Source organism: Anolis carolinensis, chromosome 4 (assembly GCF_035594765.1).
Source record: "Anolis carolinensis isolate JA03-04 chromosome 4, rAnoCar3.1.pri, whole genome shotgun sequence".
NCBI classification, from domain to species: domain Eukaryota; kingdom Metazoa; phylum Chordata; class Lepidosauria; order Squamata; family Dactyloidae; genus Anolis; species Anolis carolinensis.
In genome coordinates, this window is record NC_085844.1 from 173,830,718 (window position 1) to 173,953,662 (window position 122,945).

General features: G+C 38.3%; 3 protein-coding genes across 21 annotated transcripts in view; 2 read left to right on the plus strand and 1 right to left on the minus strand.

Moving 5' to 3' along the window:
- The window catches only part of dab1 (DAB adaptor protein 1), an 861,244-nt gene extending 842,780 nt beyond the window's left edge, over nt 1–18,464 (plus strand). For 16 of the 17 annotated variants that reach the window (XM_062979600.1, XM_062979599.1, XM_062979591.1 and 13 more), the window contains 3 exons: nt 403–530; nt 2,153–2,251; nt 15,337–18,464. In XM_062979600.1, coding sequence (XP_062835670.1) covers nt 403–530; nt 2,153–2,236 — 212 coding nt within the window. In that variant the 3' untranslated portion in view covers nt 2,237–2,251; nt 15,337–18,464. The remainder of the gene's footprint in view (nt 1–402; nt 531–2,152; nt 2,252–15,336) is intronic. The other variant, XM_062979592.1, reaches the window with a different exon arrangement.
- Nucleotides 18,465–19,924: 1,460 nt separating this feature from the next.
- c8b (complement C8 beta chain) lies at nt 19,925–57,055 on the plus strand. 3 transcript variants are annotated; one of them, XM_008109382.3, is made up of 12 exons: nt 19,925–19,983; nt 29,896–30,052; nt 35,263–35,401; nt 38,114–38,255; nt 39,418–39,550; nt 42,716–42,913; nt 44,677–44,917; nt 48,677–48,805; nt 49,505–49,668; nt 50,932–51,085; nt 54,189–54,257; nt 55,074–57,055. In XM_008109382.3, exons 1-12 carry the CDS (start codon nt 19,934–19,936, stop codon nt 55,217–55,219), a joined length of 1,722 nt encoding a protein of 573 aa, XP_008107589.2. In that variant the 5' UTR covers nt 19,925–19,933; the 3' UTR covers nt 55,220–57,055. The 3 variants fall into 3 exon arrangements, with proteins under 3 accessions (XP_008107589.2, XP_062835653.1, XP_003220222.2); XM_003220174.4 differs by lacking the exon at nt 19,925–19,983 and adding an exon at nt 23,861–24,041; XM_062979583.1 differs by lacking the exons at nt 19,925–19,983; nt 54,189–54,257; nt 55,074–57,055 and adding exons at nt 23,855–24,041; nt 51,725–54,177.
- A 10,475-nt stretch (nt 57,056–67,530) lies between these two features.
- On the minus strand, nt 67,531–112,849 carry c8a (complement C8 alpha chain). Its single transcript, XM_008109383.3, has 11 exons — nt 112,656–112,849; nt 104,760–104,853; nt 103,480–103,624; nt 100,108–100,246; nt 97,243–97,432; nt 95,624–95,824; nt 94,351–94,591; nt 82,548–82,679; nt 76,722–76,879; nt 70,968–71,190; nt 67,531–68,235 (listed from the first exon to the last, which is right to left on the minus strand). The coding sequence occupies exons 1-11, from the start codon at nt 112,769–112,771 to the stop codon at nt 68,084–68,086; spliced, it is 1,791 nt and encodes a 596-aa protein (XP_008107590.2). The 5' UTR covers nt 112,772–112,849; the 3' UTR covers nt 67,531–68,083.
- Between the last annotated feature and the right edge of the window lie 10,096 nt (nt 112,850–122,945).

The window sequence follows — 122,945 nt, forward strand, 5'->3', positions numbered from 1 at the left end:
GGCTTTCTCTAGAGACCAGCTTGTCGGATCCACATGGCATTAAATCTCTTTTTTATTCTTCACACACTTATACTGCACACTAGACAGATTGCTCCCACAACATTTCATCAAGTACTCATATGATATTTAGGATTCGGTAATTTACCCAAGAGCCCACATGGTGTAGAATTCGAAGTTTGGCCTAGGATTCTAGAAGACCATGCTTCATGTTCCCATTCAGCCATGGAAGCTCAATGGATGGCCTTTGGCAAGTTACATTCTCTTTCCCTCAGAAGAAAGGGTGGCCAACCTCCACTCAATAAATCTTGACATGAAAACCCATATATTGGAGCCAACTGGAAGGCTTCTAAGAATAACAACAATGTCTACTAAATCTAACTTCTTAATGTTGTTTTTCTTTAGCTCCAACTCCTGCTCCTAGACAAAGTTCTCCGTCCAAATCCTCAGCATCTCATACCAGTGATCCTGCTGCAGATGACATCTTTGAAGAGGGCTTTGAAAGTCCAAGCAAAAGTGAAGGACAGGAAGCGGTAAGGGGCGCAATTTTAAATCATCCACAAATAGCTACCTGGCTAATTGCGGCAATACACTTCACAGAAGCAAGTTATGAAATGCATGCACAGCTACTAAAGCTTTTTCTGTAGAAGGGTCCTTAAGTTGAATAGGCACAGTCAAAACAAGTGGACAGAGCCAGAGTTTTATTCAGGGAAATTGTTTAAATTATGCAACAGCTCTCTGTCTTGCAAAGCACAGTTCTGAAAAGTGTCTATACATTAGAGAAAACCATCTCCAGAAAATGACTTAAGAGATAAAATTATATGTCCTCTCATTTTCTCCTTCAGTGCCATTTTTTCTGGACTTGGCAACATTTCACCAAATGGAAGGTAGCATAATCCTCCCCAGGCTGAAATTATTCTCCTTTTTTCCTGACTGCATAATTAATATCAATGCTAGAGGACACAGTGTTTATTTCTCCTTAACCTCAGTCCTACAGTTTTCCTGTGTGTGTCAATATGCTGGAATCATTTGTAGATACAGAAGCAAAGGTATGCAAGTTAAAATGGAAGGCAGCCCACACCAATGAAATATTTTTGTTTACATATAAGCTTATAAAAATTTTCTGAATGTTTCACTTCCTCTTGGTCCATCTATGAACACAACTTCCTACTACAACTATGTTTCTCTAAAACAGGATTTGGGAACATCTCCTATAAAATACTGTAGATTTCAAAGAACAGGAAAATGCTGACACCTGAAAATAAAACTAAGTGGAAGGCAGTGTCAAAAGCAACAACACAGTGTCGTAGTAGACGATTTTCAGTTTGGGTAACAATATGAAGAAATTTAGCTGTGTAGGTCACTGATATGTTTAAAAGCAGAAGTCATGAACACTGTAACTGTAGCATGGTTCTGGGCCTATCCCACATGCAAAGAAGCAACAAAAGCATGACTTCACTCATGATTATGCAACTGGTCAGTTCCAAGTTTGTCACTACAATATGTGCTTGCTGTTGTAAGAAGTAATTAATGGGTGTCATTCACATTGCTACAACCTCACACACCATCACAGCCAGTTGTGAAGCTATAGCTGTCTGTGACAATGCATCACAAACTTCAGTGATTGCTTCTGTGATCACATGCCAGTTTCCTACCCTATGCAAGTTAGCCATTGCTCTGCTCCATTTATGGCTTTGTAATTATTTTCAGATTGCTAAACAAGCACTTTTGCATTTCATAAGACAACACCAATCCAAGTATTGGATGAATCTTGGGGGAGTGAATTCTAATGATTGGATGAGCAGCTTTACACTTTAATAGGAAGAAGGTCAAGTGTTTTATTTTCTTTTATCCAATCCAACAAACATTGAAACCACTTCCTTGCTTCATTCTTGGACTCTAATTTACCATGATGTCATATCCAGTGGAAAACAGTGGCTGTTCCAAGTTAGTACAAACACACTCCACACAGACATGCACACACACATTGATGGAGTAGAAATGGCACCACAAAACTCCAAGGGAAATATTTAATCCAGCTTTAAATTTTTATTGTACACATTCATGATGAAATGCAGCCATCGTTTGAAAATAACATCAGATTTTGTTTTCCTTGTTGTTGAGAAAAAAAAGGTGTTATGTTCTTGTATTCTAGCCTGATGGATCTCAGGCCTCATCCAACAGTGATCCATTTGGTGAGCCCATTGGTGATACTGTAAGTCCACAGGGCGATAGCTAGATAGCGCAGGTTGGGGTAGGTATCTGTCCTTTTCTCTGTCTCAATTTTGAGCTGTTCACTTTCACCATTGCCTGCCTTCATTTACATGGATGCTCTATATATGTAATACTTCATGTTCTCACTTCACTATTTCACATTGTTTGTGTTGTCAAAATAGAGGCCTGTTTTGAAATAACAATGCAATACTAAAGACTGTGAATATACCGTGCAATTGGAGATCATCATATTCATCAGAAAAACTGAAAATATGTTACTGCCATTCCACAACTTCTGATATTCCTAAGTAGTATTTTAGTTTCAAGCATTCCGTGTATTTATGATATGATTTATGATGTGGCAGGCAATTCTGGGCTGAAATGAAATTGATATTTTCTAAAATAATTAAGTATCATCCTCCAATTAAGATGTACCTTCCCACTCTGTACCTACATCAGTGGTCAATTGAAAAACCTATTACCTGAAGGTCAAAATAAAAAGTATTGAATGACAGTATTCACATGTGGATTGTTACTTCAGACACCACATTCCTCTTTCTCATTATATATGTTTGCATATATATCATGACAAAATATAAAATGACACAATTGCTTTAATCATTAACTGTGCACGCTGCATGTTGTGGGTGTTGATGGTTTTTTCCTGAAGGTTTCTGGCTATTTTTATTCTGGCATATGTGTCTTGTTGGAACGACAGTGGTGTTACAGTGCTTGTGACTGTTGCGTATTCTCATCTCATCTCAATGTGTTCCAGTGCCATCCCTATATGAAAAATGTTTCCTTTGTTACCGTATGCTGTTATTTAAAATAGCTTGAGCACTAAGTGATTTATTGCTCTTCTTTCTGTGTATGGAACATTTAAAGCAAATGTATATAAGTTGTGAATTTATTTTTTGTGCATAATGCACACTGGCTTCTAAACATTAAAGAATGTACACTCTTTGGTAATGTGTTCCACCAACACTGAATATCTGAATGCACTAGCTGTCCCTTCCCATTAAACCTTTCACATGGGCTTCCAAACCCCTTCTTTCCCCACTTGAAAGTACTGCCAGCACTCAATTTCATGCAGCCCCACTTGGTTTGCTTATCCAATACCAACACCATCAGCCAATCACCTTTCCCCTATCTTTAGGTAGACATGAAGGTTGAAAAGCCTACAAGCTTCTACTTCTCCTTCCTGATCCCAATGTCAGTAACATGTGGTTTGCTAGTACTCTACCGACATATTGCAATTAACGCTAATCCAGATATCTTATTTTCCTGGTCAGACATCATGACATAGTAATCCTAGTAAAAGAATGTCACGAGGAAAGCATATTTTGTTTTGATTTCTCACTCGATTCTGAAACTTGCATAGAATTATTAGTTTTTCTCATTTGAACTTTGTTAATGGTAGCAATTCTGAATATTCTACTTTAATTAGCCAAGATGAATTTCTGGAACAAGCATGCCCACTAGGGCCCCAAATAACCAACTTCTTTTTAACCTGCCCTGTATTTCCCTTTGTTTGGAGATAAAGTAATAATCTTTATTATTATTGTTTTATATTTTTGTTTCATATAAGCGTCTTCACTTTTGCTATTGACTCTGTTCACATCCAGTGTTCTCATGAATGGAGCAGCTCTCAGGGAATGCATCCAGTGAGGAGAGTGGGGAAAGTGGTTTTACTTCCTTCTGGCCTCCCTCCCTCCCTCCTGTGCCACCTGAAAAAGCTAATCTGGAAAGTTGGGAGCATTCAGTACCAAAATGTCATGGAAAGAGCAGGCTGAATTTAATCAGCTTTTACCCGCATCATGAAATCATTTAAAAAGGGTGACCATTTATCCTCTTTTCCAGATTATTTTATGTTTTGGCACAACCTAAAACATTATAGTTAAAGAACAATATGTTTGAAGGAAGCATCATTGGATATATGTGTTCTTATTATTTGATACTACAATATCACTTCTAGGGGAAATGCTTCATGTTCATCCTCCCCAAAGAATTCTCTAAGCAGTGGTTCACATTTTGACTTGATGTCTCAGTATCTTTAGTCTCGCTTTACTGATAAGCATGTTCTTTCAATTGAATGGTTTTTTTTATTTTAGAATTGCAAAGGGAATGAGCTAGGTATAAACACAGTATTCTCTGATACAAAATGAAGGATTTAGAAGTTATCTATTCCTTTCATTATCTTTGATGTACATGTGCTTACAATGATCTTGTTTATTCCATCACTATTCAAGTAGACATTCCCACATGATATTCTTTAATGTCATTTTACATTCTTTGTTAGTACCTCTTTTCTGTAGTATCTTCAAGTCTTTGTATTTGAAAATCGGGGGTTCATATTAGATTCCATATCCCAGGCTGTGTTCCTCTTCTGATCTACTTGCAATCTTAAATTTAAGCTTTCAGACTTGGATTTCTCAACTAACCTTTAAGAAAATGACAGCTACTCTCTTAGTAGTCAAATCTGCAATCTACTGATAAGTGAAATTGTTGCCTTGCTTTGGTTTATAAACCAGAAGTTGGAAGAACTGTCTTAAAACGTACAAAAATGCTAGCCATTAAAACAAATCTGTGTAGATATTTCTAGGCAGCATTCTGTTCAGAATGTAGAACTGCAAAACCCAAAGAAATAAAAGCTGCAAAAAAATAATAACAGTTGCATCATCTTGCTATGGTGGTATTAGTACAAGTGCTGAAAAAAGCAACTTTTCCTCAAAAGGATACTGTGTTTTATTTCCTTATCCATTAAGTGATAGAAATATTTTGCCAGTAAGAGAGATGCTTCAGTAGTGTTTCTTCAAGCTGATCAAGATGACCAACAGGCTGATTTCCAATAGTACAAAATTTTGGGCTTTAATGGTATCACATTTTGACTGCCTAAAGGCTGCCTCCTGTAGGATTAAACTTTCTTTCTGAGAAGAACTGACAGACAAAAGAGTCTACCCAACATACACTGCAAATACAAACAACTCCACCAAGTGTCAGTCCTGTTACCAATTTGTCAAGTGCTTCTAAAAATAGTGATATGCAGATCCAAAAGTTCAACAACTCACTGTAAGGATTTGTTTATAAAGTGTTGCCTGATGCATCATGAAGGGAATAAGAATGAACCAGTTATGTCAAAGGACTACTCAAAGAAAGTAGTTAGGAGTTTGTCTCTCGGTAGGGAAGGACAACTATGGCGAGTCTAAACTCTTCTGCCTCCAGAGACTTTCCAGAAAGCAAACATAACAAAACAAAGAACTAAACAGATCAGAACCAAACCAAAAGAATTGGAAGTTGCCAGAAATCCACTTCTGATTTTGAAAGCTGGATTTTAAAAAGCAATCCAGAAAAAGGAATGCAACTTATTTGAAATTTTAATTCCTGAAAGTTCCTGAAGAGACATTTCAATCCACCAACACCACCCTCTCTCTCTCCCCCAGCCCCATTTTTTGTCAGAAAAGGGATGGTCTGGAGAGTCCGAAGGAGTCAAGGACCACAAAAGCAACCTTGATGGGCTACAAGTGATGCCAGGCCTACACTTTTTTGATCCTGTCGTAAAAGCAATTATCTATTTAAAAAATCAAATGAATGCATGAGGCAAGTTAATTAACCAGTAAATAATAAGATGGCTCTTTCACTACCTCCCCAGCTGAATCTGGTCTACATAGAAACATGCAATATAAAAGATACATTACAGTCTATACTGAGGTGCAGTTCCCTTGGGATTTCTTGACCTTCTTTTTCAGTAGCAGTCTCAGTGCCAGGTTTTCCTTCTGGTTGGATGAGCAAGGAGCAGAAGACTTATTTTCTGAAATGCATCAACTGAGATTCTAGTTTCTGTTCAGCCACCCAGAAGGAAAACACTCTGCTAAAAAAATCTGCATAAGAGTAGAGAGGTCAAAGAAACCTTGGGAGAATTGCAACTTTAAGTTCATAATACATCTTTTATGGCCTACTCCCATACATCAGCAAGAAAAATTCTGGCCATAACACTGTCTTTGTGTTTCTGCTGCCCAAAAGATAGATATATGTTCAGGTTAACAGATGATGGATGCATTCGGGGGGGGGGGGGGGGGCGATACCTAAGGTGTCTGGTAATACATATATTTTGGAAAGTAAGTACAAAATGGTAGCATTTACTAGGGGAAGGAGGAAGAGTAAAGTAGATACGCTATTTAATTTGAAAGTCAAGCTGAATAAGAGGTATTTGTAATATTTTTCAGGCTGATGCTTTTCTAAAAGCTTTAGGGTGGAGGAACATTTTGAGAAATTCCTTAGTCATAGTAGATCCTAGCCATACTTCGAAATGAGCTTTGAGGAGGAAAGAAAGGTATTGCTTCTGAATGACAAAATAATCATTTATTTCTGCACATACAATTCAATTAACCCATGAATTTTCTAAACATATCTTTTAAAAGAATGTCCAGTATGTTGTTTATATCAGCCCCTTCACAAAACTGCAAACAAGCTGGTCCAAATGGTTTTCCTCTCCTACAATTTTACAATAAATAGACACCTCTAGAAAAGATTAAAATCATTCATTCATCACATAAGCACTGAAATGTTAGGCCAAAGACATGTGTTGAGGTGCAATTTCCTGTATCTCTTAATGCTGATTTTCTAAATTAATCTGAAAATCTTTATTTTTGCAGTTCTTAATTATTAACTTATAAAGGGTCTTTTCTGACCATAATACTAGTGTTTTTTCTTCTTAGCATCCTTTACTCACCTTGAGATGGTATAAAGCCTTTATTATATTTTTGGATTTTAAACAGATTTGTGCATTTCTTGCTGCTGCTCAGTCGTTTAGTCGTCTCCGACTATTCGTGACCTCATGGACCAGTCCACGCCAGAGCTCCCTGTCGGCTGTCACTGCCCCCAGTTCCTTCAAGGTCAAGCTAGTCACTTCAAGGATACCGTCCATCCATCTTGCCCTTGGTTGGCCTCTCTTCCTTTTTCCTTCCATTTTCCCCAGCATCACAATCTTTTCCAAGCTTTCCTGTCTCCTCATGATGTGGCCAAAATACTTCAGCTTTGCCTCTAATATCGTTCCCTCCAGTGAGCATCCGGGCGTTATTTCCTGGACGATGGACTGGTTGGATCTTCTTGTAGTCCAAGGCACTCTCAGGATTTTCCTCCAGCACCAGAGTTCAAAAGCGTCTATCTTCCTTCGCTCAGCATTCCTTATGGCCCAGCTCTCGCATCCATAGGTTACTATGGGGAATACCATTGCTTTCACTATGCGGACCTTCGTTGCCAGTGTGATGTCTCTGCTCTTCACTATTTTGTCAAGGTTGGCCATTGCTCTCATCCCAAGAAGTAAACGTCTTCTGATTTCCTGGCTACAGTCTGCATCTGCAGTGATCTTCGCGCCTAGAAATGTAAAGTCTGTCACTGCCTCCATGTTTTCTCCCTCTATTTGCCAGTTATCAATAGGTGTAGTTGCCATGATCTTGGTTTTCTTGATGTTTAACTGCAACCCAGCTTTTGCACTTTCTTCTTTCACTTTGGTGATAAGGCTCCTCAGCTCTTCCTCACTTTCGGCCATCAGAGTGGTATCATCTGCATACCTAAGGTTGTTAATGTTTCTTCCAGCAATTTTAACTCTGGCCTTGGATTCCTCAAGCCCCGCATGTCGCATGATGTGTTCTGCGTACAAGTTGAATAGGCAGGGTGAAAGTATGCAGTCCTGCCGTACTCCTTTCCCAATCTTGAACCAGTCTGTTGTTCTGTGATCTGTTCTTACTGTGGCTACTTGGTCTTTATACAGATTTCTCAGGAGACAGACAAGGTGACTTGGTATCCCCATACCACCAAGAACATGCCATAGTTTATTATGATCTATGAAGGCTATCCATTTCTTCAGTGTTCCTCTTGTCCGCAGTAGTAGATCTGGTGGTCATCTTTTGTGAAGTGACCAATTCCAGTCCATTTCAGTTCACTGACTCCCAGTATGTCTATCTTTAATCTTGACATCTCACCAATAACCACATCCAGTTTGCCCTGGCTCATAGATCTTACATTCCAGGTTCCTATAGTGTGTTGATCTCTAGAACATCGTATTCGTCCTTCACCTCCAGCACCGTCGGCCGTTAGCCTTCCTTTCGGCATTGAGCTAATTGCGTCATCACATCTGGGGCTACTTGGACTAGTCCTCTGCTCCTCCCCAGTAGCATTTTGACCATCTTCCGACCTGGGAGTCCTATCTTCCGATGATATACCGACATTTCTCTGGTTGTACTGATCCATGTAGTTTTCATGGCAAGAATATTGGGGTGGGTTGCCATTACCTTCCCCAGGGATCGTGCTTGGTCTGACCGCTCTGCCATGACCTTCCCGTCTTGGGTGGCCCTGCACAGTATAGCTCATGGCTTCATCAAGGCACTCAAGCCCCTGCACCACGTAAGACATTCACTAGCCCCTTTTGGAATGTTAAGTACCTTGTCAGATGCAGTCTTCTCTTCATCTCTCTGCTGAAACAGAGTCCTATAGATGCCAGCACATGACACAAGGCAACTTCCAGTGGTTGCCTGCGGGATTCCGTTGCAGCAATGCAGAGAAATGGAATGAAGACTGTGCTGTTAAGAGTCAGGTGCTACTCAGCTCCCAGTGGGAGATGACAGAGAGAAGCCAGGAAAGGCAGAGGACCTGACAGTAGGGAACAAAAGAAGATGGATCCCTCTGCTTTTCCCCGTTTTCATGTGATGAGATCCTAAGCTATTAAAGATCAGAGCTTGAAATATCAGAAGCCATTCTAGAAGAGTTTATTTTGATCCAGAACAGGTCACTACTGGTAGCAGAAGGAGTATGGACCTGAACTTCAAGTTTAGACAGTGAGTCTTTATAGCAGAGCTATAAGCAGTTCTAAATTGGTGCCCATAAGGCCAGCCAAATCTCATGAGTTCAGAGGCAGGTCCACCCCGCCCCCCCAAAAAAAGATTAAAACAAATACGTGTCCTACTAGAGAATCTGATAAGCCAATTGAGGGAGATTATTCAGAGCCAGCATCAATTATCTAGGATCTGATCAGTTCACACATAATAATAACAATAACTTTATTTTTATACCCCGCCCCATCTCCCCAAAGGGACTCGGGCGGCTTACATGGGGCCTAACCTGATAAAACAATCAATATCAGTAACACGACTATAAAACAATTATACCAGTAAAACATCAATAGCAATAAAACAATCATTAAAATCAGCAAGAAGCATACGAAAATCATACAGTATTAAAACAGGAGACTAATTCATAAAATCCAGAACAGAATGTGCCAGTAGAAATGGACAATAAAGTGCAAAATAGCATTGGCAACACAGCAAGCAAGCAGATATATGCCAAGAAAAAAAATTGCAATGCACTCCACATAAACCCAAGGAAAAATTAAATTAAAGCTTGACTTTGATTTTGATTTTGAATGTTATGTTTTAAATGTTTAATATGTATTAATTTTAAATTTTAATTGATTTTTTAGTCTCTGCTGTATATATTTTTAAGTAAATGGGTTCCTGGTTACACACCAAACTAATATATACCCACAAGTACAATGATATGCACTTGCAAATGGTCAATAAACATATATAAAGTATAAACTTATATTGAATGAAGTACAATCAGTAGAGAATTTACAATGTGATGTTAATGTTCCATACATCAAAATGAATATATGACTGAACAGTGTTTGCTCTATACATAAGTTTTCACTCATTCAATCAATCAGTTGAAACTTATTTAAACATCCACTTTGCTACTTGTAGTGTTCAGTTTGTAATTTGAACATCCAGTATGATTCTCTTTGTAAGAGTTTAATATTGTAGTCCATATGTTTAGATTGTGTCACCACTTCTAATATGTGAAATTTAAATGATTCCGGGCTGTGTTGTTGATCATGAAAGTGTTTGTAGAGTATTGATTCTCTAGACTGATTCCTGATTCTGCTTTTGTGTTCAATAATTCTGGATTTTACTGCCCGTTGAGTCTGACCAATGTATGCTAGATTACATTCACAGACAATCATATATATAACTCCCTTTGTACTACAAGTAGCAAAGTGGATGTTTAAATAACACCCCCGTGGTCTAAATGAACATAACTCATATAGTTGTTTCATGTGAGCCTGTACTTTGTTAACCTTAAAGGTAAAGGTTTTCCCCTGACATTAAGTCCAGTTGTGACCGACTCTGAGGGTTGGTGCTCATCTCCATTTCTAAGCTGAAGAGCCGGCGTTGTCCATAGACACCTCCAAGGTCATGTGGCCATCATGACTGCATGGAGTGCCATTACCTTCCCGCCGGAGCGGTACCTATTGATCTACTCACATTGGCATGTTTTCGAACTGCTAGGTTGGCAGAAGCTGGAGCTAATAGCAGGCGCTCACTCCACTGCCAGGATTTGAACCTGTGACCTTTCGGTCTGCAAGTTCAGCAGCTCAGTGTTTTAATACACTTCACCACCGGGGCTCCTTGTTAACCTTAAAAGGTAAAAAGGTAAAGGTTTCCCCTGACGTTGAATCCAGTCATGTCTGACTCTTGATCTACTCACATTTGCATGTTTTCGAACTGCTAGGTTGGCAGAAGCTGAAGCTAAGAACGGCCGCTCACTCCTCTCCCGGGGTTTGAACCTGGGACCTTTCCGTCTGTTAACCTTACCATACTACAAATTCCAATTATACTGTGAGCACCATCAGCGCCATCTGGTGTTTGTAAGCATATAATCAGTAACTCCCTATTGCTTTAAATGGATACATACAGTTCTACGGCTACTTGAAATCATCACCCCACCTGATGATGAAACTTTCCTTTATATTGTGGGGGATCCCATAGAATCTCGCTATAAGAATTAACAAAGAGTATTACATAAATTCACATACACTGTGAGTATACGGATATGTATATAAACTTTTTAAATTGAAATCTAAAAACTTCTTATTGCGTTATAGCCACTGTTTGTTCCTTTTGTTTAGAACCCACCTTGAAAAAAGATAAATGTAAAGTGTTTTTCATGTGAATGTACAATTGTAAGTACTTATAACAGATTTATAATTATATTTATGTGGATATGTTATACGCTCCTATTAATTCATTATAATTTTCTCAGATAAACACACCTGAAGAAGACTAAGTCGAAACCGGTCATGTGTGTGTGTTCTACATGCTCTTCAGTTTCAACTGATTGATTGAACGAGTGAAAACTTACGTATAGAGAAAACATTGTTCAGTCATATATTCATTTTGATGTATGGAACATTAACATCACATTGTAAATTCTCTACTAATTGTACTTGATTCAATATAAGTTTATACTTTATATCTGTTTATTGACCATTTACTAGTGCATATCATTGTACTTGTGGGTATATATTAGTTTGGTGTATATATTTTTAAAGCATCGAATGGTTGCCATATGTAAGCTGCCTTGAGTCCACTTCAGGGTAAAGAAAGGCAGGGTAGAAATAAGGTAAATAATAAGTAAATAAATAAATAAACAAACCCAAAAGGACCAGACATCATATAATATTAAATTCTACAAGCCACTGTCTCAAATAATTTCCACTAGTAGGAATTCCTCTGTTAGTCTGTAAGCAGGCAAAAGACATTTATTTCCATATTTTAGGCACTCCCACATGTTTTAGTTTACAGTTGGGGTAGTGGAATTTCTTATTAGAGGACTGCATGCAATCTTCACAGCCATTTATGTGGCCCCAAATCCCCCAAATAAACCCACATGCAGTTTAAAGAGGAATGTGTTTTATGTTTCCCTGAACATTTTAGGCACATTAAAATATTCAGAATTCTCATCCAGAGAACTCCAGTACAGAACTTCTTAAACTATGGGTTGGGACTCCAAATGGGGTCACCATAACTGTATGTCGAGGTCATCTTTCCTTACGTCTTTCCTCTTTAACCTGTGCACACATGTATACCTCTATGCCTTTCCTTCCCTACCACATATGCCTCTTTGCTTTTTCTTCTCTTCTGCATGTGTGTGCCCTCCTCTTTGCCTTTCCTTCTCTCCTGCTCATGTGCACAAGGGTAAAAGCGGAAGGCAGGAGAAGGAAAGGCAAAGATGTATGTGCACACATACAGAAAATAAGGAAAGGCAAAGCGATTCACGTGCAGGAGAGAAGCAAAGGTAGAAAAACGCATGTGCACATCCTGCCTGTCTGTGCGTGTTTCTTTGCCTTTCACTCTCTTTCATGTGCACACACACATCTCTCCCTGTCTTCCCTTTTCTCCCCCACACATGTGTGTGTCTCTCTCCTTTCCTCCCTCCTTTATATATTTGGGATCACATAAAAGGGGTCACAAGTTGTAAAAGGTCAAAAGCCCTGCTCTAATACACCACTAATCTACGAATCTCAGGATTCCATGGGATTTACCATGGAAGCTGTTGTGAAATCACAGTGGTTTTACAGTGCTACAAATAATCTGTATCTTTTCCCAGCTATTCTGTTATGCTGCGACAAGCACTGAATTCTGATTAAACCAAATCTTATATGCTTCTTCTTATATGCAACCCAAACTCAAGTGCAGCCTAGTTCCATAATAATAATAATAATAATAATAATAATAATAATAATAATAATAATAATAATAATATAAAAACCTCCCTTAGTCCTTAAAGCATGGAGATCACTGGATCCCAAGGAAGCCATTCCTCATATAGAGACCTACAAGATACCAGTTTGTTTCTGAGCACAAGCCAACATGCCGGTTTTGACCTATAAAGCCCTGTATGGCATAGGTCCAGTTATCAGACAGATGATACCTTCCTGTAGGAGTCTGCTTTAGGCCTTGACGTCTTCAGGCGATGTCCTTGTCACAACACACATTCCCCAACTATTATAAACACATCTGAAGGGATGTTTTCAGTAGCTGCTTGTTGGCTTTGGAATTTAATTTCTTTGGAAGTTAGAATGGCTCCTTCCTTGCTGTTACATCTCTTCTAAAAGTAATACTGAATACATGTTTTAAATTGTTTTTAACACAATTTCATCATACTTTATTGATAAACCTCTTTGCTTTTCTCTATTGTTTTGGTTTTAAAATGTAAACTTCATTGCATCTAGGTTGGGGAGGGGGGGGGGGAATGAATGAATGAAATGAACAAGTAAAGTAAATAAATGACATTTGAATAAATGCCAGTCTTCCTTAGAACAGAGCACTCTTGATAGTCCTGAGCCAAAGTCATGCCCTCATGCAACATCTTTTCCATAGAGAGAGTTTGGTCTCCTCAGCTAGTTCTGCAGCTACTCTATCTTTGTCCAGGGTTGTAGCTTTCTATGACTCTGTTGTCCAAAATGAAGGGGGAGCCTGTTTTTCCTCTTCCTTCAACTCAGGGAGTTTAAATTCCTCCTCATTGGGGGATTCCACTGGTGAGGGCGTGACACCAAGAAGCTTTGATGGATATAAAATCATACTGTACAGTTAGGCCTGGGATGCTGCAATTCCATGCTTCCTTGTATTCTGGATTTCTTAGATAGGATGTAAAATCTTTGTCTTGTTCCTTGTTAAAAGATATGTACATTTCAAATGTAAAGCATAGTACCCCTGTATTCACTAGAGGATTACTGCTCAGGAAGCAAACTTTCACCACACAATTCCATGAGTCTATATTGTTCTTCACATTTTGCAAAGCCAATTTCTTGCTGGATCTGGGGTACACTTTTTCACTGAACTTGGACTTCCTTGGGGTTTTTTATTCCATTGTAAACCCTCAGATACATACTGGAGGACACTATGGTGGCAGGCTTTTTGTGGCCACTATGGGCTCGGGTTAGCTTCAGTTTGCATTATATGGTCAGTGTAGAAGGATGCCTAGTAGGGCCTAGCAATTGGAAACCTCATCATAGCAGCTTGCTTCACACAGCTTGATATTTGCAATCAAAGATGTCAACATTTTTATGGCATAGTAGGTTTGAAGGTAAGTGGCATAAGTGAGTTAAAATTTACATTACACCATGAAATGCTAAAGTGGTACATGGTGTATTAGTGTTATTAATGGCTCTACACCATCCTAGCAAACAGCTGTACAGTGTTCCCTCACTTATCGCGGGGATTACTGTGTATACTCGAGTATAAGCCTAGTTTTTCAGCCCTTTTTAGGACTGAAAAAGCCCCTCTCGGCTTATACTCGAGTGAGGGTTCTGGCTGGCTTATACTCGAGTATATATAGTACATTTATTATTTTACTCTATTATTATTGTTAGTATTACATTTATTTTACTCTATTTTTATTATTAATAATACATTTATTATTTCACTCTGATAATATTGTTAGTATTACATTTATTATTTTACTCTTTTATTATTAAAAGGATACATAAGGGCATTTACATTGAAAAAGATGAGAATAATAATTTAATCAGAGTTGGAAGTCTTATCTTAAATTACAGTTTTATGTAAATACTCAAAAAAAATTAACCTACTGATGCCTCGATTAATGTAATTTTATTGGTTTCTATTTTTATTTCTGAAATTTACCCCTCAGCTTATACTTGAGTCAATATTTTCCCAGTTTTCTTGTGATAAAATTAGGTGCCTCGGCTTATATTCGGGTCAGCTTATACTCGAGTATATAAGGTATGTTCCAGGACCACCCGCAATAAGTGAAAATCCGCAAAGTAGGGACACTATATTTATTTTAATATTTATACATTATTTTAATATTTGTACTTTATTTTAGCAGTTACAATATACAGTACACCGGCAGAGAAGAAGAATGGAAGCTAAATAATGCTTTTTTATTTCCAACCCTTCCCTACCCTCCCCCCTCCCTTTATTTCTCCCTTTCCCCCCTTCCAAAACCCTTTGCACACCGCAAAAACCTACAAAACAGCTAAAATACCACAATAAATGATGTACATTAATATTTATTGAAACCCGCAAAACAGCGAGGGCGCAAAAAGCAAACCGCGAAGTACTGAGGGAACACTGTACTGCAAAATAGCCAAACTGTGTTTTTTCATTCCATCATTCTCTGGGATGCCATCATAATTCAAACCAATAGAATAAAAATGCTAGTTCCTCAGCACTTTTTCCTCCTCTAGCTGTTTTTGCAATGTTTGCTTTTCATATCCAAATGACTTGGAATATGTCTGTTCAATTTTATTTCCACTGTACCTAGGAGAGAGAACCACTCTATGCCCAGATCAGCAGACCTAAGAAATAGTTTGTGGTGCTTCAAGACTCAAAAGGAAAACTACAGCCTTGACAGGCCTTTGGCTCCCATATTTCCTGTGTTGATCCCATCTAATCAAGGAGAATTAACTTCACTGGATTAGTTCAGCAAGCAAGATGTTTTGGCAACCAGTGGCAACTCGATATGGAAAAAACGCTGCTTTACAAAAATAAATCCTCTTTTCCAAGCCAAACCGTTTACCCCTTCTTTAACATTTCAGTCCTCCAGACATCTTTTTTTACTCCTTGTCAACTTTTGCCATTACTACAGCACCACATAATGAAGAGTAGGTAATTCAAATTACTAAACAACTACTTGTTTAATAACAGAGAACAACACTCAGACAGCAAACATCATAATGTCAACAGCTATCGAGCTGTCTGGATGCACATTTGGATTATATGGTGTCTTTTTTTATCACCGTGACAGACTAATCTTGCTGTATCCCCCTCCCTTTAAGTCCCTCCATAATGGCATATTTGAAAGGGGGAAGTATTTGAGTGTTTCTTCCTTCTCCTTCCTTAAAAATTGGTGAACACATTCTGCAGCAATATGCCTCCTGTGAAACTAATACTTAGCTTGGAACCATGGAATATGCCATTCTGCTGATTATCCATCTTGGTTGGAAAATGTTGCCAAATGGACCTTTTAATTTCCACTACATCAAAGAGATTAAATGCTGCTTTTCTGTTTTGAATACCCCTGCTGTGGATAGACAAGGACATCAAATGTTTTGATGGGGAGGAAAAAAAGACTAGCAATGTGTTATTTCCTAGGGACCTCTTGAAACAAAGACCAGTAAAGGAATATTTTTTATTTCTTTGATATCTTGCTGCTGTAATGCTATGCAGACAAGTGTTTTTTCCTTCTCCGTGTGCCATTTTTTGAAGAGAAAAAAATTGTTTGCCAAATACTTCCAGTGTGCTTCTGGATTCAATTGGGGTGGACTTTATAAACAGGCTGGAGATGACATGAATTTTGAAATAATGAACAGATTCCGTGCTCAAATTGTTCATCTTTACCACTTTTTGTACATCAGAAAATAAACTCAAATGGGATTTTTATTTTATAACTTGAAATTAAAACTGTTAAACTCTTTTAATTGTTTAAGGGGAAATGGCTTTAAGGAGTTTGAATGAAATTTGTCAGGTTTTTTGTTTTGTTTTGTTTTTTTGTAAATATAAATGTTAGGATAATTCTTTTCATAATGCCATGACACTGTAGAGAAGGTAGCAAAAGTACTCTGGAAGCGTGGAAACCCCCCGTTTGTGGTTCTTGCATCACGTGGGTTTTTTTTTCTTCTTCTTCTTCACATGCTTATGATGTGGGCTGAAGCTTAAATGCTTATGCCAGTGCTGATGGGGGGATGGGTCACATGATTATCTTGCTTTTATCACACAAAAAATATGACTACTACATGCTCAACATTAAGGGGGGAGAGTCACATTTCATGACCATTTCATAATACTACACAAGAAGAACAACAAAAACTGTTTACATACAAACCAGAAACAACTTTTTAAAAACTCAGTTTTTTTAACATTTATGTAAGAGAAAAATGCAGTGTTTGGTTCCTATGCTTAGCACATGATTTGCATAAAGAATCTATATATTTTTGCCCTACAAAGAATTGTTATACAGGTCAAATGTGTTTTCCTGATGTTCCTATGCAGATATATTGAATTTTAATGGTTTAGCACTAAGAAAAAACATTAATGATCTCAACAAATTGTTTTAAGCATTATGTAGTTTTACTTTTACAATTAAAATGCCAAGATTCCTGTGTATTTTCCATTGATTTATGTAGGCCTGAAGTTATATATTTCCATATGTTTGAATGGTTTACTTGAAAGCATTTTTAAAAGTAGCTAAAGCTGAAATGAGGTGCTGATTTGGTAGTATTAACAACCAGGCTTTACTGAAGTAGATATGACAAAGAAATGTGTTTTTACATTGAGAGGGCTTTACTAGATGTGGATCTATTCTCATATCAACAGAAAAGAGAGGTGCACTCTCTGTTCTAATTTAACCCCCAACTTGTCATGGCTAGGATATCTGTGGTGAGATCCAAAATGTATTTTTTCTGTAAAATTTCAAATGTGTGGGACTTTCTGTTTTTGGCCTAATCCAGAACATTTCACAGGGCATTTATTTTTAAATCATTGGTTATTACTCTTCCTTTACAAAACTCAGTAGTATTTTTGGTCTTGGAATATTGGGCCATATAAAGATGGAATTCCAATTCTGAATTAATAAAATGTTATCATACAGTGTGGCCACTAGATTTTCAGTTACCAAGTAAAGCATTTAATCCACAGTTTCATCAGTTCACTGAAGACATTTACAATTATAGGGTTTTGCTGGACTTTCCAAGAATATGGGGCAAGGGACACATTGTACCAATCACTACAAAAGGAATAAAGTTTGGATTTCAAGAACAGAATTCACCAGGAATTTGGCTTAATATTCTTGAAACAAGAAGATCTGCCTCATCATTAGATAATTTTTTTGCTATGGCAAAGAAGCAACAGATTTTGGAAACCTATACCGTGTCAGTCTTGTTGATAAGTAATAGGTCCATGGAAGCCAACAAGCTTTTCCTTTCTCATTCTACACTATCACTAAATTTGTCACTTTAAATTTTAAACCAGGGAACCCCACCCACCATTCTGTATTGTCTGCAGTAATTTCTTGATTCCTACTACTGGTATGTCATTCAAATATTTTGACAGCCATTCAGTTGTCTGAGAATAATCAAATAATGATCAAATAATGTACTGGGCACCTTCTTTGCAAAGATGTTTACTCTCTATTTTGATTCGTTTTGATTTCCGCATTCAAACATGTATTTTTTTAATAAATGAAAAGATAAAATTGACTGTTTTGCAGTACATTTCTAGTTCTACTTTAACTTTACCTCAGAGGAAAACCATTTGTTAACATTTGTTGAGCATCTTTTTTTCTTAACTTTATGTATAATGCATTCAGCAGAAAAACAATACATTTTTAGAAATTTTCCATTAATTTCTGTAACACACCATGTAATACTGTTACAAATAAAACATTTAAAATCATCAGAATTTTTTCTTCTCTTTCTTTTGCAGAATGAATATGACAGAACACAAAGTTGCTTAAGTACCATAACATACTGCATTTTTCAAATGCCACAGTTTTAAACTTCCATCCATCAAACTTGCATATACTATATTTACTATTTCTATCATGCTATTTTTCTTTACAGTTTATTTCCTTTTTAGTACACCTATTTTTATCAAAAGCCATAAACAATTAAACATTCTGAATAGAATTGGTAATAAAGTATGACCCCCTACAACTATAAGCCCAGTATCCACTTAGGGATTGTCTATGTCCTTCAGGCAATTCTGTAGTAGCCTTCTGCTGGAAGTTACTATAGACTCACCCTAGAGACCCCACTTTGATGGAGAAATGTTTGTACGACCCTGGTTATATTGCTATATAGAATAGGTATATAAAGCAAGCATTTATTTATAATAAAGAATTTTAAACCAGTTCTTTGGTAGGCATATAATTTCACAGTTCATTTAAAATGAAAACCAGGTTGCATGCTAATGAAATGGATGTACATGTTTATATTTACATAAAGAATTTAATCTTGGCTGAATAGTCCTTGAAGTAGAGCAACATTTTTCAAGCCATGATGCAATGTTTTGCTTGCAACCTGAGTGGCAGAAAACAGTTTGTTGGTTCTTCTTTTTTTCTTCCTGAATTAAGAGATCACAACTAGTTGCTTTGGGAGTCCATGCCTCCAATTTAAAAGGTTCCAGGTTGCAGAGTGGCCCATGTGCCTGAAATGCACCCATAGCCACTCCCTCTTGGAAGAGACCCACAAAGACAATCTTATCCAGCCCCATTTTTGCCATGCAGGAGCCCCTCCCCCCCCCCAAAAAAAAGAAATCTGTAGAAAAGGAAGGTACTTTTTTCATGGAGGTGGGAAGGGTGGAGGCTGGCTGAAATTTTGCCTGCTCATGGAGCTCTTGAGTCTTTGCTGCCAGACATACTTGGTCCCTTCCTGGCTCCCTTTCCTCCCCCATCCCAGATATCCATCCTCTCCTCCAACAGACTACTTGTCCTCACCCCTCCCTTGCCCCATTTATCATTTAGTTAGAGAGAGTCAAGGGAACCTCCATTGCTTGGCTGCTGGGTTCCCCACTGCTTTACTCATTTGCCTCATGTTTGCATCCCACTTTAAATCCTGTGGCTACCCCCAGTAGAATTCTGGTGTTTGTGGTTTAGTGAATGTCTTTAACATTCTCAGCCAGAGAGGTCCTGGGCTTCACTAAATTACAGCAGGAGGCAGCCGCAGGATTTAAAGTGATATGCACACTCCATACCTACGGATGAGATCCTTAGTCTTCTTTATAGAAGAAAAAGTGGTGGTGGTGGGAGCAGGGGGGAGTGCCCATTGCGACCCCCAGATTTGGTTAACAGGACCCCAGGTTTAAGATACCTTTCTAGGAATTGTCTAAATCCTCTAGAGCAATTCTACGATAATTTCCAGCAGATGTTAATGTCAGCAAAGTCTGCTATTATCTGTAGTTTCCTGTTCCAGTGGTAAGTTTTGAAACATATCCTCTATGAATATAGGGTTATACTGTATAACAACCAACTATATGAAAATCCTGCTTTCATAACTTGTTCCCTGAGGAGTTAAAGATTATTTTGTGTGTGTGTGTGTGTGTGTGTGTATTTGTATATATAATGCTGATAGCTCTTAAGACTGTTTTTAGATGTCTGCATAAGCCATAGATTGAAACTCAAGCATATGTGTTTGTAATACTCTGAAAAGGAACAAGGATTTGTGGTTTGGGCATAGTTGACAAATATTGTTGTCTTTTCCTCCAATCAATGATCCTCCATGCTCAGACCAGTAACTAGGCAATTTGAAACTTTTATTTCAGTAGACACTGAGCTTAAAATGAAAGTGCTCATGAAGGTACAATTTTCTCCTCAAAACAAAATTGTGTGGAAACAGAATTTTATGCATACATTTGACTTCTGTTATCTTATCCATGAGACAGTGAGAAATAAGGCAAGATGGCCTGGTGTGATACACTGATTAGGACAAACATTACCTATTGCATTCTGAAATTATTCTGCTCAAGGAAAAGGATAAAAGCCATCAATGGAACAAATGTCCAGCAATTAAAGTTCCTCATCCCATTTCCAGATAGTCTTTATCTCAATGAAAATGCTGCCTTACAGCCCATCTATTGGGTTCAAAAAAATTATCAAGAAACTCCCAAAACAAATGATATGTTAAAAAGCTATGAGGCATTAGCATAGGAAGCTTTTTTAAATGTCCATTACTTGCTATCTTTATAATCCTATTTCATAGCAATCTTCGACCCAACAGCATGTCCCTGTGTTTATGTTACTAAAAGTGGGTGTAAATTGCACATTTAAATTGGCAGAGAGATCTCATAGCGGATGAAATCAGTTCTTATACTTGTTTCATTAAATCCATCATAATTAAGCCACTGTTGCACAGGGTTATGAACTTAGATAATATGAACTTACATAATGCAAGCCCTATTTTAAGTTTGGTTTTACTGGATGGCTTAAAACAAGTCCTTCGTTGCTCCAAAATAATTTTGTCAAATAGGGATAAAGCATACTTTGCATGGTTCAGATAAATGGAAACAAAGCTATTTTACCCGTGTTTAAGTCCAACGTCGAATTACATTTCAGTGGGCTTTTGTGGGTAGTGGTCAGTTTCTTTTTCTGTTGTTTTCTTATGATACAACAAGTCTCAGTTTAGTCATCTTGGCATCTAGGAAGAATTTGGCTTCTTCTAGGATGATTTTGTCTTTTTAGCTTTCACATATAAGCAAATCCATGCTCAACATTCTACAACAAAGACTTTTACAATATAATAATAATAAATAATAAAATAAAACTTCATTTATACCTCACCACCATCTCCCCGTGGGGACTCAGGGCGGCTTACATGGGGCAGAGGCCCAAACAACATAAGGACAAGATAAATGACAACATAATACAAATCATAATATAAAAAGATAAAACAGTAATACAATATGAAACAAGAGTATTATAACAGTTAAAACCAGTCAATTAAAACACATAAATGGTAAGGACATAATAAATACAGGCTAGATTATTAAAAACTATCTGGGGCTGATTAGTTAATGACTGTTTCACCGAAGGCCTACCGAAACATCCAAGTCTTCAGTTGCTTCCTGAAGGAGGGTAGCGAGAGAGCTAACCTAATCTCCCTGGGGAGGGAGTTCCAGAGCCGGGGGGCCACGGCCGAGAAGGCCCTTTCTCTTGTCCCCACCAAACGCAGTTGTGCGGAATGAGAAATGCCAGATGTCAATACTAGGTTCAAGAACGGGAGAGGAATTAGGGATCCTATTGCAAACATATATTTCAAAATGGCACACACCAAAGAATTTCAAAAGAAAATAGTCTGTATTTTATAGATTATAGCAAAGCCTTTGTGTATGTAATAAAAATTATGAATTGCTCTTAAAGAAATGAATGTGCCACAATACTTCATGGCCCTTAGGCTTTGCTAAATCAGTAGGACATTGTAGAAAACTTGGAATGCTTACGTTCATTATGTTCAAATGAGTATTAACACTGCTTTCTTCAGTCATCTGGTGTGAAGGCTAGTTGCCATTATACTATGTACAGATATGAACCTAGTTATGTCAGTTGTTTGTAATATCTTCACACTGGAATGTATAACGCTTTTCCAGTCATTCACATTCTAGGTTAGTTTTCATGGCAATATAAACCTGAAAATGACTTTGTGGAACAATAAAGTAAAATATTTTTTATTTGCAACAGATTTTGAATTGTAGTACAGTTTAGCATCAGGAATACACTGGGGCTCACATTTTCATGTGGGCCTGAAAGGCAGAGGAACCCTTTTTCCTCATAGTGAAGCCAAAATGTTGTGTAGCCATCTCTAGAGCAGTAGTTCTCAACCTGTGGGTCACCAGATATTTTGGCCTTCAACTCCCAGAAAAACCTAACAGCTGGTAAACTGGCTAGGATTTCTAGGAGTTGTAGACCAAAACACCTGGGGACTCACAGGTTGAGAACCACTGCTCTAGAGGTCATCAAACCTTTTTGAGGAATATCCATTTTCTGTCATTACAACCTTGGCTGCCATTGCTTACCTTCTGTGTAAACAATGATCCACACATTTGTCAGTAAATGACGCTTAGGAAGTTAGTAATGATTAACAGTGAAATTGATAATTGCAAAGTTCAAGATACAGAGAAAACCATCTTTGCTAGTCAAAGGACCAACGGAACCAGAAACAGAAAAAAAACTTTTGGACAGTCTAAAACATCTTGTGTTAAGTTTAGTGTTGCTGAGAGGTTTTTTTTATTCGTGAAGCCATCTGCTGAGAGACAAGTTGGCAGAATTCTGATTTTCCTGAGCACTTTCTATAATAAGCTGCTTGTCATGGTAAATGCTGACTCTTAAATTATTGTTCCTCCATCACTTGTTTCAAAGAGCAATAATAAGTAGTCAAGCTTTCATCTTCATGTCTGAGCACGGCCATGTAGTCTGAATTGCACATAATGAGTACATACATGTGAGGAAGTGCCTGAGTTACAAACATCTGACATACAAATGACTCATATTTAAGAACAGGGGCAAGGCAACAGGGTGTGAAAGAAATCTATGCCTAGGAAGGGAAATTCACTCCTGGAAGAGTTATCATGGGGAAAATTGTTCTCCCCTGGAACTTTTATCACCAATTCTTGTTTCCACACCAAGCCAGATTTTTCAAAATCCAATCATCAGAGGGATAGAAAGTGAGATGAAATGTGAACAGTCTGCAAAATAAACACTGAATGTTCACCCTTCCCTCCCTCCCCCCTTTATATATATTTGTCTGAAGTTGCACGTAAAAACAAACCTATCTTTTCTTAACTTGGGAACTGCCTGTATAAGGATCTTATAAACCTAATATTTAAACACATGCCATGTAGATGTCAACTTTGTCTGAACACACATTTGAGGCCAACCTTTTTACACAAAGTATGCAATACTCATTATATGTTTTCTGGTACTCATTGTTAGCAATGCAGGTAAAATCTTAATATTATTTGGAATCCAGTTAGATGTACATGCAGACTTTAATGAGACTCTCATGTAACATGCATGCTTCACTTACAATAGGTTCCATTTTGTTAAATTGCCTTCACACTTGGGTAATTGTGTGTCTATCTCCTGCTTTAAGTGCTCAGGGCCAGCATAAATTACTTTAAGGGACATTTTAAAGAACAAGTCTGTAAATAGTTCCCGTGCTCTCTATTTCTCAAACTTCCCCTCAACAATTTTCCAGTAGCCCAGCAGAAGGCTCTGTGATACCAGTAAAATCTGATTTAAGTTTGTCAGAGGCAGGTTTATCTTCTGTTTGCCTGGTGGAAACACTAGCTATTAATTTACCTTGCTTCCCTAGCAGCTTTCAAATGCTGTAGCAAACAACATTAGAAAAGGATGTTTGCTATAGATTATCCACATTGCTTTAAAACCATGAGTGAAACATCTCTGCTGTCTCTTTTGTGCCCAGCAAGATTATTTCTGATCTATGGAATTATAAGCTCCCTAAATTTGCATTGCTCCAGGTAAGAGAATGTTGTTTTCAAAACAAAAAACCTGTACAATGACATGATAGATAATGACATTCAGTGGTAACCTTCTGTTTTTGTTTTCATGCAGTTCTTCTCTCTTTTTTGAGCTATTTCTATAATAACAGCAAAAAGAAAGAAAATTGAAATATCTGTATTCCAAAGTGATGTGCATTTCAATAAGCCTAATGGCTTGGGAATAGAAAAATATGTGACGCCCTAGTATTCAGTATTTTCCCCTTTGTGCCTACTTAAAGAAGGTTACTCTAAAATGTAAGCTATAAAGGGGGATGATATCATCAGAATAAATTGGGAGTGTAGATCACTTAAAGAAGTGAGGAAGGAGCATCAATACGTACTATTCTTTCTGACGTCTATTTAAGGTTCATTGCATGGGCTCGATTAAGACTATATTAATTGCATGTGTAGCCTCAGATGCAAGTTGGGGAAATGAACTATGGGACGGTGACTATATGTGTACATTTCTTTCATTATCATAGGTCACCTATATGTAATTACAAACAAGCATAAGTTCCTATTAGTATGTAACCCACTTGTCTTTAGAGTCCTTACTTGATGGAAACGACCATGTATCTAGTACTGGAGACTCACAGTATGATTGTTTTGGATTATCTCAACTTGCAGGTATACATTACATATGATGAAGTCCAAGATTTTACGGCCTCCATGATAAATGTGGAGGCATCTCAATATGCCGTAAGCTCAACACAAGCAGCAAGATTCATTCTGTATGTGCTTTTCTCAGTAGAAGAGGAAATGAAGGTGTTGGGTTGGCATCTATTGTCTTCTCATAGTGAAATAATTTCTTGCATTTTAAACTTTCAATAGCTTTATCATTCTGTGAGTGGATAAATCAGTTAAAATGGTCCTTTACTGGAGATGAGTAGATTCTAATGAATTTTAGAAGGTCCTAATGAATTTTTTTTTTCCAAGTATCGTTGATTCAATGTCCTGATCAGTCTTGGAAGCTGTTATTACAGTTTCCCCAAAATGTTCCTTATGTTGCAGAAACTGGATAGTACATTCAAGCTGAGGGCATGTAGCAGAACTATGTATGCATCAAGCACATCTTTATACCTATTAAATTGGGGTGATAGTAAAGAAGCATTTTCCTCATAATGCCACTTCATTCCACAGTGTCATTCAGTGAAGCCTTTCCATGTGTTCAGGAATCCATTGCAATTGATTCAGAGAAAGGGTTAATTGTACTGCTGATGACATGCTGTTTACAAGACACTTGGAAGATTTTATTCAAAAATACCTGACCTAAAAGATTAATGTGCTCATACCTGACATTACTTAGTATAATTCTAGTAATGAAGGTATCCAGAATGTCATCTAGTCCAGATAATAATAATAATAATAATAATAATAATAATAATAATAATAATAAACAACAACAACAACAACAACAACTTTATTTTTATACCCCGCTTCCATCTCCCCGAAGGGACTCGGGGCAGCTTACATGGGGCCAAGCCCAAGTGTTTACAGACATAGTAATAAAACACATCAATATAAAAACAGATTAATAAACATAATAAAATCACACTGAAATAAAACCTGGTGTGATAAAAAAAAACCTGAGGAAGTTCATAAACAATGAACTGGGCTGGAGAAAGTGCATATAGTGAGGAATGTAAACTAGAGAAAGAAGTAAGTAACCCGGGACTATTATTATTGGTAAGGGGCTTGAGATGAGATAAACATAGGAACTATTTCCAACTGAAGGAGTAGAATAAAGTGCAACAGATATATTATTGATCACCAGGACGAACCCTACCATGAGGGTGAGAATCATTCACCAAAGGCCTGTTGGAAGAGCCAGATATATTCAACTGATTTTTTTATATCTAAGGCATGTGGATGTAATCATGGAACTTGATCTTTTTTGGATAATCATATGCATGCTTGATTCTTGGCTTGCTTTGCTTATTACATCCAATGGGGGAGGGTGCCTGACTTGATCAAGGAGACTGCAAAGACTTATTTGAGAAAGGAAATTGTGACACCCTCTTTAAAAGAGGAAGCCAGCTTCTTGGGAGACCTAACCTAGCTCCAAGAGGATGAAAAGATCTATGGGCAAATTACACTTTCTCACACACCTCTATGGAAGGCAAAGTCAAATCCACTCTGAAGAAATCTTGCCAAGAAAGGAATGACTTGATTATTTCCTCTCTACATTCCTGAGTCTATAGATAAGTGGTTCTCGACCTGTGGTTCCCCAGATGCTTTGGCATTTAACTTCCAGTAAACTGGCTAGGATTACTGGGAGTTGTAGGCCAAAATACCTGGGCACCCACAGGTTGAGAACCACTTATCTATAGATGCAGCTGCCTGGGACAAAAGGGTTATGTATCCTAGTGTAGATAAAACTTTCATTTCCTTGAAAAAACTCAGAACCATTCTATTTCACTTGTTCAGACAACTGCATTTGTGACATCTGATGCTTTGTGGTCACTTAGGTTTCCCTTTTTCTTTTGTCTCATCAACTAGTGTCACCCTTTTACTAGTGGAACTTGTGATAGAAAGAGAGTTGAAAAGAGTATGGTTCTAGCCCTGATTATTTGGAAACAAATATTTTACTTAGAATTCTTCCTATGTTTTCTTGGTCCTGGTTATGTAGAATCTGTTCTGAACTCATCATAAGCAAAGTGATTGGAAACTTTCATTAGCTTCCAGTAGGGAAAAATCAATTCATTGTTTAGTAATTAAAAATCATTTTATACCCTTAGGACTGCTGGAAAATAGATTGTACATAGTAAACGAGATATAGTACTACAACAGTCACTTGATAGTATATTACATTCAAGCAAATAGGAATTGTGGGTCATATGACTGAGGATGATTTAAAAGCCCTGAGTTCATAGATCTAATTCAAGATATAAACAATAATAAACTGTAAAATAAAATTATATGTTTTCAAAATGAAATAAAACTTACAGTAAGATGGGAAATAATGCTTATTTCTGTATATTTCCACTTTATAGTTGAAAAGTTATCTCCTACCTCTCTAATTTCAAAATCCCTTTATGAAATGTGGTTCAGTGGTGCTATTTGCAGTTTTGCATCATGGTAAATCTGAGAATGGAAGATTTCTGTGGTGTCTCCATTCCCTTTATGCCCTGAGCCTGTGCTCAATTTGCTTAATGCTTAATCCAGCCCTGCTGATTGTTTAGTAGTCCATACATGGTTATGTGGATATTGGCTACCTGTGTCATTTGCACATGACTAGAATCCTTCAAAGTGTGTAATTAGGTGCTTGGTTTGGGTCCAGGTTACCTACAGGATCATCTTTTCCTGTGCAATCCACCCTGAACTTAGTTCCTCTGGGGGCATCTATTCCAGACACCTTCAGCTCAAGGACCTTTTCATCAGCTTCCCCAAGACTGTGGAATGACCTGCCAAAAGAGCTCTGACAGCTAGATCAGCTCTCAGAATTTAAGATGCAATCGAGCACCCATCTGGTCAATGTCAAGTTGTGAATTTTAATCTGCATTTTATCAGTGGATTTTAACTTGTATTTTAACTCTGTGTATCTTGTTGCATGTCTTTTAATAGTGTTTATACCTTGAATAATAATAATAATAATAATAATAATAATAATAATAATAATAATAATAATACTTTATTTATACCCCGCCACCATCTCCCCAACGGGGACTCGGGGCGGCTTACATGGGGCCATGCCCAAAACAATACAAAATAAATAGCATATAAAAACAACACTTCAGAACACAATGAACAGTACAATAAATAAAAATAAATAGTGTTTATATCTTGTTTTAATGATATATCCAACCTCGAGCTGCAGGGAGAGGCTGGTAATAATTTTGTATCATCATCATCATCATCATCATCATCATCTCTTAAATGAATGAATGAATTTTAAATGAATTAAAAGACTTATGAGGACTCTACTGTAATATTTCATTAGAAAATATGCCCCAGAATGGCCAGTACCCCAACATGTTTCCTTCCTTTCCCTCTTTACTAGAATAAGCATGACTCAATTGTACAAACAACAGTACATTCATGAGCAACAATATATATGTAATCTTATCTGACATCTAGTTTTTTACATGAATTACTAGAGAATTGAGTGACAATGAGGAAGGAGGAAATGTCTGTTATATAAAATATATATTCATGGATGTATTTGGAGGCTGTCTCAAGAACAGTGGTTGCCTATTCTAACAACAAATTATATTATTATTATTATTATTATTATTATTATTATTATTATTTATACCCTGCTTTCTCTCTCTACAAAAGATACTCAAAGCGGCTTACAGCACAACCAATGCAATACAATTTAAAAACTAAAAATATACAAACATTAAATTAGAATCCAATATTAATGTATTTAAAATAAACAGAATCCTTAAAAAGTGATTAAAATGTATTCATATTACTTTATTTTAAGTTGTTCTCAACTACATCATTTGACTAATTCCTAAAAGGTTGACCAACAGCTGTTGGCTTCCATATTGGAAAATAAAGTCAGAAACATTATTTGAGGAGATGGGTAAACGTTATCTGCATTGCCTGTTCCTGCTTCCAATTCCTTATTAGCAGTCAGGCTTACTATTCTTTTGAACAACTTACATAACAACGATTCATGTACAGTAATGGGTTATCCATAATGCTATCGCCTGGGAAGACTGTTCCTTCACATCGATCTACCTCCCAGATATTCTTCAGGCTTTCTCTTTTACTATTCTATAACACTCTTGATGTGTTCTATCTCTTCATGCTTACACTCTACAGCTAGTCTTAAACTAATCATACTTATATTTCACATACAATTATAATTCATTGATATTTTCCCATATTTTTATTTTCTTATGCAAACAACAGGAAAAGCTCATCAGACTCAGAATATGAGTTAACAGAGAAGTGTGCATGATGGGACATTTGACAAGTTATTCTAGTGAAATAGTTGGCAGGGTGTTCTTGGCTTTTTCCATTTTGAATGAGCACAAAGTTCTCTTGGGAAGCCTTTTATGATGTGGTTGGGGCCAAAGAGAAAACATTACTCCATTTGGCAGAATATTCTAATAGTAGTCGGTGCAAATGTAAATTTGGTAGTAGTATATCAATAAAAAGTGACTAGGCCTCATAAAAAGTGTAGTTTCTTGTATCCATTACTCTTATTGGTATTGTACGAAGATTTTTCAAACAACGATATATTCCAAACATACTTTTTTCAGCAGGCAGTTATTTCAGTTTGTGCTCAGAAGAAAGGCAGTGAGGTTTCTATGTTTTAGATTACTATTTTCTTTGATAACAACTGAAATTCATTTTAGAATCATTTCTGGTGGAGGGTTTCCTCCACCACATATGGGTTTCCACTGAGTGATTTTTTGTGTCTATGTTGCATCATTTCAGGAAGTACATACTTATCATCATAAGCTGTACCCTGCTTTTCTCCCTGAACCTGAACCCAAAGTGGCTTTCAATAATAAAAATATACAATTTAAAAGCTAACAAAACATAAATATTAAAATAAAATAAAATATTACAATTATTAAAAGATGAAAATATGGGGAGAAAGGTTTTAAAAATTCCTAGTACTATACAGAACTCCTGGCCCACTCTTTAAAATTTTCTGTCTTGAAACTAATGTATTCTTATAGTAGGAGGAAAGGAAAGGAAATCTCTGTTTAATAGCATTTTCCATGCATATTTCATAATCGTACAATTATTTCAGTATGTACTAGTAATTACAGCAGTTATTATCTTTGAGGTGGATGACCTTAGTAGCAAATAAAATGCCAAAACTTCTGAACTTTGGTTTGACAACTCAATTTTCCTCATTAAAATATAGTGGAGAAGTAGAGCTTTCCTTTCAACTAAATGGAGCTGATGTCAATGTGGCCAAAGAGAGATGGCGCCGATCTCCAAACAATCCACCAGAGCAAATTGATTGTACCCTTTCCAGTTGGTCCTCATGGAGTATGTGTGATCCTTGCCAGAAAAAAAGGGTAAGTTTATATGTGATTTGTGTTTGTTAGGAATTAGAATCCTGCTTACAAAGAACAAGTTAACTAGTTCAAATCAATCGTGCCATCTCCGCCAAGCAGGGAGCTTTGAAATGGTTGAACAGAAGCTCTCCAAAGCTTTAGGTGCTTTTACTGCCTATTACAACTGATTCCTAATCTATCTAAAATGCAAATGTGTGCTTTTCATCTTAAGAACAGACAGGCATCTTGAGCTCTGAGGATTACCTGGGAAGGAATCCCACTGGAGCATTGCAGCACACAAAAATACCTGGTAATTACCCTGGACTGTACTTACAAGAAACACTGCTTAACTATCAAGCAAAAAGTGGGTGCTAGAAATAACATTGTACAAAAGCTGACAAGCACAACCTGGGGATCACAACCAAACACAATGAAGACATCTACCCTTGGCGCTTTGCTTCTCTGCTGCTGAATACGCATGCCCAGTGTGGAATACATCTCACCACATTAAAACAGTGGATGTGGCTCTTAATGACACATGCCGTATTATCACAGGAAGTCTACGCCCCACACCACTGGAGAAATTATACTGTTTAGCCAGCATTGCACCACCTGACATCTGCTGGGAAATAGCAGCCAGCAACGAAAGGATCAAGGCAGTGACATCCCTGGCCCATACCCTGTTCAGCTATCAGCCAGCACACCAATGCTTTAAATCAAGAAATAGTTTTCTGAGTTCTACAGAGATACTCACAAGAACATCTCTGCAAGCACGAGTCCAAAAGTGGCAAGCTAAAACCCAGAACCTCAGTCAGTGGCTGATGCTGGATGAGAGACTCCTTTCTGGTCATATAGAAGACTGGGCAACTTGGAAGGTGCTGAACAGGCTGCGCTCCGGCACCACAAGATGCAGAGCCAACCTTAAGAAATGGGGCTACAAAGTGGAGTTCACAACATGCGAGTGTAGAGAAGAGCAAACCACAGACCACCTACTACCATGCAGTCTGATCCCTGCCACATGCACTATGGAGGACCTTCTCATAGCAACACCAGAGGCACTCCAAGTGGCCAGCTACTGGTCAAAAAATGTTTAGTATAATGCCAAGTTTTTTTAACTTTGTGTTTTCAAATACATTACAACTTGTACCTTTGGCTCGCTTCTGACATGATAAATAAATAAATGGAGTTCAAGAGTGATGAAAAGTGGTCCTCTCACTGTTAGTGACAAGAAACTCTAACCACCCAGGCCACTAGGCAGGCTGACTGGAATAAATGTGAACAGGGTGAACAGGCTGACTGGAATAAATGTGAACAGAAATATCTGGAGGACCACAGGTTCTCCTGCCCATGTTTTATTTTAACCTTTTTTCTTTATATTGTCCAGTTGCTTGGCTATTCTCTCTTGCACCGATATCTGTCTTGTTTTTATTTGTTTTCTGTCTAACTGGAGGATGGAGACAATCTAATGTACAGTATTGGGCATCCAAGAAGGGATATAGAGCTTCAGAACCAGGAACAGCTTTTGTTGGATAAGCATAATAAAATTGAGTAGCAGTGAGCAGGCAAATGTAAGATCACTGGGAGTCCGGAGTTCTACAAGCTGATTTTACTTGGCATCAGTTGGCATCATAAATTACTTACTCAGTCTATAAATCTAAATTATCTTTGCAAGGCACTTTAAAGAGTGTTTGTGCAGAAATGTGCAACAAAAGTACTGTTTTTAATCTTTATCTGACTTTTCTTTTTTACCCTCAGTTCTTTTTTTAAAGGAGAATTTCATCAAATCAATAATACGAGCAACAAATAGAAACCTTCATGACTCCTCTCATGTTTTCTTCAAGCCATCATATATTTTATGCCAAGTATATTTAGTCCACTTAGTCTACTGCTTTAATTCTATGTATGTGCCTTCCAATTTATGGTGGTCCCCTGAATTCCAGAGGAATGTCTTAGTAAGGAATACTCAGAGGTGGTTTCCCACTTTCTTCCTCTGACATATAACCTACAGAACCTGACATTTGTTGACAGTATCCCATCCAAATAGCACCTAAAAACATCTTCATTGCCTTTGGAACCTTTAGCCCCTTTAGTTTCCACACCTTCTGACACCTTTTTTCTAATCTTCAGCCTGCCTCACAAAGAAAATGTCTGATGTTCTAATCCCTGTCAAAATAACAACATTCCCTTCCCTTAGAAGTTGAATTACAAGCATTTTGACAGCCTTATCCTGTGAACAGCCACATTCCATGTCAACATACTAGCTCAGCCAACTGGTGTCAGAGGTTTCACTACTAGATATACAATACAATATAGATATACCTCACAGAATTGGCTCATATTCCATAGCAATGTTATGATCCCATTTTTTTCAGTCATACAATTCAATCTTGTGAGATTTCATTAAAGTTCAAATAAAGATCCTATATATATATATATATATATATATATATATATATATATATATATATATAAAAATGTTATGCCTGTTTGTTTATCCTGATTCTATGGAACTCAATTTGGGTTCAGCATTATATAATGTCTCAGGAAACACAAGACAACACAATGATCCAAAGTTTTTTCCCCTGTTTTCCACTTACTCTCATTTATGGTACATTGGGAATATAGGAGCGGAACCCTAATTCATGCGAACATAAGCTGATATCGTAGATATATTAGTTATGTAACTACCTTTGTTTCAGAGTTAAGAAGCACCTCCTAGTCCAACCACCATATTCTTGACTTACAGCATTGATACTGAGAGAATGATGCAGGAGAGTGGAGGAAACACAGATGATCAATGTCTATTTACATCCCTTTATCAGCAATAAACAATAAAATAAAGCTTCAGCTGAGAAAGAGTGGGACTCTACCTTAGATGATTCTACTGGAGTCATGTGAGGAGGCCTGTAGTCAGGGAGGTTAAGGGTCCAACCCCCTCCCAAAATGTTTCAGGTTAAAAAACTGGTTTACTCATGAAGGTATCTGGTTAACCAATTCATGAGACAAGCAGATAAATATGTCCCAGTTAACTCTCAACATGTTACAAAAGCATAAATTTTATAATATTGACCACCAAAAAGAAAATGTAAGAAACATGGACTGATGAAAGCTTACTTATGCAAAGCTTACTTGACCCAGTTCTTTTCATATATGCATATTGCTTGTTTTGAACAAAATGTCTGCATATAAAAATGCTCTTTGTGTGCAGAAACCCATCCCTTTCTATCCATGGTTTTTCTGATGCTGGTACCAGATTTTCTGTTAAAGAAGTGATGCCAACAAGCACATTTACTTTATTTACCAAGGTATAAATGTGCCTATGGTACATTGTGTTTAGAGATCCCATATCTCACCTGTTAGAAGTGGGGGATCAGTATAGCCAGTATGGATGATATCACAGGAAAAAGTTACGTGGTCCATTTGCTGATCCCTAATACCATAATAAGGCAATGATAAGTGGTACACATGATTTAGGATCGAAAACAGCTTTCCTATATTGAATATACCTGCTGTAACTCAAGGTGGAAGATTTTGGAAGGCATTGGTTTAGTATATCTGACATTTTGTTGAGTACTCAGTAGGGTTGTGCACAGATTTGTTTTTCAATACAGCTCTTTCGGTACCACTACCATTTTTTCCGGCCACAACATACCATGTAGTTTCCGACTACAGCTACTTTTGGCTTCATTTGGCTACACGTGGATCACGGAGAACCAGCCGTGTGCCCACACGGTGTTTCCCTGTGAGCCCTACCTGTTGAGCCAATCAGAACAGAAGGTATTTTAGCCAAGCTGGCCCTCTAGGTTTCTGTTGTGAGCTGGCTTCTGAAAAAGACAGAATGTGCTCCAGTTCACTGGTGATCTAATGCCACTCATAGCTCTGTATCGCTTGCCTTGATTTTGACTCAAATAGCAATAAGTAAGAGTTTACTTTCTACACACTTAAGAAACTGCTAACAATGGTGCCCTTCACACAACACAAGCTTCAAATGTGGGGTAAAGGTATCTTCTTGCCATTTCTCAAGCCGCCATAAAATGAGGAGGTAAGTCTTTTTTTAAGAATGGCTAATGCTCCTTCAGGTGGTGTGGTTCCCATTGAAATAAGTGTTTTAAAAGGGTGCCTTAACACAGATTCATTGAAAGGGTGTTGAGAAGAAATGATACCCGATGCCAGAAATTGTGGTTCCTTAAGTCTGATGCCTTAACCCAGGTGTATTGAAAGATCTGACGAGAAACGGTGCCAGAAAAGGTGGTTACTTAAGTCTGGTGCCTTAAACCCAGATGTTACTGAAGGATATTAGGAGAAAGGATCCCAGAAAGAATGGTTTCTTAAATCTGATGCCTTAAACCCAGGTGTGATTGAAGGATATTAGGAGAAAGGATCCCGGAAACTGTGGTTTCTTAAGTTTGATACCTTAAACCTAGGTGTTATTGAAAGATATCAGGAGAAAGGATCCCAGAAAGAGTGGTTTCTTAAATTTGATGCCTTAACCCAGGAGAGAAATGGGGCCCAGAGGAATAAAGTGTTTGCCTAACTCCTTATTGAAGAGTGCAGAGGAGACAAAAAGGAAGCAGGGAAAGATGGGAAAACAATGTGGGAAGAAAGAAGGTGGACCCCGATGCGACAGAACAGAACCTGACGATTCCCTCCACTGTCCCACACTTTCTAACACTGTTCTTCACTTTATCCCTTCCCTTGGTGTTTTAGACGTGATGTTATTACTTTATTCCCTGGACTCAGAAGGCCTAAAATACCACATCCTTCCATCCACATGGACCAGATGGTTCTGCTGGTCTAGCCAAATTTGGAAGCTTATGGTTTCTCTGGATTACAGGCTGGCCAATTTTAAACCAATGCAAAAATTCAGGCAGAACACTGCTTAGAGCTGGAATGGAACAAATGGTTGTGTATGGGATTTCCTTAAAATTTGATGAGACCTTTTCAGATTTGGCAAACATATACTTTCTTAGAATCTGCTTATCCCATCCCACTGCCACAAGAAAATATTATGAACTCACATTTCTATCTTAAATGTGATGTGATGAATGCTACCTTCACGTTACATTTTAAAATTATGGATGGAATAGAGGTAACCTGACATTTCTCATAGATGTTAAGTACTTTCAATAGAAGAGATCTGTACCAACTCAGGATACATGCATTTTTAAAAAATAATTTGCATGCATTTTAATTTAGGAGATCAGGAATTAATAATAACTTTTCTGTTACAGTACAGATTTTCCCGTGTAGAACAACCTTCTCAGTTTGGCGGTGACAGATGTGATTATGCTGACAAAGAAACTGAAGACTGTGTTGCAAGTAGACCTTGCAGAAACACTGTTAGATGTGAAGGCTTTGTGTGTGAAACAGGTTAGTAAATAAAGTGAATAGCTTCATTTTATTTGAAACCAACACTGAAATGCTCAGATACAGGATGGGTGATGTCTGGATCGACACCTGTCCATGTGGAGTCTTAGTACACAACCAGTTGAACATGAGCCAACAATGTGATGCAGCAGCTAAAAAAGCCAATGGGATTTTGGGCTGCATCAAAAGGAGTATAGTATCTAGAACAAGGGAAGTAGTGGAAGTATTCTGCTTTGGTCAGATCTCACCTGGAATACTGTGTCCAATTCTGGGCACCACAATTTAAGAGGAATATTGACAAGCTGGAACATGTCCAGAGAAGGGTGACTAAAATGATCGAAGGTCTGGAAACGGTGCCCTGTGAGGAACAGCTTAAAGAGCTGAGTATGTTTAGAATACAGAAGGGAAGGTTGAGAGGAGACATGATAGTCATGTTAAAATATTTGAAAGGATGTCATAAGGAAGAGGGAGCAGATTTGTTTTCTCAGAGCAATGAGTTCAAATTACTGAAAAGGACATTAGGAAGAACTTCCTGATCATGAGAGCTGTTTAACAGTGGAACTCACTGCCTCGGAGTGTGGTGAAAGCTGCTTCTTTGAAGGCTTTTAAACAGAGGCTGGATGGACGTTGTTCAGGGGTACTTTAATTGTGTTTTTCCTGTATGGCAGGGGGTTGGACTGAATGTCCCTTGTGATCCCTTCCAACTCTATGATACTATGATTCTATTTCTTTCTATCAAATTGAATTTGGCCTTAAATAAATGCAGGAACATCGTGATTCTGGCCTGCTTAAGCTATGGTAGATTGGACTGTATGGTGTCTCAATTGAAAACTAATGATGGCCAGATTATATTGGTTAATTACCCATCTAGAGCTAAATCCATTAAATCTATTGTTGAATGGTGAATCAGCATATTAGTAAATCCCATTGATCTTCTCTAGCTGGCACAAACAATAGATTCAAACCATGTTTCGCATGGTGGGGATCAACAAAAAGATCTTAAAATAAATCTTGTCATGAACTTAAATTGGAGAGACAAGCAACAGCATGCACCCACAATGATTGATATTTCTGAAACCATGAATCATCTGTTTGGAAGAAGCACATGTGTGTCTGCGTGCACACAGAGAGCCATTTATTTGTTCTTATCTTTCCTTATGGAATCATTGTACAAGACCAACACAGAACAAAATATTGATTGATTACAATTGTGTGTGCTCCAGAGTAGGTTAGCGGTTCCATATGCAGAATTGGGCTACAGATAGATTTACTAGGGAATTGATGCAGCCCCTCCTTCATAACCATTTCATGCCTGGTGAAAGCAGTGTGGAATTAAGAAGAATCTAAATATGCCCCTGTAGCCAGATATGAAATTATTACAACACTTGTTGAAACCTCTGAAAGTAGACCTCAGCAGAGAGGGATACAGCCAGATACTTCCCCAGTCCATCCCTGCTGAAGCAGCATGGAGGGGAGAAGCAAATACTAACATCCATATTGATCAGAAAGTTAATTTATGCAGACATACATTTAATTTATTCATTGGTATGTAATTAACAGGATGGCAACCATTGTCTCACACATTGGGTATGGCTATTAATGGGATTAAATTAGACCCAGTCTGTTTCTGCATTCCATTTTGCAGTCGCTCATTTAGTTAAAAGTATAATAGGGAGATATTTTTCTTTTTGGCTTTTTGGTATTTGTTATTTTTACAAATACAGTTTATCTAGGGTTTAGTTTAAAAATGTAATCCATTAAATTGCTGAATAAATGTTTTTAATGCAAACTACCGATAATTTCTATCTGACCAGGGATATCAACTGCAGCAAGGAGATCTAGCTTCTCAAGTTATTGTTGATCATTATAGTAGTAACACATTTAGCCATACATCTCAAAAGAGTATTTAAAAATACATAGCTGCAGCAATCAAAATTCATAAAAAAAATCAGTTTTTGCAACTAGAAAACTTTTTTTCAATTTTTGTGCCATGGCAATATTTTGCAGACTAGTTCTTTAGTTATTGCTTTGGTGATGCGTAGAACAGATAAGCTTACACAGACTATAAGATTGTGAATGCTAACAGTAACTAGAGCAGAACCATTATAGAGCCAATGTAGAATAGATCTAATGAGGATTTGATAAATCTGTAGTCTTGTAAATTCTATTGATTCAATGCTTGCATTTTAGTGGGATTAACAATTAAATGTAAATTAATGTTGATTAATGCATATGGAATGTCAAAAGGAAAAAAAGACCTGGTATTTGAAACATGAGTGAGTAGCAAAGAAGTACTGAAACATTGTACTTTCAAAACAAAGATAAAATCTATAAGTAGTGAGAATTCTAGAATGCATCAACAATGGTAGATTGCATATTTGTTGCATTTCATTTTCATCTTTTCAGTTTTCTCAGTTCCTTTTGTTTTATGACTTGTCTCTCCTGTGAAATGCAATCCAGTTCATAAATGATCAAATTATAAATGGTGACAGTCTTAAAGGGATATTACCAAAATGCAACATGCTGTAGATTTCTCCTAATCAATCAAGTATGGTAAGTTATATAACGCAGAGATACGAAAACTTTTGAATAACAGGCTGATATAAATTGTGTCGGTATGTTTTATGGGGGGCAGAGGCATAAAATTGCACTTATTAACCTAAACGGTAATATCAGATTAACAATTAATCAGTGCATTTCCATTCTGCGTTGTAGGAAGATGTATTCATCGGAGGCTACTTTGCAATGGAGATAATGACTGTGGGGATCAGTCAGATGAAAAAAATTGCAAGAAAGTGTTTAAGAGATGCAGCCAGCCCATAGAACAATACTGGGGAATACAGATGCTAGCAAGCGGGTAAATTATTCTGCAGAATACAAATAAGATTCACCTAGCTTTAGTAATTGGAACTCTTCATACATATTAAGAAATGTTTGTGCAAATGTGAAGCTATTTGAAGAAAGGCTAATCTTCACATTTTTCTGAAGAATAGCTCTAGAATAATTTTGGGGTGACGTGGAGGGAACAAATGAGAACATCCTGAGAAGTCATCAACTAGCATGAGTCTGAATTTGGTGCCATTTTGTACTCCGTTGACATCTAACTCTGAAGATGTTATTGCTTTTTATGTTACAAGGGTGATGATTGTAAGAAATAACATTAAACAATCATAGAACTATCTTTCCTATGTCTTTGAAAAAGAAATTGCTCCATAATATCAGTTTAATGGGTCTCCTTAGTGATTTTCATTGTGTTCTTAAATGGAAGCTTATTTATTTCTTAATAAATCATTTTATGGAGGAATTTTAATCTAATGTGTTGTGAGAGACTTGTTAACCCAGTTATATAAAAACCAACAGGAGGGGGGGGAAGCGATGAAGATAATTTCATAAATATAAAAGTACAGGCAACAAGATAAGTCCTGTATGTTTGTTCCAAAGTTGAAATTCTTTGTAAGTTCAAAGAGGTACATTTTTAAAGTGTAGCTCCAGCCATAGATATATAGGTATAGGTATAGATATAGATATAGAGAGGAAGAGGGAGAGAGAGAGAAAGAGAGAGAGAAAAAGAGAAAGAGAAAGAGAAAGATAGAGTGTTTTGGATAGCATAAGGAAGGGTTAACACCCGCATTATGTTTGTCTTGCTGTGTGTCCCTATTTCAGAAAATTTCATCTCACTTTCTGTCCCTGTGACAATTGGATTTTGAATATTTTTTTGCTTGTCATAGGAACAAGGATTGGTGATGAAGCTTCAGTGGAGACACCTTTTTCCCATAATAACTTTTCCAGTAGTGAATTTTCCTTCTGAGGCATAGATTTCTCTCACTTTCTGTTGTCTCACCCCCATTCTTAATTATGAGTTGTTTGTAAATGGGACATTTGTAATTCAGGGACTACCTGTATAAGATTTTCTCCAATTGTATTACCAATGAAAGCAAAACAAAGAAAATCTAATGTTGAATAGAATTTACTAATGAATATGTAAATGTCATGGCTTTAACCATCTCTCTTCTTTCCAGATTAAATATTTTCACAAATCATCTGGAAGGCTTAGTTCTTGACCACAAATACTATGCTGGTGCCTGTTCACCACAGAACATTGCAGGCACCAATTTCAGGAAACCATTCAATGTAGAAAGCTATCTGGCTGAGGTATTTATCAAATATCTGTTTTTTTTTTCATTCAGATTTGTGACATTACTGACATGTTACATCATTTATTATGTGCTGGGCTGTAGCGCAGGCTGGTTAGCAGCCAGCTGCAACAAATCATTCTGACCAAGAGGTCATGAGTTCGAGGCCCGCCTGTGCCTGCATCTGTCTCTGTTCTATGTTATGGCATTGAATGTTTGCCTTATATGTGCAATGTGATCCACCCTGAGTCCCCTTCGGGGTGAGAAGGGTGAAATATAAATACTGTAAATAAATAAATAAATAAATTACAGTGACATTTTTATCTTACCCTTATGTATTTTATATCTATATGTTTCATACTTTGTTTGTGCCCTGCTTTGCCTCTTCACAAGTAATTTTTTTCAACATAGATACCAAGAATGCTATTTTATATGAGCAAGCTTTTAATTGTTTCATGTTTTAATTGAGTGGTTGGTTTAATTCCATTTTAATATTTGTATGTTGTGGATTTTAAGTTGAAATTTTTATATGTTGTGAGCTGCTTTGTTTCTCAATCAAGATAAATGTGGGTTGAAATAATAATAATAATAATAATAATAATAATAATAATAATAATAATAATCAAAAATCAGAAACTCCTCAAAGCACAGCAGACAAAAAACAAGTACAAGAAAACCGCACTACAAACTAGAGCTGACAGCTGGCACAACAAAACATTGCATGGAAAGTTCCTTGACAAAATTGAAGGAAAAGCTGATAAGGAGAAGACCTGGCTATGGCTCACGAATGGGACACTGAAAAAGGAGACAGAAGGCCTGATCCTTGCAGCCCAGGAGCAAGCCATCAGAACAAATGCAATTAAGGCCAAGATCGAAAAATCAGCTGATGACCCAAAATGCAGACTGTGCAAAGAAGCCGACAAAACCATGGATCATATCCTCAGCTGCTGTAAGAAAATTGCACAGACTACAAACAGAGGCACTATTATGTGGCCCAAATGATTTATTGGAACTTATGCCTCAAGTACCACCTCCCAGCAGTAAAGAACTGGTGGGATCACAAACCTGCAAAGGTCGTGGAAAATGAACACACAAAGATACTATGGGACTTCCTAATCCAGACAGACAAAGTTCTGGAACACAACACACCAGACCTCACGGTTGTAAAGGTTTGGATTATTGTTGTCACCATATCAGGTGACAATCGCATTGACAAAAAACAACAGGAAAAACTCAGCCGCTATCAGGACCTCAAGATTGAACTTCAAAGACTCTGGCAGAAAGCAGTATAGGTGGTCCTGGTGGTGATCGGCACATTGGGTGCCTGGCTTAAAGATCTCAGCCAGCATTTGGAAACAATAGACATTGACAAAATTACGATATGCCAACTGCAAAAAGCCACCCTAGTGGGATGTGTTCGCATCATCCAAAAATACATCACACAGTCCTAAACACTTGGGAAGTGTTCAACTTGTGATTTTGTGATGCGAAATCCAGCATATCTATCTTGTTTGCTGTGTCATACAATGTCTTTGTGTCAATAATAATAATAATAATTCCACATGCACAAATGTATCTGAAATCTTTAACAGTTCCCAAAGTAATGTAACAGACATCCTGCAAATTTCAACCAGATTAGAGTTAACTTGCCATATATATTCATGTTTAAATTGACCTCATGTGTAAGTTGAGGGCAGGTTTTGGAGCCAACCTCATGAATTGTAGGTTTTGATGTGATTATGCAGAGGGGAAAGCAGCAATGCTGCATCAGGGAATCAGGTACACCTAGCAAGCAGCACTACTATTCTCCTGTCCAGTCTGTATAAAAGGCATTAGTGCTTATTTAAGTTCTCTTAGGACCAATTACCCTCTTGCCTTTCACCACACTGTTCAGAGAAGGGGTTCCTTTTTTGATAAGAGTATGTTTTTTTTATAAGAGTATGGTTCCTTTTTTGATAAGAATATGCTACTCACATTCATCCATGATTAAGCTGACCCAAATGATTATCTGACTAAAATTTAAGCCTAATACATGAATATATAGTATAGTTTTCTTTTATCATTTAAAATATATTGTCAAAAGATGCACTTAATTCTTTAGTTTACCTATATTTCATAGATAGCATGGTGACACGAATGAAAATGTTAACAGCATTTACGACCTCATCACATGGAAGTTGAGAAGCATCTTCTCTGACCTACTGGCACGCTGCTAGCACGGAGAACTCGGGAGCCCATCAGATAACACAAGGACACTTCCAGCGGGGCTCTGTTGGGCTCCATGCTGGCAGCATGTCAGTAGCACAGAGAAGTGGATCCCAGAGGAGTCAGGTACATCGACTTACTGGGATCTCCTTCTCTGCATTATTTATAGAAAAAGCTGGGGAGGAAGCAGAAAGAAGTCAAAGACAAGGGGAAACATTATGGGAAGGGATCCTGTGACAGTAAAGGAACACAGTGTTATGCTGTTCCACGGTTTTCCCCGCTGTCCCCCAGCTTCTTGACCTCCATGTGATGAGGTCCTGAGTCACTATTTTTGCTTTTACTATCATTCTCATCCTCAAAGTTATAACATATTTCTCTAGCATCCTGTTAGGCAGTTAGAATGTTGCAAGCTAGACTTTGAATGCCATGTCATCCAATTTTCAACGATGCCACAACTACAAATGCCTCTGAAAACCACCTTAATAGCCAACCCTCCTGAATGATGGAGATCAATGGTGCTTGCAATTGGGGCACTGTAGGTTTATGTGCCCAGTCTTCTCCTGCTAGTAAGAAATGGTGTGAGGCACAGAAAAAATGGGTCCCATTGCAATTCTTTGTTACAACTTCTCTCACTGTCCATATCATCATGCAGAGATCTACTTAGCAACACTACAGACTCCATCACTTGGGACTTCTGAATGGTCTTTAAGACAGGTTTGAGAGGCTGGACCAGAAGATAAGAGCTTTGCTTTAATATCATGGCTATCCCTTCAGTACAGGCTCTCAGCTGTTACTGAGATTCTCTTTTCCAAGTCAACATGGCTTGCAACAGGGAAAAAAAACTGTGTGGATAATAATATACAAAAAATATTGTCATTCAAATGTTATTTTGTTTTTCAATATTTTCATCCTCGTATTACCATACCCTGTTCCTTCTTATTTTATGTGAACAAAGCTTTTTTATTGCCTTTTTATCTAGACCAAAGGCACATATGAATTTACTTCAACTGAATATGAATCTTACTCAAGTTTTGAACATAGTGTCGACAGCGCCAAGTCGAAACAAGAAAGCTTCAGTGTTGGATTAAAAATACCAGGTGTATTTCACTTTGGTTATAGCCAGGATGATACAAGATACAAAAGATTTGTTCAGAGAACAAAACGGTTTTCTTCAACGGTAAATATACTTTTGCTTAATTCTAGATATATTTTAAGTAGAACATGTGCACATTTGAATTAAAATTTCACAATCACCATATTCAGAAGTTACACTGGTAGGGATGAAGGGGAAAAAACATCAGAATTCAAATTAAATCAAAATCAACAATTAAAAAGAAATGTACAAAAGTTTAAATACACAATTTTGTTCCTAAATCCTTCTAGGAAGCACTGGAGATAATAAGGTATACATTTGTTTGTTTTTAATAATCTTCAGAGACCTCAGTGGGGGGCTAACCTCCAAAAGGTGCCCACCTTCACTTTAAAAGAAGAGGCCTTACTTCCATGACTTCTTAAGTATCCGTTTTTCCAAGAGTTGTCTTTGATATAACTGCCTTCCTGTCCTTGGGATTTTCAGAAGGATTTCACTATGAACTTAAAAGGCCACGCTAATGTTTGACTGGTGAAACAATAAGACAGGTGGTGTCAGTTCAGAATATGGCAAAAGTAGCACAGAAACCAAACTATTCAACTGCAGGGCAGACATGACAATAATACAGAATGAAAACTGCTTGCAGGCCTTCCATGGTTTAATTATACAAAGAACTATTTTGCTTTAAGAATGCTGAAAAATCCATTCAGTGATTTATTCAGGAGAACAATATATATTTCAGGAGATGGTTGCAACAATATTATACTTATGTCAAAATCAAGTGTAAGAAATGAATGAATATACTGATGATGAGGATGACGATGACAGTGATGTTAATCTTCCAAAAGACCGGATTTCCTTTGATACCTAGTATAGAACAACTAACAATTGGGACTAAATTTCGGTTTTTATAATCTTCAAATTTTCAGCTCCCAAATTATACAATCTGAAAAAATGTTGACTTCTTGGGCCCTACTGAAATAAAGAACAGACATTTTAAGGAAGCCATCATAATGTTTTGAACAGATGGATAACACAACAAATTAGTCAGGGAGTTAATTTTTCAAAATCATTAGTAACCTTGAATTTTGAGCCAAAGCTAGAATGAAGGTGCTTGTCAAGTTTCCACACCAAACATGAGGATTAATTTCCTTGTGAATCCATGTAATAGGCCATTTCTATGCTTTACCTATTTAAATAAGCATGGGATTTGGAAGGTTAATTCACTGTTAAACTTTCCTTGCACAGTTCAATCAAACTCTATGCAAAAAAGGTGATTTTATAAAGATGGTGGTCTTCTATATTCATGGAGGCTTTCAGTTTGATTTTAAATCCTGGGAAATGAGTTTAAAATAGCACAAGAGAACTTCACAAAGTTACTCTTCACCTATAGATGGAGGCAAAAATGTCTATGGATGAAATGAGGTTAACACAAACTGTTTGGTGACTTCTGTTGTCAGGGAGGCAGTGAATCTGTTCAGATTTTTTATCTGAGTCTTAAAATATCTATCGAGGTTTCTGACCCATATCCTCAAACTTGAGTATAGCAGTCTGTGCATCACCTTAAAAGTTCAGACTAAATCCTGGAGTGCAAGTTCCAGAATCAACCTGAGGCTGGTGGCTGGAGGATCATAGGAGCTTTAATCTAAAAGCAGAACTTTTGAAAGTTCTGCTTACATGCATTAAAAATGTGTTTTCAATATAACTGAAATGCCACAAAAATACAGTGGGTCCAGAAAGACTGCACCAGACCCTGTAATACTGATATATACACAGAGAACTGTAAGGCTGTGTTGAAGCAATTTGAAAAGACTTGCGTTCTCTTATTTGCTATATTTCCTTTAACCCAGTCTAGCAAATTTATACATGCACGTTCAGACCTGGAAATTGCCCAGTATAAACTGAAAAAACAGAATCCGATGCTTCACTATGAGTTCTTCCAGCGAGTTCTTCAATTGCCTTTAGAGTACAGTTATGGCGAATATCGAGAACTCTTTAGAGACTATGGAACACATTACATCACTGAGGCTACCCTTGGGGGCATTTATGAATTCACTTTGATCATGAACTCTGATGCGCTTCAGAAAGCAGGTATGTGGGCTAAAAAGGCTACAATGGGAGCTAAGTGAAATTATGTTCTCTTGTAAGTACATGAACATTGTACTGTGTGCCCTTGGTATCTTCTGGGGTTTGGTTCCAGGTCCCCTGTTGTTGTCCTCCTGCACCCCAAAATCCACTGATGCTAAGTCCCATTATATACATAATAATGTATATGTTGTATAAAGTCATATTTTATGAATTCTAATTACAGCTATGTGATTAATAAAGCAGATTCCTTAAAACCAATACAGTATGGGTCATTTTTCAAATCAATAAGGCAGGTTCAAAAGAAAATGGTTACATTGTATTCCTGAGTTGTTTAGAAGCCTTGAGTTGTCTAGATGACTTGGGGCTTGTCCTACTGTGTTTTCTGTTCCACATTTCAAGAAGAAAGAGTAGGAAAAACAAATATACCAGAGCCCATTAAACACCTCCTATCGTGTCAGTACCATCTTGCCTCCCCCTACTCCAATTGTGTTCCTTAAATAAACTGATAAATAAATTGGGTGGGGTGGTGCTGGAATATATGGATGATGAAATCTATGGATACAGAATCCACATATACAGATGGCTGACTGTAAAAGTACTGTACATCACACATTATGCTATATTTTAAGGAAATAACAAGCTTGCTCATTTGATTTGTTTTATAAGAATTTTGGCTATTTCATTATTCTAACGATAATAATAATAAAATAATAATAATAAAACTTTATTTATACCCCGCCACCATCTCCCCGTGGGGACTCGGGGTGGCTTACATGGGGCAGAGGCCCAAACAACATAAGGACAAAATATAAGCAACATAATACAATCACAATATAAAACAGATAAAACAGTAATGCAATATATCAATTAAAACAACAATACAGGATAAAAAATTACATTAAAAACACATAAAAGGTAAGACCGTACAGGATAGATTATTAAAAACCCTCTGGGGCTGATCGTATTTATGTAGGGATGGAAAGAGTATTAAAATATTTGGAAAATGGTTTAAAAGTTTTGTGGAAATTGTTAATGTTGAGAATCTTTGCTAAGGAGGAATTTGAATGGATAAATCTTCAGAATTTGGGACTTATTTATACATAGTAGGTTTGCATAGAAAACATTTTTTGCACATAAATTAATATTTTTATGTAGAAGTGTTATTTCCTATGCAGAAAGTGTTGTTTCATGCACAGCAATTATTGTAACAGGGAAGTTATTCTATGTAAAATGTATATGTGCTTGATTTGCACAGAAAATCAAATATTCTGTGGACATTTTATTTTCTGTACAGAAAAAAATGTCTCCTGTATAGAAAATGTGATTTTCTAAACAAAACTGTCTATTCCTAGGTTGTGATAAACTTTAAAAAAATTGTGTGCAGGGAGAAAATTGTTTTTCAAAATGTTAAAGTTACCAATGACTTCCTTTGAGAAGAAACATAGTGAAGAATTATGTTTCTTTACTTCAAATTGCTTATGTGTAGTCTTTTTAAAGAATTTAATACTTTTTATGGACTACTGTGGCCAGGCATTCCAATTATTCTAATAAATTGTGTAGTTAGGTTTTCCACTTTAGATTTCCCAACCTGAATGGATCAAGCTGTTGTGTTCAGAAAATCAAGATATTCTAAGGTGACCAATGATTGTTATGCCATTAAAGTTCTTAGCACATTAATCTACTCTGACGCCATATCATAATCATTATTTTTAAGCTAGACTTGAATGAAATGTGCTAAATGATTACTGATTATTTAAATTATTAAATTATTTAAAATATTGATGGGTTTTAATGGAAAGAGGAGCTATTATTATATTAATATCTGGGTCAAGGAATTGTTTGGCCCTAACAACAGAACAGCACGATTGTGTTGAATTTTTGGCTTAGTTTTCCATCATGTAATTCCTTGCCAGCTGTGTACCATTGGAGTGTACATCCTATTTGTTCTGCTAAGCTGGTCAACTGATTGCAATGCACAATATTTTCAGCTGGTTTTTTATTCATGTTGTTGTTTTGTTGTATAATTCTGTTTTAGATTGATGCAAACTGCATTTTTAAAAACTGGTAAATAAATAAAAATGATAAGAAATAATTAATTTATGTACATTGAAATTTACTTATGAGGTAATCAATCGGTTATATAGGATAACATCTTTTGCCTTATGGCAACATGGTTTATGTGGACAATCTCATTTAGTGTTTCTGCATGATGAATATTGCCTGTAGACATTTTTGAAGACGATGGTCATTTAGTGTCTTTTACATGCAAATGACTTAGAAACACTTCCAGGGGGCAATTATGTTGTTAAATCAATTGCTCAAATGCAAAGTACATTCCCTCATTCTCATGAAGTTCTCTAAGGCTTCAAAGAGTTCATCTCCCTTTTATTTCTATAAACATCCAGATTGGAGGAGTCTAAAAAAAAAGTAAATAATTTACTGGGAGGCTTTCTTATCTGACACTGCTCTTCCCATTTGATGGATGGTGCTTTCACAAGGGCCAATGTTTGTTATGTAGAACAAAGAGAGCTTTGGGACGTTAATCAATAGCTCCAGCTTCTTGTATACCCATTGGCAGAGGGAGGTTGATAAAATTGTGTAGAAGGACTTTTGGACTCCTCTGGATGACACATAATGACTTGGGTGCAGACAAGTCCATGTGCACACATAAAATACTGCACATGAAGTGTTGCTGTGGTGATTGGATTTTCTTTTAGCCCATTGCACCATGTAAGGAACCATGTAGGAACAAGGAGCAGGAGAGAGTTGCTGCAGAAAGATAAAATCAGAAAAGTTCCAGAATACAGATTACAGGTATACCTCACTTAACAAATCCTCTAACAGTTTAGGCTACTTTTTGCAAAGTATTTGTAGCCTACCAATGTCCCCTTTTGCCCTTCTCTTTAGCTAGTTTTTATTAGCAAAAACAGTTTTGGAAGGAGGGTCAGAGAAACACAGACATTCAGTTTAGGGTTGTAGAAGCATGACTGCAATGAAGAATGCAATAAAGCATGACTTGGGGAAGAATAGGATTCTGCTCTAGCCATGTGTGTCAGACTCCATCAGACTTAATATACAGCATTTACCTTTAGAACCCCTTACTGAGCATGTCTGAACAGAGAAAAAAGGAGAGCTGAGAAGCCTGTCACCCCAGTTACCCAAAGATTTCTTTTTGAAAAACCCACTGCTTTTTGTGGTATAGAAATCTGTCCCACTCCTTTGAGTGTGATTTCTGCCTCTCATATACATTTTCTGTTAAAGGAGTAATGCTCAAGAACATATTAAATTGTATAAAATAGGAACACTTGCATTCAGTTATTTTCTTTCTCTGAATCTTTTCAACTGTCCATCAGGAATATTTGAGAAATAGGGATGCAATTCTTAACTAAGTTCCTTCTAAAAGGAAGCAACCAGATTTCAGCAATTTTCTTCCAACTATGAAAAAGATTTTTAAACCCATACCAGTTTTGAATGGAATCTTCACAAAATTTGTGCATGGTTTTGCATCCAAAATAAAACAAAAGTGTTTTCTATGCATTAAAGAGCATTTTACTGCATAGTAGGTCCCAATTTCCAGACTGGCTTTGATAATTGCCTGGTTTTTGAACTCTTTCTTCAGAAGAAAGAAACTTGCTAAAATTATGTGTTGCTTGCTTTGAGAATGAAATTAGTGAAGTACACCCCTAGATTGAGATGAGATCCATGTTCTGGAACCCTGAATTCAAACCTATCTTTCTTTTCAAAAAACTTGTGTTTTTAAAGGGTATAGTTTGAGTGATGTCCGATCTTGTACACAAGCTGGCCTTAATCTTGGTGCAAACATTGAGGGAGTTTACGTATCACTTGGAATATCTGGCGGAGCTTGCAATGCTCTTTTAAAGGAAATTGGAGGTAAGTAAATGGCTATTGAGTAATTGAGTACAGTGGCCCGTGGTATCTGCTTGGTTTGATTCCCTCCATGGATAGCAAAATCCATGGATGCATAAGTCCTTTTATATTCAGCATAGTATAGTTGTTTCTAAATTTATCAAGTTAACTTCCAGAAAATAAGAATAAACTACTCTAATTAATGAACTACTCCGAATAAGAATGAGCTAAAGAGTATTCTTTCCATTTTCTGTGTCAAAATTTTCCGAATCTGTTATTAAGAATAAATGACAGATTTATATCTTCCAGTTAACTCAAAGTATTATAGTATATTGCTTTTCCTCATCCCACCAGACATTATAACAGCTCTTTAAGGAGCCATCATACTGAATACTTTCCCAGTCAGGAATGGTCATGAGTGTAGGACTAAAAAACCCAAGGATTACTACAATAATGTCAGCATCCATGTTGAGATTGTCCTGCTCAAAACTTCTGAAAGAGAGTTATGAGGTTCAAGTTGACCCCATGGTGAGCTTGAACCCAGTTACCTGGTCACATGGTTAAGTGGGGACTGGAAGAAGGATTTTCTAGATTCCTCAGGATTCACAGGATCTATACATGGTCCATTCACTCATCCAGGTCATGTTACTGTCTTCAACCAGTATGCTAGTTGAGAGGTACTCATAACTAATTTGAATATATGTTTTGATAATCTTTCTCTAGATAACACTTCAGAAAAGAAATTTGTGGAAGACTTTATCGCTCTTGTTCGTGGTGGTGCAAGTGAATATATAGCAACTCTTGCTGCCAAAGAACTGCCAACTCCAGAACTGATGCAAAAGTGGGGAGATGCAGTTCAATACAACCCTGAAATCATCCAGATGAAGGTGACTTTAAGCCCTAAAACTGCAAGAATAAATTAGGAATAAAGCTTGTGAAAATTTGTTACAGTTCAAAATGACTTTCAAGGTTTCACACCATATTCTTTATAAGCAAAAAAAAAAACCAACAAAAAAACAACAACAACCCTTCCTTAACAAGCTAGTTGAAAGTGAGATGATACGATTGCTGGATCCTGCGAGTTCCATAAGTGGACATAAATTCCACTTACCTCTGTGTATATGGCTATAGATTTGTGCACAAGGATGCATTTGTATATTTCCCTTCACATGATTCCACTCTATGCTGTCACTTCATCAGTGTTAGTATAATCTCCCTATGCCCCTCATGGTCAGTTAGAACTGGCAGAAAGAGGTTGTCTCTTCACTACTGGCTGAAGAGACATAGCCTAGGTTTCCCCCTTTCATCCATCCTTCTTGGCTCCCAGTTGGCCATAGGGGCACTTACTTGAAGCAGCAGCTCAGCTGGTCCTGTTGGGTAGAGGCATGAAAAGAGGCCAGAGGTATGCATGACAGAGTGCTATACTTCACAAAGCCTATGCAGACTTATGGCCGATAAATTAAATTTCACATTGGCTTTTAAGATCTGAAATTTGTTCGACAATATGGAAATAAAGCTGCTGCCATAACAGTGTTATGCATTTGATGTCAAATTGTTTGCTTTGTTAGGAAAAAGGAATTGGCTCTTTGGATTCAACATGGAGTCTAGTAAGCATCAAAAGTAGTGAAGTATTATTCAAACATACTCTAGGCAGGTTAGTTTTAATGAGCTTTAATCCAAGTATGAAAACAAGAGTGCATGTACATTACCCATGTACATTTAAAGGAAGTTTGGTGTCACTTTAATTATTGTGATTCAAAGGAATCCTGGAACTTGCCAATTAGCAAAATACTTAGCACTTTCCCTTAAAGCTGTGGTTCTCAACCTGAAGTCCTCAGATGTTTTTAGCCTATAACTCCCAGAAATCCCAGTCAGTTTACCAGCTGTTAGGATTTCTGGGAGTTGAAGGCCAAAAATATCTGAGGACCCCAGGCTGAGAACCTCTGCCTTAGAGACTCCAATGCACTACCCTAAGCTCCTTAGAATTTATTGTGAAGAGTAAGAAAGTTCAATTTCAGAAAGGCATATTCAGCCGTCATAGATGACACTGAACTATAATGAGTAGGCAGATTCACATAACTGATCTGCCCCACTCAGAAAACATTTCTATATGGAATATATTACTGTTTCACACTCTCTCTCCACCATAGGTAGAGCCACTTTATGAATTAGTGACTTCAGCTACCTTTGCAAATGCAAATACACTGAAACAAAATATGAGACGTGCATTGGAGGAGTTTCAACAGGAGTCAAGTAGCTGTCGCTGTACTCCTTGCCAGGGTAATGGGCGTCCTTTTCTAAAAGGTAAGACCTATCCTTTAACCTTCCTAGTCCGAATACGTCTGATAGCAAGGATGAAAGGGCTTCCCTGGCCCTTCTCTTTTTCTTTCCTTCTCACTAAATATTACAAAGAAAATATAATAAGAGAGGATATTCACTGAGATGTCACTATTCTTTCATGGGCAGCACAGATAAGGGACTTGCACCACTTTGGCAATTGGAATGTAATCTTAATCATTTACATTTAAGAAGGCTTTTCCAACTCAATTATGCATAAAACACAAAGTTGCAATCTGCTTCAAATCTCTTTCGGAAATAGCTTTGCTAAGCTGTGTGTGCTGACTAGCTCTCTGGCCATTAATTAGTGTTTCTCCCAGCTCTTGGAAGATGAAATGCCATCTGCAAGTGCTAAAGATTGTTATCATTATCATCACCCTAGATTCTGCACTGGGCACTTTTCCCTGTCCCCATTTTGAGCTTCTCTTGCTTTGAAGATGACACTGGCTTAACTGCATGGAAGGGAAGGAAGAGGAAAATGTTGACTTCAGTGTGATAAATTTTGCTGCTTTGACATATGAAGCTATCTTAAGGGCCAAAGCAGAATGTATCTAACCTGCTGCTAGTGTGTATCCAGGATCTTTTTTGTCAATTATAATTATACAGAAGGGACACAGGAAGAAGGAGACAATCCCCTTATCGGAAATATTTGGCATTGGAAAGGGAGGCTTAGATCTTCATGCTCCAGCACATAATCCAAATCACCACAGAGAGAGGAACGTACACACAAAGAAAAGGAAAGTATCACTATAGAATGATACATCAATGTCAATATAATCTATGTTGACCATAAGCAACTTTTAAAATCTCAGTACAAAAACATAAAGAAGAGCTTTGTTTTATCCTGTGCACTATTTCCCATAAAGGAAAGTGGAGCCTTGGGGTGTAAATGAGAAGTATGTACTATCCTTCTAAATGAGCATTCTCCCTGTCCAATGAAATTTCAGTTGCCAAATTTCTAGTGTTGCCAAGAATGAGATGCTGAAAACCACCCATACCCAAAGCTCACAAATGCAGTTTTCACATTCTCTTGGTAACTTTGTAGGCCCTTTTCTTTGGATGCTTAAATTTTATTTCTAAAGATTTAACAGGATTCTTAAGTTACTGGAATGCTATAAATTCTGTGATAAAGACCATTTTGATTGATAGAGCTGCTATTTTGAAAATAATGACCTCCCCACCACCACTCCCATAACTTCCTTTCACTCAGACATGGGAAAAGTGCAGTTGTCAGACAAGATGCAGCCCAGGACTGTTTAGAGCCAAGGGAGACAATTTTCTTTACAGCATATAAGAAGTTGGGCCTAACATGATCTTGAAAGGGCCAACATGTGCCAAAACTACCCTCATGCTTCTGATGGAGGGAATGGGCAGATATTTGGAAGCAATTAAAAAAAAAAAACCTTTAGCAGGGGTGTGAGGAGGAGAGTGAGAACCTGCAAGGTGCCTTGGAATGCCAATGACTGTTAGCCCCCAACAAGTTCCCACCCATGCTCTAATTGGCAGTAGCTCTCCAAAGTCTCAGACGAAAGTCTCTCACATGACTTACAAAAATCTCTTAAAACACCAGGATTCACTTGGGTATACCCCTTGATGATCCTCCTTACTGGGCTTCCCTTTTTTGGTTTCAGAGATAGGATTAGTTTGGGAGTGGCAGTGCTTGAAGCTAATTTTCACTGTTGGGCTGTTTGGACACTTGAGAAATCCTTTCCTCATGTTTTCACTCTAACAGACTGCCATACATCTAGCAAGTTAGGTAGGCTTGATATGTGAGGCCTCGTAATAGGGGATGGGAAATCTGCCAAATTCATTTTTTCTGCACTTTAGTTTCTTTTCCCAGAATCTGCCCTTTTTATTTGGTGAGGCTGGTAGAATTTAACTTTGGCAAATTTTCCAAAGGGTTGTGAAATTCTTCTTCACTCTCAAAATGGAGGGGGCCGTGTTATACCTGCTGCCATGTAGCTGTTAAAACAAAGAATACTTCAAAATACTGGGATGGCAACTAGGATATCTCAGGTGTGTCCTGGCATGTCGTCACTTGGGCTCTCTTCTCTTGAGCAAATGAAAGACAATCAGGTTATCTTAAAAGTGTGTCAATATCTATTTTCTTCACTGACACAATCTAAATTTCAACACTAACATGAATAGCCAATTCCAGATTCTTAAGACTGAAACACTGAAGCCTTTCTTGGACAGCTGACTCTGGAATTGTCTGTTTGTTTTTATTTTTGTCATACTGAAATAGGGGCAAAACTAAAAATTTTCTTTGTATACAGCTTGAAATAGCAGCTTGAAACAGAGAAATCACTAAATGGTTTACATTAAAACTGATATCTAATGCAATATAAAAAATACAAAGCATTTTGAAGTAATTAAAATAGATTAACACTCTAACAATAAAATTCAGAAAACAGAATAGTCTAACTAGTGCATATATAGGTATATTCTCAGTTGGTTTTTAAAGCAGCATAGTCGCTTTTTCTCAGACCATATGGTAGAAAGCTTACCAAAACTTGGGTAAAACTCCTGAGAGGTCTGCCTAACCAGTGCTACTTGATGCCATTCCATTGGCTGAGGATCAATCAATTATCATTGAGAAATTCAGGGATGACATATTGCTCGAATTAATTGCTACCCTTTTAGCATTAGAAATCTTTGGGTGAGCATACCTTTTCAGAATTCCATAATCCTAAATATTCCAAACTCCAGAATTATTCACATAATTGGTTAAGGTATTGACACTTTGCTTTCTGATAATTCAATGGACAAAAACTTGGTTTCATGCACAGAATTATTAAAAACACTGTGTAAAAAAATTACATTAAGGCTATTTTATATGGTTGAATTGAAGCATACATGAAATTCATGTTTAAACCTGAGTCCCATTTCCAAGAGGACTAATTATGTATGTATATACTGTATTACTATAAATCTTTTAAAAAATCCAAAATACTTCTCGTCACAAGTATTTCAGATAAGGAATGTTTAACCTGTACCTACTGTGATTGCAATTTGGAGCAGGAGAAAAATGGAGCTTGAAGTGTTGTTGACTATATATTATGCCTTTCAGGAACACATTGTGAGTGTATTTGCCCATTAGGACATCGGGGTCTTGCCTGTGAAGAGACACTAAGAACTGGTAAGACAAATTCTTAAAAGAAATTCCAATAAAAGAAAGTTAATGCTGAGTACTAATCATCCTTCTATAGTTATGTGTCTTGTAAAAAAAACTTTCTTAAGCCGCAAGTATTTTCCAAAATTGACTTTTTGATAGGTAAAAGCTTTATTGGCTTGCAATAAATACTGGAACATTATATTCCTAGTCTGCATCTCTCTACATAAAGCATCACATTAGTTTAGAGCAGTGATTAGCAATTCTCCAGTTCCACATTGCCACAATCGTAACCCATTGAGATCCCCCTCCCCTTACTCACACTCTCTCACACACACAAATACACTGTGAGGAATGGAGGCTTTTTTCAAGGGCTTGACAGCTACACATTTCTAGGTAGAGTTCCTAATTTTAGCACTAGTTTCATGAGTAATAAAGGTCCTGAAAGTGGATATGCTAAAATAGATCTACCCCATGGGCTGCAATTGCCCATCACTGGTTTATGGGAGTCACCTATAAAATCTTTTGTAGTGCTTGATCATGTCATGGAAATCAGCTCTTCCCTCAAACAGTATCTAACATACTCTCATTTCTCAAGAATATTCAAATTAATAAGATCTCACCTTAGCCTTATTCATGACAAGCCGCTCTTGAAAATATGTGTCCACATAGGCTATGCCTCATCCTATTCTACTATGGATGAAATTTTATTCATTTTTTCAGCACTTGGTTAATCAGTGTGAAACAGAAAATAATCCAATAGGTTAGGATTGGCCCTGGACCATAATTTGACTTATTTGGCCATTGGTATGGTAACCCTGATTTTATTTCTCATTATTCCAGGCACTGCTATTGATGGAAACTGGAGCTGTTGGTCTAGTTGGTCTCCAGCTTCTGGAGGAAAACAGACAAGAACACGGGAATGTAACAATCCTTCTGCCCAAAATGGTGGCAAGCAATGCCCTGGGCTAAATATTGAAAGCATTTAGTAAAACGTTTGAAAGAAAAAATCAACAGGATTGTTTTTAGAATATCATACAAGTCACAAAACAGGGATAGATATCTGAGGGTTTGGGACTTTCAATTTTTACTTCTGAAACCCTTTAGAGGCAGCTTAGACACACAAATTAAAACCAAAAATGCCTGATTTGGAAAACAAGTAACTTTTCATATGAAATAATGGGAGGGAGACTGTAACTTATTTAATTTGTGAATTGTCATATTTTAGATCCTGTTTTACATCCGGAAAAAAGAAAGCAGACATTTTGCATTCCATCCCGGAGAAAAGTGAAATGTAAAAATCTATCTATCATTAAAAGAGCTACTTGGGATTTGTAGAGAGGGGCCAAGGGTTTCAAAAGCAACTTAGGGATCACATCCCGAGTCAGGCTTTCCAACTTTGTCATTGAGCTATTATCCAAATAGAATTTCCCTCAGATGTGACAACACGCTCACCAGGGCTTCATTAGCCAGGGATGATTGAACCTGTAATCCAATGCATCAGTATAGTGGTAAGTTGGGATAAGATGCCATAAGGTCCAATTAATTAATTATAAAAAATTTCACATGTTATTTAGATAATCAGTAGATGCAGTAAACACCTATGAAAAGATCTAGAAACTCTCATGAACCTCCAATGCTGACCACATAATACAGTTTGAAGCCAACCCAAGGCTGCGGTAATGACCAAATGCACACAATCAATGTGCACTGAGAGCATACATTAAATGGGACTTGTAAAAACCTGCCCTTGCCAAAGCACAAGAAATAATTTGGAAAGGGGATGCCAAAAACTGGGAACCATGGTGCTAATCCATTCCCTGGAAGGGGAAATTAATTTTTCCAGGGTTTCCTCCCCCATTTCCCAAAGAGATCTGCATCAGTGCGCTTGGAGGAAAATGGGGTGAAAAAAAGAGAAAGTGACAGCAGCAGAAGTAACAGTTTGAGGCCAGGTATCATGATTAATGTAATCACCATCCTAACCTCAAACGCCAGTTCCAGGCCTGTCAATCTAATCACCCACCCAGCAAAACTGGTTCCTCTCAAACCAGCTCCAAGATGAACTAAAGTGTCAGTGTAGAAGTGCCCTCAGTCATGGAGGATCTGGTATGCTTATGGGTATATTTTATTCATTTAAGGAGGGGTTCCCTTCAGGTCTGCTATTACGTTGAATGAGTTGCATTGCTGCCCTCTTGTGCATGAAAATCGTGAGTGGCTGTGTTTAAAGAAGAACCTTTTCTATATGTAGGTTTGCAGATCATACACAAGTATGATATTTATTCCAACTATATAGCAAACATATTATAATATTTGTCACAAAGCTGTTGTGTATTCGCATACACATTTTGTAATACTAAAAGGTCATCATTTGTCATTCTGCTATTTTAAAAAGTTTACCTTTTCTGGGAAGCCAAACAAAGCAAAATCTAGTTCATTATTTGTCTAAATTTCAACCTGCTATTTTGAACAAATGTCTAAAAATATATGAATGTTTATTTTTTAATAGTCGCTGGAGAGTGGTTTACCATGCTTACATAGAATAAATGAAAATGTAAATCTCAGGCATAGCTGCTTCCTCAGATCATAAGCCTGAATCCAATGTGGTGATACTATATGCAGTTTCACATTTATTGTGCTGAATGGAAATGGTTTAATAATTAGATATTGCTTAAAGGGGAAACACTGAATTGCGAAGTGCTCCCAGATACCTCTGTGACACTCAATAATTTCAAAGCTATACAATAATGTTATGCTTATTCATTGGATGATTCCCATTGGAGATGACTCAGCAGAAGATAATAGATAATAAAGGCCTTTGTCCTGGATTTTTCAGTGCTGGGTTATTTTTGCAATGGTTTTCCATATGCTTTTTTCATCAACCTGGTTATGTGTCAATTGATGGATTTTAAAAGTTGTCAGAGCTCTTTGGTGGAGAAGAGTAAGTTCTCTTATGTAAATTCTACCTGTTTTTCCTAATTATAAATATGAAGCAAAGCTGCTGAGAGGCTAGAAGTTGACTCAGTGTCTATCAATTTCAACTGATGTTTGCAACACACACTATATCATAATGCTGAATGGCTGGCTGAACAAAAATAAATCAGGACTCATGACAGCATGGCAGGACTGGGGAGTTCAGCATGGAATGAGTTGAGCTTAGAGACTTCTCTGAAAACCAGTAAAGCATTTATTTCATTTATCACAGGCCAACTATTCTAGCGTTCCCAGTCACCTCCTAGGAAACCTGGACTGGACTTTTGACAATTGGTCCAGGATTTTCTAACAAATCTGGACTGTATCAAGGAATGGATCTGTTGCAAATATTACAGAACTGTACTGGTTCATGAAACTCTGCAGTCAGCACTTGATAGCTGTGTGACTAAAGACATTCACTTAATTTCTAGTTCCCAGTGACCCCCTACCCTCACCATTCTGCTGACAGGTAGACTATTACAAGCTCTTATTCATTCAGAAGAATACCAAATGCGTGGATTACTGTGGGCCCTTAATATCAGCTGGAATTTGGTTCCAGGACCCCTTGTGGACACCAGAATCCACAGATGCTTAAATCCCATTAGAAAAAAATATGGAGCCCTCGGTGACATAGTGGGTTAAAACCTTGTGACTTGAAGGTTGTGTAGCTGACCTGAAGGCTGCCAGGTTCGAATCCAACCCGGGGAGAGCGTGGATGAGCTCCCTCTATCACCTCCAGCTTCATGCGGGGACATGAGAGAAGCTTCCCACAAGGATGGTAAAAACATCAAAACATCCTGGCATCCCCTAGGCAACATCCTTGCAGATGGCCAAGTCGTTCCTGACACGAAAAAAAAATTAGAAAAAAATGACACAGTAAAATTGTGTCTTTTACATAAAATGTCAAAATCAAGGTTTACTTTTTAGATTATATTTTAAAAATATTTTCAAACCATGGATAGCTGAATCCATGGACATAGAGGGCCAACTGAAACATGTACAACCAGTGCATAACTAGACCTTCACAATGCTCCATCCAGTAGGACTAAACAAAGGATGTATCACAGCATGACTTTTACATCACTATGGTATTAAATTTTGTAGTGTATTAGCCATGTTGGCAGTGAAGATTCACCAGTCCTCCAGATGTTGAATTATTTTTCCCAACATCCTTTAATCTAAACTAAGCTGGCTAAGGTTGAGAGGAATTGCAATCTGGCAACAATTCATATCCTTGATCTGTACAAGTGGGATTGGACCCAGAGTGTTTATTCAGACTTTAAGGGTGCATGTACATCATAGAATTAATGCTATTGGACACCACATGAAATGCCATAATTCAATGCTATGTAATATTAAGAACTATAGTTTCGTCAGGTCTTTAGTATTCTCTGCCAAAAAAATAAAAAAGGCTGATGCTTCACCAAACTGAAAATCCCAAGATTCTGTAGCATTGAGCCATCACAGCTAAAGTGGGTCAAACAGTGTTGATTTTACAATATAGATATATCCCAAGATGGCTTTCACTGTCACTCCCAATGCCAACATTTCTAGTTATCCCTCTCCCCATGATCCTTTTATCCCCATAGGGCAGGGGTGTCAAACTCATTTTCACCCCTAATCAGCCTAATGTTTGCTTTCAAAGGGACAGCTATAAGACTGTATTAATGAAACTATGTTGTCCTAGCATTGAAAACCTTGCAGTCCACATAAAATGACATGGCAGGCCAAATTTAGCCCACAGGCCTTGCCTTTGACATGTGTGCTAAAGGGGACCAACTTTTGGCCATGAACATAAAGGAGATTTAGGTTGCTTCCATACAGCTAGTTTGGATCAGAATGTGGACTATAAAGATCCGGTTTGCTTCGGAGTGCCTACACAGACACCCTAAGAACTGACTGGAAGATGAAAGAGAGTACACACATTTATTGGATATCTATAATCCACGCTCTAATCTGGATTATTTGGTCATGTGGAACCAGCCTCAAACAAATCCCAGGATCTTTTCCTCTACCTCCTGGCAGAGACAAACAGCTTTCCCAGTACTTGCTTTACAGCAAGGCAAGGCACGAAAACAATAAAATCCAGCATTCTCCCGAATGCTTTGCTTTCATTGTCTGTGTGTGTGTGTGTGTGGGGGGGGGGGGGGTCATTTACCTTCTGGCTAGGCTGTACAATTGCTTTTTCATTTTGGCTGATTCATTTTAAACCATGTTTACATTTGCACTCTACATTCGCTGACTTTCTGTGTTGTGGTTATAAACTGTAGGGATTGAATGGACTGCATGGCTGGAATAAGGATTTATGGTGAGGGTTTTTTAAATCACATTGTTTCTGGCTGGATTTGTTTTGGAGCTTGCATTGGTGGGGTACATTTTATGGACACTCGAATCTCAAACCAGCTTGAAACAAATTTTTAGTGCCTGTGTGGATGGACCCCTAGTCATGCACTCACCTGTTCATCTCCCAGCCTTTTTTGTGTGGAAATGTTAGTTCCACAAAACATGTGTACTATATGGAAATGAAAATTATGTTACCCATCCTCGCTCTTCACCATGGCACGTAACACTTTTACTACTATAAAACTGCTCTGTCCTGATCAAACCCTATAAAATTATTTTTTTAAACTTAATCCCCAGAATCTTCCAGTCTATAAACACACTAGTTGCTGAAAATATAATATTAGCTTTGAATATATTTTAATCAGATTTGTGGATTTTAGCTGTTAATTTTTAATTCATTTGATGTTTAATTCTGTTTTAATGTTTGTATATTTTTGGATTTTGAATTGTATTCAGATTCTTTTAATGTAAGCTGCTTTGAGTCTCCTTTGTGGAAAGAAAAGGCAGGGTATAAATAAACACAATAACATTTGTAATCCAAGCAGTAAGTATTCCAGGCTTTGGATCAGGGATATATTATTTTGCAATTTCATGAAGATCTGCAACAATCTTTTTCTGGTGAAGATTCTTCTGGTTTATTTATTTATTTTTGCTTACTTGATAAAGTAAATACTAACCTTTAAAGGAATCAGAAAGTCAAACAGAGTGAGAACACAGATAGGGGGAGGCTTCAGCCATTTTCCACACCCCAGTTGCCTTTTTATCTTGACTCTGCACCTTGGAAATCTAAGGTGCTTTGCCATCAATCATTTCCTATTTTAGACTATATTTGACTGCTTCCCTTTGTTAATAAACCTGTTTGTTCATATCCATACAAATATCTGAATCCGATACCTTTCAAGTAAAGCATTATCCATCCATCACATGAGCAGGAGAGAGAGAAATGTGGTATATCCCAGAGATATTCTTACAAAAACATTGCACTACACATACACATGGGCAGTAGCTTCAAATGTATGTCAGATTATATATGGGGACAGAATTCCTTTATACAAGCATACAGCAACTCTATATATATATATATATATATACACACACACACATACACACACACACACACACACACACACACACACACACACACACACCCATTATGAGCTTTTAATTTAGGCCAGAAAATGGCTATGCCTTATCTCATCTGGTATGACTTGCATGCTGGGCTCTTCAGCATGGCTTATATTAGTTTCTTTGACTAGCACTGTAAATGTGTAATTGCTCATAATCTTTTACAGGCCTGGCAGGCAGGTTATCCTTTTTTCTCTGCACTTCAGCTTCATTGCACAAACCCCCATTCCTCATTGTTGAGGATTTGTGAGCTCTGGATGAAGTGAAGAAGCCTGGGGCTCGAGGAGATTTCTCTTTGACATTTGAAGAGAGTTTCAAAAGAGGCATTTTGCGTCCGTTTGTTATGTGGCCAGCGGTATATGGAATCCTGTACATTCCCTTGTCTTTATATCGGTGCACAGACATATTCCACTCTTCAGGGAGAAAAAAGAAAATGGAAATTGAATTTCACGGACAGAACTGAACCTTCCATTGAGATTGATTTCTGGCTTTCATGCTGTGCATTTCATGGACACGTCACTACTTGATGTGTCTCCCTCCTACCCACCCCCTCCATTTTCAAATCATTTGTAATTAGTTCCCTTTTTATGCTTCCAAGTTCTATTGTCATTTCAAATACAAATTAACAAAACACTGGAAAGTTGATGTTTGAATTTGGGACATAAGAACCTATCATTTCCAATATGTGTCACTGCTGTACCAATCAGCATTTTTTTTTAAAAAAAATGTCATTTTGCATGTGTGCACATTTTCCAATGTATTTTTTCTTACACAATATGCCTCTCTATAAACATCTTTTGTCTCAAAAGTACAGATTTCTAACAGGGCAATCCTACCAAAAAACCAAAGATCTGAAGGCAAGCAATAGCAATAGCAACACATCTTCCTTCAATGACCTAGAAAGATCTTATCGGCTGGGGGGAAATGAGAGAAAAGTGATGACTTTGTTCCCATTTTCTGAACATCCCCCCCCCCCCAAAAAAAAACCAAGTGTATCTGATTCCTTTCATTCAGAGGAAATTAATACAGCTATTGAAAGGTTGATGTAGATCTGTTGTTGCTCTGGGGGTATTTGGAAAGCTGAGAAGGGGAACCTGAGGTTCTCACACTGCAGATGGACCAGCTATGGGGCTTCTTGCAAGGACACAGAAGGGTTCTGGAGTTGGATTTCACTCCCTGAATGTGGCCTTTTCTTTCTGCCTTTGGCTGAGATGACCTCAAATGCCTTATAGCACTTGGGATGCTTTCCTATAGATTTCCTGGACTGTATTCTTTGAGACTGGAGGAGATAAAACTATTCTGCTATAGAACTTGTTTCATCTCCAAATAGGGTCATTAATTTTAGTCTTGTAAAATCCCTTTTCACATATTCCTGTAATACATGATCCATAAAAGGAAAGGGATCTCAAGACCCTCTCCAAGGTTTTGGCTGAACGATCTGAGTTCATTCTAATACAGTCTGACAAAATTTGACTACCACAACTTCTGTGTAGTTGAGTGTCCTCAGACATTATGAATCAGAAATGTACTAAATGATCATACTCTAAAAACGTATCATGACAGTTATTGTCCTTGATCCTTTTTAGGAGTAATAAAGGCTGCCTGAATACATGTAAATAAATATACATTGTGCTTACAAGAATCTTAGTGATAATTGGTTAGATAATATATATGTCTTCTTCCTAGCAAAATTAAGAGCAAACTAAAGCCATACCTCAAACTTGTGAGCAGTGCACACAATGTGTGGCCAGTTTCACAGCAAAAATGCTGCTTCCAGACATTAATCTGGCACAAAAAGAACTGCAAGTTATCCAGAGTTTCTTTGAAATTTCAGAGTGACTTCAGATGTTTTTGATATGTGGACAGCTGGCTCGGGCTGGATCTGGGGGTGTGTTACCAAGACCCATTGCTGTTTTGCCAGAAAGATAGATGCAATTCTGAGAGATAGTGGGATATATACAATGTATAACATCTCCTATATTTTGCAACAATTGAGGAAAATAATACATTTCTTGAGAAGTTTTAAGAGATATTCCATAACTACAAACATGCAGAATCCAGAGGCCCAAGAAATGTTTTATTTGAGAATATTACAAATCTCTCAAAGCCAAAAATCCCAAAGTGAAACACAAAATTTATTTTCTAAGTGTCAAAACATGTCTAGTTTCTGATATCTCTGGATTTCTCCGAACAGTAGATTTGTGCATTAAATACAGATAGCAGTACGGGAACTTAAATATAGCGAAAAACATCCCTCCTGTTCCTATGAAGTCAGTACTTTATTTCACAACAGAGTATATTATTATTATAAATAATCTTAAACTCAAGTCCCTACAGCCATACTTTGCTTAGCACCCTGCTGAAGTGAAACACCTATGCAACTATCAATAAAACTGGGGGTTGATGTTTGGTACCTGTTGTGAGATCAGAACCTTCAGGCATTATTGGATCTAATACATGTAGTTTCAGATCTCTGTGAAAATAGACATTCTTTTGTCCAAAAAATGGCAAAATACAGCACCATCCATACAAAAACCATGAATTATTATCAATTTGCAAGCGTTATACAGCCAGCTTTCTGTCTCCACAGGGGGGAAAATGAAATCTTGGGTTTTTAGAACAGTATGGTATAGCCATTCTAACAAAGGAAAATTGCTTTCTTTTTGAAAAGAGCTACAAACACAGTATTTAAAAAATGAGGTTTTTTTCTTACAAGAAAGGTTACATGAAACATTGGTCTAATTCTGTTGTGTGAAAAGCAACCAAGTTACAATAGTTCTTAGTGGCTGTCAATGTTCTGTTGGAATACGGACATCCCAAGACTGCTATTATTCAGAGGCTTTTTCCCCATATAGTTGACCTATGTCAAGGTCCCCCTTGTCATCTCCAGCAAGTTTTATTTTGTTTCTTGTGATTCACTTCCTTCAGTGGTATGGTCAGATTTAATAATTGTACTCAAATCACAGTTTCTAGAGATGTGTTAAGTGCTTCAAAACAACTCTTTGTGGAGAATACCCACTTTTCCATTCTTTTCTTTTGGTATCTTTTCTTTGCCTTGATGAATTATCCCAGATCAGAAGATGGGTTTCTTAAAAAATATATTGTCTTTTAATGAACTTTAAATGATTTTAACTGTTTAGATGGTTGGATAATGGAACTCAAGCTGTCTTACCATTATTTAAAGCAATGAATCTTAAAGATAATATGACTGGTGTTCTGTACTGGGTTTAATAATTTGTAAACAAGTTGAGCCCCATTATTGGGAAAAGGGCAGGATGTAAGGAAGGAGGTGTAGTGTGGAAGTTAAGACTGACTATAATAAAGGTGGGACCTGTGTGGTCCCCAAGATGTTGGTGTACTACATCTTCCAGAATTCTTCATCATTGGTTGTGCTGGACAGGGTTGCTAAGCATTGCAGTTTAGAAGATCTCAAGGTCCACATCATTTTTGTCCCTGAATGAATACCTTATTTATTATGTCTGATGTGCCATCAAATCTAATGCACACCTCAATTTTCAAAAGCCTGAAACCAAAAAAAAAAAAAAGTATTTGCTGCCAAATGTAATGCACAGCAGCAAAAAATTCACTCTTTGTAATTTGGCAAAAATAAAAAACAAACCTGCATTATAGTTGCTGGCTGCTCAAATTCCTTCTTGAAAAACAAAAGTGTTAGACCACCAAAGCTTCCAGCAATTGAAAATAAAACCTTGCTGTAAAATAAATCCACTTTAACTGCCCTGGCCGAATGCTATGCCTCACCAAACTGACCTGGCCAAAGAATGCTTATGCCTCACCAAACTACAAATCCCAGGATTACATAGCATTGAGCCATGGCTATTAAATTAGGGATGATGTCCCTAAAATAGTAGCTCCATGTGCTCCTGAAGCAGTTTCCCCTTTTGCTTTGGCTCAGCACTAGATTACCAGATTACGTGAATCTAATGCACACCCTAATTTTAGAGAGGTAATTTAGCCAAAAAAGGTGAGCATTAGAATCTAGTAAATAGGGGTAGTTGACCTAGTCTGAGGAATCATATATACATTTCCTCAGAAATAATCCCAGTTAAATTCACTGGGATTGCATTTTGTTTGCTAGATTTCAAGTAGCATGGAGAAGGCAAAATGTGGATGTCTGGAGGCTTGGTTTCATAAATGTCAATGTTTTTGTTTTTGTCCTTCACTCTCCCTTCTCTCTTCAAGTACTTACCATTCAGGCCAATACCACCATTTCTTTTATTCCTTTGTGCTATAAAGTACAGCATCAACAGATGTAGTTCAGCTGCCTTTCCCCGTGTCCCTCTGTTTATCCATGCTTGTCTTTGCAATACTTCATTACAAGCACATTGCTCTGGACTCTCATCCCTTGTCTTTGGACTCCGCTCAATACTGTGCATATTCTTGCCCTGAGATTTATGTCTTGCATTCAGAAAAGGCTCTTAAATCAACCAGGCTGTTAACATCTTCAGCTCTGGGATCCTTGTAGATAAAATGCTGGTGTTCTAATAGATGATTCATGGCCAGTCTTGGAGGGAAAATAGCCTTATTTGTGCAGCAATGTCCTCTGTGGAAAGGCAGCATGTGGCTATGATTCTTTTATTCATTGTCATTATGTGTGATTTCATGTATGTATGAGAGAAAGATGGTTAGAATTTTAGAATGTTTAAGGTTTAAGGCTTTTTTGAAGCAAAGCCCCCCTATTTATGTCCTCTCTGCATGTGTAAGTTTTACCCAGTAGTCCAGAAATGAGTGTACTACCTTTGCCCTCCTCCCTCACGTAGCCATCTGTCCTACTTTATAAATTGACAGTCCTTTGTTTGAAGGGTTATCAAAGGAGAATTCTCTCTTTGAAGGCATCCTCTGTTTGAAAGGTTATCCAGTTATCCAAGTCCAGTTTAAAGATTTTTTTTTTTTTAAAAAAAAAGCTTGAATGTGCCCTCAAATCACCCCCAAAATTTGGGAGAGTTTTCTTAAGCATGTGGTTTTGTCAGTTCCTTCCTCTGCAACAGAGCCCACAATGCCTGGTACAGCATGAAATTGCCATCCAGATTTAGCATGTCACCTGATTGGTGTTCCTCACTATGGTATATATTTTATTTTCTGTTCAAATGTTAGTACCTTTTTCTAGAATTTCATCTATACATATAATATTTGCAAATTTTACACAAGCCTAAGCTTTGCTTTTTCTTTGTTGTCCTTTATATGTTTCCTCACTTCTCCTTCAGAGTTTAGAAGCTTGGAAAAATGTTGGATCTTAACACCTCAAGGTGACTTTTTGTTGATATAAGAAATGCTCCATATATAGATTGTGCTCTCTGAAATGTACACACATCTCCACATCCAGGAAGAACTGAAAGGGAATGAGGTAAAGCCAGCGGGCTCATATTTGTTCTTCTCCTCACATGTAGAATGTTTAGGTGAAAAGGCCCTATTGGGATCAAAATCAAACTGTCATGTGTGTTTTCTATATGAGGACTGTAGCCAAGGGGAGGGGGGTAGGGGTTCAACCTCCGCCCAAGTTTTTCAGGGTTTTTTTTTAAAAAAAATACCTGGTTTACTCATGAATTTTAACTGATTAACCAAATCCCCATGGGTGTCCACTGAAATTTATCTGCCTTGATTGTCCACTGAAGTTGATTGATGGAGCCTGATTTCTAAATTATTTTAGAAATTATTATTATTTAAAAATTATTTTAGTTATGGAACTACTCTTCATGATTTGATAAAAAAAGTTTCCAATCCCCCCCCTGAATTTTTTTTCTGGATATGGTCCTGTATATGATTGTCCTGAGTTTGGACAATTGACATGGTAGGACTCCATTTTACATGCTATGAATCTGGATTGTGTCACTAAAAAAACCCAACTGTTATAGATGTGACCCTAGGATGCATCTTTCATGAATGGAAGACATTCATTCATGGAAGCCATACTTACCTGGTTTTCTAAAACATCTTTCCCACCTTTATACAAATGCTCACCCCCTTCAGCACAGTTCAACCATGCTCTGTGCAATTTTTTCAGAGGAAGGGAGGGAGATCTACATCTCCCTCGACCAAGATTTTTCCGGGGTTGTTGTATGTCTTTCGGGCTGTGTGGCCATGTTCCAGAAGCATTCTCTCCTGACGTTTCGCCCACATCTATGGCAGGCATCCTCAGAGGTTGTGAGGTATACCTCACAACCTCTGAGGATGCCTGCCATAGATGTGGGCGAAACGTCAGGAGAGAATGCTTCTGGAACATGGCCACACAGCCCGAAAGACATACAACAACCCTGTGATCCCGGCCATGAAAGCCTTCGACAACACAAGATTTTTCCCTTGACTGTATCATGTCACTTTCCCATGCTGTGTTCCTGGTCTACATGGAATTGTCTGAAGACCTCTCTATCAGTTGAGGATTTCTACTTCCTAGTCACTAAAAATTGTACTGTGGGATACAGATAGATATTTTGGTTATCTAAAATTAAAAATTCTTTTTTAAAAAGATAAGCCAAAGTTAAGACTCATAGGATACATCTACACTGTTGAAATAATGCAGTTTGACACTATTTAAAGTGAGTGCAGATAGCATCATAACGCTGGTGATGAAGATGCTGAGAAACAAATCAGTAGAAATACTGCACTAGGTGACTAGACAGAGCTACTCAGTTACAAACACATCTGACTCATTACTATGGAACCTTGATATTTGTAATTTGGTGAGGCACCAGCATTCTGTAGTAGAGAAGGCTAAATACCTTGTGAAGCTACAGATGCCATAATTCTATTATTTCTACAGTGTAGATTCACCCTGGAGTAACCTTAGTAAGTGTTCAAAATTTCAGTAATCTAGAACTTGGGACCAATAAACAAACACACAGATAGATGAATGGACACTCTCCTTTATTATTGCACATGGAAGCGAATGTTCTGAACTGCCCCACAATGTGGTCAGCATTGATATAGAATTAACATTGATATCATAGAATGAGCATAGATTAGCATAAACTAGAGGAAGTCACTGCTTTTACATGACCTTCTAATTTTAGATTTGATGTTCTTTTTCTTTTCCAGTATAGCTTTATGCATTGCACCCAGGAAAGATTCCACAAACCTAAATCCAGTCCTCATGCTAATGGGTATTTGCTAGATAAGATCAAATTTCCTCCCTTTTCTCCTCCATACAGGATCCAGGTGGAGGGGAAATTGCTCCTTTCAGCAGACAGAAGCAGTTCCATCTTCTGAAAAGCCCTGTTGATAGCTGTGATACGTATGTAGTTAATTCCATATGAAATCACTGCATTATTCCTTTGTATTTTCCCTGTTGGGCACCTAAACTGATTTTATCTTCATGTATATCTTTATGGTTCAATCCTTGATTTACCCTGTTCATTAATCAGAACCCATTATTCCACTAATAATCCACTCCCAGAAAATGTTTAGCACTCTGCTGTCTGTGCATTCCTGCCAGCACATGTTCTTCCACCTCTTCGTGGTTCTGGGTTGTTACATTCTCTTGTACGTCTTCTAGATCCACCTTGGCAAGAAGTCCATGGAGCCCAACAACTCCAGGTACCGTGTGCTGGACCAACTGTGACACAATAATTTCTTATTAGAAACAACAAAGGACACATCTATCCATACCTCCAGGATTTGGGATGAGGGTGGTGAGCACACAGGCTCCAGATTTTGGGCAACTACTACTTTTACCATATTTCACCATTGCTTAGATTAGCTAGGGCTGGTGGTAACAGTGATAATTGCTGGCTTTCTGTATTGCAGTTATGGACCCTTAACATATAGTTACAGATTTGTAACTGCACTTTATTCAGTAAGACTATGTTGTCCTATTGTAAGGATGCTGCTGCCTCAGTTGAGTGACAGAGCCCCATGCTGCCCATCATATGAAGTAGCCTTATTTCTGGCAGGGCTCCATTGCTGGGGTGATAGCATCCTAGGATGCTGCGGCGCCAACATGAGGGCCTCCCCATGTTCTATTTGGAATAACTGGGCTACCGTGGGGACAAGCTGCATGACAACACTCCCCTATGTTGGCCAGGAGGGATGCAGGGTGCCGGGATTTCCCTGCTGGCTCGCGTATTCTCCACGGAGGCTGGTGAATCAGCATGGGGAACCTCATCAATGTGATGGGGTCCTAAAACTACATGAAGGCCTCCCTAGACCACCTAAAGAGTCAACAGATGAATGGGCAAAGGAGGTCCATTCAACTCTCAATTCGGGTGGAAAGAACCTGACATTTCTTGTTTCCTACCAAGTGATGCTGTGATAATCAGAAGACTCCTGCACAATACCTCAGCCCTGCTCACTGGATATATAGGGTACAAGAATCCTCCTCCTTACACAAATTAGAATGATCTCTTTTGCCCAATCCAGCTACTGGCACTGGAAGGGCAATCAAAGCAGGAGATATTACTAAGTTACACATACATAATTATATAATGGATGTAAAATATCAGTAATTGTTATAGTGATAGAATATTTTCAACTTCTTTAAGAATTTTTACTATTGATGAAAATACTGTTGCCTAACATAAATGAATTGCCTAACATAAAATATTCTACAAATATTAGTCTATTATAGATTTTTCTATAATTTTATGAAGAAGACTCTTTAACTGTTTATAGGTTATTTAAAAATGATGATGTTTAAGATTAATTCAGGGTTTTTTAATCATGTCAGAAGCGAATCGAGGATACAGTTATAATGTATTTTTAAAAACCGCAAACAAAGTTAAAAACTTGGCATTATGCTAGATTTCCTTTGACCAGAAGCTGTCCACTTACAGTGCCTCTGGTGTCACTGTAAGAAGGTCTTCCATTGTGCATGTGCATTGTCCATTGTGCAGCCCCCATTGTGCACCCCCTGAATTGTGCCACATGAGCAATTCAGGGGGTGCTGTGGTTTTGAACTTTGAATTTGTTTTAATGGTTTTTCAACTGGGAATTTTTAAACATTGTTTATATTTAATCCTGTTTTAATGTTCATGTATTTGTATATTTTAAATGGTTAGGCTGATGCTTTTATGTTAAGCCACTTCGAGTCCCCTTTGGGGGAGATAAAGCTGAGTATAAATAATAATAATAATAATAATAATAATAATAATAATAATAATAATAATAATAATAATAATAATAATGCCTTGAAATACAATATGACAAAAATGATATAAAATTTTAGGAAGAAAGAAGGTACAAATGCTTTTGCACCTACTTATTTTCCCTGACCTCCACCTGTTCTTTACATGTAGTCATGATAGGGAGAATAAAAGCTTTCTCAGTGAGAGAGGCTTTTAATTGCTTTAAGTTCTATTGTTATTTTATTTTTATTTTTTGTATAATGCTGTAACCCTTGTAAATTTTTGAGGCCTGGAATAGGAAAAAGGTGGAGATGATGATGATGATGTGGTAGTTTGTATTGTAGAAGTGAGAGTGTTTAATTTGATACGTCAGTCCACGGTTTCAAGACTATAGATTTCATATTACAATGCAGCTGACTATGTTCGTAAAGTGGAAGGTTGGGAAAAGCTAATTTAGTGGAACCAAAGCAGAAGTGTTGTTGTTGACAACTAATATGACTACAAAAGTAGTCATATTAGCTGGATTATTCTGGAAGTTGGAGTTGAAATGAATAAGACTGCAATCTCCACATAGAATAAGACACATGTGAACAAGGAAAATATATTTAAAGGGTATAATAATGAGGAGGAGTAGCTAACTGTCTGGAATTAGCCCTTTTTGTAGGAAGACCAATAAATGATACAGGATAGCAAAGTATCTTGAAAGCCATCCTTAAGTTCTACTAAATGGCTAAAAGATTGGCCTCATCCTGCATGCAGTTAGATGAACCAAAATTCACTAAAATAAATGAGTAAGCATGCCCAGATCTCCATAGGAAGAGGGTGAAAAGTTTGGGCATTAATATTCAACTGTCATGCTTTGGTTCTGTCCTTGCAGTCTATAGCAAGATTTATAACCCTGGGACATTTGCTACCTCTAAAACCTCCTTTGCTTAACCTGGCTTACTTACAGTAATCACTTGAGCTGTTAATTTTATTTCCTTTCAGCTGCCTAGCATGTAGGCACTGGAGAGAGGTGCTGACTGATGGATAGATCTAAAGAAGTACCCATTAACAATGGCCAGGCAGTTGTACTCTACTAGACATTAAGTCTAGTCGTGTCCCACTCTGGGGGTTGGTGCTCATCTCCATTTCTAAGCCAAAGAGCTGGCGTTGTCCGTAGACACCTCCAAGGTCATGTGGTCAGCATGATTGCAAACGTTTTCCTTTTATTGTTTCACCTTACCTTCCCTCATTGTGGTTTCACATGCTGGGCCACGGGCACCCTTCTGGCACTCACAAATGCACTTGGTCCCAACCATCATGGCTTCAGCATTGTTATGGCATGGGCCACAGCGGCAGGCATTGAAGTCAACTAAATATTGATCCAATGCCTTTTTCAGGTTCTTCCTTTTGATTTCCATGTTGGGAAGTTGGGTTCTACGCAGTATTTCATGTATAGGTTCTAGCTGTGAAAGGGAAATGAGATTAATGGGTCATTATTGTTACTTTTACACAAACCGATAGACTAGCTAAACATAAAATATAATGTGCATATTATTTATTTATTTATTACATGCATTTATACCCCGCCCTTCTCCCCAAGGGGACTCAGAGTGGCTTACATTCTGCCACGAGGGCCAGCAACAAATATGCTATAAAACAAAACAATTAAAACATGATAAAAACATGATAAAAACGTGATAAAAAGTATATAAAAATTAAAACGCTGCAAGGCAGCGATATTGCACCATCCTCGGTCATTCACTACTGCTACAATTACAGATTTGCGACCCGATTACATCAGCCAGTGAGCTTATTCGCTGAATGCCTGGGCGTAGAGCCAAGTTTTTAGTTTTCTTCTAAATCCCAGGAGGGAAGGGGTTTGCCGGATATCGCTGGGGAGGGAGTTCCACAGCCGGGGAGCCACCACCGAGAAGGCCCTGTCCCTCGTCCCCAACAGCTGCGCCTGCGAGGCAGGTGGGATCGAGAGCAGGGCCTCCCCAGAAGATCTTAAGGTTCTAACGGGCTCATAGAAGGAGATATTAGTTAGAGCATTGGACTAGAACTCTGAACCAGGGTCCAAATTCCCACTCAGCCATGGACACAAAATAGATAACCTTGGGGAAGTTGTTCTCTTGGCAAAAGCAAATGCTCTTTGAACAAATATTGCGGGAGGAAAAAACCCAAAACCCTTATGATACATTCACCGTAAAATTGTTATAAGTCAGAAATGGCTTGAAGGCATAAAAGAGTAACAACAACAACAACAACAACAACAACAACAACAACAACCTGACATAACAGAACAGCCAGTGGCAGAACCATACCAGGTCATGCCAGGTTGTCACAGAGCATATTCAAATTATTATTAGTATCATCATCATCCAAATCTCAGAAATGAGGAAAAATGGATATATGCATACTTTAAATGCTTTTGCCCCAAGATTCCTCACTGTCATTCTGAAGACTGGAGAAGAGCATCCAGGTCCTAAGATTAGAAAACGGGTGCCGAAGCCTAGCACTAATACACATAGCTTGGACAGAGTACCAATTGCAATTAGAACTTCAGTTCTTAAACAGTGGCATGGGAACTATTTTTATAGCTGTGTAAGGCAGAAGTGGCTGATGGGTGATCTGAAGACCTTTCCTGACATACATCAGTTCAACTGACATTGCTAGGTGTATAATGCAATGTGATATCATCACAACCATGAGGACACAGCTCTCCTTTGTATCCAAGGCAGTGCAGACATCAGCCAGGCTCAAAAAATGGTTCCAATTATTACACTGGAATTCATGTTAATGATAAAAACAGCAGGAGAAGTTGAACTGGAGCAAGTAAAGATGCAGTTGCTATCCATGCATTAGCCTAATGCATGAATCTAAAGTCCTAGCCAAATATCTTCTTGGTCATAGGTGTCAAACTCAAGGCTCTTGGGTCAAATGTGGCACATCATGCTATTTTATGTGACACTTCAGATGCTAGACTACAATTTCTGTATTCCTCATCATTACACTAGAGCTGATGGGAATTGTGATGCAATAACATCAGGAAGGTTGCCTTTTGTTATGTTTTGTCAGGACAGTGGGATTTTAATGAAGATTCAAGGCTTTCAATGTTTCATGTTGAAATGTCCTTTAACCTTTTATCAACCTCAGAACCATAAGTGCTGCTGGGTTGCAATTCCCATTATCCTCAATCTGCATAGCAGATAATAAAAAGTGATTAGAGTTGTCATTCAATAGGGACCCAAATTGGATAAAAACTAAAGAGCCCCAACTACTATGTAAAAAGAATACATAGTTGGCCCTCTGTATCCATGGCTTCTCATTCCCTAGATTCAATGGATTTTTGCAGGCAACCATAAAGCTGATGTTGCTTTCAATAAAAATGAGCATGACACCCCTGTTCTAGGATGCTGAGAAGTAGGTGTTGACAACAGGCATGGAAAACTCTGTGGAGAGCTATGCATCCTGTCTGGCAAAGTGAGTGCAGATGACATCAAAACATTGGTTGTGAAAATGCTGAAAAACAAGCTTGGAGCCTATGTTTGTCTTGTCTTTGTTCTATGTTAAAAGGCATTGAATGTTTGCCTATATGTGTAATGTGATCCACACTGAATCCCCTTCGGGGTGAGAAGGGCGGAATATAAATGCTGTAAATAATAATAAAATAATAGATGCTGCACTGTTCAGTTCCACTCTTGTCAGTAAGGATGGACAATTTTTAGGCATGTATTAGTTTTTACATTAATACTGCTGCAAATGACACTTGGTGAATCTCTTGGCAAGATCAAGATTCTCCTGTGTGCAAAAAAGGCATTTCTGAACCTTTAATGGACTACTTCTGGCATGTCTTTTTGAAGATATTCAGCCATGAAAATGAACTTTTATACTGCAAGAAGCTTCTTAGGCAAGAAAATGAGTCGTCTCATACGAACTACTGGCATATTGCACAGAACAGTCTGTTTACCATGGTTTTGTTTCCTGTAATTCACAAGGACATTAGCAATTGCCACATAAAAGTTCCCACATGGCCTTGAACATTGAGGTTTTGAAACAATATTAGCACAAGACACTTTAGCAAACAACCATGTGTCAAGATAAGAGGATATTCAAGTGGACATAAGTAATTATTGGGTGCTTGAATCCACTCCAAAACTATAAGCACTAGAAGAGCTTCTGAAGCAGCCATTTAAAGGTTATAGACTCGGCCACAAGCAAGCAATAGTGGGTTTGACCCAGAATTAGTGGAGATTTGTGTGGAAAACACCCAGGAACTGCTGAGAGTCATTTCTCATTATCACAGATTAAAAATAAGTCCCCTTCCTCACACCCCACTATATATGCACATACACTTCCTCAAACAAGCTGCTGTTTTCCATCAGTGCTGCTTATCACATAGGCATATTTCTGCCTCCAGCTGATATTTCTTCCCATCAGCTGCCAAGTCAGAAATCTGATTTACTTTCAGTTAAATGGGAACCAAAAAAGCTTCCTTCCTTCTCAGAAAGGCTGTGTTAGAAGATTTCCTCCTTTTTTCCTGACAGTGACACAGAACTTCAAGGATGGGAAGGCCTTCAGACTGTAAAGAGCACCCTGCTATGAGCCACATCCCCAAACAATCTCTTTTGTAAAAAAAAACCAGCAGCATACTTACAGAAGAGGCAAGAAACATAGAGGTACTAACAGGGCAATACCTGAGAATCACTGTCTCTTGCTGCCTTTCAACCCTGTGCTTCTCTCCCTCCACCCATTTGTGGAGTACTATCCACGAATATGAAATTTATGGAGATCTATTATATTGCATAGTACTAATTCAAGTAATTCAAGTTCGTTGGTTGCTGACTAAAGTGCAGTAGCCTTTAAGTATGAATGGGGATTGGAGGTGCAGTGGCGGCTGAATTATTTTTTTATTTATTTGCCCCATTTATATCCCGCCTTTCTAACCCCAAAGGGGACTCAAGGCGGCTTACACATGGCACAATTCGATGCCCCAAAACACATATAAAAGCAAAGCTTAAAATATTAAATATTTAAAAATTTAAAACATAAAAATTTAAACATTACAACAGTTAAAAATCACACCAACCAAAAAATCGTGGTCTAAAACCATTCTGAGGTCATTATACATTTTAGACATCCATTCTTGCACTGTGCAGCTATCCAAAAGCTTGATCCCAGAGCCAGGTCTTTACTTTCCTTCAGAAGACCAAAAGGGAGGGGGCTGAATGGAGCCAAGGTGCTTGCTTCATAATGTTGCAAATCCCCATAGGATAGGAGAGGCAATTATATCCTTAGTTTCACTAAAGACTGACAGATTCCATGAGCTGATCAACTTCTAAGTGTCAACCCAAGAACAAGAAAGTTGCATGGAGCAGCTGTGGCCACAGATTTATGCCTTACGGGACATCAGGACCATTTCAGTCAAAACATCTCACCTATAAAGCATTACCATCAAACAGGGATGGGCAACTACAAAAGAATGGAGATAGTTCCCCTCCTGCCACATATTAATTCTAGGATTCAGCTGAAATGTGACCAGTAGTTCAGCTGAGGATAAGGTGGGAAGAAGGGACACATGGATCCAAAAGTGGCATATTTTGTCAACCTATGTTTACCCCATGTATGCTTCATTATAAACTTGATTCATGTATGTTTTGTTATAGACTTGAGAAGGCTTGATACATCTTTGTCTTGCCCTTCTCTAGTCACCCACCATTTCGTTGGAGGAAGAGTGGATGCTCTTATATGGCAGGCTAGAGCCCCCCACTGGATGTTAGTTTTAAAATCCAAGAGTCCTAGAGCAATATCAACCTTAATCCCAAACATGTATTAAACGACATATCTATTTAACCAATAATGGTAGAGCTGATTGCTAACAGAGGTACTCTCAGTATTGCTGGCTCAGAGGATCTTATATGCCTAACTTCTGGTTAGGAGAGCCTCTCTTCTGAACTGGTTCAAAAAGGTGCCAGATAGTAGAGAAAGGGGTTTTGGTCCTTGGGGGTGAAAATGATGCTAAATTGAGGGAGGGTTGCATGGCAGTCTAACCTTTTGCATTTCCTCTCCTAGAATTTCACAGCCAGCAGGACTACTTCTAAGGACTGTTGGAAAGAAAGAAACTGCCATACTGAAAAGTGGGTTGTGGTGGGTTGTGCCAGGACATGCATCATAGCTATGTGCTAGAAAGTCATCTCCCAATAAAGGATCTTAAGGCTCTCAAAAATATATTTTACAAGTTTTGGCACCAATAATACTTCACATCTTTTCTATCCTGGAGCTAACATGGCATAGTAGTTTGAGTGGTGAACTATGATTCTGCAGAGTAAAGCTTGAATGCTGGCTAGGCTGTGAAACTTACAGGGTGACCTTGTGCAAATCACACTCTCTGAACTTCAGAGGAAGGCAATGGCAAATCTCTTCTGAATAAATCTTACGAAGAAAACTCCATGTAGGAAATAACATGAAGGCAGATAACAGCAGCGACAATAACAACATATCAGTTGTTGTGCATTTTACAGGCTGTATGGTCTTGTTCTAGAAGCATTCTCTCCTGATTTCACCCACATCTATGGCAGGCATCCTCAGTGCCTTCGACAATAACAACATATATCTGTTGTTTCATTTTTGCATCTTCTCCCTGTTTATATAGGTTGTTCTGTATTGGTGGTCTTTAATAATACAACTACTTCCTTTCAAAAGGACAACCTCCAAAACTTTTTTTCGACAAGCCCATTGCTATGATGTGATGAATTCAAAACTCAGTGTTAGAGTTAGACTCTGAATCGTTTCTTTTTTGCTTTGAAGTCATTGCTTTTAAAAAAAACAACTATTCTTTCATTGTGAAATGGAGAGAAGGTCAGCAGATCAGTGGCCCATTACATTTAATCCTGTTCTAAGATGAAATCACAATACAAATATAAAATGATCTGGTCTAGTACACTTTCAATCCTTTAGAGATGTGGACTTTCTACAACTGAAAGAAACGGCTTACCTCAAAATCAATAACAGAGGGATTAAGTTTTAATGACCTCCCCCAGTAACGGTATGCATTAGCACTGGAGCCTTCCATGATCCTGCCAATTGATGCTGTGTCTCCACCTCGAACCCGGGAAATAATATCCTCTATGACTGATTCGGCACTTTTTTTGTCTGGGAAGTTGGACAATGGAATAGATTAGTGTTCACTTCTAAGAATTCATTAGTTCTGTCAAAATCTGTTCATCAAGGTGACTCTGGGGAGAGCACTTGCCAGAAACAGCTATTCTAAGAATATTGCCTCACTGAGACTAATACTAGAAAGCCAGCACAGGAAGTTTTAATGCTGCCTTTGTGCTTATGGGTCTAGTTAAGAAGATGAGAGCAACAACAAAAACAACAACAACAACAATGTATTGTTGGAGGCTTTCATAGTGGGAAGCTTTGGGATCACAGCCCATAAACCACACAACAACAATAATAATGCTATCACACGCATAGCTCTTGCATCTCAAGGTGTAAAACTGCATTAGAAACCCATGCAGCATCCACTTCACAACTTAAACTTTAAATACTATATGATGTTGATGATGATATGCATAAAAATTACATACACAAATAGGAAACCAGTGAAAGCTGAGCTCAGAGGCTGACCTATAAACCAACATCTCTCTCTCTTCCTCTCTCAAATGTTGTTGAGTGAAATGCACATTTAATCATACCGTATTTACAATGGTACATTTTAAAATAGATAAGATGTGAGTTAATCTGACAAGGAGTAGGCCCAATCATTATTAATTATTTCATTTCACCAAAGAATATATACAAAGCTAACTTATTCTCAATTACAACTATACAAGGCAGTAAACCAAATATGTACATATGTAACATACATGTCTCTTTCCTTTGTTCTCCATTTCTTTGTTTTTACTCTCATTTTCAGCTTTATTAATACAACTAGCTGCCACATGTTGAATATCCAGTCATTACATCCTTTTGCATTAGGACTAAAATAATTAAACTGGAACCCACTGGTATAGCATCCTTAATATGTAATCCCCATCAGAAGATCCAGACAACAGAGTCCAGTGACTTCTGCAACAGTCTCTTCTCAGCTCTGATTAGTTTTGTAGAGCTGAGCAGCTTGAGCTCCTCCAGAAGTTCTAGCATTCCAACTCCTATCAGACCAATTCCGAACTGGTGAAGGGATGAGGTGTGTTGCAATTCAGCAATATCTAGAGGGCTTTGAATTGACCCTCCCCACATGTTAGCAAGACAGATATCTGTACATTGTGACTTAGTGGGTACATTCAAGTAATGCTGTGCTAATTCCACCCTTTCTTTCCCTTTTAATATGAGCCTCAGATATTTGATCAGTAGGCAATGCAATTAGTAGCAGAAGCAGATTAACTCTTGTTTATAGACTACTTCTGCTATAAATTCACCAGGCCTTCATGGGCAAACCCCTATCTTGCAGCCTCAGCTTGCCATTGCCAATGTGGATATGATATTTATCTTCCTGGCTTTCCAAAGAATATTTACTGCTGTGCAAATGTGCCTGTTCACAGCAGCCACAAATATGTGTACATAGTCATGGAAACAAACAACAACAACAACAACAACACAGGCAATTGTTTCTATTGGTTATTGGATATGAATGAGATTCTTAATCTACTATCTTGGGTCCCTGTTTCCCCTAATGTCAAAGATCTAACCTAGCAACTTACAAAGTTAGGTATTTGACAACATCAGGGTATGTCCGAGGAAGCTTGGCTCTGACTAACATAATTGCTAGGTGAATAGAAACAATGACTGATTTGGCCTTACGTCCTGCCCATTTCATGGAATGTCTTCTCCCATAGGGTGGAATTCAAATACAGTCTGGAATGTCAATAAACAAACAGATCTTGTAGCCCCTTAGAGACTGGGAAGATGAAGCTTATGTTCTCTCAATCTATAAGGGGCTACAAGATCCCTTTGTGTACTGATCATCTCCAGTGTAAGCACATACACACCAACCTCACTAACTCTGGAATTTAGGATTTTCCAATGGAGTTGTGTGCTTGATTTCAAGTTATGGGAACCGGAGTCCTTTCTGCTGAATCCCCAATACCGTGGAACTCTCTTCTTAGATGCTCATATCACTTTTTCCCTGCTAGCTGCTCTTAGGTAAATTTAATTTTCAGTCATTCCTTGAAAATTGAGCAATGTTGTGCTGCTTTTACTCCATTATTCTTCTTCTCATTCTCATTCTTATGTTGTATACAGTTTTCTCATTTTTGTTGCTGCTGTTTTTTAGAGTTCTCTCTTTTGCTGCATGTTTTTAATGTTACTGTACTTGTGTTTTTAATCTTATAACTTACTACTGTGTTTTTCCCTTTGCAGAGAGGTCAGTAGCAAAATATTATAGGATAAAATTCTTCTATTCAGCATCCCAGTATTCTATTCCTTTCTATCTCCCCTGCCTCAACCTTTTTCTCTGCTCTTTTCCCCTGAACCAGGATTCAACTGTTTATGCCTACTGATCATAGTCTTTGGGCTGTTTCCTTTCTTCTTCCCCTATCCATTTCATTCCACTCCTCTCTCTATTTAGGCATTGTTTTAATTGTACAGCGAACACTGTGTTGCTTGTTCCAGTGATTTTAAATATTTGATTTCACTATCGATATCTTTAGCCAGTTGCCATTGTCCCCGGGAAATGTTTTAGAAGTGTTTCTCAGCATGAACTAATAAATAACCTATCTAGATAATAAGATAGTTATTGCTACCTGTTTTTAATATACCACCCTCCTACTTCTTATTTGAACCTGCTCTGTTCCATTTGCCCATTCACTTTTATTAGCAGGATTCCTTCATTCCTGGCCAGTCAATTTTCTATGCCATTAATTTGTAGGAACATTTTGAGGGTATCCTCACAACTTCAAGGCTTTGTACAAAAGATTTATTTTTTTAAAAAAACGGATGAGAAAACCCTTAGAGTAACGCTGAGGCAAACTGGGACAGATTATTGCAAAGAGCAATACATTTCAGCAACTTTAAAAACTATTTGTTAGTCACTGCTTACGGGTGTCGAGTGACACACAGGCAGTTCCCAAGTCACAAACATCTGACCTACAAATGACTCATAGTTAAGAAAGGAGGTGAGATAACAGGAATTTGAGATAAATCAACGCCTCAGAGGGGAAATTTACTCCTGAAAAAGTTATCACCGGGAAAAAGCATCTTAACTGAAGCTTTCTCATCAATCCTTGTTTCCATAACAATGGAAAATTTTTCAAAATCCAATTGTTACAGGGACAGAAAGTGAGGTGAAATCTTCTGAACAGGGGCACAGACCACAAAACACATCCCCTATGCTATTTGAAGTTTGCCTGTATATGTGTGTGTGTGTGTGGAATTACACTTAAAAATGTACCTGTTCCAACTTACATACAAAGTCAGCTTAAGAACAAACCTGCAGAACCAATCTTGTTCGTAACTTGGTGACTGCCTGTACTTCATTGTTAATGTGTTGCTTTTTATTGTGAACACAATTAATGTATTTCTCTGGATAATAGGTTACTCCTTGATTTAATTACTATCGTGACAAACTAGTGCGAAATGCTGGGAGCTACAATAGAACAATATCTAGATCAGAGCTTCCTAAACTTTTGCACTCATTTCCTCTTTTGGCCCATGACCTCGGGTGTAAGTAAAGGTAAAGATTTTCCCCTGACATTAAGTCTAGTCATGTCCGCCTCTGGGGGTTGGTGCTCATCTTTATTTCTAAGCCGAAGAGCCGGCATTGTCAATAGACACCTCCAAGATCATGTGGCCGGCATGACTGCATGGAGCACAGTTACCTTCCAACTGGAGTGGTACCTATTAATCCACTCACATTTGCATGTTTTTGAACTGCTAGTTGGCAGAAGCTGGGGCTAACAGCAGGAGCTCACCTCACTACCTGGATTCGAACTGCAGACCTTTCAGTCAGCAACTTCAGCAGCTCAGTGGTTTAACCCATTACACCACCAGGGGCTCCCCCAGGTATAGAATACATATAAAAATCAAACATTTGCTGACAACGAAACAAGATTTTCAAGGTTTTTTAAACAGGCTGTTTTTTTAAAAATGAAGTACAGCTGAAGCATCTTTTGCAGAATCCACTGTAAACACTACAAAAAAGATCTGTGTAAGTATCTAAAACAGCCATTAAGGATTTCATGTTGTGACTCAGCCACAGCATAGCCAGAGTGAGGATGAAGAAGGGGATTCTGGGTTTCAGACACAAGAGCCAGATGATGGGATGCAGGATGAATTTCAGGATGATGGCTTGGGAATGGGAATGATACAGGCTGATTCAGAGGCTCAAGAAATGCAGCTTGAGCAGAATGAACTATTGACCCAGCCGGCCATAGATAACAGCCAGGAGGACATTCCCATGGGAATTAATGAGCAAGAGATGTCTCGAGCCCCGGTGTTTCCAGCCCCGGTTCAGGTGCAAGATAATGAGGACCTTGAAGGGGTGCCATCATTATCTAGGGCGGACTGGTTGTTATGGAAGGGATTACAGCCTCGTAGGAGTGTAAGATTGGCGGGGAAGAGATAGACCTCGGAAGGAAAGAGAAATGCATTTTTGAGTTGTTTTTAAAAGTGTGTGTTTTGAGATAGATTTTTGTCAAAGCAAATTCTTGTTTCATCTGAGTGGATGTTCCTGCTTCATGCTTAAGAGAAGTTTCCTGTTCCTGGATCTTTGTAACCTTTGGGCCTTTGTTCTTTGGGATCTATCGTCTGCTGTTTTGGCTTCTGGATTATTGGATTTCTATGGCTTATGGACTAATGGATTTTTATGGCTTATGAACTATTGGATTCCTATTGACTCTTTTATTATAATCTTGAAAACCTTACAACTGCCTGCTTTGATTTATATTTGCTTTTGCTCAATAAAACTACAAAAGAATTCCTTCTGTGTGTGACTGAGTGTCTATAGCAAGGTGAAACTATTCTGAGGTGCGACACTTCATCAGACAGGCTGGAGGGAAGTGGGGGAAAGCATTGGGAAGACAGTGGAAACCGTCTTACTCCGTTTTCTCCTGGAAAGGACCATTTTCAGGGTTGGCTAGCCATCCCACGACCTTTCCCTTTCTTCTTCCCACTTCATCCTGCTTTCTGGAATCAGGAGTCAGATAACAGAATCTTCTCTCTTTTGTAGCATGCTGGCAAGATGGATTCCCACATCATCCACTGGAAGTAGTTGTGCATCACGGGGTGGTCTCAGTGGGACTCCCTTTTGTCAGTGTGCAAAATTGAGAGACAATGGGGGAAAACACCCATGTGATGAGGTGACATTCAGAAAATGTTTACTGTTTAAAAAGCAGTGATATAGAGAACTGCATATTTCTTATACTGGAATTGTGGAATTCCATTCCCAATACATTGCATTTATATTGCTTAGAATGACAAACAAACACTGTTACTTAAATTTTCTGAAAGGGAGGATTATGATCAGAATGGCAGAAATTATTAATGGGGACAAATAAACAAACTAGGAGAAACTGCAGCAGTTTGCTTTTGTCTGTGACAAGAAGGAAGGACAAAATGATGGCCCTCCTTTCTTCTCCTCCTTTCTGATTTCATGGAGGAAAACTTCTTTCACACTTTGAATTCAGATAGCAGCACTGACATAAGTAGGGACAAAAGGGGTGTGTGGGAAAATGAGAAATGAGAAAAATTTAAAGGCAAATGAAAAAATGGAATGACAGTGTATTAATCAAGTCTGTCCTTGCCAAAGTGGGACAGTTGGAGGATATACAATGGTATGAGAATGCATTACAGTAGTCTGGAATTGTCTATATGTTTTTACCTTCGGTTCGGCTTCCATCCTTATTACAGAATTCAGATGACAACTTGGCACCCACATCAACATTTTCCACTGGAGTAAATGTCAAACCTATTGATAGTCCAAAACATTGGTTCACTATGTTGCTATTCATTTCTGTGGAGAGAAAACAGATTTATATTTAAGTATCATACAGAACACGAAATCCAGAAACTCCCAGCCAACATTTATTTATTTATTTACAACATTTTTACCCCACCTTTCTCACCCGAGGGGACTCAAGACTACTGATAATGTTGGATGAGACATTTGGGGAGCTATGACCCCTCAAATGATTTTTCACCATTGATATGACTATTCAGGTATTCAGGCATGCATACAAACCATACCTAGATAATGTGCCATTCCAACTGAACTACTGTCCATGGACCTCATCACATTGATGAGCCTCAGCATTGTGATTCAACAGCCTGCAAGGCAAATCAGAGGGGGCAGCAGGGCAATCCCAGGGCCTCGTGCCCTGCCTTGCCTGCAGCGATGCTTCTCCATCACACACAGGGAAGTGTCACTATGCAGTTTTCCCCACACTGGCCTCGTTGTTGCTTATGGAAGACAAGAAGCCCCTGTGTTCTGGGCACAGCATCGTAGGACGCTCGCGACAGAGTTGTTCTACAAAGCCCCACCAGAAATTACCATGAATGGGGCTTTGTAGATCAGCTGTGCTGCAGGCGTCCTACCATCAAAACAACTTGTGCTTGGCTGAAAACTTCTTTCTAATTCACAGTGGAAAACGTCCTGATATATATCCTTAGAAATATAACTCTTTACATGGATAAATTGATATTAATTTACTCCTCACTGACAATCCATTGATAAATCTAATAGTATTCAATTGCTTGTACTTAACTGTCCCATGAATGTTAACACCACAATTGAGTGAAATTTATTTACTGTAAGCAAAGGAAATGACTGCTTTCTTTCACATAAAATTGAAGTTGAACTATAGATTGATTAACTGATATATGACTGTGCCTGTTAAATAATTCTTTTTCAACAAGGGCTTCTCAATAGAATTTGCCACAAGCAGGTTTCAGGTGGCTCAATATTTGAACAATGGCACATGATGGAAGCAGAAAAATGGTAACTACACAAAATATTGGTGATCTGAAAAAGGAGCCATCAAGATTACTTATCATCTGATGTAATTCTAAGGAGTTAAATATGGACCAAATATGCATTTGTGATCCCATTTTTTCAAAAATTAATCATCACTTGTGTTTATCAAAATGCCTCCAAACAAAGGACATATACAGGGATGTATGTACAATATAAATCTCTGTGATCATTGCTCAACCTTATTGTACACACATACATGCAGAAACAATGGAGAACTCATGACCAAGTCTTCCAGTGACATTAAGTCATCTGTTTGAATTGCTCAATGCCCTAGAAATACCTTTGCTCTTTGGGTTATCTTTTGTCTATAGATAGGAAGGAAGTATGGTGAGCCCAAAACTTTGCCAGAGAAGCCTAATGGTAGAATTCCCCTAGAAACAGCTTCTGAGAGTGATTCCTTGGATTCAGATAAATTTAGTTATATCATACTTTGCTCCCTTTATTTGAAAAGCAGTTGACAATTACTTAGCTTCTCTCTGCTTCATTCTTTAATATACATATTGGATTGGAAACTGCATTGAAACTGCAGCCAGGCATTCAGCTGATTAAGCCTGCTTCCATGAGAAACTTTAGGGAGTCATGCATCTGGACACAGAGATTGACTTTCGGTTCTGTTTCCCCAGAGAAGTGTTCTTTGGTGGGAAAACGAGACCCTATTTAGGTTCTTTGCCCTGTAGGAATCTTGCGGAGTCAATTCGTCAGCTACTGGAGTAGGTTGTGTGTGGACAGCGCTACTCCCGCTTCCAAGCCTTCGTTCCCGCTTCCAAGCCTTCGTTCCTGTTTCCAGCCTTGTTTTGCTCCACGGACCTTGCCTTGCTTCCTACGACTCAGCCTTGCTTTCCAGGACCTTGCCAAGTATTTACCACGGATTTTGTCCCTGTTCCTCGTTCCTTGTTGCCTTGTATCAAGCCTTGTGTTTCAAGAATCAAGTTTACTTCCTAGCCTTGCATCAAGTTCCTTGGACTAAGAACCTTGTCATCTCCCCTCACTTTGCTTGGCAAAGTGAGTGTTTCGGTTATTGGATTACAACTTTGGACCTTAATATTTTATATTGGACATTGTTTTCCTGGACTATAATTGACCTTTCCTGAAAGGTCTTCTTCTGAACTATATTCTACACTTATTTTTATTGACTTTACATATTTCCTTAATAAAGATATTAGATAGATTCTGGCCTCTGTGTATGGTTATTGGTGCTCTGCAGCCTGGGTCGTGACACAGACACGGCTTCACAGCACCAAGTTCCAAACCCCAAGCCCTTCGACCTTCACCAGGACTCTTTAAAAAATGAGGTAGAGGTATTTTCTAGATGTTAAATAAAGGTTTTATTGGTGACTTAGAACCATATAGTCTCTTAGGTCTTTTTTTCCATGGCTCCAATCACACAACCACACAGCAAGGCTTCTAGGCCGCGTTGGAAATGGCATCCCCACGCTCAACCCCAGTTAGTTCTTTCTTCTCCTCCTTTTCTTCCCTAGCTGCCACTGTTATCCCTTAAGGTCCTTTTCGGCACACCGAGGTTTTGTGTAGGCAGCTCTACAAGTCGAGGTGATTGGGGAGTGGGGAGCGGTGGGTGTCGGTGGAAAATGAAAGTTTTAAAAACCTCACCACAGAGCTCTGCTGGAATCCTCCAACCTACTCGGTGCCATGTTTCAAAGTTTTTCTTTCCTCATACTTTGCTTCACCCATCAGTTAACTGAAAAACTTGGAAGGTTACTTGGAACAAGAATGACCAATATGAGAAGAAGCTAACCATGCCAAAACATTAGCAATATGCTGCTGTGTTAGCCAGTGCAGTGTTCTATCAGTAGGTCCGCTGTGGATTCCTGGATTCTCACATATTTGGCACAATAACTTTTACTACACATGCAAAGGGATCTTGTAGTACATTAGAGACTAACTGAGAGGACAAAATTGGGAACATAGGCTTTCCTATTTATCAGGCTTATCTACACATAGCACATAATTGGAGCCAATCTGGAGTATGAATACTCTGGACTGTCCCCACTCATACCCATCTTACAGCTGCAGCACAGCAGTCCAAGGAGTCTTGCAAGGCCAAAACTGGCTTGGTCTGCTGGATCATTACCCTATTTTACAAGCCACTCCCCTCCTCTCTGGTCATGTAGCCAACTTTGCTGATACTAGCAAAGGTTCTCCAGCAATGGCTAGCAACTCTGGGCCATCTACTGCAGTTATGGAGATGGGGCAACACAGACGTTTGCAGAAGTGGGAGAAGGGGATGGAGTTGCCAGTCTGTGTGGCAGCTGACTGCTTCAGACTGGAGCCATTTTGTGCTGTCCCCACCCTGAAGTGTGGGGCTGCTCTGGAATGAACTCTGGAGCATCCCCTACCTTTGCTTAATGTGCGGTTGAACCAACTTTAATTAGTTAACCCTGTGTTAAGGACTGCTCATTGTCCTCCAAAAGCAAACAACAACTTAGGAACAGTGGCAGTTGTTATACCAGTGGTAACCAGAGCTCAGAAAATATTTTCTGAATTTAAACTCCTGAAATCTTCTCACCACATTTTCCATGCTGGCTGAGGTGCTCTGGTAGTGCAAAATCAGTGATACTTTCAAGCTCTGGCTTTATTAATCTTTGTTTAACATTTTCTATTGTGAAGTAAGTTGAATTATAATTATTTCCAGGCATCTTAGCATAGGAGTGTAGATCCTATGCCCAGTAGATATTACTGACTGCCCATGCATATCTCAGCAGCCATGCCCCTTATCTGATTTTGTAGTATTTTATTAGACTATCCATGCTGGATATCAGTTGCATCCATCATCAGAATTCTTAGAAGAAAAAACAAATAAATTCATAATTTTGGTGAAAACATTTGCTTTCAGATGCTGGCAGTAGTGAAGCAAATAGCTGACATTCATTGAGACCCAAATTGGCTTCTCCTTCCTCGACATAGCACTTAACCATAGCACTGGCTTGATAAATGTGTCCTCTTTTTATGGTCTGTGCTGTGGATGAAAATTATGCAAGTATCCTACATAAAAATGAAAATTATCTCTCTTCAGGGACACATTTTTGTCTGTTTAAGAACTTCAGCTTCTTCCCTCCTTCTACCAGGGCTGCCTTTGTTGCTATAAATCACATAATTTCTGAAATATGGTAAGCAAAGTATAAAGTAAAAATGATGGCTGTGTCTCTGTATTGCTAATTCATTCTTCCTCTTCACTTGGCAGTTTGCTTCCTGAATCCTTTTTTAGGTAAGATTGTCCCTTTATCATTCAGATTCTGCATCCAGTAAAATATCCTCCCATAAAGATTAAAGAAAAATATATTAATAGCCTGATCTTGCAGTCACTAATCAGGGTTGGAAGCTGGGATTTTAGCCTAGTTTTAAAAAATGTAACCATCTGTTTTCATGGCCACAACAACTCAAAAGACTTGCTGCTACAATCTCCATGTTGCACAAATACAACATATTTTATGTGTGCTTGGAAGGAAGAGTAGATAGGAGGAAGACATTTCCAGCCTTTCTGTATGAATCAAATAGACTCAGATAGGTAAAGTAAAGGTAAAGGTTTCCCCTGACGTTGAGTCCAGTCGTGTCTGACTCTGGGGGTTGGTGCTCTTCTCCATTTCTAAGCCGAAGAGCCGCCGTTGTCCATAGACACCTCCAAGGTCATGTGGCTGGCATGACTGCATGGAGCGCCGTTACCTTCCCGCTGGAGCGGTACTTACTGATCCAGAATAAAGGGGGAAGTCATGCTCCCCCTCTATTCTGCCTTGGTCAGACCACACCTGGAATACTGTGTCCAATTTTGGGCATCGCAGTTGAAGGGAGATGTTGACAAGCTGGAAAGCGTCCAGAGGAGGGCGACTAAAATGATTAAGGGTCTGGAGAACAAGCCCTATGAGGAGCAGCTTAAAGAGCTGGGCATGTTTAGCCTGCAAAAGAGAAGGCTGAGAGGAGACATGATAGCCATGTACAAATATGTGAGGGGAAGTCACAGGGAGGAGGGAGCAAGCTTGTTTTCTGCTGCCCTGCAGACTAGGACACATGAACAATGGCTTCAAGCTACAGGAAAGGAGATTCCGTCTGAACATCAGGAAGAACTTCCTCACTGTGAGGGCTGTTCGGCAGTGGAACTCTCTCCCCCAGACTGTGGTGGAGGCTCCTTCTTTGGAGGCTTTTAAGCAGAGGCTGGATGACCATCTGTCGGGGGTGCTTTGAATGCGATTTCCTGCTTATTGGCGGGGGGTTGGACTGGATGGCCCATGAGGTCTCTTCCAACTCTACTATTCTATGATTCTATGATTCTATTATTCTACTCACATTTGCATGTTTTCGAACTGCTAGGTTGGCAGAAGTGGAGCTAACAGCGGGCGCTCGCTCCGCTTCCCCGGTTTTGAACCTGGGACCTTTCGGTCTGCAAATTCAGCAGCTCAGCACTTTAACACACTTTGCCACCAGGGACTCCAATGCACAATTAAATCAGAATATATTCTTTGGTATACCTTGATACATCAATTATATGTGCCTCAAGTTCAGTGCCATTTGACTCAGTTTGTAGTCTAATAAGACAATTCTCTATCAAGTTTTGGAACTTACGTTCCTACAAGAAACGGCTCTCAGGAAGATTTATAAAGCAGAGAATAGCAACCTTGATACTTCCAACCAGTGATCAGGTCATAAACAATGCTGGTAATGATAAGTTTTACTAAGGGCTCTTGTCTGAATAGGAGATACAGAAAGTCTAGATATGAGAACAACCTTTTACAATCCAAGCCAAGAAACCTGATAACAAGAATGATTTAGATTTAGATTTCCAAGCTTTAAATTCTGAGAAGCTACTATATTTGCAGAAAATGCATGATTTCTTGAAGATTAAAAATGCATAATTAGCTATGTTTTCAATATCACAGAGAGTCCATAGTTGCTAACAGTTGCATGGGGGCTGCATACATCTGGCTATGCAAACTTCATATAGGAAGTTTTTTTTTCTATGAAACCAAGCAGCTAACCCATCTGACTTTATAAATTTGATAGGTGGTTTCATGTTTTTGGTATAAAAATACCAATTGTAAAGGAAGAATTCTAATTTGATTCATCAGAAAAACGATTCCTTCAAGATCTGAATACCAATCCCCTTTAATATGATATTTTCCTTTGAGTTGGCTGCAGAAGCAGTGCCCCACTGATAACGCAATATCAGGAGTTGTCTGATCTTTCCATCTTCTCTACATTCTGATGCACTCATTATGAGGCCAGGAGAAAATCTCTGGCAGTTTTTGGGTCATGTATTTTTCCAAGGCTACTTACGTTTGATTGCAAAATCATACTGTAACTAAGGAATTATATATGTCCTTATCCATAAAAGGGAAATTACACACCATAATAATCTTTAGGTCATGATATAGTGCAATATATAAATAATTTTAAATGAAGCAAGAATACAAACATGCATGCAGACATGAATGTGAAATCTGTCTAGCTACCTTGCACTAGCTTTAGTAGAATTAGGTTTTTATATTTTGATTTTGCTATACAGTAGGATGTCTTTATCCACAGAGAATAAGTTTCTGAATTTACCATAGATATATAAATTAAAGATACCAAACCCAATTAAAATGAATACTGGAAAATCCCATAGAATGGTCCGAGGTGGTGGTGGTGGGGATATAGGTCCTCCAGGGCAATTCTATGGTAGCTTCCACAAAATTGCATGGAGGGCATAAAAATGGAAGTAAATGAAACCATTTGTCAGATGCAAGTAAATGAAAACCATGTGTGCTGGCCCTGTAGGTATGGAGGTTATACTATATGTGTGTAACCCATTCATGCTCAAATGGGAACAGTGTGGATTTATTAAAAGTAATGCAGTTTAGCTCAATCACTTCTTCATTTGCAAGCAGATCCCAATTATGCTTGCCACTACTGGTATATGCAACAGCTTGGCTCCTCTAGATTCTGGTTGCAGTACTCACTTGTGTCAAATAATCCATGTACATTGATCAATTCAAACAATGATTCCAACACAATGCATCAAGCAGCCATCAGTTTCTTTGGTTGTATAGACATAAAAACTATTACTAATCATGTGGAATATAAACCATACTGAGCTACCTTAATTTAAGCTGAATATAGTGTTTATTTAAATCTTGGTTAAAAGCCCAGCAGCCAAAACTGATTAACAGTGTAATCCTATACTTGTCAATCTAGAGATAGGGTTCATTAAATTATTCATTCTCATGAAGAGAACAAATAATTTAATCAACATTCTCCCTGCTGCAGAAATGTCTTCAAAACCGTGCAGTTCTTTTTTAAAAAAATTTTTATTTATATTTCATAGAATAACAATAAAAGTGGGGGAACATTTTGGTTATAGGAAAGTAGGAAATTGGGAAGGAGGATAGAAGGGAAGGGGAAGGAAGAACCCGAAAAGAAAGAAAAAAAAAAAAAAAGAGAAGACACACACACACATCTAGTTTGACTTCCATCCATATCTAAACCAGATTGTCTCTCAGGGGAGGTTTCTACCCCTGTAATAGTTTCCTTCCATTTCTGCATCTGCTTCTCTATAGTAAAGCTTTTCAAGTCCCGCGACCTATTCGTATTGTCAGCTTGTCTTTACATGTTTCGTAGTTACGGATATTATCCATCCGTATCTTATAATTAAAGTCTCAGTCTTTCTCACTATATACATGTTATCATTCTTCTTTGTTGTATATAAGTTAAGACTGGTTTCCAGTCCGTACTTCTCCTGGGTACTCCTTGATGTTTTGTTATTATATATGTTAGCCTATCCATATTTTTAATTTCCATTAGTTTAAGTAGCCATTGATCATCCTCCGGTATTTCCTCCTGTTTCCAGTACTTTGCATATATGATCCTTGCTGCCGTGGTCATGTAATTAATTAACAATTCCTCATTTTCTGTTAGCTTCAGTTCCGTAATTCCTAAGAGGAAGAATTCTGGTTTGAATTGGTGGTTAATTTTTAGAATCTTTTGCATATTTTCGTGGACAATTTTCCAATATTTTTTCGCCTTGTCACACGTCCACCACATGTGAAAGAATGTTCCTTCATGTTGCTTGCATTTCCAACAGGCGGTATTCATGTCTTTGTAGTAGTATCCTAGTTTCTGTGGCGTTATATACCATCTATAAAACATTTTGATCAAATTTTCTTTCAAATCGTATGAATACATTTGCTTCATTTTGCGATTCCACATAATTTCCCATTGCTCCATTCTAATTGTTCTTCCAAGATTTACCGCCCATTTTGTCATACATTCCTTGACTGTTTCTTCCTCAATAGCCCATTCCAGTAACTGTCTATAGAGTTTTGTTATCACTTTTTTTTCCGAAGTCATTATTCTATCCCAGAATGTTTCTTTGTCCATAAAACCTTGTTTTCTATCTTTATTGAAAAATTCCTTTAATTGTCTATGCTGGAACCATGAGATATTTGTAAATTTTGCATTTATATCCTCTTGAGTTCTCATTTCTGGTTGTCCTCCCACCTGTACTATTATATCTTTGTAAAGGGGCCATTTCTCCGTACCTAATAGTCTCCTTTGGCATGCTTCGAGTGGCGAAATCCATAAAGGAGTCTTTGGATATATTCTTGCTTTATATTTATTCCAGATTTTTATTGCCGCTGATCTTATAAAGTGATTGCAAAAATTTTTTTCTAATTTTATTTTATCATACCACAAGTATGCATGCCACCCTGTACGTAGGTCATGGCCTTCTAAATTTATTATCGATTCTCTTTTTAGGGTAGTCCAATCCTTTACATATAAAAGGGCACAAGCTTCGTAATACAGTCTTAGGTCCGGCATACCCAGTCCCCCTCTCTTCGTTTCATCTATTAAATTTGTATGTTTTATTCTGGGTCTTTTCCCTTGCCTAAACCGTGCAGTTCTCAAGACATTCTCACAAAGACTTTTTCCCTGCCCCTTGCCTATAGTGACCGATGGGAAAGGGAAGGTGATAGCCCAACAAGGGTGACTGCCACCACCTTTGTGCTTCTGACATAAATGATGGTGGCAATTCCCTATTGGATCTCCTTCAAACTCTGTCCCCTGCAGCTATTGTAGAGGTCAATGGGTTAGAGAGCCTCCAGGCAAGGAAGATCTCTACCACTACCATCTATGGTCTTCTTACAAAAGCAGCAGCAATTGTTCAGTTGTCCTGTGCAATTGGTCTGTTGCAATCCTACATTTAGGCATGTCCCTGTTGTGCTGTCAGGTGGGTAGAGGACTGGTAAGCAATGAGGGGAACCACCAGATGTGTTCTATTAGCTGTCATACGCAATGCAGGCCTCCTCCCAGGCCTCCTATAGGTCCTCTCAGAGTTCCAGAAGATGCCATTTCCATTGTGTATGTATTTTGGATCTTAGCCAGTAAAGAACCCTTTCACTCAATCTCCTTCTGCATCCCATAATCTGCTTGGTGGGTAGGGGGTGGGATCTGAACTGAGAAAGTAGGGATCCTCACCACTCCCTTTGACAAACCAGAGGAAAATCATAAAGGGGCTTCAGGAGGATTTTCCTCATTGGGCTTTTTCAAAACAAAAAGAGTCCCTATCTATCATTGATGTAACACGTTAATTGACTGAGAAAAAAATAATCAAGATGATTTGCTGCACCACTATTGAAGTGGAGCCCCCGGTGGTGCAATCAGTTAAACCCTTGTGCCGGCAGGACTACTGTCCAAAACGTCTGCAGTTCGAATCCGAGGAATGGGGTGAGCTCCCGTCTGTCAGCTATAGCTCCCCATGTGGGGACGTGAGAGAAGCCTCCCACATGATGGTAAAACATCAAACATCCAGGCATCCCCGGGCAACATTCTTGCAGACGGCCAATTCTCTCACACTAGAAGTGACTTGCAGTTTCTCAAGACACTCCTGACATTAAAAAAGCCACTATTGAAATGACAACTGACAGCTTGACGAAGCCTTTATCGAGTGAATGCTTTGAGAATCTGCAAGTCAAAATAGCATTTCAGAGGGTCCATGCATGGTTCAGAAAGAGGGGTCAATGATTACATATTGTGTCTGCCTATAGTCACCAACTCCTAATGTACAGTTTTACAGTCTTCCTGTTTCCTTGCAGACATTCACTGTCTTCCTAAATCACTCTAACCTCCAACCATTATTTTATCTCTTTTTCCCTGTCACAAGTCTCTGTGCCTAATTATGCACTAGTATTTGTAAGTAAATCTGCTTCAAAGAAGACTAAACCTGTTTCTATCTGTGCTATGCCCTGGGTCTGGTTGTTATTCAGTATCTTGCCAAATTGATTATGCAGCTGAAGAGATCCACAACTATTGACCTCATCAGATGGCCGCCAGAGGTGCTCCTCTTCATAGAGAAGAGTGGGTTACCCAGTGCCCCACATCTCTTGGTTCCAGCCGAGGGTAATCTGATGGGGGGAGGGAAGCATGAGTGCGCACTGAGAGTGCAGCTCTCCCCCCCCCCCAAGGATTCTACAGCAACATGGGAGACGTCCCGTGTTGCCCTGGCAGCGGCATGCACCTCTACCCTCCTTTACCCATGGAGCCACGCCGGCATCATCTGATAATGCAGCTTCAAAATTTAGTTTAACTGCATTGAACTGCACTATGTGGCAGTGCAGACTCATATAACCCAGTTCAATGCAGTTAAATTGCATTCTGAAACTGCATTATATGGCAGTATAGATTTCCTATCACCAGCTTTAATCCTCAGCATTTTATATTTCATGATCTGTAAGGTATTGTTTTGTTTTCAGACTGTGAGACATTTTATAAATGTACGTTCATATACTAAGTCTGGAGAGAAAGTGAACAAATATAGAAGTTTGGATGAAAACTAGATGCATGCATGAATGAACACAAAAATGACCTGTGAGCTAGCTTCTCTAAAATGTGAGCTACTTGTCTGAGCCCAGATGATAGCTCTGATATGTCACTATTTCAGGTGGGATATCCTAGAATGATTACACAAGCAGAACTTTTGGAGAACAATTTGGGACTAATAACTTTTGCACGGAGGCACAGATATTTCTAGCAGAATGGAAGGCTTTGATAAAAAAAAGAATAGCAGTCTGGTTAGAATAGAATAAATGTAGTTATAGTACTACATTTCCTATTCCTGACTGGAAGGTTTTATTCTTGAATTATCCAGACTCTGCTGTTCAAAGCAAGCAATTGCAGGGGTTTATGTTACATAAATATGATTCACAAGCATAACAGTGCTGTCCTGCATGTCTTCATTTGACTTTCCACTCTGAGCAAAATGGCAGATGCAATGCCAGATATAAAGCACATTTTGTTAACATGTTCAGTATGTCTGTGTTTAGCTAGGTCTACCTGAGGGATGCTGTCTTATATACTTTGAATTTTGTCAAGTTTTCAAGGCTCTGGTTTTATCTGTTGGAGAATAAATGTTAAAGGTTATCACTGTGTTATTGCTGTAACTATAAGAAAACATGTATATTAGCTCCAGGAAAGTCATCTGGGAATTAGAGCTCATTACCCCTTAGAATGCAAAGAACAAGTATATTGAATAGTGATTTCAGGTTTCCAGCTCATTACAACAGATTGCAACCTTTTGCTGGTCAATATGCTTGATGTGTATTTATGGGCTTTACTGGAGAATTAGATTTTAATGCCCCCATAGGTAGAGTAAATGAAATATGCATACCTGCTTTTTCCATTTTGTCTTTGTTAATCACAAGGATGTATTCAAAGACACCTCCCATGGTTCCTGATGTCATGAAATGGGTGCCATACGTATTAATAAAGTCGGCATACATTCCGTAGTTGTACTGATCTGGAAGCTCCATCAGAACCTGAAGAATGTCTTCATCTAGAAATATATTGTCTCGTCTCATCTTGAAACGGGCTGTTTGTACTTTGGTAAGAGCTCGCAGAAATCCCAAATTCTGCAGACAAAAGGAAACCTGCTTTTTGTTCCATTGTGACAAAGCAAATTTGTGTATTTCTGAGCAATCCAGGTTACTGCATCAGGATGCACTTAGAACAGCATACTGGATTGAAATGTCAGCCAAACCTGACCACCACCACATCATCCTTTGTGACCATTCACTAGGCTTCACAGCTATGATTTCATGCTACTTTAGGACATTTCCTTTAGAGTGGCCTCATGGAAAAGAAGACAGAGCCACCCCACTTTTTAAAAAAGGTCACAGGGCCAATGAACATATGGGAACTGGGTTGGAAAACAGACAAATGTGGCATCAATAACCTGAAGTCTGTCCATCCTAGAAACCTAGATGAGAAACCTACCTTGGTGTAGATTATCAGAATTTGTACACAGTAGACAAATGGTCGTCACCCCCTCCCCCAAAAAAGTGCCTATCATTAACAAATTATTCATAGGTTCAACAAAAACCTCAAAGTAAAAGTGCATCACTATCAAACTCACATTTTTATATATTTCTGTTTCCACAGTATTTAAACCATTATAGAAATGCAAGCTTCTTATAGCAATACACTTTAGTTTGCATTAATGTAAGCATTTTTTACCATAAATGCACATGTACACACACACCACTTTCCCCAAAGACAACTGCTGTTGCTGAACAATTACTTATGTCTCCTCATCTTATTCTCCCTCCTCAAAACACTTATATCTAATGTAACTATGAAAGAGGATGGGCTGGTATGGCACTCATTGTTTTGCATAATAATTTAATTTCATTTCCACCATGATCCTACTGTTTGCTTCAATGTAATACAGAAAACAAACAGAATTTCTAATCACCACAAATGTGCAATTACATGAACTAATTAAAATATTATTATTATTATTATTATTATTATTATTATTATTATTATTATTGAATCTACGGGGGAATATGGGAATGTGAAATAGAACCAGTTCCATTATGGAGCGAACTGAGTGTTCAACAAAAAGAAGAATATGAATGGAGGACAGCATCTTTTTTCATTACCTTTGAGGCATAGTCTGTAGTATTTCTGAGGGTTCCCTTTCCACGGGATAAGCGAAATCCTAGTTCCAAATTAAGAGGCATGTCTGCAGGACCTACACCAACAGTAAAACCAGCATTCCAAGAAGTGTCCCGTTTTATTGCACTTAGTAAGTCCTTGGCATTATCAAAATACTCTGTAGAAAAACCAGAATCAGCGTGTGCCTGAAATAAAAGGAGAGTAAATTACAATGAGCATTTCACATGTGTTGGCATTAGAGACACAGGACACTCTCCTCCAGCAAAAGTGAGGAAAAAACAGAAATGAAAAACTGTGTTTATTTTTATCTTGAGATAACACCACTCTAGGAATCTCTACATTTTCCAGAATGGTTCTATGCTGAACTTCTAATGGAGTATGGCACTAGCGATTATTAGAGAGGTGTTTTCTCTAAGTCCTTCAGGTCAACTTCCAGTGGACCACTGGTACAAAACACACCCAGGTCACCCACCTTTGTACCAATGAAAGTAACAAAAATAATTACAATTGCACTAAAAAGGGAGTCAAACTATTCCTCTTCGTATTATAGCTGTAATATAATTTATTTGAGGCCTAGTTGTTATAAAATGAATTTAATTACAAGTAATGTATTCTTTGTTAGAAATCATTTCCAGGTTCTGAGTTGACCATATATTAAAAGGGTACAACCGACACATACAAATGTCAACCCTAGCACCATTTGAGAGCCAGAGACCCTACAGTCAAGATTTCGGAGACCTCGAAGCCTGAAAATCCATAGATGTCTGAAATAGTACCAGTATAATTTGTTCTGGAAGTTTGCTCCATCAGTGGACGATTCTTCAAGAACTCTATAGTTCATGCATTAATACCAGCAATATGCCAAGCTTATAATCTTGGATAGACCAAAAAGTGTTAAAGGCAATAAAATCTTCTTTCAAGGCATCTCAGTTTAGAGTTGGGAAAGGTCAGCCCATAAGAAAGCACAACCTATGGGCTTTTCCAGAGGGCCTTCGACGACTAATTTTTGGGGGTTGACTTGTCTGTCCATTTAATTTAATTAGAGAGTGTTCTACCATGATTATTGATACCTTGCTGAGTACTTCTGCCACGAAGCTACAGAAGCCCTCTATTTCGGCCTAGAACTGTTTTATCTCCTTGTTTTTAACATGTGATGTATGTATTGATTGCAGGGCCAGCCGGAGATAATTTAAAATATTAAGCGGGGGTGGAGAAAAGCGCCCCCCCCACCGGTGCCGCGCAGGGGGTGGGGAAAAGTGGCCCCCCCACAGGGGCGGGGGAAGCCTGACGGTGCCCCCCGGGGACCTGCGCCCGAGGCGGCCGCCTCACGTGGCCTCTATGGTGGGGCCGGCCCTGATTGATTGTATGACTGCTTTTCATGTTTGATTTTACAATGTGTAATTTGTCACTGTTTTTATTATTGTTGTGAGCCGCCCCGAGTCCCCTCGGGGAGATGGGGCGGGATATAAGAATAAATTTATTATTATTATTATTATTATTATTATTATTATAACATCAAGCCCAAATAACTCCTTAAAACCCCTCTCCAGCATCCTCCATAAATTCCCTTCCCCAAAAGCAACCACAGCTTATAAATACTTACTAGAAATTGATAGAAGTGAACATTGTATGGCTTTCGAAAATATTTCTCATCATCCCCATAGTACAGATTATCACATACAGGATCATACTTCTCTTCTCGCCATTCTCCATTATAGACAGATTCACACTGGCCCCCATAGTATGTAGGATCATACACTATGTCAGCTCCTTCTTGTGTAAGGATATTGTAACTTTAATAAAGAGACACATGAACAGGAATGTAAATAAGGTCAGCTGCTTTTATGAAATATGCAATCAGCTTATTAGCTCTCCCAAAATGATTTTTCTTAGGCAAAATCTGTAAGTCAGCAGAAGTCAACACCTCCAGAGATAAATGCTGTGGAATTAATGGGAAACCTTATTATATGCAAGAGATAGACTTTTTAGTTAGATCAAAATGGGACTATACTGTCTCTATTACCACAAACTGAAATAAATAAAATGCATGCAATCTTTTAAGGTTCATCGAATTCTTTCTCAGGAAGATCAGTAGGAAACACAGTCTTCCGGAGAGAACACAGAATGTGACCATCTTATTTCACTATTTGCTGTTCCCATTCCACCCGCCCCCTGCCCAAAAGATATAATAAGTGGGAATTCTTTCTGGAAATGCTTAAAGGTGGTGATTCATAAGGCTTTATTGATGACAAATCTGCAGTCCTCTACTCACTTAGCTAGGACTAATACTAACTGAATCCAATAGAACTTTTATGTGTGTATATTTATAAATTTCATAGGGTTTTTTAGGCAACAAGAACTCAGTGATTCTGTTACTCTTTTCTGTTGAAATGTAGCCTACATCACATGATATTTTACTGTTTAGGATATCATCATCAACATCATCATCATCTTTTTTTATATATAACCCGCCCTATCTCCCCAGGGGGACTCAGGGCAGTTTCCAACAAAAGTGACGAAATGGTGAACATTCAATGCCAAAAACAAACAACAAATCAAAACAATGGATAAAACAATTTCAATATAAAATTATAAAACTAACAGAAAAAATAACTGAAAATTAAACTTAAATAAACATAACATGACACATCAGACACATTTGCCACATGATAAACTCTTACAAATTAGACTAAAAAGGGCATTAAAAGCAAAGATCATTTACAGCATCCAAAGAGCGGAGGTAGGTGTCCGATATCTAGATGAGGATATATATATACACTAGTCATAGCTTCCAAATTATCTTCAAAGGCAGCCCCACGTAGAGAGCATTGCAGTAATTCAGATGGGATGTAACTAAGGCATGCACTACAATGGCCTTATCTGGTGTCTCAAGGTATGGATGAAGCTGGTGCATAATTTTTAATTATACAAAGGTGCTCCTGGCCACCACTGACAGTCAAGGTGTTTCAAAAAATATGCTGGAAAGTGGAAAATAGTTGTCTTTAGAGCTCTGCTGTTCACATGGACTCTTGACAGGTAATGAAGGTAGAAGGATCTGCAGAGACCCAAAAAGAGCTATATACTGATCCTATGGTATTAGATTTCATCTGGAGAAGCCCCTAAGCATACTAGGAGTAGGAAAAGATAGAAAAGTTAGTTCTGAAAATACAAACTTCTTAGATAAACTGTATCCGGGGTGAAGTTTGTGGTTTCCTTTATCAGTGGGAAACAGAGTAACTAGACAGTATTTATATTGACAAGGCTAGAGATAATTTTAGATGCCGGATTAGGTAAAGAAAGTCAATTGAAGCCAACTTGGGTATTTTTACCTAGAGGATGAAGCAAATAAACCCTTATAAAGTTCTCTTTCCTGGTCAAACAAATCATATATTTCAATGAACTCTAAGTCCTATAAACAGGACACCTTAGGACTGCACCTCAATTTTTTTATTTTCATTTGAACATTTTCCCTGAAAACAAAACTTTTTTGTGTTACTTTAACATAATAACATAATAAAGTTCAATAGAGAACCTTAGGCAGAAAAAAATGAAATGCATAGCTATAGGATGGATGACACTTGGCTTTGAAATGGCACATGTGAAAGGGATCTAGTAGTCTTAGGACCTCTTCACACAGGGCATTTTTGACCCATTTTTCTGCTTTTAATCATGACAAGGATGGGGCCTGACATGTGCCATCACACGATGCACGGCAGGCCCGGCCCACATTCCTCCCAAAATGGAGGAGAAGCACTGAAGGGCGCTGTGGGGAGGAAAGTGTTTGGGTAGCTCCAACAGAGCTACCTGCATTTTCTTCCCCTTTTTACCATGTGATGGCAGAAAGTGTGGCGGAGCAATGTGCATTGCCATGTGTTGCTGCCATTTCTGCCATCTGATGAGGGGAGGAGGGAGGGCATGCACGGCACCATGACATACTGTACTTTATGTCACTACAACTGTGTGTTATTCTCAACATTTCATAACATATTTGTTATACTATTTAAATAATTAGGAGTAATTTGTTAGATATTTTTAGAGGAGTGGGAGAATGTAATATAAGCCTTGTATATAATAATGGTCTTCTTTAAATAAAATAAAAACCCATCCTTTTAAGTCTGACTATAATTAGAAAAATCGGATCATTTTCTTACAATTTTTTTTTGTCCTAAAGAATTTATTATTTGAAACAACCTTAAGACTTTACACTTGAAGAATCTGTGTATTCCCAGAAATGTTTTCAATTTTTTTGTTTTCTTATTTTTGGCCCCAACTCCATAGATAGAAAATCGATATGAAGGAGGGAAAGGTAACTCATCTGTTGTAGTATTCACGGAATTTCCACCATTTGATTAAGAATCTGTAAACGTTGTCCATATTAGCCTGGCACAGTTTGGCAACCAGAAAAGAATGATATTTCTCATGTTAAAGCACAAAAAATCAGGCTATGAGGGAGATATCCGTAACTCACCCTTGTGCTAGTCTTCTAACCCCAGGGATTGGGTCCATGTCATCACATAATGTTTCAGCATCCTCACAATCAGTCTCATCAGACCCATCTCTACAATCTGGTTCTCCATTGCATATAAGATGGCGTTTAATGCAGCGACCTGTGATGAAGGTATTGATCATTTCTTTTGCTATTTATTTCGAGGATCTAATGAGATTAGGTCTAATGAGGTAAGGTGAAAGTTAATAGTGCTTTAAACAAATCCATACTGGTAATTTGAGACAGATTTTCCATGTTGTTGCTCTAGTTGTGCTTTTATCATCTTTAAACAGAGACAGGCATTTATGGAGGTTATTCTAAGAGGAATATCTTGATGACAAAAGTGACTTACTGTGTATAATGTGATACTACTTTTGCTCTTCAGGTGTTGCACACAGGCATTGTATACTAAGTGATGAACCATGTCATTTTCTGCTTCCCTCCTCTGTAACAACCCATCATACGGTTTTAATTGAAGCATCTTAAAGTGCCAGGGAAAAAACAAATAGCACTTTGAACAATATGACTACAGAAGCAGCTTGGAACTTAATGGATTTTGTTCTGCAACTTGTTCACACTACCTGGCAGGAATCTTCACCTGGTCAAACAGTTCATTCAGTTGCCAACCATCTGTCAGCATGCAATAAATATTAACCTCTCAGGGAATGTGTAGAAAAGGTTGGAGCAACACTTCCCTCTCCCCAGGGCCATAGCCAGAACATTTGGGGGGGTGTGTGTGAAAATTTCGGGGGGGGGGGGTTGAACCCCAACCCCACCCCCAACCCCACCCCCACCCCCACTCCCACCCCCACCCCCGCTACAGGCCTGTCAATATTAGCTTGAGATAGTGCTTGTAGTTCTGGAGGGACTCTTAATTTTTTTGCATCTCATAGACTTAGCATGGAGAGTTGGTTAACCAGTTAAAATTCATGAGTAAACCAGGTTTATTTTTTTACCCTGAAATTTGGGGGGGGGGGGTTGAACCCCTAAACACCCCCCCCCCCCGGCTACAGCCCTGCCTCTCCCTATCAAACACGAACAGCATGAACAAACTTGAAGGATCTACCTAAACAGTAGGTTTGCAGGAACAGTTCTTCAGACACTTCTGATGGCACACCCCGATGTCATTTTTCTAAACCAATGTGCATGTGGAGCACACATACACAAAAAGATCCCAGCCTCTTAAAAATGTTAACACCAATAGGAGAGGAAGTATTTGGGTTCTGGTTACATGTCAAATTGTTTTAGGGAACAGTGCCATGTCTCATCAGAATGCCCAGGTCAAGAAACCTTGTGCCTTATCTCTTCAGATACTAGTGGTCTACAAATCCGTAGGATAAATGCAACTGTATTGTTCAAATTGTTTCCACAAAGTTAGTTGCAAGGGTTCTGCCACTGCAGCACAACTGGAAAACCTTTATTTGGGCAACTTTTCAGATCTAAATAATGGATTATGAATATATTATCTGCTTCTTCCTGTCAAGTTCACTTTGTCAACCCTGCCACAATCCATTATAATCCACATGTGTTGCCTTAAAGGCAGTTATTCACCTAAAAGTCGCTGCTTCTATGTTTTGGGGAAACAAAACCCATCAACATAGAAAATGATTCAGCATCATGGATTTCCAAAAAGCGTTTGGAGAAGTTTGCTTCAGTATCATTTCTACAGTAGGAATACTCATCTTTCCACTTAGAAACAGTTTCCCATCTTTTCAGACTGAGTGTGTTAGTGTTCTGATGCAGAAAGTGTCCTTGAAAAAGGGTGAGAAATCTTTACTGGTGACTTCCATTCAAACTCAGATGTAAAAGCACACAATCAATAATGTCCCTGTACTCCCCAAGGGTAACAAAGAGGCTATTTGGTACGAAAGTTTTTCTGTATGCAGGGTCAGCTTATGTGAGTCTGACCCTCATAAACAATGAAATTTATTTGACTTTTTGTTTTTGAAAGTATTATATTGCTTAACAAAAGGAATTTTTCAAGGTGTTGTACAATAAAGCCATAGTCATATGCATATTTTAAAAATATGCACACAATGTGAAATGCCCATTGCTGTTAATAAGTAAAACAGAGCTGTATCTGTTATTTTTTATTACACAAAAGTAACTTTGAGGAACCTGGATCCAGATCGGACTTGTAGTCCATGGAAGAAGACCTTTAATCCTTCTCTGCTGTTGAATGTCACCTCCTACAAACTCATGATCAGGGATTTGGGGAGTTATAATTAACAAACATCTGAAAAGCCAAAGATGGAAACCACTTATCTAATACAAGTATATAGTTTTTATTTTGATGACCTTGAAGAAAAGCCTAAAGCAATTGCAAAGGGGTTATGCGCCCAGATAATACATTAAAACCCCATAAATTGTATAATACATATTCAATGTTTCATTTACCCATGCCCAGGGGAAATTATCTCTAGGAATTTGCTATGTCCTCCAAGCAATTCTATGGAATGCTTCACCCAGAAGTTAACTGAGTTGTTTTGGAGGATATAATAAATTTCTAGAGGATATATTTCTAGGAAACTTCAAGGCCTCCAACACAACTCTATGGTCTTCTGAAATCAGGACTCAGGTAATTTAATGGTGTTCAGTTGTATCTGTGAGCTCATGTAACTGTAGTCCACCTGGAAACAAAGCCCTTACAGATACAGGACTCTTACTATACTCTTTTTCAAAAATCAAATCCAAGGATGGCTATCCTGCTATGTACAATATAGCATCATTGCATTTATTTCTCATGCTGTGGATATTATGTAAATGTGCTCAAATTCCTGATCAAGACATTTTGTAACTTGAAACATAGTCTAAATTGTCTCTTCCCCAGCTCAAATCAATACCTTATGAAGTTATACAGCAGAACATGACTGCCCCTGTACTTCTCCCTTAAATGTTGAAGAGGTATCCCTTCCTTAAGCCTTGACCCCTGTACTTCTCCCTTAAATGTTGAAGAGATATCCCTTCCTTAAGCCTTGAAGAGGTTGCTTTGGACTCTAGTGAGGTCTCCCCATGGCCCATTACCAAACCATAGACATAATTTGCCAAAACATGGAACTGACTCTCCAATAAGGAAACTCACACATGTGAACAAAGTGTGCCCTGGTTCTGAAACTTCTTGAGGACCCCAAGCACTTTAATTTGGAATAGAATGCTGGATTTGCATCCCCCTATTCCTCTCATATTCGTTTTATCCAATTCTTGAGTATCTAAGGAGATGTGTTGTTGAAGGCTTATCTAAGGAGAGGTATTGCAACCTATTTCAGTTTTGTTGCATAAAGTGCTCTTCCTTTGGGTAATGTGCTACTGCAAAAGCTTGATGATATAATGTATCCATGATGGAATCATACTCACCACTGTCTGTACACTTAAAATCAGTTCCACAATTTTGGCTCATAGTACATGTTCTTGTTGGCTCACATGCCACTTTCTCTGAAAGGCTGCCAATGCACATGTCTCCTTCATATTTGGATGGTTGCAGCAAAGTTCTATATCTGTACTAAAACATGCATTTTGGGGGGAAAATATCACAGTGTATCATGAATTATACATCTAAAATGATAAAACTTTGAACTAAAAATTAAGAGGCCACAAAACAAATCTATACAATAATTTAACCTAGTAAGAGGAAATATTAATTATTTAGGCATTGAAATGTAAAACAAATTAAGCCTTTATCAAAACAGTAAAAATTACTTAAAGTACAACTTGAAGCATGCTGTGATGAAATGTTGGGGTTGAAATTTTAGTTAGCAGTTTGAAAACTACAATGAAGGTTAGTCTACAGCAATGGTTCTCATACTGTGCTTCTCCAGGTGTTTTGGACTTCAGCTCCCAGCAATCCCAGCCAGTTTAGCAGCTGTTAGGAAGTTTGGGAACTAAAGTCCAAAACATTTGGAGGAGCAGAGTTTGAGAAACACTGGTCTACAGGACTTTTTCAAGTCCCTCAGAATATGTAAACACCTTAAAACAGTGATTCTCAATCTGTGGGTCCCCAGGTGTTTTGACCTACAGCTCCCAGAAGTCCCAGCCAGTTTACCAGCTGTTAGTATTTCTGGGAGTTGAAGGTTAAAACATCTGGGAACCCACAGGTTGAGAACCACTGCCTTAAAGAGAAAGTAGCTACTTAATAATTGGCCCATTACTGCCTTTATGTATACAGACCTCTTAAAGATACAATGGTCTCCTTCATTCCGTTCAGAGAACTGGGCAAATCTGTCTGTATATTCAGATTGTATGTGTGAAGCTGCCTATAATCCAGCAGAGTTCTCATAATATTCTTAAACTGGAATTATGGTTTGTTCTATGGATAAACCTATAAACCAGAATTCAAGCTGGACTAGAATCCAGTAGATGCCTAATGCATGTAAAAGTGAGTACTGCACTGGTGTAAGTACTGTGGGAGTGTTGTGAAAGGAGTAACCAATACATTCTTGTGCAAGAGACATACAAATGGTACACTTCCAGAATACCATTGGGATCTTGGCCTTGAAGTTTAGGCTCAGAGATTTCAGAGGGTTTAAGAGAGATAACCTATACTTGTTTTCCATTGCTGGCACAATAGTTGGTGCTGATGCATGTGTCTACCCTTGTTGGAGGAAGAAATTAAGAATACCTGAAGTCTAGAGCCTTACTTTTTTGTCTTGACAAGGAAAACATTCAGTCCATTCTGACCATTGGCTGAGCTGACAGTTAATTGGTACAGGTGTTCCAGTTTGCCTTCTCAGCCTAAAAATAATAAAAAATACTTAACACTTCCATATAGTATGCTCTGTATTTCAGTAATGCAGTCAGAAAGATTCATGGTTCGACATGGTATTCAGCAATTTCCTTTGTGTGGAATTGTGGTGCTTTCATTGGAATGCTACTTTCCTCTGATTGGGTAGTTCCATCTCAGAGCAAATTTGAGGAGGAACTTAATCCAGATGTTTCTTGATAAAAATAAGGTTTATTTTTTTAAAAAAATATATTTATTAAATAAATAACCTCTGTGTGAGGTTATTTAGAAACAGCTGCTGAACACACAATGAAGATGTAGAAGGAAGGATAGGAACACAACAAGAAGTCTAGTCCTAGACACATTCAATCAAGCATCTATATAGCCACTACAGCCAAATCCAGACAATATTGAAAACCAGCTGATGCAACGTGTCAAAACCTGTTGCTTTTCTTGTTAATTCAATTGCTCTAGTCCTATGGAGACCACTGGATCTGAACAGGAGAAGTTTCATTAAGCACAGATTTGTAGAAGAAAGGATATGATTGCATGGACATTCTCAATACTTTCTAGATGAGGAGAATGCTGGAACTAGAAACTAAGAGGATGGGCTTAGCTTTCCCCCCTTTTATCATGTTGACTTGGCATGCTTCTTAAATGGCTAAATGGAGCTTATTAGGACTATACTCTGCAATTCTAAGGTACAGTAAGGATCTCTGTAAATGATGGAGTGAAAATATATGGGTCAAGGGTAAGACCTGGCATTCCATAACTTCATGTGAGCATGGTACATGAAACCATTATGTGAATCATGGTGCAGGTATTTGCTTATTTTTGGCCCCATTGTAACGAGCTCAGTGTGGATAAATGCCAGCAGCTATGATGGTGCTAAAGGTTCCATCTACTGGAAAGCCAGCCTTCTTCATATAATTTCATAAAGTAAATTTGAATTTGTCAATTGACACATGACACGACTTCAGGCAATTCAGCACTTTCAAGATTTTATGAAAAGTAGAGCGTGTCAGTTTTCAGATGTTAATGGACAACAACTGTCAGTGTTTATCATCATTGCCTATGCTCCTTGGGGCTAATGAGAGCTTCAATCCCAAAACATTTAGAGGGCCACAGATCCACCAGCCCTGTTTTATTGGTTTCCTAAAATATGGTGAGCTAGAGATTCACAAAATCGGATGAGTAATGGATGTTTGTGTACATCAAAATCTTACTCTGGGAATTTTAAGACTATATTAACTTCAGATAGGATGAATGGAAGTTCAATGACATGATATGCCTCTTTCAAAAGTGGTGAGATATATATATATATATATATATATATATATATATATATATATATACTGAAAGGTTGCTGAAAGAGCATGGACTACAAACAGAGCTAGAAGCTTGATAGTCAAACTGAGAATCTAAATGAAGTTTGTGAACAGTAGTTTGAGTAGAGATTTCCTCAGGGAAAGAAAGTACTTTGTAATATCTATTCAGCCAAGAACACCAGGTCAAGCTGTGCTTTTTTCAATGATTCAACAGTATCGAACACATTTTTGCTGCTCTTCGAGCCTACAGTTACTCATTTCAATTCCACTTTTCAGTTTTTTAGTTTTCATTTTCAACCAAAAATTAAAATTAAAAAATTGCTTCTCATGATTACTAAGCATATTCACTCAGTTATCTTTGGACTTGGAGTGAGAGGAGTTATCCTACAACCCCTCTGTCTTTAAAGTTGCTTTTCTCAGCATATCTCAGGGATCCTCCAAGATTACTGATATTTCTGTTTTGTGCAGATAGTGCCATTTGGTTACCTAAGCTAACACCACTTATCTTTGAACACTGTAAATAGGAATGGAAGTCTAAAATAAATGCTCTTGTTCTACTTTGGAAACTGAATACGCCAACATTTCTACAAAGTTTGCCATGCTCCTCTTCTCCTGGTGATGCAGGGGTTTGACAAATTGTAGCCTGTGTGGCCTCTAGGTTGTCTTTTTGCAGTTTCCCCATTGTCCCCTACCAACCCGCAAGAATAAGTCAATTTCTATTCTACCTCTGTAATTCGTTTCATCGACTTCACTCCTATGCCTCAGAACAAAACCCAAAGTGGAAGGGTTTTTTTTTGTTTTTTTGTTTGTTTGTTTATTTATTTATTTTTTTGTTTTGTTTTTTTGCTTTAGTCAGGGGTCAAGGGAAACAGACAATAATGTTAGCAATTTTCTTCCTACTGGAAGAAAGTTTTCAAAAACTATGCCTCTTTTGAAGAATATTCACAGCTTGAGACATATGCAAAATTCATATGTGATCTTTTGTGTAGAAAACAGCAATATCTGAGTAGGAAACATCGTTTTCTGCACAACACACACTGTAATTGGGGACTAATTATGCATATAATTAAGAGGGGGTGTCCATAGAATGAAGCATTTCAATTTGGCTTGTTAGAATTTACTGACTCTTGAGAAATGCACTCTTGACCTTTTTTCTCAATATTTTTATGTCTTTTCCATCCCTGTGCTCAAGAGAATAGAAGGGATAGATAGCTCTCAGAAGCCAGCAAATGTGATTATGATTGCCCAGGTGACTATATGACAGAAACCTTGTACCTTTAATAGCTAACTGCTCTTGGAAAAGAAACATAAATTTTGAGTCTTCGCTATTGCCCCACCACTTTCTAGCAGCAAGCGCTATATGAGGGTAGGGAGTATAGCAACTTAAATTTGAGTTGAGAGGGGGAGACGATATTATGTTGCTCCACCTGATGAAACTTTATGTTACATCTTCCTATTCTGAAATTCATTTACTGAAAGTACAGGGGCCATGTCTTGTATTGGCCACCTTGGGAGTGTTCTTCTTTTTGTGTGCCTTTGAATCATTTCCAACTTGTGGCAATGCAAAGGCAATGCTATCATGGGTTTTCCTGGGACTGAGAGTGTACAAATCCCCCATGGTCACCCAGTAGGTTTGATAGTCAAATAGGGAGTCTAACCCTGGTCTCTGGAGTTGTAGCCCAATGTTCAAATAACTATACCATGCTAACTCTCATCCACCACAACCACCACTGCTTTAAGAGAAAGCATTTGAATATATTTGTAACTAGCTGTGCCCGGCCATGCGTTGCTGTGGCTAGGACTTAATTTTTCTTTTCTTTTTGTTGTATGAACATAGAGGCGTGGATGAGAGGTTGTGCTGTCAATTTTTGAGGTTGTGGGGCGTTTAGTTGTTTTGTCTGGTGCCGTGATTCCATTACCCTTTTATATATATAAATAGAGATTGCTACACGTGAACAGATTTCTGAGTATCAGCTGTCTATCTGTGGGTCTTTGAGGTCTATACATAAATATGAATTTGGCTGTAACCAATGGCATGGATGGATGGAAGAAAAGATGACTCAGTGGTGTTAGGGAAAAGAGCAGTTAAACAATCTGAAGCAGGGTGGAAAGATGCCAAAAAATCAGAAGGTTATAATCAAATCTAGTTTTTGGCTTCCCTCTCAGCACCCAAGTGCCAAGATAATGGCATTTCTGAGTGCACAAGCATTGCATTACAATAGCAAAATAGAATTAAACAACATTAATTCCCATTTAGAAAATACTTTGGGACATGTAGGTGAAATTAACAACTATGTACACACCTGGCTTTCTGCTTCAAGTAGTGAATTGAATCTCTACCATTAACCCTACCTAAAATCAAAAGTAATTCCTAACAGCAGGCTGTGATGGGATTAATGATCATGGAAGCAATATTGCTTCCCTTTCTACTTGCTCAGTATGACTGGGAAAAACACAAATATAATCATTATTTAAATGAGATGTACATTGATGGCTGTTTACCACAATACCAATGTATTCCTCTCATACAATGCATTTTGCTTAATATGCAGCTACTGGTGGACTTCATTAGAGACTTTTATGTAGAGGTTGAATGAATATCATTCAGGCTTGTTTTCGCTGTGGATTCCTACATTGATAAGAACCTAGATTACCTTCTTGTTCTATAGATCTAAATAGTATCCTAAGGTTTTAAAATAATTTTTATGAAACAACTTTACTTTGGAGATAGAAGACTATGCAGTCACAACTGTGACTATATCATTAAGACAACCGGTGTTTTCATCATTTGGTTTATTGAAGCCAGAGGGAGAGAGGAAAATGTAAAAAGTGTTTATAAAGAGAATACGTTATAACTTTCTAAAAATATGATTTGAAGTGCAGAAGTCTCATCTTTCTCAAAATGATTTTTCCTGACTGTCTAAATTCTGCATTTGGCAATTTAGATGTTGCAAAATGTTTAAGGAGGGATCTCATTTTCATGTGTTGATCTGTTTTTCTTACATTTAAGGGGATTTTAAGATTTAAAGACCTGCTTGATGGGCACCTCAAGGTAGCAGTGTTCTATAGGTCCTTATACCTGACAAGAAGATAGAAAAAGAGAACTTCTGTGAATCTCAGAGCCCTTCCACACAGCCCTATATCCCAGAACATCAAGGCAGAAAATCCCAGATATCTGCTTTGAACTGGGTTATCTGAGTCCACACTCAGATAATGTGAGATTTTCTGTCTTGATATTCTGGAATATAGGACTGTGTGGAAGGGACCTCAGTGAGTTAAATACTTCAGGTGGTAGGGCACTGGGGGTTGAAAATTTGCTGCATCTTGCCCTACTCTAGCATGACCTGGCACTGCTCTCTGCAACTCTTTCAATTTGGCTGCCAGAGGGAAATTCATCTGCAGACATGGCAGTCTGCAGTCTGTTCGGGCACCAGGTACCTGAGCCAAAAGGAGAACACAAAGAAATAGTTGTGACAACAGTGACAGCCTTCACACCTCTGCTAATATCAGCAGCCAGCTGTATTGTATATGGTTGTCTCTTTCCAAAATGAGTGGCTTGGCTGGAGTGGCAGGGATGACTTCGGAAGCTGCTCCTACATCGAATACCAAAGATCCTGACAATCAAAATGCAACTTGAGAAGAAGCCACAAGTCAAAATGCACAGAAATTATTTGGGGAAAGTATCTGGGGAAATATATTTTGAAGGTCATAAATGTTTAGAAACCATGTCTTATTTGTTTACCTATTCATTGGAAAATGTTGCTATAATACCACATTGGCAATTGGAACAGTTTATAGATATGAAAAAAGAAGGCACTGATTGAGATCACAAATACTGCAATAACAACATGTAAAACAACCCAAATTGAACCAAGATATTAAAAAAATCCAGAAAGTTATACTGAGTTGGCAATTAAATCTTGCCTGTTTGAGTGCCTCTCAGAAGTCTTAGCCTGGCATCTAAATGCTGCTAATGAAGCTGCAAGGATGCAGTTCTAAGAAGCACTAAACAGGCTTAGTAAATGTCCCAGGGTTAGGCTGACAAAAAACAGTGCATTTTTAGGCAAACCCTGAAAAAAAAGGCGCATAATTTGACAATAGTGGTGCAATACAATGCCCATGAATGAATGAAAGACAGGAGCAAGTATGCATGTAGGTGTGTGTGTGTGTGTGTGTGTGTGTGAGAGTGAGTGACTTCAATTTGCTTGTGACCCCCATACATTTAGCTGCATTTACTCAGGCAAGGGATACTCAGCGGTTGCTTGCTATTGGCTCGCTCTGAAACAAAAGAATTCCGATACCAGCAGTTCTATATCCTATGCATTTTCTGTTTATTTCTACAGGAACTAAAATTAAAAAGTCCTGAAGGAGACTATAGTTCTGAAGATATATTTTTCTGGAGGATACCCTCTAAAACAGCAGTGATATCTATGTACGTAATAGGTCATATATGTATTAGGCTTTCTTCAGAATATTCCCCAAATCTACAGCCTCTCATTGGTTAGTTGCCACTCCTGGAGTCTCAATTCCCAACTATCCAAAATGTCTTAAACTTGGCAGAGAAATCCAAGGGTCACACTCAGAAATTACTTCTGATCAAGATTTTCAGCCTAGTTTGGGGTGAAAATGTTATAGAGCAGCCTATTCTGGTGTAAAAATTGGCTCCTGCACCTGCCAAGACTGTCTGTAGACACATCAACACTGTAGAATTCATGCAACTTGACACCACCTTAACTGCCAGTATCAATGCTATGGAATCCTATGATTTTTAGTTTGGTAAGGCAGCAATATTCTGTGGTAGAGAAGGCAAAAGACCTAGTAAAACTAAAATTCCCATCGATTACATGGCAGTTAAAGTGGTATCAAACTGCATTGATTCTACAATGTAAATGCATTCTGTGCAAGTGAACATGGCCTCAAGTTGCCTGTCATTTTATAGTGACCCCACAAATTTCATAGGGCTCTCTAAGGCAAAGAAGACCCCAATATGATTTTACCAGATTCTTCCTCTGAAATACAGTCCACAGCACATAGTATTTATTGCAGCCTCCCATCCAAGTACTAACTAGGAACGGCCCCTGTTTAGCTTCCAAAGGAAAATGAATAGAGAAAAATATATATTTTCCCAATGAGAGGCATAACTAAGATTTTTATCCTACATATTCTGTAATAAATCACACCCAGCTGAATAATTTGTTGATGGGAAAAGAGAAAGTGGTCGTCTCAGAATTCCTTGTTATTGTCGCATTTCTCGCCAAGAGCTCTTAGCAAGCTCTGTCATTGTCACTTAACAACTATCAGTGAAGATGGCTGGTTGACAAGCCGAATGAAAACAACAAAGACTCCTGTGGCACCTTAAAGACCAACAAATATATGGTGGCATGAGCTTTCAAAGGCATAGCCCATTCTGTCAGATGACAAACCGACAGTTTTTCTTAAGAGACTGTGCGATTGGGTGGGAGGATGCGAAAACCACTGATAATTAGAAGAGAGATGGATTCATCCAAAGCTGCAGAAGAAAGAGAGCTAAATGAAAGGCTCAAATGCTCAAGAGAGGATTCTGTGAATACACATCAATGTTCACTAGATCAAATCATAATGTCTCTATAGACAAACATCAGAATCCAACAGTCAGAGGCCCCCAAATATTTTTAATCTGTTCCTGGTGGAAGAAAGATGCAGTGTCAATATCCTTCAGCTTTCCAAAAAGTATTCAATAATGTCACCTTCACCTAGATTTTAAATTTGCCTCTTCATTATCCTGCTTTGTTTGATAACTTCATCAAACATCAAAAAAATCAGTTCATTATTTAGTTGCGGCAAGGATTACTAGAATAAGCCTCCATAATTAAATGTATCTTTTCTTCCCTCTGCCGCCTCTCCCTGCCTCATATGCCAATTATTACTGATACTGTGTTTTGATCTTTTCACATTATATTTCCTTTGGACAAGTTTGTAATTAGTAGCTGGTGAAAGGACCAACAGAAGTTTCTTTTAAATTCTTTCTCTCTCGCTCAGTCTTTCTCTTGCTGTGTTAGTGTTAAATATGAGCCAATAAGGTATTGAAAATTAAAGCTGTAAAAAATTAGAAACTGTATCTTATTTTATTGTTACTTTGTTCTCCCTGATTCCATTATCACAGAAATAATAAGGAACATCAGCTCATTGTATGTTTAAACAACTTGGCTAACAGTTAAATATAAAATATAAAAGGTTAGAAGTGATAAATTGATTTTGGGGAAGGTAAAATAGTGCAAGAGAACATTTAATCAAAATAGTATAATTACAAGGCTGCAAAACTGTGTTGAGGTACAGCACTATCATTGTGTTGGGATGGGGCCATTGTATAAATCATTTTCTGCTAGCTGCTTAAAGGTAATAGTACCCATATGCCTCATTCTCAAGTCTGAATTGATGCAGTGAGCAGATAGACAGCAATTTCTATATGTAAGGCGGTATCTTAAATTACATGGAGATAGACTTACCTCTGCGAAGGCAATCCTGTTAGCTTACTGTGTGCTGCAGCTGTATCCTGACATGATAGTAGATAAACTATCAAGACAACCATAGGCAAAAATATCTTATCCAGATGGAACCACATTTTCTTCTAGTGAAAACAAATGCCTTTCGATTTTATGTTGGAAACCCTTTGGGTACCCGTTTTGGAGAGTGTACTTTCCTCCTCCTGGTTTTTTTAAAAAAAGTTTATCATACATTGAGTTGTGAATCATTGACAAAAGAGCCACTCTAGGCTTGGAAGGACATGACCCTTTGGGACAGATTCCCAAATAATGGGCCAATGGGCATCTGCTTTGTTTACATGATAAAGTCAACAAATTGTTATCAGTTTAACAAAGCTGACATTGTCTTTATTTTTAGGCATAAAGGTTTCTTGATAAAAGTATATTTTTTGGTTTAATGAGAAGCTATAGATATGAAATACAAGCTGGAGATTTGGGGGAAAGGCTTTTTTCTGCTTGTTAGACTTGGCTGGCTTCTGCTTTTAATTATACTAAAGGAACATGGAGAATATTTCTTTGGGAAATTATATTATTTGCCCCTCTTCTTTTTCTATATTCACATGTGAGTACTCCATGCTTCAAGATACAGGTAGCTGACAATGTTGGCTAGGAGTAAGAATGGGCATAGAAATATTTATACATGAATGTATCTTCTTTTTGTGGTATAGAAAGTTTAAATAGCTTTGATTTAGACAATGTAAATATGATGTAATATCATGAACTAATAGCACTATAATCCAAAAATTATATTATAGAAGTGATGAGTGGGAAGGAAGCACTACTAAAGCACCAAAGTATCCCTGAGTGATGGTGTCAAAGGTCAGACGCCAACTGAGAACCAAAATATAGTTTATTAAAGTAATAGTCCCAAAAATAGTTCAGTAAATTAACAGACTTGAAACATTTAATCTTCAGTGTTATTTGGCAGTCAAAGCAGGAAAAATGCCAAACACATTAATTGGCATATAATCCAGATTAACCAGAGATATAATCCGGATTTAACATAGAATACTTGAACTCAGCCCAAAAGCTCAAAGCCGGCTTAAAATGCCAAAACAAACAAAGGCAAACAGTTATGAAGCCCCAAAAACTTTCCCAAAACCCAGAAGTACAACAAGAACCCAAACCAGGCTAAAAAGCTCTTTGCTGTGAGCGGCAAAAATAAGCGAAACTGGAAGACGCTGAAGAGTTAGCGGCAAACCGCTGCAGAGACAAACACCGAGCCAGGAGTTAAAGGAGCAGAACATTGTAATGTAGTCAAGCCGGTCCGAAGTTGGGATAAGAAGAATGCGTCAGGGTCAGAAACAAAGCCAATAGTTAGCAACAGTAGACAGCCACAAAGATAAGAACGACGCCAAGCCAAGTTTGGGAGCGAAGAGATAAGCCGAGTGGAGTTCCAGTCCAAGGTCCAAGGGGTGAAGTCGTCACTAGAAGGTCCACGTCATGGAATGGCACCAAGAGCCAAGACAACGGAGGCGAACAGCAGCTAATGCAAAATAGTAATAACAGTGCAGTCCAGGGAAACCCACACAATTCCAGCCCTCCGTTGCAGAATAACCCAGATCAAACTTACATCTGTTGCAAAGTCCCAAGCCAGTCTTCAGAATCATGTACAGGAAACCCAATGGCGCCCAGCAACACCTTGCCACACGCAAAGCATAGTGACCCAACATCCCCAATTTATTTAGGTTTCCTTGGGCATCCAAACCTCTAACGCCCTTGGATCAGGTGTCCCAAACTCCTCATCAGAATCTCAGCTCCAAACAGCCAACGCCCTTGGATCAGGCGTCCCAAACTCCTCATCAGAGTCAAGATCATCCTGCCCACACCCAACTCTATCCACACCTGTGGAACTACCCTTATTCCTACAGGCAGACCATGTGGGATCTGCTTCTGAAGATACCCAAGTCTCTCCAGCATTTACAGCATCCATGGACCCAGATTCCTCCCCAAGATCCTCCGGAGCCCGTGCCCAATCTATGCCAACTTCCTCCATCACCACTGGTTCCTCAGCATCCATTTCCAGCTCAAGATCCCCTCCCAAGTCCCCACATGAATCTTCCTCAGAAGACTCCTCATCAATCTCCCTGATTCTCTTCCTGTATAAATCTTCCAGCGAGCCCTCCTCGCAAGGGTTCTTCCTTCCTCTCCTGATCTCTCCATTATCACTCACAGCCTCAGAAGACAGATGGACATAAAAACCTCCAAATAGAAGAATCTACCACCACTGCAAGCAATCTATTACAATGTTGAAGAATTCTTACCATGTGGAATTTTTTCTTGCTATATAGCAAAGGTATTTTTTCTTATAATTTGAACTAATTTTTTCAGTATAAATTCTTTTAAGAGAAAAAGTTTGCCCCATTGTCTTCAAGTCCCTGAAGACAGCTATCACATCTCAGTTGCCTCCTTTGCAGACTCCAAGCTAAAGATACCCAATTGCCTCAGCTGTTCTTCATAGGATTTACAGATACTCGCCACATTTATTGCTTCCCCTGAATAGATTCCAGTATGCCAAAAGGACAGTGCCTTGTCCTTGGTGTACTATTAAGTTTACTCTAACATGGAAAGTTTAAAGTGCTTGCTGAGAAGATATTATTACAAGCAATGACCTTATCTTCTAACGGTTGGATACTAACTTCCAATTTAGGATGCCTTCCCATAAGGTGCTTTAAAAAGTAAAACTAAAGAACATTTAACATGATCCAACTATATAGTATCACTAAATCACACATTTGCATTTGATATTTCTAAAAAGTGCTTCTGAACACTGAATTCAAGTATCTTAGCAAAGGATTATATGTGTATCATAGTAAGATATAGACTGAGTATCCCTAACCGGAATGTTTCATATTTCAGATTTTTTTTTTTTGAATTCTTGAATACACACACACACACAGATGTTGGAGTTAGAACCCTAGTGTAAACATGAAATTCATTTGTTTCACATGTAACTCATAGACGTTGTCTGAAGGTAATTTAAAATGCAGTATTTTAAAAATAATTTTGGGCATGAAAAAATTGGTATACAAAATCATTGGAAAGGTGTCATTATTTCAATCACCCATGTAGACAATATTGGATGTTGAAGTATTTTGGTTTTCATAATTCCAGATAAGGGACAGTAACCTGAGCTACTTGATAAACATCTATCTGTTTCCACCCAGATAGTGAGAGCCACTGACTGTTCATCAGTACATAACTCTGCCAATTTAGAAATATTTCAGAGTCCCAGTCTTTGTTGATCCATGGTGGTTGAATAGACAATGTCTGTAAGGTATATGTTGCCCCCAGTGGCACTGTGGGTTAAACTGCTGAGCTGCTGAACTTGCTGACCAAAAGGTTGGCGATTTGAATCCAGGGAGCAGGGTAAGCTACTGCTGTTAGCTCCAGCTTCTGCCAATGTAGCAGTTCGCAAACATGCAAATGTGAGTAGATCAGTAGGTACCGCTCTAGCGGGAAGGTAACGGTGCTCCATGCAATCATGCCAGCCACATGACTTTGGAGGTGCCTATGGACAGTGCCGGCTCTTCAGCTTAGAAATGGAGATGAGACCAACCCCCAGAGTCAGACACAAATGTCATGGGAAAACCTTTACCTTTACCTATAAGGTATATATGAAACAAAAACAATATGAAATGGATTGTTTTAACAAGGAAACAGTTGGAGATCTATATCATCCCATTCCAGGATTCCAGGGCTAAATCCTACTAATCAAAGGATTACAGGTTTGAGCTTTAATGGCACATGATTGAAATTAGGTCTAGAATATACTGAAATGCCAGTTTGTTGAAAGTGGATATGGAGGATCATGTCAGAAAAGTACAAAGCGAACTCAGATTCAAACTCAGATTGGGTCTTTTTGGGCCTATGTGAAAGCAATAATAGTTACTATCTGCCCAAAAAGAACAGGTAACCCCCTCACCCCAATATTGCCATGTGTGAAAGCATTGCAAAGTGCTACACTGAATCCTACTGATGAATTCACTTAGGAAAAACAAAGTGTACACAGTTCAGGGCCCTAAAGGAAATGGCAATTCATTTTCCCCCCATTGCTTGTCTCAATAAAATCGTTTCTAGCATCCAAGGCACAGTGAGTTATTGCTTAGCTCATAACGGCTGTCATGTTTGCCTACTCAGTCACTGCATCACTGGATCTAAATCTTTGTTTTTTAAAAGCAATTTGAGAGACAAAAGAAAGAACTTAAAATATAAAATTATCCTTTAACTCTATATGCAGGGTGAACCTAGTCACAGAGAATATTTTGAGTCCAAAGCCCAACTGACCTTCAATATAAATTATATCTGCCTTCCCAGCAGCTAAAGATATTATAAAAGCACCATTTCACTTTTCTACTTCCTGATAGCAGCATTAGAAACATACCATATATGATGAAAGTTATTTGAGGACTTTCTTCTAGAAATAAGGCAGGGCACTGCTTTGTGCAATCGAGCAGATCTGCAATTTCAGAAAGGTAGGTCATTTTAGTGAGTGTTTCGTGGAGGTGCATGAAGGGTTTGGGGCTGAGCAAATTGCATGTGAAATAAAACAGTTCTTCTGTTGCGAGATATTGCATATTGAAAATGATAGCTAGGTCTTACCTCCATATAATAATAAAATTAGAAGCAGAAGTAGTCTGAAATGTACATTGGATCCTCTGCTGTCAGGTTTTCCGGCTGGTGTAATGACCTTCAGCAGAAAGTATGTGTCTGTGTGGTTTGTTGCAAATAAAGGTAAAGAAAGACAATGCATATATGGCCACATTTTTGCTGCTCTGTTAAAACAGCATATCATCAAATGAGGCTCAGGCTGAGACAAATCTTTTATGATGTGACATGGGAAGGGAACAAAAAGGTGGGGAGAAGATATGTAGATTTAGCGGCAGAAGGATAGCATTGTTTCCAAGTGCAAAAGTGATCCTCTCACTGCAACCATTTACTAATGCTATGCAAAAAGCCAAACTATTCATTCAATGGATTAGGCTAAAAAGCCTTGAAGGTTGTAGGAAAAAACAAGGCAGTTGAGTGACCCCCTGCTGTCTCTTCAATTTATCTGGTCCTAAACCTGAGTGTGGCATCCATTCTCTGTCATGCCTAGTTCTTAGTAAAGATAAAGGTTTTCCCCTGACATTAAGTCTAGTCATGTCTGACTCTGGGGGTTGATGCTCATCTCCATTTCTAAGCCGAAGAGCTTAGAAAGGTCATGTGGCTGGTATGATTGCATGGAACACTGTTACCTTCCCACTGGAGCAGTACCTATTGATCTACTCACATTTACATGTTTTCAAAATGCTAGGTTGGAAGAAGCTGGGGCTAACAGCGGGAGCTCTCACCACTCACCCGATTTGAACCACAAACCTTTTGGTCAGCAGGTTCAGCAGCTCAGTGGTTAAATCTGCTGCGCTACTGGGGGCGCCGCCTAGTTCTTACACCAAAGCGAAATACAGGGAGCAGTCAACCCCTATGTTTAAGTAACTCCATTGGCTGCCATTCCTTTTCCGGTCCCAATTCAAGGTGCAGGTGATCACCTACAAAGTGCTGAACGGTTCGAGACCCACCTACCTTCGTGATCGCATTTCCCCCATGAACCTGAGCGATCAAACAACTTGAACTCAGAACAGCACCCAATAACCTATAGTGTCAGCTGTCATAAAAACATGGTCGACTGTAAACAAGAAGGGAAAAGGATAGTGCAAGTTGTCGCTAATGAACAAAGGCATGAGATGAAAGTGATGTGCTGTATCATAACTAAAATTTTGGAGGGCTATCTTGGGGATGGTCTCAGTATAGATGGAGTCAACAACAAGGGAAATACTCCCTAATTTGAAAACAAAGTTAAGGCTATCTCATGTTTGTTAAGGTATATAGCTAAGTTGCAGTGGGATCATCACTGGGTATACAGGTGTGTCTGAGTGTTAAGAGAAAAACACACCCGGTTAATTACAACCACAGGCTAGGTAATCAGGGTTGATTAGTTTGGGCAACTCCCAGAGGAGTATAACTGGGGAGAGTTTTTCTCATAAGTTGGGTTTACTTTGTGTTTGCTCCTGGAAGCCTTGCTGAAAGTTGAGCTTGCTGAACATTTGCTGGAAGCCTTGCTGCTTAGCATAAAACTTCTGACTGGCTGCAGCTCCATTTTATGCTGGCCAGTACAGTATTTTTACATCCAAGGAACACTAGAAGATTTATTTCTATGGACTATGTGTGAGTGTAATACACAAAAGGAATTGTGACTATACTGCTGATCGTGTTTTTGAATTCACTGTTCTGAATACTTAAAAGTAAATTTCTGGTTTTTGCATTCTTCATATTTGTGTTGCATATTTTTGAACTGGCTAAACTGTGCATTGTATTACTGGGTTACACGCACTGAACAATCCACAACAATGTTGACTATTGCGCCACAAAGCCAGGAAACTAGAAGATAACATTGATAGCCTTAATAGAAATGTCTCATGATTTGGAGTTACATTGAGCAATGTCTCTCCTTGTGCTTGTTTACATATCAGTGCTGTCACATATTGTCTAGTCTTTCAGGTCTAAATTTAGATGGGAAGAATGAAGTGCTTGGGATCAACAAACATGTCCCTATCCTTGTTGCCTTTTGAAAATTCTGAGCCTTCCTGTATTGTTGGAGAAAACCTCTTGTGATTCTCCATTTAAAAAAAAAAAAACAACCAGAAATTGCACGTAGAATGAAACAGATTTTCTCTACAGCACAGAGAATAAATTGGCACACTAGCAGACCTCTGAAGGAAAGAGAATGTGTCCAATATAACTTTTTTAGCCAGTGCTACTTTAAGGGGCAGGGGAACTCTCTGCCCTGGACTGGGGTGGAGGCTCCTTCTTCGGAGGCTTTTAATCTGAGGCTGGATGGCCATCTGTCAGGGGTGCTTTGAATGAGATTTTCCTGCTTCTTGCAGGGGTTGGACTGGATGGCCCATGAGGTCTCTTCCAACTCTATGATTCTATGACTCTAATACTTTTTACTGCTTTTCAGAATGTACACAAAGCAACGAAGGCTTGTATTTATTCAACAACCTAACTATAGTTTATTTTTAATTTTCATCAAAATTTGATGTATTTTCTTTTGAGAAAATTGAAGTATAGGATTTAAATCTGTTGGTTTTAGTACTTTTACTCTTGTTGTACCCATGGCAATTTATCAGTGTAGTTTGTTATTGTGCACAATTATAGGCTTTACAAAATAGATCACAAATACTATGTTCCAGGGTGGTAAATCAACAGGTATCAATCAAAAAGCAGTAAAATTGCTTTTAGATTGATATCTGTAATGGCAGGAACATTTTCTGTGCATTATTAGCACTAAAGGCACTCGCTTCAGAGAGTGGCATAGCAGAACCACAGGGTCAAACCGAGGGCTGAACTGATTGGCAGCCTAGAAATCTCTTTTCCATTTTAGATTTCCATTTTTGTGTTTGAATAGACCCCTTTTAAATATTGCTAGGGGGTAAAATAATAGATGCATGTGCAATAAATTTTATTGGCCATGCAAATAATTTATAAGGTGGTTCAATAAGAATTGTCATTACCCACCTCGCCTGTGTTTAACTTGAAGATCAATCCATCATGCAAACATTTTTTTACTTCTTCCTTGCAAATAGCAGAAATACATCAAAGAAACTGAATGGAAGTAAAGCTGGTTTAGCTCTCCCTCTAGTGGAAACTGGAAAACAAGGCCTTTGTCCATATGAAATCTTAAACAGCAAATAATAATAATAAACTTTATTTATACATCTCCACCATCTCCCTGAAGGGACTCGTGGCGGCTTACAAAAGCACTCCAGGGTGAAGCATATAACATAAAACAGTACATAAGTATAAAAACAATAACACAAAATTATAGCAACAATCACTACCAAAGAGATTTTGACTGGCCAGTCCATGCATAAAATACATGAGTGCATTTATGTAGTAAAACAACACAGAGAAAGAAACAAATACATAAAATCAATGAAAATTACCTGTGGGGAGGCAAAACATTTTATCAGTGTGTATTCAAATGTCTGAAATCTGGCTAAAATTGTTGAGATTCTTATACATGTTATTTAAAAACCAGGGGTGGAAAATCTGAAAACACTGGACTGCACAGTAATCACTCGTGCCCCCACTAAGGCCCCCTCCACCATTTCTGAGCTCCTATCTGACTCATTTTGTCCCCAAAATGGAGAATCACATTGCGCTGGCAAAAGCACCTTTACCAATCTTATGAAAGTAGAGGGAGGGAGGGAGGGAGGGAGGGAGGGAGGGAGGGAGGGAGGAAGGAAGGAAGAGTCTTGCAGCAAGGCTGTCTTCCCTGCAAAGAAAACTTCCCTTTCCTCATTTCTAACTACTGCTGCTGCTTCCAAATCTGGACTGGTTTATGCCACTGTTGTTGAACCATGTCTTTGCCTGGCTCTAGGAAGCTGATATCTTGAGTAGAATTTTAAAAAAACATTTCACTGCAAGGGTGGAGGGATAGAGAGATGCTAAAAATCCTCTGCTTACCCCAGTTAACTAGTAGCTGTTAGATATGGCTGCACCAATAATACCCAATGTTCAGTTTCTTTGGTGTGTTTTTTCTGAAACCACCAGCAATAACATGAAGAAAAACAAAACTTGTTTCCAGCACAGAAAATAGACCTATTGTTTTGAGAGAAGTGGAACTGCAATCCGGCAATGCATTGGGTTCCAAATCACACATTGAAGTGACAAATGCTTCTCCATTTGTGGGTTTCATTAACAAAACATTTGAGCCCCACAACAATGCAGGAAAGTGCACAGCCCCCGTTAGCTTTTGCTCCTGGTTCTGCCTGTTTTCCCCTAGTAAAACTGGGAGCCAGCCAAGGGCTTGCCAAATCTCACTTTTAAACTTTCAAAATTCACAAACCTGACTTTATAAACAATTCATTGACAAGAAATAAAGAATGAGTGAACTGTAGTTTCATTGAAGTCCAGGAAATAATACTTTTAGTAGCAGAACTGTGGCTTAAAACAACACACTAACACTGTATTACCAGGAACAGAATGCCTAGTTCACAGTAATAACCTAGCCTTGCCCCACAATGATCAGGCTGTATCTAAAGTATGAGAGGGAATTAAGTTCAACAGATATTTTGTCTTCTCTTCTACCTCCAAGGCCAGGTCAGTGACAGTTGACATGGATTGAGATATTGGCACACCAGAGCATATCCAGAGAAAGAAGATCAGAATGTTCAAGGGTCTGGAAACTAAGGGTACATTTACACTGACAATTCAGGACTGATCCAGTATGCTAGGAAATGGATCAATCCCAAAAATTGTTTCCACGGGGTTTTTTCCAGCTGCCACAGAGGCAGAGTCCCTTAACTCTTTTCCCCTAGTTCTCCATTTCATAGTGGTCTCCTGATTTGGCATGTGCTACTAATCTGTTTCCCATCATTTGCCTGATGTCAGCTGGAGCAATGGGACCAGGGAGGGGGAGAGGAAGGAATCCCTTCCCAGAGGATGTCAGGTCAAGGGGGGGGGGGGGCAGAAAGATCCCATGTCACAGCTCAAAACTGCTGTGACATGGAGTGGGAAGGGGGGGGGGGGAGGAAGGAGACTGATCACCTCTTCACACAGGGAATTTTTGTCCCATTTTACCACTTTGTTTCATGGCAAGGACGGGGCCTGATTTGTGCCATCACATGACGCATGGCAGGTCCCACACATTTTTATCCCAAAGTCAGGGTGAAATGCTGAAAGGCACTTCCTCCACTATTAGGGGGAGGAACGTGTATTTTAGGTAGCTCCAATGGAGCTACCCACAATTTATCTTCTATTTCCCCATGTGATGGCAGAAAGGGCAGTGGGGCAATGTATGTATTGCTGCCCTTTCTGCCATTTGTTTGATGAGGGGAAGAGGAAGGGCATGCATGGTGCAATGAGCCGCCCCGCATGCCTTCCCTTTCACAGGCAATTGTTGGTGCAATGGCACAGCCCAAAAGGGTCCTGTGAAGAGGTCTCCTTCCAGTGAGATAGAACATGGTATAAATAAATTATTATAAGTATGACACAGCAAACAAGATAGATATGCTGGATTTCGTTTCACAAAATCACAAGTCGAACACTTCCCAAGTGTCTAGGACTGTGTGATGTATTTTCGGATGATGTGCACAGATCCCAGTAGGGTGGCCTTTTGCAGCTGGCAGATCGTAATTTTGTCACTATTGTAAATTATTATTATTATTATTATTATTATTATTATTATTATTATTATTATTATTGCCATCA

Excerpts from the sequence above, each read along its gene's own strand:
- c8b (XM_003220174.4), top strand. The coding sequence starts at position 23,914 with ATGTTTGCTATAGATTATCCACATTGCTTTAAAACCATGAGTGAAACA. Across the intron at positions 24,042-29,895 it reads CTAAATTTGCATTGCTCCAG|TGGAGAAGTAGAGCTTTCCT; the intron begins GTAAGAGAATGT and ends ATTAAAATATAG. Across the intron at positions 38,256-39,417 it reads ATACAGATGCTAGCAAGCGG|ATTAAATATTTTCACAAATC; the intron begins GTAAATTATTCT and ends TCTTCTTTCCAG.
- c8a (XM_008109383.3), bottom strand. The coding sequence starts at position 112,771 with ATGTGGTTCCATCTGGATAAGATATTTTTGCCTATGGTTGTCTTGATA. Across the intron at positions 95,825-97,242 it reads TTCACTTCTATCAATTTCTA|GCACACGCTGATTCTGGTTT; the intron begins GTAAGTATTTAT and ends CTTTTATTTCAG. Across the intron at positions 94,592-95,623 it reads CTACAGACTATGCCTCAAAG|AATTTGGGATTTCTGCGAGC; the intron begins GTAATGAAAAAA and ends TTTTGTCTGCAG.